The sequence below is a fragment of the Cygnus olor genome, chromosome 2 (genome assembly GCF_009769625.2).
Source record: "Cygnus olor isolate bCygOlo1 chromosome 2, bCygOlo1.pri.v2, whole genome shotgun sequence".
In the NCBI taxonomy this organism is placed as follows: domain Eukaryota; kingdom Metazoa; phylum Chordata; class Aves; order Anseriformes; family Anatidae; genus Cygnus; species Cygnus olor.
In genome coordinates this window covers 40633939-40777104 of record NC_049170.1, presented here as the reverse complement: position 1 = coordinate 40777104, position 143166 = coordinate 40633939, and the positions used below count along the sequence as shown (strand labels likewise).

Sequence of the window (143166 nt, the reverse complement as noted above, 5' to 3'; positions counted from 1 at the left end):
CTCTTAAGTTTTAGTTTGCTCATAAATACATCAAATTAGTCATTCATCTTTTTTTTTTTTGAAGAGAAGGGTGGTTTGGGTTGTTTATTTGTTTTTATAAAGTTAGTTGGGAGGATTTCTTACTTTGTCTATGAGGTTTGTGGGTTTTGCTTATTTGGTTTATTTTTTTATATCAGTTTCGTGCCCTGAGGGTAAGGCAAACAATACACAGTACAGTAAAAAACAAAATACCTTGGATGATGTATTTTTTTGCAAACAGTGTTAAGAGTTATGCTAGATTGGTAATATTTTTTCAGCCTAAAATATATTAAAAAAAAAAAATCTGTGATCACAAATGTTTTAAACTATCTAAAGAGAAAATTTGTATATTTGGGGGAAGAAAATAATTTTTACATAGCTTTTGTATGCAGATATTAAAATGTAATTATGAATATAGTGGGCATAGATAACTGTGTAAGCTTGAATTCTAAAAAAGAAAAAGCTTATAACCGAACAGTGGTCCTGGTCTCTCTTTCTCTTTGTCCCAGGCTGTTAGTCAGCTGTCACACACTTCCAAGCTGCTGGCATGGGAGGAGTAGGGCACAGAGCAAAGTGTTGTGTTGTCACTAACCTGTTCACGTTTCTCTCCTTCTGCATCCCTTTCATCACCTATCTCCTGTCTTATCTCCTCTCCTCCCTCGGGCGCCCAGCCGATGACTTTCACTTCCCTGCTCTTTACATCAGCCAAACGTAACTCGCTTTGGAGAACTGACTCTTGATTCATGTCTCACCAATTACAGATGCTAAGGGAACGCCCTTTCTGTCCGTCTTTGTTCCCAGTCTAGACGGGGCTGCTGTGACACGAGTGGTAGGTTCCCTGACTCCTCACGCCTTCCATACCTCAGTCAGCTGCTGCCTGTGGAGAAGACCTCCTCGTTCAGATGTCCTCTCTACCCTCATACTCCTTTGCAGTGTTGATTTCTCCTCCCCTTCTTGCCCCCCTTGGCAAGAGGAGTGAGACCTAGGCCTGGGACCAGGCGGTTTCTTGGCCTGTCCCAAATGCCATTGCTTCGCCGTGACTTCATGGGCCGGCTGCCTGTTCATGCTCAAGGTGCCCTGCCAAGCATGGTGCCGAGCTCCCTGCCCTTCACATACGCCAGGCTTGTGTCCCTGAGGGCTTCTTCCCACTGCTGCCCATGGGAGCGGGACCTGCCTTCGAAGGCAGAGGCTCTGTCTGAACAGCATGGGGGAAGGCAACGAATCCGTGCTGCTCTCCCTTAAATTAAATCCCTCAAAGCGCTTCACTGCAGGCAGCTGAGTGTGGAAGTGGTGCCAAAGCCCCAGGTCGGGTTGCGCTGGAATTGGCAGTCGTGGGCTGCTCGGGCCCAGCTCTGGCGCGAGGGACTGGTTTGCTGCGTGACAGCTTGTTTGCTTGAGGGGAGGAGGTAACTCTGCAGACCTCAGTGTGCTGGCTGTGATCTTCTCAGCCTTCGCTGTTCGTACTGCTGGGGAAGGCTGTGCTTTTCCAAGAGTGGCGTGAGGTCTGTGGAGAGGAGCAGAAACCCATCAGCTGTGTGTATTTGCTTTGGTGTATGTACATGACTGCAGGGAAGGCAACAAAAGATGGTCTCACCCCCAAGCACTGGCCGCTGCCAGAATGAGTGTGGCCGGAGCAGGCTGATGTGATCAGCCCTGTGCATCCCAAGCCTCTTGCTCGACACACAGCTGCACCTTGTTCTTCCTCGTGGCAGCAGTGGGTGAGGGTGTTCGCCCCCTGAAAACTGAGCCACGTCTCGAGGGTTTTCCCAGTGCGGCCATATGAGTCTAACACTAAACACCTGTGTATTCCACTCGAGGTTATGTGTGCACTGTGGAATTCCCAATAGCATCAGTGATTTTGAAATAAGAAAATGTTCATAGTAAGATAGGACCACCTTTGAAATAAGTAAAGGATAAGTATGAAAGTCCCTCCACCGTATTTATTCTATTGCATAGTTTACTGGGTCAAGACTCCTTTCCAGACTGGATCAGAGAGCATCTGTCTCCTCTCTCATGTCTATTCCTGGGGTAAGCAGTAGCCCTGCAGGTACTGAGTCAGGCTGCCTCAGTAGGCACAAAGAAAGATGTTCCAGAGAACAGATTACCAATTTCCTGTGTCAAGGAGCAGATTTCAGGAATTCAAAAAATAAAAATAAAAAAAAAGAAAAAAAAAGAAAAAAAAAAAGAAGAAAAGAAGAAAGAAGGAGCCTCTTTGAATCATCTATGAGAGCTTTGAGACTTCTGAGGTCAAGCAATGCTGAAAGACTCATGGGATGCCTGAGGTCCCAAAGGGAGACAAAAGGCTCATGGATCACCCTGATCTTGGGGTTCATTGGAAAATCACAGACCTGTAAAGGTGATACAAGTTCAGCACCTGCTGTACTGAACCAGGATGGCCTTTTACAAGGAGATTGAGACAGCATATAGTGTGTTTTGTTTGGAAAACGCAGTTTAAAAAACTGAAAGGGACTTAAGCAAAAGCCACAAATGAGTCATTTCCCAAATGCCAATGGAATTAGAATTTGCAAGAGGCAGTGTGAGTGGATGTGGCAGAATGCATAGCTTAGAGCTGTGTCATTCTGTGCAGAAATTTCTATTTGCAAGAAGTAAAGATCAGTTTTGCAAAATCCACAGAAAAGCATTGTATAAAGGGAAAAAAGGTATGTATGATCCATGTAGCTGCAAGTTCTTTGATATCTTCCTGCTCAGAGGTAGCAGCAAAAAGGGGAAGAAGTTGTTTTTGCTGGAATAACTATGCAGGCAGCAAGCATCACTGACTGATGCAGTGTTAACATGGAAGTGAGAGATTGTTCATACCTAAATGTGTGTCTGAAGTTGCAGAAGGAGTTGTCTAAGGCTGAAAATACATTCAAATTGAAATCTGAGAGACACTCTCCACTCGAAGGAGCAGGAGAACAGGAAAATAAAAAGGAAAAAAGAAGCCCAATCTGGATAAACCACACCAATACAGCAATATCTGAGGCTGTGACAAGTCCTGGCAAGAAGATAAAGATCTGAAAAAATGGAGACTGATGAAAGAAAGGAAGAGGAAATGGCACTAATAGGAGAACACAAAGATCAGACAAAATGCATGCCCAGGGGTGAGCAATTCAACACGCACAGGGACTTCACGTGGTCCAAGCAACCTGAGGTTGGTTTGCTCAGGATGGAAACACGCATGCTGGCTGTAGGCTATCACTCTGTCTCTGCAGAATTTGGAGAACACAAAGGACAAAGTAAGCTAGGCTTGCCCCTTGGATCAGCAAGGTGCAAGAGACCAGCTGTGACAAGCGCAGGTGACGGGCTTTGCAGCTCTGTCAGTGAGCGTGGCTGCGAGCACGCGTTGCTTCAGGGCCGCGTTAGCCAGGGGCCTGTGGTGAGCAGTGGTGCCAAAACTGCCGGGAAGGGAGGGAGAGAGGCTGAAGGGGCCAACCTCCCCTCCTGGCGTTGTGCCACTTCATTACAGGTGAGCATCCTCTGGGCCACCCTCAGCTGTGGAGGGTGAAGTGTGCCGAGTCCCGGGCAGGCTCCCTAAAGCAAAAGGTGGGGAAAGATTGCTGGGTGTCAGCGGGCAGATCTTGTGCACCCTGAAGTCAGAGCTGTAGGTGAAGGCACGAAGTGAGACCCAGGCTGAGGTCATGGTGAAGTTGTTCCTTGTTCCTGTAGTGTGCAGGAGAGATCAAGTATCCTGCCACTTGCTTGCACTAACTGCAGAAGGAAATCTTGTGTGGCTGTAATGCAGAAATGTGTTCTGTCGCTGGAAAGCAGCACACTTTGGCCAAGCCCAGAGATCAGTCAGATCAGTGGATGTGAGCAGCAGAGAACCTACCAGCTGCAAAACCATGCGGCCCAGAGGACTGGGAGGGGTTGGGAACCTATCTCAGCATGTTTGTGTTGCCAGGGGTTCCCTTTACTTCTGGCCTGGGCTGGTGATGGGAATAACCATCCTTTCAGAGACCCCAAGGAGGCTGACAGACACCCAGTGTCCCCCCCTTCCTTCCTCACCCTCTGCCGACAGCAGGGAAAGGCTTTGGCTTGGAGCTCTCCTCCTCCATCTCCTTGGTCCTCTCTGCTTAGCACGAGGGATTCATGGGGGCAGCCACTAATGCCGGAGGGTTTGCTACGTCTCCCTGTCTCTCAGTGGAGCTCTCCTGTTCTATGACCACCCGTTCCTGCTGACCACAAACCACAACTTGCTGCTTTTTTCACGCTTTCCTTTTGAGACCCGTTTGCAGGAGAGATGGCTCCAGGTGGAGGTCCCAGCTGGCCTAGTTCTGGCCCGGGCTGGCTGGCCTGCCCCTCGGATAAGCCCTGCCCTGTGCACAGCCCTGAGGCCGGCTCTCAGACCACCGAGTCTCCTGGCGGGGAGCAGAGGGTTTGCACCGCATGGGTGCTAACCTCAACCTGAGTGGGGCTGTACAGGACCTGAACCCCAACACCCCCTTCTGACAAGAAAGACCGTGCCAGAAAAGACAGCCTGCAGAGCAGAGGGGAATTTGTCTCATCTGTCACTCCCTGGTGGGCACCAAAAGGGCACTTGGGATGGAGGGCAAGAAGCGAAGTGACATGACTTCAGCTGGTACTCGAGTTGTGCATATCGGGTTTGTAAAGCGGGGTTAAACAGCCCCGTCCTGGTCACACACAGCAAGAGGGACCTCTGCTAACCACAAGGCAACGAGCTGCCCTGGCTGAGCTCCAGGAGCCTGGTTTCAGGCACCGCAGCGGCTGATGGAGTGCTGCAGGCTCCTGCTACGACTGCCAAGTGTCATTTTCTTGTCTCCATTGTGCCCAAGCTGTCTCCTAAATGTAAAAGTTGGCAGTGGAAGTGCCAATCACTGCTCCGTAGTGGCACTTGAGGCAAGTGGGAAGAGTCCCATGCTCCCCAGAAGGTGTTTGTGAGCAATCTTGCCATGGTCAGATCCAGAGGTATGGGGGGGGCTGGTGCCGTCACTTCACTGCAAAGTGTTAAATCCTTCACCACATTCAAAATGACTTTGGTAGCTCCAGCTGAAGCCTGGTGCGTTGTTGTTTTTTTGTTTTTTTTTTTCCACACGTCTGGGCATTTCCTCCATGCAAACCACATCTCCCTCACCAAAAACCCTTTGACTAGGAGACTATGCATCGCTAACACACTGCTGAGCTCTCCAAGGCACCAAATATGCCTTCGCTCTTCTGCCGTGCCCACACAGATGCAGCCTGACCCCAGGGCACGGCTGGTACCTGGCTCGGCAGCTGGGGCACTGGTGAAAGCCGTGGTTACCCCCAAAGTCAGCACGGGGACTGCCTGTAGCAAGGGAGGACCAGCACATAAGTGGCCAGGCTGGGCCTGCCTCGAGCACTGTTTGGCTGTGCTGTGCTGATGGGTAAGGAAGGAGCCATTTGTTGCACGTGTGCCTTGAGGAGCTGGAGATGTGAGGCACACAGCAGAGACAGAGCCCCTTGTAGGGGGTTGCTGGTTGCCAGTGAAGCTGCCACAATGCCTGGAAGCTTTTACCTTCTCCTGGCAGATGGAGGGTGGCTCTGAACTAGCACGGCCCCAGCAGTGCAGTGCTGACTCAGGCTAACCAAGGCTCTGGCTCGTTCGTGGCTTTGCTGTGGGTCTAAGAAAAGCCAGGGCATGCCCTGCTGTGGGAAGGAAATGCCAACCACAAGCTGCTTGGCCAAACAAGAGAGCAGAGGGACACAGCGGGCAGCTAATGAGTGTTGTGCTGCACCTTGCCAAGAAGCTGTGCTGGCTCCTCGCTCCCAACCAGGCGTGAGGGCTGAAATCCCAGGCTACAGAAGGAGGAGCTCAACAGAGGTGGCCCAGATGTCCCTGCTGGAGGCACAGGAAGAGGGAACAGGGAAGGCCACCAGCTCCAAGGGGGTGTCTAAGGATGACAGAAAATATATAGACACCCTCTTGCTAGATATCTGAGGCAGAGACAACCATAAACATCTGCCTGCAGGAAATGGGTGGTGACGACAGAGACACATCTGCTGCCTCGGAATCCTGTACCTAAAGTTGAGGTGCAAAGTACTCTTTGTCAGCAGCCTGCAGTATTAAAATGGGTGCCCAGTTGTTACAGAAAAGCCTGCATCCACTTGTCTGTGCTCCTCAGAAGTGTTGTGTCACCAGAGTTTGCAAGGTGGCAGAATTGTTTCCAAGACCCCCAGGGGGAACGTCGGAGTCTAAAGGAAGAGGCCGTTCTGGCAGAGGTTGAGGGGTCTGAGCTCCCTGCAGACTCTGTCTGCACAACAGCTTTGCATTGAACACTGGGCTAAAAACCCAAATGGGGCTGATCCATCACCCCAAAAGCCTACACAGCAGATCAGGTGAGGATTCTTCTGATTGACTTTTGAATGCAAGTTCTGGGGCTGGCTGCTCTTTTCGAGTGCCGAGGACCTCTCTGGGTCCTGGGCTGCCCTGCAGCAAGAGCAAGCAAACCCAGGGCTAGGAATGTCCACATGAAGTCACCACATAAGGTCACCACGTGAAGTCACCACGTGAAGTCACCACGTGCCCTGGGCAGCAGCTGGAGATCTGGGGGCCTTTAGAGGTGCCCTGCGGCAGGGCACGGGGGTTTGGCTGCTGAGCTGGGCTCAAAGCGGAAGGGGCACACGGAGACCACTGGGGCTACTGGCGTGGGATTCCTCTCAATCGCATTTGTATTTAAAGTTTAAAAAAGGAAATTAAGTCATCATCCAACATTAATTATACCTTGTCACATTTCTTGCTTTGCTGATCTGATTTGCCTCTAGCCTTGGCTTCAGACAGTTGAACGCACCTACACACTCCATTTTTCCCACACATGTTTTTTCCTGAACTGAGGCTGATGACAGTCAGTGTTTCAACTCCAAAACAAAGCTAACAATCTCTCTCTCTCTCATTTTTTTTTCCTTAATGGTGGGAAAGAAGGCAGTCATGAGGATCTCAGGAAGCACCAAGACAGGACTGGTTTCTAGGACAGGGCAAGCAGCTGGACAGAAAAAGCCAGGTTTCAGAGTCACTTTCACAAGCTACAAGGCTGTACTTTTACCCCTCCCCAGTAATATTTTCATTTTTATCAATTAAGTAAAGATTTATTTTTTTTTTGCTTTCTCTGGACTTCAGAAGAGACTCAGAAGATGTTTGACTTCCACTGGTGAGCCCCTCTCATCTTCTGGCATGTTGTGGTGTGCCTACTGCAGATGAAGCCCTTTCCTCCTGCTTGGTGTACATTTTAAGCATGGAGTTTGCTCAGTTAAAGGGAATGCTTGTCTGCACCAGCCACTAGGCCATCACCCTGACATCTTTTACATATGCACACCCTGGCTCCTGGGCATTTTCTTTTTTAGCAAGCAGCAGTAACTCCTGCCCATGGATCAAAGTCAGGTGCCGAGATATGTAAGAGCATGGCCTCTTCTGGGTGTATGCTAGAGCTCTCCACAGGATGTCTTCACTCTAAAAGTACTATACTACAAAATATATATATATATTCTTGGTGAGAGAGAGCATGGTGAAATTTTTCCTATTGCAAAAGTTAACAACCAGTTAGGAAAACCTTGCTATTCTCCGCTGTCGCAGGCTGTGGGATGGCTCAGGACTGCATTATTCTTGGACCAGTTTTGAAGTAGTCTAGCACTGAACGCAAGAGCATATTCTGCACTTTAATTTGTGTGGCCCTAATCTTAGAAGTTGATGTCATGTTATTGTATTGAGCAATCTGCTTGTCGCTTTCCCTCTGAGCTTCCTTCATGTCCCTGAAATGGGTACTGAGTGGTTTGTACTGAATTTTCCCATTTTTTCCCCTGTCATTTCAGGCCCAATGGAGGTAGGGTGCCAGGAGTAATTTTTGTATAATGCAAAGTAACTGATGACTAATAACAAGAGCCAAGACTTGAAACTGTTTTCATAATTCCCCTTCTTGAAAGGAGAAGTTGAAAAAAATATCTCCATTTCCCTCCTCTGTGTATGTATATGCGCTAAATGCCTCATATAATATGGAAATATATCCTTCTGCTTTTGCATTGGAGAATCTGCATTTTTAATTTTTTTAAGTACAATTATGAAAACTATCTGATGAAAACTACAGCCTGCAACAAGAAAGCACAGAGGTAAGTGATGGCTGAAAGTTCTTCCAGCTTGAAGACATGACCTAGACATGACAAGAGATGACCTAGACATGACAAGATCTTACCTACCTGCTGCTGATGGGGTTGGCTCTGTCCTAAAAGCTGTTCAGAAATCAGGTGGCCTTATCTTGCCTGTAAGAATCAGCCATACCCACAATTTATTTCAGTAGGGATCTTTCTGAGTGAAACATCATCTCTTTTTTCCTGAAGTGGGCTTAAAAGTATCGGGAAGTGGTGTCTATTAGTCAATGCACGCAGTCTGGCTTTTTTTGCTGGCTGTGCAAGGACAGGTAAAGGTTCAATGGCCCAGCCCCACACAGCCTCTGCCCAGGAGCTGGGCTCACCCACGGCAGCAGGGATTTGGCAAAGCTGGGCCAGCTGAATGGGGTGTGTGTGCCTGTGTGAGGACAGGTCTGCGCCACGCAGGCAGCACGTACAAGCTTGTGTTTCACCTTGCTGCTCTGCTCTGGCCTCTGGGCTGCTCTCCCTGCCTCAGCAGAGTGTCCCGCTGCCAACACCAAGGCAGGAGGATGCTCGCAGTGCCTGCAAGGACAGGAGTCTGGCCCTGACACGGTATGCCAGAGGTGGTACTTCCTACATGGGGTAACAGGCGATGAGGAGAAATATGCAGTCTGATGTATAAACGTGCTCAAATAGTGTGAACAGGCAAGCATATACAACAGTCCCTCTTAAAAAGGAGTTACAGAAGGCTGAAAATAACCCCTTCTGGAAAAGCAAAGGGAACCGCAGCACCGGGAGGCTGCCTGTGGTCCCTGCAGGTTCTCCCCAATGGAGGAGCCTTTCCCTGGCTCCATGTGCCCCTGGCTCCTGCACTGGGCCACAGCTCTACACGCCACCCACCCTGCACAGAGCCTGTCTAAGGGGGCAAGAGCCCAAAGGAAGTAAAAGCGTGGATGCCACTGAGCACTGATGCTGGGACAGCAACCCGTGACAGCAGGTATGGTCAGACCATGATGGATGTAAAGCAGGACAGAGGGTTTGCAGCTCAGATGTTTGAAACGTCAGGACTCTTCCCACGTGGAAAGGAAAGTGTCCTGGGCTGTGGTTGTTGGTTTTGCACCTAGGTAGTTTAAGTGGTAGCTTTTGCGACATACAGATAAATAGATACAGAGAAACATTTATTATCCATCATTTCTCTATTGAGAAATGCAGCCTGGCCTTCGGTCCTGATGCTCCTGCGTTCCTGTCAGAGCTTCCACAAGGTCCATGGTGATTTTAGTCTGATCCTGCCTAAAATTTTTTTGACCATTCCATGTTTCCTGCATCACACAGCTGAGGTGGTCACGGGTGAGGGAGGCAGGAACTTTTGCTGCTCAGAAATCACATCCTATTCACACCACAGATGTGAGATACACTGCTGTTAAGTGTGCTGAGCTTGTCCCTTTGAGCAGTGTAAGCACTAAGAAGCTCAGGTCATTGTTTCCCTTTGGATCTTCCTTTGTGACTGCACATTGGGCTGCTTGGGACACAGTGTTTCAAACTGGGTTATGTAGAAAGCTGCCCTTCCAACCAAATTAAAGGTTTTGTAAAAATATATTTATTCTTTCCAGTAACTTTATCAATTCTACTCAGGCATTCTGCATGGCAGGAGGGTTGGACCTTCAGAGGCCCCTTCCAACCTCAACCATTCTGTGACTCTGATTCTTCTTCAGATAAAACATTGCAGTTTGTCCTGGGATGGGAGCATGGGCATGAAAGCTGAAAACAAACACTTTCAGCTGGAACAACCTAAAAACTGTATTTGGAAAAACAACCATAGGATCTTATGAAGTTCACTGATGATTATCCCCTGGCCAGACTCCCTCTCTCATCCCTTACCATCTGTCCTCTTTGCACAATGCCAGAGGCTGCAAAAAGAGCTCGAGGCTGATGAGCCCAGCCGCTGCAGGAGGTTGGGGACACAGCACCCACCCCACTTGCTGCCAGAAATCCTCTCTGACATTTCTGATAGAGAACCGTAGGAGGAAGGGGAATTTAAAGCTTTTCCTTCAGCTACCTTCTTTACCAAAGTACTTTGCCAAAGCTACAAAAGTCACAGAAAGAGGAAAAATCCAGCTAACCTGCACTACAGCAAACCCTAGGAAAAGGAGCTTGCCAGACTATATGATGAACAAGGTTTAGAAATTATCTACTTAGACTTACCCTTCTGCCTCCTGCCCACAGTCATTTGATTTCACAAGTTTTGCAAGGAACGCTGTCATTTACATAGAGGAGCTTTGCCCAAACCAGTAGCAAAAAGTGCTGGAGAGCTGAAAACCCCTTAAAGTGAAAAACAGGAAACTTACACCACAGGAATCCTGAATGCTCAGTTTAAAGAGGATTCACCCATTGGAAAATGCTAAGTATTTACTCGAGGGTTATAAAAATAATAAATGTTCAGAAAAGAGAGCATGAGATCAATTTTTTCAAAAAAGGAAGAGTAAGGCAGTCCAGCTAAGAAGCATGATTTGCCCTTCATTAGGGGAAACCTGAAATCCTGTGACTATGCAAAAAGCCTGGCATATGTAAGTTTAAAACGTCACAGACTGATGAACTCCATTAAATACATGGTTTCATGCAACCTCTAAAATTTGAAGAGGGATTGCAAAGCTGTTCCAAAAAGGCCAGAATATGTCCATTTATTTTCTTCAAGTACCAAACAGGCCCGGCAAGACAGAGGTTGTCTGGAGCTACTGTACCACCAGGTCTGGAGTTCCTTCACCACATCCTGCTGAGGCCACTGCATGGAATCATACAGGAACATAGCTCATCACTTCTTTTACCAAACTTAAATCTGAAAAGGACACCAAGACACAACCACCTTCCCCAAAAATGTGGGATCCCAAACTGGCCCAGGACAAGAAAGAGACATTTCAGCCTTAACTGCAGCTCCGTGGGCCTCCCTGGTCTCCACAGCCAGCTGTGGGGCTGCTCGTCCCATCCCAGGCCCAGATCCCAGCCCTGTCCTCAGCCCAAGCCACACATCAGAGGGAGCAAACCACAAACTTTCAAGCTGAGAATACTAATTCCCACCTGGCCTTTGCCATCATAGAGGCTCTTTCCATCTCACGTGGGTATGCAGCACCAATGCTCCATTTTCATCCTGCTCCTACGCCATCACACAGAATTAACAGAGCTCATGCTGCCCTTATGGTCATGGGAAAGTCACTTCTTTATGTCCCTCAGTTCCATTTACTCTGTTTGATCTTTGTTGATTTTTATCATTCACTTCATTCTGCTTTTCCGTAAAATGTGATGTGTGCCTTACATGCAGGTATAACTTTCAGTTCTTCTATTTACTTTCCTCAACAGGCATAATGCAGTAGCTTTTAATTCTGCATTAAAGTCCTGCTGCTGCCTGTAGTAATACATTAAATTGTTCATCATGTCTAGTTTGCTTTTATGATGATGTTTTCATTCACCTAGAAAGAGTGGGATTTATGTAGAAATAATTGAGTAAATTAACTATCTAGGAAATCTTAGGTAGAATTTAATAATGTTCTTAATGTGCTTTTGTGCTTAAAAACTGCTAAGCTGTAACAAAAGAATTTCCCATTCTTTCTCACCTCTTTGTATAATAGGACAGGACCTGTTAAAACTAGCCTGAGTGCCAGGCTTGCCAGTATTGGAGAACAGGAAAATCTCAACTGCCATCAGATCACGGAAGTGTCATGGAAGGAGATGTACTTCCAGGTGGGCACAAGAGTCGTGAGCTTATCTGAACAAGGAGTGGGACTGGGATGCTCTTATGTTGCTGGCCATTTTGTTGCTGGCATCAGAAAAAGCCAGCCGGGCTTTTCTGGCTTGTGGGGTCACTGACCAGAAAAAGAGCTCTCTTCTCCTCACTTTCTATATATGAAGAAAATAATTAGTCCTAATATGAAGAGAAACACTAGGCTGGAGTCATCTAGCAGTCTGTTCCTAATGTGTGAGATCTGATGGGTCTAAAAATGGATATGGAAAGAAGTGGTAAGACTTTGTCTATGTGCCAGTCAGTACATGTCCTCAGATGTAGACCTGCCTTCTAGCATTACCTCTCCGGTTTGGAGCAATTCAATGCAAAGAAAAACTGTGTAATGAGAAGATACATAAATGCCAGAGATCATATATATTTTCAATAATAACTCCTGTTCATTGAACATCAAGGGATGCAAATTTCCAGAGCTCTGTTACAGCAGTTACAGTAAATATAACGCAGAATCAGAAGCCAGAAGAGCTTTTACTATTAACACCCTTTTAATTAAAATATCCTGTACACACAGACAGGAAAGGAAAGAAACACACCATGAGGAAAGAGTTTCTAATCTCAGCGGAGTATAAAGAAAGTGTTTATAGTTTGGCACCCTCTCATTTTTTCCTCTTAGGATGCTCTGTGTAAATAAATAAGGTTATTTCTCTCTCATTAAGAGAGTTTGAGACAGAAAAAAATGGTAGACGTTTTTTAAAAAACATATAATCAGTAAAAAGCTTGCACAGTTTAACATCAACCGTCTGAACTGCTTTAAACTGTAGAAAACCAGAAAGTGACAGCTTTTGGTTGCTTCTCACATGTTTGCACATTAATTACCAAATGCATCTGTAGTGCATTTCTATTCCATTCCAACAAAAGGTAATTGCCATTCCCTCAGCTCACAAGCATCTAACTTCTGTAATGCCAGCATGATTATAAGCAAAATTGTAAAACATTTTTATCTCTCAAAATATTTAAGCCCACAGATTCCCGACTTTCTTTCTCCAATGGATTATTTATAAATCCTGACTTTGAGACCATTTTTTGCAAGCCATTTGTAAGGCACATTCCAGTTGCAGAGTAATCTGGCTCCATCAAGTGACAATTGCTGTTACTGCTAGTCTGCACCTGTAGCTAAGATGATACGAGTCTGGCACTATACACAGCAACAAGCCAGCAGTAACATTGGTATTTCACTGGAGAGCTGTTAGTTCCAATAATTCATGCCCCTTAGATTGTTTTGCAGTGGTTTAGGTGATAAATGAAGATACTAGGATGCTGAGAAGTACTTATTTTCCCCATGCCTGTTGGTTAATACTGAAAACTGTTTTACAGAAGTGATAAATTTGTTGTTACTGCAACAGTAATACCCGTGGAACAAATCGCAGTGGGACTGAAGGAAAGCAAACTGTTTCCCACAAATTAATTTCAGAGCCTTCCAGATGATGGGCAAGATACATGCCTCTAGGAAGGTGATGGGAACATGAGAAGAGTGTAGAATTGACCGTCCTATATGGTCTTCATCATACAAAGGTCTGAAAAAGCATGCATTGGAAGTCTCAAACAAAGTGGAGAAGCTTACTGACGTGCAGCCATGAGGCAGGATGTTCTGTTATCTGTTCTGCATAACCATATTTGAAAGAAAAGGTATGCTGAAAGAAAGGAGTGAGGCGGCTGAAGGGCAGAGATAAATTGTGCACAAGACAGTGAAACAGATTGCTTTGGAAGCCAACTTTATGAACCCACTCAGATCCCACACATCGTCTTTTGCAAGGATAAAAGTGTGGGGAAAAGTAGATATGCTGAGATCTGGAACTGTTGTGATAGATGTTGGCATTTGATGCTATTTTGGCATCACTTGTTTCCTAGTTAATTAAATTTTACCACAGACAGTAGGATTTCCTTTACCATTATTATTATTTGCATTTTTGTCATTTTGGGTGAGAAAGGCTACAGAAGAGAGGAAGCAAGTCCCTACTCTTTAGTTCGGAGTTGTCCTTCAGTGAATTACTGTCAGAGAGACAAATGAAACAGATTGGCAGTACTGACCAAATGTACGTGGGCTAGCTGGTTTGCAAACTCAAACATACAGCTATGCACAGGCGCATACACGAACTCATACAATACACTGGGAAGATGTGTCGGCTGTTACAGATGTGTTTAATGTCCTGAGTATTATAGTCCTCTCTGTTGTGGTCCATAGCTACAGTGGAGAACATGGGCACATATGGGTGCTAACACAGATAATACAGCTTTCTGTGCTCTCAGTTACACAGTCCTTTGAAAAGACAGCATGAGGTGAAAGAGCAGGCAGAATGACTCGGCAAGCAGAAGGGGGAAGAAATTCAGAGGAACCACAGAAAGATCAGACAACGAGTCCTTAAGCCATTTACTTTAAACCACCTAGAAACTGAAAAAAGTCTTATTTCAGTCATGCAGAAGCAAGGGCAGTATGTGTGTATGTGGGTGTGATGGTGTTTGTGGCATGCTTTGGGCTGAAGGTATTGGGAAATTTGTTTTTGCTGGCTTCTGACTGCATGCTTATTGCTGCTGTGTGATGGAGAAAGCTGGGAGTCTAGTCAACTGGTGGGTGATTTAATGACATACCCTCAATGAAAGAATTCAGAAAAAGTGCTAATATACATTTTATTGACTTCTGTTTCCCCCTTTGCTCATTATATATAGTAACATACGTGTTACCATTCTATTACTAACAATACCAATGTTAGTAATTGGTATATGTATTTTTGTAACGGTGCCATGGGATTAAGATCTCCTCCTGGGATTCTAGATTTTATCTGAATCTAAAATGACAGTTTCTGTGGCAACTTAGATGAGTGTGTGTTAAAGTATTAATAATAAATTATGTCTAGTGGAAGAGACAACTGTATCTGATAACCCCTGTATATATTTTCTTCTCTGGAATTTCTTCCATAAATAGATCAAAATGTTTATTCATAATTTATCTACTTATTTACTCTAAACTGGTGAATAACTAAAAATGTTTCAGAACAAATCTGTACATCAGGAAGACATTGATATAATTAATGCAGCTATGATAATTTAGAGCATATGCATTTTATCTTAAAGAGACATATGTTGGCCCATCTTCAGTTAGCTCATGCTTGTTTGCTTTTATTTTGTATGTGCAGACTCAATTATAAATATTCAGAAGCTTTAGATAGAAACAAACAAAAAAACCACATAAATTGTCTAAAGAAATTCATAAAAAAAAATAGCAGTAAGAAATAAAATAATATTCCAAAATTACAAAGGCAACTGAAAGTACAACAGCCCTGTGTGCCATTCACTAACCAACCCCCCCTTCTATCCCAGGGTAGGAAACATGAAAATGCCCCTTCCAGCTAAGGACAGGAACAAAGAGGACACTTTGCAGTATAATTAGATTTGATACTACACTTAACATTGTATTACATTTACCTTTTTCTCCATTCTCATACTATGCACCTTCTTGTATCTGTTGTAGTTTTTGACCCACCTCTTTGATAAAAGTAGTGAAATATGGGTCATATCTACTGTCCTGACCAAGCTGAGCCACCCTCGTGGTTTTACACCACCATCACAGCTGCCTGATGCCGGGGCTATCTGTGAGGCAACCGCAGCCATGGGTGGGTATCCTAGCTGGATTTCTGGAGCATACCCTGCTGCCTGCATCGACAAACACTTGCTATGGGGCACCAGAGCATGGCTGCCCTTCTGTTCTGGTCATTCTCTACACGATCAATGGACATCACTAAAAGTGAGTTCACAAAACCAAATACAGTGGGTCTAACCATTTGACTTGACAAAGTGATTTAAGTTGCTCCCTTGTTCAAAGTCAGTGTGAATTTTTAAACTATTTTCTACCAAGGGCTGGATTATCAATTTCTTTTACACACATTAATAAAAATGTTATGAATCCACTTATTTTGAGACTTTGATCATGGAAGCCATACTAAAGCAACCAATTAATATTGCATAGAATATTTCAGATCCAACTGCTTGCTTAGATGGGAAAAACATTTTTTTTTTCTGACTTAAAAGCCCTTTAGTTGGCCCTCTAGCACGTGTTGGACAACAGTATGTAGCACCACATTCAGACTCAAATTCCAGTGAGGAGTGCCTTGAATGCTCCCAGCACCACAGCTCTGATTCTTCTAATGTAACGTAACTATACGATGTAACTCTGCCTGTGTGCCTCAGTGAGGTGAAATCAAACCTGAGCTGATGTTGCATCTTTTAATCCTCCCATTACTGTAACAACTGTTTTGCCACATGAATACACCTACTTGTGATAAACTAATCCAGACATAATGTAGCATCAGTCTTCATAGAGAAAAACTTTATTTTGCTTACAGTAAAGAGTCACTTGAGCTAGAAAGAGGCAAGAGACGTTATAAATAGTATCAGATAATAAAGCGGAGGTAGCTTGCAGATAAGCTAATATAGTAACAAAGAAATGCAAATGTTTTAAGATATGACTAATGTAGAAATAAGCACAATTTGGTAACAGTTAAAACAAAGAGGAGATTATCAGAATATAAAACCTAGAAATTTAGAAACAAAGCTCTAAGTGTTTCTAAGAGCTGCAACCAGCTTTGTCAGTACCACTAAAAACAGTAGTAAGAAAAAAGTGATGAGAAGGTATTTTATCTTGATAAGTATACTTGGGAAAAAAAGGAGCAAGTTACTAGGACTGGCTTTTGGATGGCAAAGAGGAAAGCAATCAAACACAGTTCATTTAATCATAGTCAGTGTATTTGTGTGAAGCACATGGATGAGTAATGGCTAAACGACCTTATCAGCATTGCTAGAAACCACTAATTGCTAGTTGACCAAATGCAAAATGTGTTAGCCGTAACTAAGGCAAAGTTTATTGGGAAGAAATATTATTTTGCTTAGGCCAGCTGCTGTTTGGCTAGAAAAACTAGAAAGCTTAGTCTAATATAATTATGAATCAACTAGGTAATTTCAGAGACCTGTATTTACATTCGAAAATTCTATACAGCACACATTTTTCTGACTGGAAAAGGAGAAGAATTCAATGCAGTAGCAATTGATTGCTCTCCTAAAAAATACTGCTGTTCATTAAATTCTACTTTTTTTTCCTTGAAGGACTTCCACAATGTGCTGCTGGAGACGGTGAAGTACTTGGAAGTGAAATGGAGGTTGGTAATAATAGAAATGAGCCTTCTCATTGTATTTCAGAGGTCTGCCAGCAGTCTGACAATGCCATTTCCTTAATGAAAATGACTCCAGACAAAGGTAAACAAATCTAAGTAGAAGCTAGGCATTGTTTCTAAAACATAATTACTGCTTTTGAAGTAATTGTGAAGTAATTTTCACTTATTATCATCAAAAGTATACATTAATGTCAGTAAAGGATAAACCTTTTGAATGGAGATGCCTAGCAGAATAGAAGAAGTTGAAGATGCATTTTCTTATCTCTGCAGTCTATTTTCATTATCTACCAAACAGCTCAATAGAGACAACTATTGTTCAGTGGTGCAATTAGTGTTTATGTAGTCAACAGCTGTTACAAAGCAAAAGATTTAGACGACCTATTCAAGAAAACAGATGTGGCCTGCAGCTAAAATTCCCAAACTGCTGTTGTTTAGAGGAATTCTCAATCAAAAGTCCATTTAAAAGTTTCTTTTTGAAAGACTTGTTAAACAAAGTCTATTTTGGTTGCTTCAATATTTTTTTTTAGTTTGTTTTTTTCTTTTCAATTATAGAGGCATGCATCAGATTTTCCACCTGGACAATCCAGTGTCAGAGCTGGAAGATGTTTTTTTCAAGAGTAGAAGCCAATTGATAATATCTTACCAAAACGTACATCCGCTGGGCACTCCTATTCAGAGATAAGAACTCAGGATGTAGTTTATAGATGTAATTTGGACCATCCATAGACACCCAATACAACAAGAGAATTTTCTTAGTGGAAGGAAATTGAACTGGAAAGTCTAGAGAAGCGTACTGTAGGAAAAACAATTCCAGTATTTTTCCAAGATATATCCAGGGTGAAACAATTGAAAGAAAGCCTGAGATATCTTAAGAGTATCAGTGTAAGTATTTATTTAATATTACTTCAGTGTTGTCTCTAATACATATAGCTAGGAGTTCATGTCTGGCACTTTCATAGATACTGTCTTTTAAGGCCCACGTTTGCCTGAACCATACAAAGTTAATAATGATAAAGCATGCCTTGCATTTTTGAAGAGGAGCACCTTCTGAACCATTTTCTAGTGTTGTCAAAACTGTTTCATCTCCACAGCACTGTGAATGCACTCAATTTTCCCAGAAAGTGAAGCACTATCAGCTCCAAAATGCAGGTGAGTTGTGACCTTACTACCTTTAAAGAGGCAAGTATTGAAAGGCAGCTATCTTAATGAAATTACGCTATGGATAAAATAGCCCAAACTGTCTTTAAATGCAACTTGGAGGGGGAAATATTTAAATATGAAAAATACACTTTCAATCAATCATTTACAGAAGGTTGGAGTAATAGCACTACAAAGACACTCAAGTCCAAACAAACTTCTTGTATTGCTAAACATTGTGTTTCATCATCAGCTACCTGTTGGAGAAGATCCCTCTCACATAGATGGGGGAAGGCAATGAATCCGTGCTCTCCCTTAAATTAAATCCCTTTTTAAACTTGTTTGCTTGAGGTGAGGAGATAATTCTGCTCCCACAAACCTCAGTGTGCTGGCAGTGATGTTCTCAGGCTCCACCGCTTGTACTGCTGGGGAAGGCTGTGCTTTGGGCACTGCTGGAATGAGCACATTCTCAGTCTGTTGTGAGCTGCCTTTTGCAGCACCAGGGACTAGCTGGTTGCTTTTAGTTCAGCAGATGGCACCAGAGAGAAGAGAACAGAAGAAGCTGGTTTAAAGTGACCAAGACAATATGGTTTGGGAGGTGACCTGTGCCTCTGCTCACCTCTGTTGGTAAACATGACTGTCCAAAGGCTCGGAAGAATCCCAGTGGTCCTTCTCCACTCCCCCACCATACACTGGGCTGCATCTCAGGGCAACAGGTCACTGCCAAAATCATACCAGACTAGCTCTGCAGTCTAGTGTGTATATTAAAACCTGTTTGTTTGTTTGTTTGTTTTGTTTATTATTATTATTATTGTTATTATTATTTTATTTTATTTTATTTTATTTTATTTATTTCATTTCATTTCATTTCATTTCATTTCATTTTTTCAATTAAAAAGCAACATCCATTATGACGCTTACTGGGACAAATATTCAGCCCTATTAGCCAGGCCATGTGAGGCATATGCCCTGCAGTTTTGAAGGGGAGAAAAAAGGCTCCTAGATCAACCTGACCCTGTGGTGTCTTCATGACCTTGGGAAAATCACAAACTTGGAAAAGTGATACCAGTTCACTACCTGCTCTGCAGGATGAGGGTGGCCTTTAACATGGGAAAACCTATAGTAGATTGTGTTTGGAAAACGCAGTTTAAAAAACATTGAAAAGGACCTAGACAAATCAAAAGCAAAACCACAAATGAGTCATTTCCCAAATGCCAGAAGAATGTGAATTTGCAAAAGGCAGTGTGAGTGAATATGGAAGAACTCATAGCTTAAAGCATTTCAGTTCAGAGGGATGCTGCATAGTTTCCAAGAAGAGAGATCAGTCTTTGTATCTCTCTGCTCACCTTATAGAGGTAGGAATATTCACTGCCTGATCTAATATTTAAAATGGAAATGAGAGCTGGTGCATACCTGGATGTGTATCTGAAAATCCTGTACAAGTTTGAAGACAAAAAATTATGTTAAGCATAGAGAAAATACTTACTGGAGCTTTGAGTGTCCTCAATGTATATATTTTAAAAAAGGAAGGGAACAAACGTTGTCTAAAGCTGAAAACACGACTGAAGTGAAATCACAGAGACAGACTCTCCACTCTAAGGAGCAGGAGAACAGGAAAATAAAAAGGAAAAAAGGAGCCCAACCTGGATAAACCACACCAATACAGCAATATCTGAGGCTGTGACAAGTCCTGGCAAGAAGATAAAGATCTGAAAAAATGGAGACTGATGAAAGAAAGGAAGAGGAAATGGCACTAATAGGAGAACACAAAGATCAGACAAAATGCATGCCCAGGGGTGAGCAATTCAACACGCACAGGGACTTCACGTGGTCCAAGCAACCTGAGGTTGGTTTGCTCAGGATGGAAACACGCATGCTGGCTGTAGGCTATCACTCTGTCTCTGCAGAATTTGGAGAACACAAAGGACAAAGTAAGCTAGGCTTGCCCCTTGGATCAGCAAGGTGCAAGAGACCAGCTGTGACAAGCGCAGGTGACGGGCTTTGCAGCTCTGTCAGTGAGCATGGCTGCGAGCACGCGTTGCTTCAGGGCCGCGTTAGCCAGGGGCCTGTGGTGAGCAGTGGTGCCAAAACTGCCGGGAAAGGAGGGAGAGAGGCTGAAGGGGCCAACCTCCCCTCCTGGCGTTGTGCCACTTCATTACAGGTGAGCATCCTCCAGGCCAGGACCCTCAGCTGTGGAGGGTGAAGTGTGCCGAGTCCCGGGCAGGCTCCCTAAAGCAAAAGGTGGGGAAAGATTGCTGGGTGTCAGCGGGCAGATCTTGTGCACCCTGAAGTCAGAGCTGTAGGTGAAGGCACAAAGCGAGACCCAGGCTTGGCCAAACGGAGGGCAGTGGGCAACTAATGATTGTTGCACTGTGCGATGCCAGGTACTTCTGGGGCTGGCTGCTCTTTTCAGTTGCCGAGGACCTCTCTGAGTCCTGGGCTGCCCTGCAGCGAGAGCAAGTGAACCCCAGGCCAGGAACATACACGTGAAGTCACCACGTGAAGTCACCACATGAAGTCACCACGTGCCCTGGGCAGCAGCTGGAGAGCCAGGGGCCTTTAGAGGTGCCCTGCAGCAGGGCACGGGGCTTGGCTGCTGAGCTGAGCTCAGAGCAGAAAGGGCACACGGAGATCACTGGGGCTACTGGTGTGGGATTCCTCTCAATCGCATTTGTATTTAAAGATCTATTAAAAGAATCAATAGTGAAATTAGGTAGTCATCCAATGTTAATTACACCTTGTCACATTTCTCACCATGCTGATCTGATCTGATCTGATTTGTCTCTAGCCTTGCCTTCAGACAGTTGAACGCACCTACACATGCCATTATTCCCACGCATATGTTTTTTCCTGAACCGGGGATGATGACAGTGTTTTCAGCTTCAGAACTAAGCCAGCAATGTAATCCTTATCTCTTCTCTTCTCTTCTCTTCTCTTCTCTTCTCTTCTCTTCTCTTCTCTTCTCTTCTCTTCTCTTCTCTTCTCTTCTCTTCTCTTCTCTTCTCTTCTCTTCTCTTCTCTTCTCTTTTCTCTTCTCTTCTCTTCTCTTCTCTTTTCTCTTCTCTTCTCTTCTCTACTCTTCTCTTCTCTTCTCTTTCTTCTCTTTCTCTTTCTCTTTTTTTTCTTTTTTTCTTTTTTCTTTTTTTTTTTGTGGCAAAAAAGGAGTGGTTATAAAGGCTTCAATCAGTAGGTATCAAGACAAGATAGGTGTCTAGGACAGGACAAGAGTCAGGGCAAATAAGTCAGGTTTCAGAATTGCTTTGATGAGCCAGCAGCTGCAGTGCTGCACATCTACTCAACTGTTGCAGCAAGCCAATCCCAGGAATGTGTTCAGGACTACTTTTGCAATTCCCCTGATATTACTAAGGAAGTAAAGAAGATTTTTTCCCTTTCTCTGGGATTCAGAACAAACTTAGAAGATATTTAATTTCCACTGGTGAGCCCCTCTAGGTTCTTCAGGTGTGTAACAGCCAGATTTGAGAAGGGAGAAATCCCTTTTAGTGGTGTCTGTTGTAGAGGAAACACGTTCCTCCTGCTCTATGTGAATATTATGTGGAGATTTATCTGTAGGGGAGATGCTTTTCTGCACTGATCATTTAGCCTTCTTTCCTACATCTTGTACACCTGCACACCCTGACTCCTGGGTAGTTTCCTTCTTAGCGAAGGGATGCTCCTGGTCAGAGGTCAAGTGCCAAGGTTTTGTAAGAGAGTGGGCTGTTCTGGGTGTACGCCAGTCCTCTCTGTAGAATGAAAACCATCTGCACTCTACAAGTACTGCACTCACAAAAAATCACGTTGTTTGTCAGAAAGCAGAACATGTCTGTTGCTTTTGCAAAAAGCCAAAGGAAGTACAGGTATGGATGTTACTGAATCCTGCCTTTGCCCTTGACCTAGACCTCTGATTTGTGACTAGGAAGCTGGGTGCTTGGTCAGACCATGGCAGCTGTGGGGCAAAGCTGGCACTGCAGCTGTTCAAAATGTTCTCACATGGAATGGTGGGTTCGTTGTGGTGTGAATGTTGGTCGTACACCTATGTAGCATAAAACAGCTTTTGTGACAGACATACCAACAAACAGGTGTGGGGAACCGTTTATTATCCAAAATCTCCCTGCTGAGAAATACAGCCTGGCTGGTGCACCTGGGTTCATGTCAGAGATCCAGGGGGATTTTAGGTTGATTCTGCCCAGACTTTTGTGGACCACTCCATAGTTTCTGCAGCACACAGCTGAGGTGGATATCATGGGCTGCCTGAAGATCCTGTAGTATTTTTAAGGGCATAGGCAGACGATTATATCCTGACCTGCCTTTGGGCTAACTGAACAGGACATAAGAAACCACGGGGCATGATTTAAGCAATTGCCACATGACAGCTACCAGTGTGGGAAGCCAACAAAAGTTATGTGTAGTGCTATAAGGAATGGTTGGATTTCACAGATGGTTAAAAGTGAGTTATATGAGGAATAACCAAACTTCAAAGCCAAAAGTAAGGGGGTGTTAGGGACCTTCTGAGGAGTGGGATCATGCGAGGTCCATACTGCCTATGTAATCATATCAGTCATGTCACATTAAGTCAAGAGTTCCTACATTTCGTTACCAGAAATACAGAGTTTGGGTATGGATGTAACCAAATTTGGATTGAGGGGAAAAAAGCAATTAGGAACAACTTGTTTATCTGAGGTGGAGAAAAGGAGGATCAAGACATGGGAAAAGAGGTAATAGATGTAAATGATGTAATCCCAGCTGTCTGTGGTACCTGCTCTTTATCCCTACAGCCTGGAGCAGGCCAATAAGGCAAACCTGTTGTTCTGATCATCCCACACGTCTGACTTGTTTCCACAGCCAGGAGGCCTGGGGTGCATTCCCGTGCCAGCAGAAGAACACCCGGGATGGACAAATCGAGCATCCCAGCATCACCACGTCGGTATCTGTTTGAGGCCTGACAGCATCAACATCTCCCTATCAGTCTAGCATCAGCCTACCAGCATTCACGATACGAGTGTTAGTTAACACACTTCATAACAGGTTGATTGCCCTGCTTCGAAACGCTGTGCGTATTTTACTGACTCACCTTGGAAGGTTTTTGGTTTTCAGCCAAGAAATAATGAGAGCGATCAGCCTCCAGAGAGGGCCTGTAAGGTGCAGGATGCAGGCATCCCTGTGAGGAGTGTCGACACAGAAATGCACTGAGAAGCTTAGGTAGTTGTTATGCTGTTCTCTTTGGATCAACATTTGTGACTGCAGCTAGTCTACAGTACAGCAAACCCCAGGACAAGGAGCTTGCCAGACTATACTATGAATTGGATGTAGAAATTGCCTGCACAACGTTACCCTTCTGCTACCTCTCAGCAGTCATCTGATATCACAAGTTCTGCTACTTTAAAGAGAGAAGTTTTGCCCAAACCAGTAGGAAAAAGTACTAGAGAGCTATAAAAAAATTCCAAGTCCTATACCACAACGATATGTGCCCTCAGCTGAGCACTCCAGTCGTACAGATCATGCTCTCTCCTCACAATGCCCTGTGTCTGGAGAGCTGATTTTTACCAATTTGCCACAAAGTGAGCTTTGTAGGGGAGGGCGGGACCATCCTGCCTCTGATGTATTGTCTGTAAATGGGAACCCAGGAGTGTGGGTCAGTGAGAGATTGTTCCTAGGGGTTTCTTCATGTACTTCTCCTTCCTCCCGTGGGCCTTGACCATCCCAAGTGTATCTGCTCCCAGGGCACCTTTGGGCAGCTTCTCTGCCTGCAGATCTGAGGCCCACCAGGAGGTGATGCCTGCACCACGGCTTCCCCAGTTGTCCCTTGTTGCCCTCTGACTTCTGGCCTGGCTTACATGACACACCATGGTTGCAATTTGGGTGCAGAGCTTGTTAAGCATTATTTGAGGCTGAGATAGGAAAGGGATGATGATGATGGTGATGATAGGACTGGAATTCAGGAGGTCCAAAGTAAATTCCTGCCTTATCCGGGGTTTCTTTGTGGGATCTTGGGCATGTGTCTTACACTAACCTGCCTGCCAGATGGAAGCAACATATCCCTGCCTTCCTGGAGCACTGATGATATAGCAATAGCACAACTACAAGAGTCATATTTACACCTGTAAGAGCAGCGCAGGACAGACTGGTCTCTTCTAGACATGCTACACTGAATATCACCCCTTGGGTATAACACTTGGGTATAGCAAAACTCTCTGCAGTCCTCTGTATCAGGTTTGCTTCTTTGAATGAATTCCTCTGGATGGTGGATTTAAAACAGCTCCTTATATCAGGATTTTCCAGGCTTTCTGACAGGGCGATTAATAGCAGCACAGGCATCATTACTAGGTTTTGCATGGCTCCTATTAAGAAACAATTGTCAAGATGAGACGTCATCTGAAGACTCAAGGTCTGAGTCTACAGGGTGCTAATAAAACTAATTGAACAGAGTTCAATTAAGAATTAAGAGTCTTTGAGAGGACAAGACCTTTCCTTCTGGCAAGTGCAGGCATTTTGCACGTGCTGTTCTGACACAGAAACAGAAGCAGTGAAGTGAAGAAGGCTGCTGCTGCCCTGGCAGAGAGTGGTTTGGTCCACGTGCCCCAGCCACCTTTCCATGTCTGCAGCAGACAAAAGCACCTCCCATCTCAGTATGCTCCCGTGTTAATGGTAGGTCTTCTTGCCAGGAACGAGCCATGAGGAGCAGAAAGTTTGCTCCTGCCTCTGCTACATTTGGTGCTTTGCTTTCACAGGTCAGGTAACTTAAATTCCAATAATATTTCCCCTGTGATTTCTTGGGCTGTGGCATCAGCAGGTGTGCATAAATGCTGAGGGAGAAATGCTCATAGCACACAAGTTTGAGGTTCCGGATGTGCTTCCCATTACACTAATTGATGGCTGACAGTGCTGGCAAGATAAGGTCTAGAGATCAATCTCAGAGTGAGTTCATTACTCTGCCATTCAGGAGCTTGGGTAAATTGCTGTCACTGGTTTCAGCTCAGGAAAGGACCTCAGGAGACTGGTATCTCCGTGCTGGATGCGAGGCATAATGCGTGGAGACGGAGGACGCTGAAACACTGCGGGTTGGGTGTTGGTGGGCATTAAAGGTGTGGTCAGCAGTTCTCTGACCTCTACCAGTGTCCTGCAGTGGGCAGCAAATTGAATTCCGCCCTGCAAGTAGCAGAAAGGTGGGGGAAGCATAAGCATCATGAAGAAATGAGGAAGGGAAATACAATATACAGGAAATGAAATATACAGGTAATTTTTATTCCAGCTTCTAAAGGTGCCTGCAATCATGCCCTGTGTGTGTGTGTCTCTCTGTCTGCTTTTGCATACCTCTGTCAAGTTTACCCTTCCCTCCCATCACGTTTTGATTCATGGTGTTTTCTAGAGGAACAGAGGTCTCAAGAGTGCCTGTCAAGAGGCCTCAAGACAAAGGAGAGGCCGCGTTCCCCTCACGATGGTGTAAGAGGCGCTCAGCGCTTATTCAACAGAAAGGCTTCCACGTGGGAGGGGAGAAAAAGTGAGAGAGCAAATGGATGCCCAGGTTGCAGAAATGCTCGGGTTAAAGGTTATATGAAGCCATAGCTGACTATTATCACCACACTCAACACTTTTTGCAGCCCATGGTATATTACCAAAAATGCCCATGGTATATTACCAAAAATGAAGTATACTGTTTTGCAGGAATTAATAAGGTCAGATTAAATGCACATAATTTCATTCCGAGGCTGTCGGATGAGAAGATGGAGGTATAAACTTCTGGAGGGGAAAGAGAACGAGAAGAGGAAAAGGAGGCTAACGAGTTATTTTAGGACTTTAGGCCTGGTGCTGAATTTGTTGCTTATGTTCTCTCTCGATAAGGATGATGTGAGCTGTTTGCACTACTTCGAGATGCCACACCCCGGTGTTACAAGGGCTGCCTGGGAGGTTTGGAAGAAGAGGGCTTTGGGATGAACTCCACCTCCCAAGGTTCAAACTGCTGGCTGGAGGGGATGCTCAGGGGCACGTGCTCGCTGAGCCCAGGTGGCTTTGTAGTGGTTTTCACTGATGTGTGGCATTCAAGTGGTAGACTTTGGAGTCTGAAAAGGGATTTGGATGCTTTTGAACTCTATCTAAATATTATTTATGTACAGTTTTGTGGTTTCAGAAGGTTCAGGGAAAACAGTTTACCTTTGAAGAGCTTTAAAACCGACCTGTCAGGTGTATGCCTTTTCTTCATTTGCCCTTGCTCTCAAAGGGTTGTAGAAGTTCTGCAGATAGGTGAGGAGGCCAGGGGCCTTCAGCAATCTTTATTCACATTTGCAGCCTCAACCATAAAGGTTCCTCTTCTCTGGGGGATTTACGATCTCTGAAGGGAAGGGACAGATAAGGAAAGGAATACGATAAAGTGATGGCATGGGAAAGTTTAGCTGTGTCCTCCTCATCCAGCATCTTCTGGCTTCATCTCACTCTGCTGTTAATTTTCATGTTTATATTTGGCATCTTTCTGAAGTGCTTCTCATCACAATGGAAGCACAAATCATGTTAATTAATGAGAGCAGCAGCCAAAAAATGGAGCTAGCACTTTGTCATCGTCAAGGGCTCTTGAAAAACTTGTCCTTGGCGTTGTTTCGGCTGAACAAAAATTAGAGGCATAATCATTATTAGATTTGATCGACTTGATATTTCTTTCTATTACACTGATGAAAACTGTATGACAGAAATCCTTAGCCTTGTACAACCACATTGCCACATCCACATATTGCTAAATAGCTGAGCACCATCTCCTTGACTTAGCCATATAGCTCTGAGGGCGTTGAAATGTCTGAGGTAGTCCACAATGGCTCTGGGATGATGGAGGAAAAACCCCTTCCTGTTGATGTAAAATCTCTGTCAGGCATGGAATGAGGATACGAAGCTGTGAATCACTGCAGCACGGCCAGAGAACCCGTACGTGCTAAACCTTTGGTGGCTTCTCATACTCATCTGCAATCATCCGATGACTACGAATTTAAATGGCCCTCTTTCTAACCTCAGATAGCAGCTCCTGCTGTTCGTTATGGGATGCTGCTCCCCCAGCCACACACCAGCAGTGAGCCATGCTCCAGGAGACAACGAGACTTCTTCGGTGATGAGCAGGCACCAGCGCAGCCTAGAGAAGCTCACCTCAGCAGAGACAGGTGTAACGGGCAGAGCTCTCCATGGAGGCTCCCTTCTGTATCATTACATCCTTGAGCCCGACAACACACTGTTGACAGGTCCTTTAAATCTTAGCGAGTACTTTCCCAGCCTCAATATTTTTTCCTGTAGATGCGATCTTGCTCACCCTTGCACATGGTATAATGACACTGAAGCCATTTCTGAACTTCAGATCAGAAGGGACAATATTGGAGTCACAGGGTATCTGCAGGACAGGTCTGCTGCTACTATTCATCTCACCCTAATACACTTTCTGCTAGTTCAGAACGTGGATGGAGAGGGAAAAAAGTTATTCACCTCCCCTCCTGCCTCTTCTCTGTCTTTGGTTTGTTCTCACTCTCATGCCCTGTCTTCCAGCAGAGATATGAAGGTTGTGCGATGCTCCTGGGACTGTTTGTCACCACAGATCATCCTCTGGGAAAGCCTAGGAGAAGCTAATGCTGCAAGTTCATGTGTGGACACCAGTGGGTGATGGTTTCCATCATGTCCCTGGTGCTGGTGCATGCATGTACATGTGGTGTGTGTGCATATGTGTACATGTGTGTGCACGCTCACATGGTGGCTGGGGAGTTTCTGTGTTTAAAGATGGAAAAGTTACATTGTGAGACCATCTGGCTTGGGAAGAAAATGAAAAGAAGAACTCAGAAAATATGGATCCTGGTACACAGCTAAAGATTAAGAAAAAAAAACAGTAGGAAAATGAGAGGTATCTGGTGTTATTATCATCTGACCCCATGTTGGGAAGGAGCCCAGAGGCTTGCTCTTAGGGCTCACGCCCTCAACTTCCTCCGGCTGGAAGAAGCTGAGCACGGGGCAGGCGGCAGGGTTCGGCACACCTTGGCACCCCGGCCACCACCCCACGAGGGGTTCGGCTGCCGAGGCTGTGTCCTCGCCCCCCCAGCTGTGCTCAGCACCATTTGGGCCCCTTTCTGCCCCTGACCCCTGGCCTCCTCCAGCGCCCGGCCACTGCCTCCCGCCTGGCAGGGTGAGGAATGGCCGCGCAGGGCCGAGCAGCTGGGAGCGGTTATTAACCGGGCCTGGCACCGGAGCTGAACTATCGGCGCATCCGGGCGGCTCGAATCGTTCTTAATTATGTTTGTGTTTTATTGTTTTCATTTTGCGCTGCTGCTGCTGTCGGTGCATCCCCACGCTGTGCGTCTTCCTTCCTTCCAGCCCGGGGTAATTGCTCCTCGTCGTGCTGGGTTTGCCATTTTAATTTTTTATCCTTTCTGTTACTTTCTTTCCCTGATTATTCGGTTATGTCATTCCCATTTGCCCTGACATTTCAATAAATTCCCTGCCACATTATCCTCGTCCCTGGAGCTGCAGCTCAGCCTCTTCCAGCGCCTCCTGCCTCAAAGCCGGCTGCAAACCAGCCCCGGGCCGCCCAGCCTGGGGACAGAGTGCCCCCTGCCGCCACGCTGCGCCGTGTGCCGGCAGGTTCAGGTTTTATTTTTTATTTTTTAATTAAATTTTATTTTATTTTAAAATTCATTTTATTATTTATTTTCTTTTTTAATTTTTATTTTTCTTTTATTTTATATTTTACTATTTTATTATATTTTATTTCATATTTTATTATTAATTTTTATTTTATTTTTATTTTATATTTATTTTATTTATTTTATTATTTTATTTTATTTTATTTTATTTTATTTTATTTTATTTTATTTTATTTTATTTTATTTTATACATATGTATTTTTTATTTTTATTTTTTATTTTTTCCCCTTTGCAACACCTTATCCCACGCTGAGCTTCTGGCCGGGACACTGAGCTGTGCCCGGTGCCAAGCCTTGCTGTAGGGTTACAGCTTCAGCCAGCACCCAACAGCAGCCGGCAGCTTGAGATAAAGGGGCTGGGGAGGTGGGGCCTGGCCATGAGGATGGCCTTTGTGGCAGCCGTGGGGCATGGCTTGTTGCTGGCGGAGGTGTAGGATGGGTGACAGGACTACAATGCTCTCGTGAATGACACTCTCATATCCTGCTGGTTTGTAGGTTCAGCAGCACTCGCCCTGTCAGCACGCTCTGAAGCAAGATCCTAACAAATGTTTTGGTGAGCTTGAGCTGCAGGTTGCTGTGTGAATTGGTCCCAGCGGCCACGTGTGTGTGCAGTGCTTTCTAAAGTTTGGTTTGGTGACTTCTGCCCCTTGAAAGGCAGACCAGGGGCTGTGGGCCAGCCCTTCACGCTGCCACTGGTCTCGGCACAGGGGAGGCTGTGGCTGAACCTGTACCGGGGGACGCATGAGGGAAGCTGGCCGCCCATTCGAGGGAGGTATGGCCCCATATGGTTCATTTGTAAGTATAACACTAGGCTTAAGGTGAGTTAGCAAAATTACGCAAGCCTTTGTTGTTGTTACTGTGATTAGCCTGTATTCATACATGAGAAGCGCCGTCTTCCTTCAAGGAGCTCCTTTTAGTTTGTAGTGAAGTCCTGGTGTGTTGAGGAGCTGAGCCCCAGGAGCCTTGCCCTCTGTCAGGCCTGGCGGTGGTCTCCGGAGGACAGAAAACTCGCATGCAGGTCCCAGCGCTGGAGGCACCCGGCTGCCCTGTGGCAGCCTTGGAAAACACACAGGCTCCGCACAAGGCCCTCCCAGCAGCCGACTAACACTGTGCAACGAAAGCCCCCAGCATCCACGCATGTTGTGCAGGAAGGGAAGATTTCTTGTCTCGGTTCAAGGCTTTCCAGGGCTGGACGTGTGCAGGGTGCAGTGCAGGAACCAGACAGAGCCCGCACCGCTCCCTGCTGCCCGCTCGCTTACACCGAGGACTTTTCTGGCTGCAGGTGCCAGGTAGGCCCTCCCCAGGGAGATGTGCACTGCTGCTGTCATGCTGCCTGCCTGCGGCCACATGAGGCTCCCCTGAAAGAAGGTGAGACAAATGACAAAAAGCACAGCTGAGTGACAGCACCGGGCTTCCCAGTGAGCCCTGATTTGAGTTTAGCCCAGATCCTTCACTGGGCAGGCAGCGGGTGGCTGTAAGTGACGATGACTAAACTCCCCTGGCTAAACACAAGACCAGCGTCTGTTTTCAGCTGTGCTAACCCGGCCGTTTTGGGTGTGCTCCTCCGAGGGGACTAAGGGGTCCCTGCTCCAAGCCAGGCAAAGAGGTCCCAGTTCAGACCTTGTGGAGATGCGGTGTTATTAAATAACTCATGTCATCTGTCTCTTGGGGCCCTGGTGCGCATGTTACGTTGCCATTCATCCATGTGTTTTCTCTTTCCCAGAGCATTGTGCAGTTGGCCACCAGGATGCCACATCCATGCACGGACCTGGGTTGCTTCCTGGGGCTTCTGCACCAGCGTTTGGGCCACAGGAGGAGGAAGGGGACACCAAGGGGTACCCAAGGATCTCCTCCAGATCCTCCCTGTCCTGGACTACACAGGGACCAAGTAAGTCTCCAGCCTAAGTCAGAGGCAATCTTCAGCTGCAAGTCAGCAGGAGAAACCACACAGGGGCATAATGGGGGGCATTAGTGCCAGCCTCGTTTTATAAACCATCACCACTTCCCACGCCCCACAGCCTTCAGTATCTCCATTCAGGTAAACGAAACACAAGACAGCAGTCGCTCTGGCAGCAACCACCTGAAGTTCCTCCTCCGGGCAGAAGTAGAGGCTCTCCAGGAGAGCAGTGCAGTTTGTCCCATAACCACAGAGCCTACTCTGGGATTCAGGGCAGCCAGACGCAGTTATTTCCATAGCTATAGGCAAATGAAATGCAGAGCAGCAGAGACTCAGCCCTCTGCTGTCGCAAGCTCTGCATTAAAAGCAGAAGTGGTCGGGCTTGTGTACGCTTGCAGCAGGTAGCAACTGCTCTGCGAAGGGCCCCGATATGGCAGCGCAGCATTTGCACAGACTTTGTTAGAGAGGCCAGATCTATTTGCCCCTGAGCATCCACAGCCTTGTGGGCTCCCTTGTGGGCTCCACCGACATCTGCTCAGCTCCTCTCTCTCTTGCTGGTGACACCGCCGTGTCCTTCACCACCTCTCCTGCCTGGCAAAGGCAGCCCCAGCAGGGTTTTCCCAAGCTGCCCACTGCCAAGGGTGGGCATCTCCAGGCTCTTGAGCTGTCTGCATGCTCCTCTCCCCCTTCCTCCCCATTTCGACCATAAAATCAAAAAAAAAAAAAAAAAAGGTATTCAGTGATTAGGGATCATGCAGCTGCCTGCTGCACTCATCAAAGAAAAGGAAGTGCCAATTATTTCCTGGTACAAACTGTTTCTGTAACTGAACTGAAGTGAGCTTTGATTAATGTTTATTCCCTCCCACCCCATGTACAAGCAGTCACTCACAAACTCCAGGATGAGGCAACTGCCCACACCCTCCTCTCTTCATACTTTCACACCACCACATTAATACCTTTGTTTCCTTGCAAAATTCACCATTTCCTTGTAGAGTGCACGCAGAGCCCGGGGAGCGGGGCAGGGGCAAGTTCACAGCAGCGCTGTCACCTCCAAGCTCCACACGAACCAATAGTGAATACCCATGTCCCAGAGCATCCTGCCAAACCGGGAACCTCAGCTCATGGAAGTTGTGGGGTGGAACTGGATTTTTACTGGGAAGCTTCTTCCAACGGCCAATGTGTTGTGTTAAGAGAAAAATTACTTTTGGGCTGTCAGCAACATCACAGCTGAAGCTGAAGAGCCCTGCCCTAGGGCCTCCCAGGCCCTGGGACCTTACACAGCTCATGGCCCTGCTCGGGGGGAATAGGACATGGCAGCTCCAAGGACAGCCACACAAAAAAGCCTCCACAGAAAGCCTGCAAGGGAGAAACCAAAAAAGGGTGTTTTTTTGTTTTCTTTTTGCTATTATTTTTTCCAGTGTTAGTAGCTGCAGTTTTGTTTGTTTTGATTTTGGTTTGTTGTTTTCCTTTAAAACACTGATAGATACAATGCTTTCTGGAAAAGCTTCTCTTATCTCCTAAAACAGTAAACACTTCAAATTAGGAAATCACACTGGGAAAAGAAAAATGAAAAAACACACCAAACAGACCTTCTCCCTTGGTATGCTATTTTCCACCTAGTTCTCTCACAACCCAGCTTTAAGACTGCTTTTACCAAAAACTAAACCTTGCGTCTTTTTTCCAGTTACCAAGTTATATTCTTGAAATGCAGTGAAGGTGTTTAAATTGCTATTTTAATGAAGTAACCCCAAAAGGCCGTTAACTGTAGTAAATGCAGTGCAGTAAACCCCATTCAGCCCCCTGCCCAGACCCATACCGGAGGAGACCCACACACGGTCCCCCAGTCACCGTGGTCCAGCGCAGCCCCTGTGACCTTACAGCAGCTGCTCTGTTCATCTCTGCGCCTTGTCCTCTCCTCCCGGTTTTGTACAGAAAGATGCAAAGAACACAGAGACACGGTTTAGCTTGCTGACATAATGCCCATATTTAATCTTTTAAAACAAGAACAAAATCAAGAATAAAATCAAGAATAAAAATTTCATTTAAGTCATACAGTACATTAATCTTTCAGCAATGACCCAATCTACAGTACTCGAATGCCTGGCATGAAGTCTATTATCTCAGCGTTTAACAAGTGTATAACCAGTGACACAGTAAAAGAAGAGCTCACAATACATGGCTAATATGATGAGTTTAGATTTTCTTCTACGAGTCCAGCGAGGGTTTGTAATACGCGGGTCACTTTGAAAACGTACTTTAATCCACTTTTTTGGTTCAGTCAATCTGTGCGGGGCTTTTCTCTGTTACACGAGTTTTTCCATTATGTACAGGAAGATTCATTTCAAATGAAATTGCACAAGTTAGAGTATCTATCTATAGGCATACATGGTCAATCTAACTAAAATTTAATAAGCGGTAATTACTCAGTCCTGGTTATACATTCCTAAAGGCTTAATAATACAGTTTTAAAAGAAAAGAAAAAACAAAACAGAACACAGTTGTAGGGTGGCAACCTCTGTAAGAAGCCTCCTTCCCTCCTAAAACAACTGAGTGTTTTTACTTCCTGCATTTGAAATGGGGTCTACAAAGAAGTCATTTCAGCTCCTAGATAATGCAAAACATGTGACTGTGTCCTTTCTAAAGTCTGAATGGTTCAATGCATAATTCAGTGAAGCTCTCATACAAATAATACTGGTAGGATGCAGACTGTTAACAGAAATTAGGACAATATGCCCTGACGGCATATTTGGATAGCAAAACTATGGGTGTTCAGGGGCTAGGATCCAGTGGTTAAAGCAGCTTCAAGCAGGACAACCCTCCCTGCGGTGCTGAGGAGGGGAAAGGGCGCGCTCCTCTGCTTCAGCCAAGGCTGAAGCTGAATTGTCTCCAGCTCCCTTCTGGAGGACACCTGCCCCTGCCTGCTCTCCACCCTTGGGCAGGACGGCTTACCAGCTTCCGAGGGAAATCCTGCAGAGCCACGGTGACCCAAAACCCTGGCTCCTGACGCTGGCGGGCAGGGGAAGGGCTGCGTCTGCTCCAGCTGCACCGCAGGACTAAGGGTCCCTTGAGTTGCTGCTGCTGGGGAGCTGCTCCCGCTCGGCCAGCGGGAGCCCTGCGGAAAGAAGGCTGCCTGGCTGTGGCCGCAGCTGCTGCGCACGTCTAAATGCAGGAACGAACGAACAGGAGATGCCTCTCCGTGGAGTAGTGTTACCAAACGTGAAAGACCCAGAGGGCTTAACCTCTCGGGTAAGTTAACTAAACACAAGGGTAACAGAACATCACCTTCTCACATTAGCAAAACAAACGTAATCAGCTAACACAACTGCTTTGACTTTTTTTAATCTCTTTTGTGGCGTTGGGTCCTGCTACAAACGGAGAAAACCCACAGACAACCGCCTTCCTAGGTGGGAAAGCAGCAGAATCTTAAACCTTAAGGATCTGCTTTGTAATTTGCTACTGGCATAAACAAAATAAGTCCCATTTGTTTGTGTTTTTTTGTTTTTTAAGAAAAAAATCCAGACCATCCAGTGCACCTTCTCTGCACATACACACACACACACACACACCCCGATGGAGAGCTCCAGAAGAATAGGCATGGGAACCACAAAGCTCAAACTGTGAAGAGACATGGGCAATCTCCCATTTCTATATTAAATTCTCATTTAGCAATGAAGCAGCAAAATGACACATGGTAAGAAATAAATGGTCACAGAACACACATACACCCAAATGCAACCATGGGTTGGTTTTTAACATTTTTTTCCTCAAATGCTGTTATTCATCTGATAGTTTCTTTCTGGCTGTGCTGAAGTTTTTGAAGAGCATCTGGTGCTTCTTTAACCATTATCAGAGTGTACGAACCTCAGTGGCCATGGACAATCAACCTCAGTAGTGCCACGAACAACCACCTCCACTTGAGATTCTCTACAAAGCCTTTCTAGAAGTTGAATCTGACTGTGCCCCTTTGGTGCCACTCTTTTTTTTTTTTTTAAATTAACAAACACAGCGTATTAATGCAAATTTGACTTTTTTTCTAAAAATTAGAAATGCTCAGATTATTAGTTCAGCAATATGCAAAGTGCATCTATTTGGTTCTTTCCATAGATCGCCTTCTTTCGTAAGTTTAAATTCCTTCACAGTTTAAAATATTGTGAAGAAATTATATGTATACTTTATGTATAGAACTATTTATATACATACACGTATATACACACAACTCTGTACTTTATATAGTCATGAACACCCATTACTTAGCTATTTATAGTATATACACATGGCATGAACACACGCTCTGTGAAGAGTTGGTGCAGGCTGAAATCATTCCATCAGGTTTAATGGAATAACAACAGTGAAATCATGAGTGAGTTATCAAGAGACACAGACATACATATATTAGATAAGGGAAAGACCAATTAAATCAGCTCTTCCATTTTCCTATTAACACAGGATTGTTCCCCCCCCATTCCCACCTTCCATATGCTCACACACAGCTATTCTGCGTTCAGTTTACATGAGAGGGCAGTGGTGGTTCTACTTCCAAGTGAAAGAACAGTCCATATTTACTCAGGCTTATTGCAACCTCTTCTGCAAAAGTGCAGCACAGCTGGGTCTGGCCATCCTGGAGGACTCTGAATGCTGCGCTGTTGTTAGCTGAAAGCACCTGCTGAAGCATTATTGCATGGTTATGGAACAGCTATCAATTGCTCACAGTCTGTGAACTCCCTCTCCGACAAGTGGTACAACTGTATAAATACATATTTTAGCACAAAACAGTTTAACACGAGGCAAGTCCGGGTACGAATGAAACCTAAAGGCCTATGGGTGAACTTTAAAGGCCAAGAGTTCTTCAGAGTGCATGTTGTTTAAGGAACGCAAGTCGGGTAACTTCAGAAGAAGTTTTGTGAAAATAGAGGCTTCATTGGGGTGATTTTTCATGATTAAGGTCCTTAATGCACGGATTAGTGTTTCCTGAAGTGCCTCCACAGAATTGACATTTTCTATTCCAGAGCGATCTAAAGAAAAGAAAAGAGGGGGGGGAAGAGAGAAGGAGAGGAAAAAAAAAAAAAGAGGACTGAACAGATGTAGCTTGCAACATAAAGCCACTGTAAGAATTAATCCATTAGCAAATGAACAATTAAAACACATATACCAGAAGCCTTTTCAAACACTATTTAGCATCAACTATGTAAAGTATCGAGTTCACCATGTTGAACTGGTGGCATTCAGTCACCCTTCCTGTAATCACTTACCCACATTTCCAGAAAAGGACAGACTGAAGCATGCACTTAAGTGTTTTGCTGAATCATAACTTTCAACACAAAGAAGAGACAGGACACTTTGAAGTAGACTTTACAAGTAATTCTCAAGGCAGGACACAGAACCCTAAACTTGAGATTCACCTTTGGTTATGGAAATCCCACTCAGGACAAGTCATGCTTGTTCTTGCACAATGGGATCCCCAATGGCAAAGAAGTACAAGCCTTGACATGAGTGGACAGTATCTCTGAGTGTGTTCTGCAAGCAATGACTAAATGAAACACAACGCACCCAAAAATCCCCAGCAAAAGGAAAAAAATTCAGTATCATGAAAAATAATATATCTTCGCATACTGCACTCACCTTGCTTCTGAAGCATCTCTTTCAAGAAAGCTGTATTTAAGTACACGCCTGTTTTCCTTAGGTGGAAGCAGTAGCTTAAAACGATAAAGTTTAAGCAAGATACCTCACCTACTAATCATGCACAGTAGCTGTTTTTTCCAGGCTGTAGCCAGCTGCTCTTAAACTCCATGGAAATTCAGCAGGACCCACACACGAGTGACAGACACGAACATAAATGTACTTTGATGCGTACGTGTACTTAACCACTGGGACACAGCATTACAACAGCTTCCTGGTGTAGCACTGAGTCAAATCATACAGTCAGAGTGGGAATCCCTGCCTTACGCTGTCAGCACCAACCTGATCAGAGTTCTCAGGTGAAGAGAATCTACAGAGTCCTCCCGGACTATTCGGTGCAGCTCCCTACCACTGTGGGAAGAAGCATTATATAATCCACTTAAGGATCCATCTTAAAGCAGTTATCCTTTTTTTTTGTTCCTGTAGGAAGATGGTTCCAGAACTTTTCACTCTAACAGTTAGGAACCTCGATTAACGTCATGAAACGACTATTAGCATCCATTCCACTCTTCTGTAGAAATCGTCTATTAGGTTTGATAGCTGCTCTTCAAGAGAGAGTGTGTGAGATCATGAGCGAAAAGAAACTTCTCTGCCTTTGTTATGGAAACTATTCCTCTTGCCCCACCTCGGCAAACCCTCTAGCTTTGCTCTGCCCCGAGCAGGGATGATGACATTTGCATGAAGTTTGTCAGGTTGACTTTTCCTCAAGAAATCTGTACAATGACATCAGTGCTTCCTCACCTCAGCAAAGCCAGTCCAGACTTTCCTGGTTGCCTCGGGTGAGTTGCTGTAACCTTCTTGGCTCAATAAATCTAAGTTTTTCTTCCCCCTCTCAGTCTATTTCTGGTTGCTCCCAACGGCCAGCTGAAGGTTTCCTTAGTGCTATCCAAATAGGAGAATAATAGAGGGTGTGTATTTTATATTCTACCACAAAGCATCACCCTCAGTTAAAGAGATTATCTGGTCTCTAGACCTGCACGAACCACATTCTTTCAGCTTTGCTTCCATCACACTTCCTCCTTCAGTGCCAGCGATCTGTCCTGCCACTTCTCCTCCATCTTCAACAATCCCAGCTAACTGAAGCCAGAGGTGAAGCATTCATTTAGTTTTGGAATGGAACCAATGTAATTCCTCAACACCACCAGAAGCACTTCCATGGCTTCGCTTCTAGGCCCTGGTTCTTCTTTCCTTGCCACTTGGCACCAAAACAAGGGTTCTGCACAGTTACATTCCTTGCTACTACCGTGCTTCTTCATCCTGCTTATTCTCAATGTTCCTCATAGGAGCGATTATTCAACCAGCGTCGTGCAGAAATGCTTCAGACAAGTCTTCTCCCTACCAGCATTATTTAGAGGTTTATGAGTGCTTCTTTTTTTCCTCCATTTACATTTTTATAAATACAGTTTAAGCAAGTTAAAATCTTTTAAAAAGATTTTTAAATAGCACAGCACAGAATTTTAGTCTGGATCACTTAATGAGCATTCAACAATCACACATTCCTGTCTGTTTCTGGAAGTGATGTGAATCTTGACTACCATCCTTTTTATCTTCTCTTTGTAACTTTCATTCTGATATGAAGTAGACATACATGAAATAGACATCTTACTAGCCTTACCGTTCTACCTTCAGTTCGTCTTCCAGCTACAGCATCTTTTGCCTTTGTTTGCATCTCCATGTCATTTTCTCTAATGCTGTACCCTCAAACTCTTCCTCCTCCTTTAACTGAGCTCCTCCTCCACCACATGACAAATGACTCCCTGGGTCATGCTTCTCCCTGAGGGGTAGGGTGCAGAGGACCTGCCTTTAGAGATCCACATCAGCAAGTGCACAGTCCTACAGGCCCTTTCTACTTCTGGCAAGCCCCTCACACTGCAAGCATCTTCCCCAGGAATGCCACAAGGTTCTTCCTTTTCCCCAAACTCTGTCAGGGGGCGCTTCTCAGGCATACGCTCAATTATGAAGATTGCTCAATTACTTGTGGAAGTCATGACTGTGGCATTTTGATTCTATTGCAAGCGACAATGTAACATTGGTCAGAATGTTGTTGTATTCCTTGCGTGTTCTGAAATTCCAGTGACAGCCAAGGTTACCACTGAGCCTGAAACACCGCACAAACTCAGCTTTGGGCCCAAACATTAAAGACCAATGAAGCTGTACTTTATAAAATTCTGTAAACATCTTGTGAAGAGCTCCAGTGAAGTGGTGATCAGACTCCAGACTGGGTCCAAAGGAAGCTAAGACAGGCAGCACAAACGTCCAAAGCCATAATCTGAAGAAACCTCAGCAGCTGCGAAAAGCCTAAACACCAAACACCTCATCTTTATGTCCTGTTCCATGGCTCTGACACTGTGGCTGTGTACCTGCCTAGAAGTGTTCAAGCTAGATACCATCCTTCAGCTAAGTTGTACTGAGAGCCAGCAACAGCATGGAGCAGTGCTTAAATGGCTGGGGGGGGGAAGAGAGGCCCTGTGCTAGAAGGACACCTAACAGAGCAGAGACAGCACTTACACTCAAAAGAGGCAGTACAGACACCGTGATATTCTAGGGCCCTGCAGCTGAGCAACAGGAACGGCTGTGGCCTAGTTACGACATTGCACAAGGAGGGCGGAGGCCCAGTTCTCAGTCCTTACTTTGAAGGTTGTCTTCAGTTCTTGTCAATTTATTTTTGGAACAATACATGTAAAGCAGAATCTGGAAAAGCAACCAAACCCCCAGATTTCTGCCCGCTACCTGAACATTTTCACTAAAAGACTAAGATGCCACACTTCCTTCACGCTACCTTTCTTTCCAGCTTTGAAGCTTGCAGTCTCCCTACCACCCACTGCTCATTACCACCGCTTACAAATTGAAGGGGCTACAGCTGCTGCATCCTCTGCTGTCAAATTTCAGTAAGGCCATGCACGATGCTGCTAGACTGAACTGTTCCACCTTGTGTACAGAGGCTTCATGTGCCTACAGCACCGTGCCTGCAGTGCCCCTCCCCGATAACAGACACGGGCCTACACCACTCACGTTGAAAACCACTTGGCCAAGAGGTGAATATCTCCCAGACACTGGCTTGTTGTATAATGGGCACTGCCAGCATTCCTCCTAGCTACCTCTAGAGAGCTCCTTATCCACCAAGCAGGGATTCTGCATCTTGTATTCCAGGCATTATATGCAAAGCTAATGTGCCTAATGCGAGGCTTTAGATAATACTACAGAAGTAGGTGCTTAATCCTTCTTTGAATCCAGGCCAGGGTGTTCTGTATATCCAGGGACTGAAACAAGATACGAGGCTGGTGGAGATGTTAGTGGATTGGCAGACCTTCAGCTGTCAGAAGTCACGATGCACATAAATAGGGCTTTCTTGCTGACATAGGCAGAGATCAAACCGTTGGATTTAGACTTAAGTAAGATACACAGAAGGCTTCGATGACCATACTCGGAAGTAAAAATACCACCTTATCCCAAGACTTAGGCTGTTCAAGTCAGGAGTAATTTCATTGATGCCGTCCTGTGAAACTTAGATGAGTCAGGGAAGAGTCAGACAATTAGCTCCTAAATAGCCATTGGGCAACTATGCAATGTATTTTTGAATTCTACAGAAAGCAGAAGGAAAACACAAGCCCCTTGACACATTTTTCCAAAAGACCGTATTAGCCATAACAGATAAGCAAAAAAGCAAATTATAGGCTACTAGTAGTGTGAAACCTACTAAATTGGACTTAGGCCTGAAATAACAAGATATATTATTTAAAGAAATCTTTTAGTAGAGAACCATATTCAAAATTTAGCCAAGACGTAAATTACTCTTCTCTCCTTACCAGCAGATACCAGGACAACCGCTGTAAATAAACTCATCTCCTCATCGCTAAGTTGCAGGGCATTTAGTTTCTCACTGAATTCAAACATTGAGTTGAGCAGATCACCAGCTCCCATCGAATGCAAGTCGTCCACACTGTACTTCTTTCCACTGAGGAAGGTGACAGTACGCTCCTTTGCATCAAACAAAGATGCAAACCGTACCATCAAAACCTGGTGGAGGAAGAGACAAAAACAAAAAGCAGAGAAATAAAGGTGGATTTCTCAAAAAAAATAATTAAGCAATTTAACATCATTCAAAACTGCCTCATTCTTACTGACCACTGTACAAGCATTCTGTATAGAAACTCCCAGCATGCTGTCACGTTGTAGGAAACAGTGCAAGCTCTGCCACAGTGGTATTAGAGAAACGAGCAAAAAGCTTCGGGAGTGGATGCAGGAAAGGGGCTATAGACCATGAAAGGGAGGAAAATTAAAATTTAAGCCTCAGACAGCCTGAGCCATGAACACAATGCCATTCATAAATATGCAAGGAGGACAACTTGCTTAAGCCACTGAACAGCCAAAGGCATACAGAGCATTAGAAGAACTGTTTTCTTGGCCACACTCAGGAGCAGCAAAGTAAAGGTATTGAACCAGATTCTTGTTTGGTGTAAAGTGAAGCAGCTCCATTGAAACAATGCTTATTTACACCACCTGGTGATCTGGCCCACTAGGCATTCTTTGGGAAAGTACCATGCTGCATCACTGTTTCCACAGGAATGTTAATGAGCTCTGGTAGAAAGGAGCCACATGTACAGCCTTCAAAAGGCTACAGAAGCGGGGCTTGAAACGGCACCTGGTCTGTAGCTGCAGCTGGGAATACCCCTTTGGTACAAGCACCTGGGCTGGAGCAGTTGACATGTGCTGAACTTACCCCTCTGGGCTGAAATTTCTCTTGTGGTTTCTCAGCCGTATTGTGAAATGTTTCCCTGTGGAATGGCTTGTAAAGTTTCATTTGCTCATGTTCAACAACCTCATTTACATTTTCAAGGTTTAAGTTGCATACAACAGCCTTCTTATTTGGAGAAAGTGAACCAACTGGCACTGGTTAAAACTTCAGACTTGCTGTACCTTCTTGGCATGAGTCATCTCTTCTCACTTATGCTACATAACTGCATTAATTTAAATGATGTTTACTACAGATGAGCGAAGAACTGGGTTTTCAGAAAGACTAGTGCCTTTGACAAGCTTAAAAAACAGGAGGGTTCAGAAAAAAAGAAAAAGGTTTGAGAATTCAAACACCATTCATGCACATTACGTGACCTGATGCTAAATTTAAACAGCCACATGACATGCAGCAATCTTGATGGACGCATAAACACTATATATTATTCACCTTTGTCACCTAAGCTGTTTGTCTTTGGATGACACTTACTACAGGGAGCAGAAACGTAGGCTCTACAGAAGCCCTCAAAAATGCAACAAAAGGAGACTGGAAGTGCAGACAAAGCTGAACTCATGCATTAGCAGGGACCCACCGCTGTACACTCAACTTTCCCATTCAAAACACTATTCCCCTTACTGGAATGGGCTTTAGAAGCACAAATCACTAACTTTGGATAATGGCCGACCAGTATAAATGCTGATCTTCAAAACTGTAGCCCACGAAGCTGTGTTGATTTATTATAGGGCAAAGACCTCTCAGAGATTTCAGTGTCACAATTCTAACCCAAGGAAGCACAGTTTAGACTATGGTATAGCACGTGATTATTTTTTCCTGTTTCACCTCAAGCCAGACTCGTACTTGTGCATGCTGAGGACATACCTGATCAACCCTACCACCTGAACATAGCAACACAAGCACATAAAACTCCGCAGTCAAGTATTTGCTCACTTCCGTATCACCTGCAGCCAAATTACCAAGAGAGTCTGTACATAAATTGAGCCACTAGCCCCGTGGATCTAAGGAGCTTGATAGCTCTACCATTAATTACATTTGGGGTGGGGGAGGACCAGCTCAAGCCCAGCTGAGGATCTTACTTTAGGCTCATTGTTGCCCTCCTGAGCTGGCTCCCACACAAAGCCATGCAAATGCAACTACAATATACTGAGCTCCACAGTACTCCCCGTTCTAAGACGGGTTTGTAGCTTACACGTGTGAATATATATATAGCTATGCTGCTTCTGCACCCACACTGAGTCCATGCATCTTCTCATCTTCAAATGAATAAGCACTGCTTGAGCACGAGCTGCTGTTAAGCACAGTGCCAAGACAGCTACACGCCAGTGCCCGAGGGAGACAAAACAGGGTCGGAGGCAGGAGTTTTCTCAGGCTTTTCTATTAACATGCAAATGCTGGGATATCCTAGTTTAGTTACCCAGAAGACAGAAATGACCTTGTAGACACCAGGCTTTGAAGATGCTTTTGCTTCTACTGAAATGGTTTCATTAATCCTGTAGGTTTTATTCATTGCTCTGCAGCATTATCTTTTTGATGTTTTCTGTTGTTAAAATGCCACACAGGCCTCTAACTACAGGTACCAGCTCACTAACAGAAATCATTATTAGTGTTTCTTTTAAATGAGTGAATAGGGATAAGCGTGCAGCCAGACACTATTAATTCCCCTTGACATAGAAACCTTTTTATCAGCAGTGCTTGTAACCGGCAAATAGGCATATGAATGAAGGTTTAGAAAAGCTGGAGGTGAAGAAATGCCAAGACAAAACATTTTACTTGCAAGACATGAGGGTTTGGCTTTAACTTATATGAACAGTTAGAGCCTGATTTTCCACCCTCCACCTCCTTTGAGGACACAGGACGCTATTCTGCTTTGCAGAGGAGGAACCAACATTTTTGTGTAATGTTTACAGCAATGTAAGAGGCTGAGACTTAAGAAGTAAAAATACTGCCCCTAGCTACAGAAGAGTTTTAGATTTAAAGGTCAAGAATAACAGGAAAAAATACATGAGAGCTAAATGGAAATGTAAAGAGAAACTGACACACGCCAGACACCAAATCTTCCGGTATAACTTGTACCTTCCATCCTAACTATTATCCATTTTAGAACTGGTCTGTTTAAAAGACCCAACACATTACTAGAGAAACGTCTTCAGATCAGGTAAATACAAAATCCAGCATCGCTCTTTGAAAGCATAAGTCAGGTAAACAAGAGCAAAAGCATCAGCATCAGCAACCCTGCCCTCCCCAGAAAAGCATAGTAACACTGAATATTTTGGGCTCCATGTCATCTGGCCCTCTATGCTTAAATGTCACATTTGTATACCTATAAAATGTGCACGATACCTATAAATACACACAAGAGTCCAGAAGAGCAGTTAGAACCTTAAGTACAGGTCCCCTCACGAAGGTCACTAATTACAAAGCAGCACCAAGCCCTCTGGCATAATTTCCAGTTTACTACCACTAGTGCACATATACGTCATGACCACTAGTGGGTGAAACCAACCGTGAGGACCTGGTGGGATTAAAGTGGATGGTAAGCCAGGCTGCAGCTGGTACATGGTATTTACAGAGCTGCAGCAGGACAGTTAGCTATCAGTGTTACTGCCCTGGAAAACAATGGGGGCTTTAGTGATCCCCAGTTGCCACCAAAGGATGGGTGCTCCAGCAAGGGTATGGAACATCATGGAAGGAGGAAGGACATCCAGAGTGATAAATGCATTCCTCTATAAAAACGTTAAGTCAATGGACAGCTTTCTAAGCTATCCACCCTTCCAGATGCAGCCTGCTTCTCTCCAGGCTAAGCAAAGGTAGCTATCAGAATAACTGCTGCTACATAAAACCAAGAAGCTCCTCGTTAGTCATTTATTAATGCCCAGGAACGCGAGGGCTGAGTACTTTTCAGCTAGTTGGAAGAGAGCTCACCAATACCTGACCAAGCAGCACTGGACACCACCAGCTTAAGGAAAGCTCAGAGCTTTCGTGAACAAACTGGTGCTACCTGACACTACCCAGATCTATTGATTTTTGTTCTCAAGGGGGTCAAACTGACACACAGCTTGTCAAGTCGGCAATACACACACAGTGATCTCACCTCAAAGGTCCCGGCCTTCAGAAGGTTAACCTGGTCATGTTGGGAGAGATCTCGGAAACCCGGGATGCGCTTGGCGAACTCCACCACTTCCTTCACTGCAGGAGTAAAACTCAGGGAAAACTCTTCCCAGACTTCATGGCCAGACTTGTTTGGGTCCACGTGGGGAGTCTTACTCATCGGGCAGACCTAATATTTACAAAACATACACAGAAAACAACTCAAAGATATCGTTCCAAATATTGACAAACAGTTGAAAGAAACAGGTCTGTTCTTCAATAAAGTTTTGCAATAGCGCACAGAGGAGAAAAAAACACAGTATTTCTCAGTCAGCTCCCTAAACAACTGGATTTTCCCCCCACCTCCCTTCAAAAAAAGGAAAGCAATCAAAAAAGTCCATTAGCAGTCTGTTTCTAAACACTGTTCATGATGAAAGACTTGAGAGAATCCATGTTATTCTTCCCTGACCTCACTCATACCTGACACCTGGATTTCTCTTACTCGCATTATCACTGTAATCTCACAATTAATCATGATTTCAAAATCGATTGTAATCTCACAATCACTACTACATGTATTCTCATAGATCCTTCTTGCTTTGCACACACCTTAAGTAATTCAGCCAAGGTGACAAAGATGTCAACACCAGAGCAAGGAACCGAGCCTTGGTTTACTGAGTCACAGGCTTACACCCTCATTACCGAAGAGTCTTCCTATCCTAAATGTTTGCTTTTACTTGCACCACCAAGGTAGGACCGAGGAACTCGTGTTCCAGTTTTGCTCAATCACAGAAGATAAAATGCTCTCTCTTTTAAGCAAACTTACAGAAACTTTTCATAAGGAACTCTGAATACATTTAATGAGATCAAGACACATTCGTCAAGGCTGACTGCCAGGAAATTCCCTACATAAAACTCAGCCACGTGTTCTGAGAGACTTTCAGTTCTGCTTTATAAAACTTACATCTTTTAATGAAGCTTAACATTTTAATATTTATTTCACCTCTCATCAGGGACAAGAATTCCTTCAAGTATTCTTCAAAAGTATATTAAATGGTCTATGAAACCCTACATAATGTTAGTAAACCAAACAGAAAACAATTAAATAAATTAATAATTCCTTAGAGCTATACTGCATTTACAGGGCATCTTGAATCTGATAACTATCCAGCAATTCTTTGCTTGTTATGTCCTGAGATCCACCACAAGAGCATACTCAATGTGGGTATGTGTGTTTATTTTTAAGCAGAGAGGGAAAACTAGACAAACAGATATTTCTGTGTTGCCCCCCCCACGTATCAGTTATTAAATGGGCATTCAATGTGCAGAAGGCTCTCACCTTGGAGAATCAAGAGAACTGCAGATTTTTTTGGTTCACTTGTGAATCAGAATGTTATTTTGTGTTTCTGAGGACAACCCCGAAAACCAAATTATTACCTCTGGGCTGGAAGAGGATCTTTTCCATAAGCTTAAAATCACTCTGAATCAAAATGAAATGTTTTTCATTTGGCAGTATTTCTGACAGAAGGAAAGGTCCAGGCACATAACCAGAAGCAAGACATACACTAACCACCGCTGAAGTTCATGCAGGCATTGTTAAAAACATAGTACTCTAAAAATAAGGTATTTCTGTTTCAGCATCCCACTGTGGACCTGACACAAAAAACACCTCAGCTTCTCCTACTATGGCTGTTCATCCTAACCCTCATGGCAAATGGTCCTGAGGGGAAGCTGACACTTTTCCCCCTGCCGTGTGTTACGTCCACACTCTTGAGAGATCTCTTCCCCGGAGTCATTCCTATGGAGGAAGTTTTTGGCTCTCTTTGGGGAACCTGTTTCAGAAACGACTGTAAGCAGTACTTTTCTAAGCGTGCATGTCCAGCTGTCACTGAGCAAAAAATCAACCAAACAAAATAAAAACCGCCAACCCCCTGAACATCTGCCTCTGCACTGGTTCAGAGTCTAGTTACACTCCCTTACTGCTACTGACTCCTTTTGGTCAGATCCTGCTCTCCATGAATTCTCTGGCAAAACTCTCCTTAACGTCAGGGATGCAGCGGGGGCCTGCAGTTCTCTGTTTGATTTGGTTTTGTTTCCTTATTGCTGGCTACGTTAAAGCTCCCTGCAGCTGCTATAGGCAGGTCAAACTGACTGGTTGGGTCTCTACAGGCACAGCCACTCCCTGCCTGCCCACGCTGACAGGTTTAACCTCTGCTTCTCAGGAGTACCAAGAATGTTGTCATAATGACTCCACATACTTTCCCTGCAAGGAAGAAAGGTTGGGAACGATTACTATTTGCCACGGTGTAGTGCCCTGAGTCTGCAATTAGAGGTCAGAGCCTGCTAGGGATGGCATGGTCCACATCTGCCACGGTCAGAGAAACGCTGAAATCCCGCCTCAACACAAACAACCTTCAGAATGTGGAGATTTTTCAAAGGCCTGCAAGAACCTGTGAGGAACCTTTACAAACTAGGTAGAAGAAAAACATGGGGAGCTCAACCACTTCAGTAAGGTCAGGGGCTTGTGCTCCTCGACAGTAACACAGGATGAGGACAAGGATGTTATGTTCCCTCATCCCAGGCAGTTCCAATGATAAAAAGAAGGACAATCTATTTTAAGGGGCTTACAGAACTGCCTGCCTGAATGGCAGGGAAACAGCAGGTGCAAGGCAAAGGGGAGGGACCTTTGTTAAGGAAAGAGGAAGAAAAAAGTATGCAAGAAAACAGGAAGCATCTTGATTAAGAATGGAGTGGAAAAAATGGTCTAGCAAAGTTGTCTAAGATACCTAGAAGTGTGTTCAGAGCCTCACTTGTGCAAGCACTACAGAAAAGACCTTGAACTTCTCCCATGTGTTTTAGCAGTGCATTTTCCTTCTGACTCTGTTCAGATTTGAAGATGTTCTACATGAGAAGGATGCTTAGCCTAGTTCAATGGGTCCCTCATCGAACCTCTATTTTACATGGCCTGTAACAAAATAAACCTACACCCATTATGAATAAATAAAATACAGCCTACCCAAGAAGAGAGATTTCAGAACACACTAGCAAGGCATGCTACTGGACTGACTTCAAATCCTAACCCTGAGGTTTCACTCCAGGAATTTGTTTTGAATATCTTTTAAGGAAAATATAACACATCTGACTGTGTAGATTATTTTAAAATGAAGTCTTCAAAAGGGTTCAATGAAGAAGGGAATTTGTAAATTCATAACAACCCTTTTCATTTCTAAATCAATAAAAGAAATGGAGCTTTCTGCAACCAATGCCCTTTGAGATTAGTCTATTTTTCAGCTGGCTAGAAACCGTGCCAAGAAACTCCATCACTTGTATGATTTCAGATCCTACATGCAACTCAAGCCATTACTCTCCCTCATCACAACTTGTGCTACCAAACTTGTACTATTATGTTAAGTTTCAGCAGCTGTGCCGATTAACTGTGTGGAGCTTCGCTGTCTACAGGTGCACAGCTCAATCCATTCTTAATGATTAAAGGTTTAAAAACCAACCCAACAAAAGCCCACACCTATGGCTAAGCCTTTCACCAAAGCAAACAATTGATATCAATATACCAGATGCATTCTTCCTCCAGTGCTGCAAGAGTAAGTGGTATTCCTGTTTGGAGAAAAGACATCTTCTGGGATCCTATCACACAGTCGCTGAGTGTAACCGTTGCTGAAGTTCATACAGTGGCCGTTTGTGAAACATACGGCGTGCCCGCTTGGATAATGCACTGTGCTTCTCCCTTTGTATTGTCCGCCAAGGTGCTGCTCACTTTCGGGGTACTGAGGGCCACTGAGCCCACTAACACAGTGCTCACTGCTCATCATATATTGTTCGGCGTTCTTTGACACTCTCTCCCCACCCTGGGACTGCATCATCTCTGCTGGGTTTTGAGACTGCTCCTGGTTGTACATGAAAGTATCTTTGTGGGCCCTAGTGACCATACCAATCACTTCTTCCTTAGCCATGTCAGAGCTAGGAGGGGGAGAGGGGCTTTTGAGGGTTTCCCGCTCTTGTTTGGGTTTAGAGGAAAGCTCTTCTTGAGGTGCTTGATCTTGATGTTCTGCTAATGCTTCATTGGGTAAGTGGCCGCTGAACTGACTGTTCATCATGGTTTTCATGGCACTCTGCATCTCAATCAGCATCCTCTGCTTTTCGCGTTTAGGAATGCGGCCAAATCGAACAGCTACCAAGGAGGAGAAATAAAAAGTTAAAGTCAATCCTGGAAGCGTTAGAGCAGGCACAGACATCAAACCGGAACAAAAAAACAGCGTGAACACGCACAAAATACACATCCCGACCAATAACCTTGCTTAAGGGCTTTTACTGCTCTCAGCAGCACTACTGCAGGGGTATTACCACTTAAGTCAAAGAGTTTCCTGGGCACAGGATAGGCATGAGATATGAACTATATGATGCTGTTTACATACAAAGAAAAGGCAGCTACAAAGCACATAATCTCTGAAGTCCTTCCCCCTTTTTCTACAAGCTTAGCTATGGACTATACACGCAGTTATGTTAGTTAATTAAGTGGCAGGCTTTAAGGTTGGATCAATTAAATCACTACAAGTTTGTGTGCTGACAATTAGCTCAATTTAAACACAGTTCATATCATATTTGTACACAAGTCCTACAAGACAGCTCCTCATGGACCAATTATGTAACTTGCCAAAACAGTGGAGAGAATCAATGCTGAACAAAGCTTACCTTGGCAAACTTTCCTGATAACTCTGCCTTGACAAAGACATTTTCTGCTGGCAAAGGGATGGGCATCATTGTGGCTGCAGCACTTTTGACCCTGTCCTGGGGAATCTACACCTGCCTCTACCATCCCGTCCAACCACAGCCTGACAAGGGCTTGCAACCAGTTTCGACTGATGTAATTATGTTCATGCAGTAGTCCATCATTAATGTAACTAAATCTCTTTCATTAAAGCAGGTGCAACCTTGTGCGCAAACAAGCGCCTAGGGGATGAAATAACTCCTATGCACGACAAGAACTCAGAACAATTATTTAAAATAAGTTTTAATACTCCACCCACAGGATTATTAGCAGCCCAAGATTCCTAGTTCTTGTGAAATAAAAACCCAGAGAAAATTAAAAAGTGAAACAGAAGGAAGAGTTCTGTTTGTGACAGTAAGTTGTAGCAGACTAAAAGCTACACTTTCAGAACTACATTTAAAAAAGTCACAAGGATTAGATAGTCAGCAACGTGACCAAACACTCAGCTCAGCATTATTCCCTTCCTCCCTGCTCCCTCAAGAAAACAAAAAAAACAAACACAGACACAAAAAAAAAACCACACACAAAAAACAAAACCATGAGAAGATAAGACACGTGCCCCGTGCACCCAACACTAACCCATTTGTCTCCATAATGGTTACTCCAGGGCTATCCCAACTGCATAAACTCCAGTGGGCCTGACCCAATTCACATTAAAAAGCTGTTCCGTTCAGTTCAACAAGTAACAGCCCAGGCAGAATTCCCTTTTATTGAAAAAACAACAGCAACAAAGAATCTTGTCTGGATTCGGGAAGGACACCACTTAAAATATTAACTGAGTAAAACAAGATAAGGACTCCTGTTCCATCTGTGCCAACAGACCACTGCAGCGCTCCCCCCCGTCAACCTCCAGGGAAGGGAGGATGGTTCCTTGGCCAGCATTATGTTACCAGTTTGGGACAGTCACAGGGCAAGGTGGCAAGCTGATCTAAATGCACTCTGACGGGGAATCTGGCCCTGACAATAGGGTCAGCTGCGTTTTCTACCATTGAGACCCTCAGCAATGAGTTTTGTGGTGGGCAGCAGATTCACTCGCAGAGGATCGCTGCGCAGGAACATACCATCTCTTGACATTCCAACAGACAGACATTTTTTGAAACGACACTGCTGGCATCGGTTCCTATTCATTCTCATTATAGAGCAGTTGTTATTCTTCAAGCACTTCTTATACTGGATGTTTTGCTGAATGCTTCTTCTGAAAAAACCCTGTAAACAAACAACAAAACCCCCGCAACTATTATTACAGCACGTATCAAATCCTCCTGTCATTATTCACCCCTCTGAAAAGACAGAGGATTTCACCTCATCTCACTGTCTGCTTCAGGCCAACAGCCTGGAGTGATTTTAAAGAACTTGCTACTCCTCGTGATTTACTTCCCCTCAGCCTGTGATCTGCATATAAAGCAATCTAGTTACGATTTCTAACTACAGAAGATGCTAAGTTGTTCCCTGCATAGTCAGCACCTAAGAGCACAGTATCTCCTGTATTACTTTCATCGCTGTACTGACAGTTTGTGAGATATGCCCTTAGCCTCCTAATGACATCAGCTGCGAAGATGAAAGCCAAAATCAGATATTTTGACTTCAGCCTCCATAGTTTGGCAACAAGACCATCCTCTTGCACCATATAACTTCTGAAGGTGGTTCTTCCACATTAAGTTGACAAACTCCTTCACAGAACACAATATCTGCAGTGCTACAATATCTGAAAATACACATCTACTGATGCATGAACGTACACGCATCCTTTTTTTTTTTTTCCCCATGGTGAAGAATTGTTCTTCCAAAGCTGTTTTGTTTTGTGTCCCATCCCAGGTTACAAATCACACCCACTGTCTCCTAATGCAGTTAACATTTGCATATCTTGTGCGCCATGGTCCTTACCACCTCTGTCTCGTTTTTGTTCTCTACCATGCACTCCAGGTCAGGCAGGATTGGAAAAAGGGTAAGAACAGAAAGTACTACACTTTGGAAAATGCTGCGTGTTGTTAACTAGTTCGCCTTTTCCTACAGCTCATATGCTGTCTGAAACTTCTGATTTTTGTTTAACAGAGAATCATACCGATATATATATGTGCGTATATATATGTTTTTTTTCAGCAGTATCACCATTTTTCCCTCAAGGGAAGAACTAGGGCATTTCACCAGCAGGAAGGTGAGCAGAAATATACCTCACCTTGCAGCCCTCGCAGGCGTGAACACCATAGTGAAATCCTGAAGCGACATCACCACAGACTTTGCAGAGAAGAACCATTCCATTGAATTCTAGAATCAGAACAAAAAAAAAAAGTCAAGGATATAGAAAATCAGTAACAACTGCAGGAACACGCTTCCAGCTTTTTAAAACCTGGTCTAAAAACAAAATATGTCAGGTCAGTTCACCATACAAAAAAGTACAGCAAGGGAACAGAAAACAAGGATGTATGAAAACCTTGAACAGTTCAGAAGGTACCGGCAAATAGGAGGGGAGGAAAAAAAAAACAAAAAGAAAAAACATGAAGCACTCAACAGAATAAGGAGAAAGCATGTATTCACTGGACTTTCAATCACTGTAGCACTGTACTCATTTGTGGAAAACAAGCCTGCTTACATTCACGCATTTTTAAAAGGATCATTTAGGTAACTAGGCCACCAAAGTTTCAGCTCAATCTGTCTTTGCATGAGGACAAGGAAGCCCATATAATGGCTGCAGTTTCCTCAACTGAAAGCAGACATCTTTTCTTACACACTTCAACTTGAAAACACCTCCACAGCTCTGTAAATATGCTCATAGCTTAGGCTTTTGAAGTTTCTTCCTGCCTGCCCAGTTTTATTTCAGTTTATCTATAAAGAACTTTTGCAAATCCTCAGCACTGGCCTAACACTGGTTTTACTAAGCAAATGGGAATTTTACCAATGACTTCAGTAACCACAAAGTTACCTTAGCACTATGCAGCAGACACAGCTGGAATTACTCCAGCAGAACCATGTTCTACCAGAAGAGCAAATTTCTTTGACATTTGGGTTTCATTTGTAAAGAGGTTTTTTTTTTTTTTGGTTTTGAAAGAGAACCAAACCACAAAATTTCCATATTTTACAGAACTAGTATTGAGCTAAAATGTTATCTATCCACACACCTCTACAGTCTACAGCAGGTTTTGTCTTCGGAAACCTCTGCCAATACCATAAACCTAGCTGCTAGCAAATTTAAGAGTAAGTAAAGTTTCTTACTAAGGAATTAGAGTAGTAAAACTTTGAAGAAAAAAAAAAAAGATAATTTTGACAGATTTTTAAGGTAGAACCGTTAGATAGTAATTCTAGTTTCATAACAATTCAAAGTGATAAAACGATTCTGCCAATTAAAAGAATCCAGCCTTCAAAAAAACAGCTGACTGTTGAAATACTCATTCCAGAACTTAGTATGATGCCTGCCCTTCTGAAACTCTTCAAATGTATTTCCTTATTGTGGTCTTCTGTGATTATCAGAAAAAGTATGAAGCAAATAGCAGGAGCTAGATTGTTAAATGCATTTTAAAAGGCTATCTGTTAGTTCCAACTTATCATTACTTTGCTTTAACATCCACAGTTTAAGACCTAGGATCATATATATATACATGCATATATATATGTATATATATATACACGCATGCACACACACGCAGGTCCAAGCTGCACCTATGTAGGTATAACTTAACATTTTGGTAATTTATTTTGTTCCTCAAAAAAATTGGAGTATTAAAAAAAACAGACAAGCTAGATTTGCAAAACAGTTCCATAAATACTCCTTAGGGCAGTTTCTGATCACTATTATCACTGCATTATTCAAAACGCTTCAAGGTTATACAAGATGAATTCATCACATCTTTTTAACCGAGAGTTTGATTCTTATTAAAGATCAGTTTTCATTAGTGAAGACCTGAGATAAAGCAGGACTGTATTTCTGGACTGTTTGAAGCTAGCAGCAATGAGACCCTCATCCATGAGCATCTGTATGGTAGTATCATACCATATGTGTTGTCAGGAATGTAACACAAAAATAAGAAAACAACAAGGCTTTGCTACACGCCAGCAAAGGAAGCCAGAGAGAGGACCTGCTTGTAATACACATATAGTTCCACACTGTCGGGATGTAAAGGGGAAACTGGCAGCTTCACCAAGAGGCACCGAACATACTTGTGACTCCATTATGGCCTTTTGTCAAACCAGCAACGCCCGACTGGCTTGGTTTAACAGTCTCCTCCAGCCGGTCGCTCTTTGGTGCCCCATCAGAGCCCTCGCTGCTCCGGCCATTGCAGCTGCTTTCCGAGGAGGAGCTGTTCGGAGAAGATGGTACAGGCGAAGAGGATGACTGGAAACCGCTGTCTGAGCTCTCGCTGTGACATGAGGCTGGGCTAGATGCCGAGCTTGAAGAGCTGATGTAAGCTATCACACCCCCTAAGGCAAGAAAAAAAGGCGGCATGTAGTGACATAACGAGCAGGCATGCACCACGGCCATGTGAGCCACGCCATGACCCAGCACCGCCAGACCCGGCTCTCACGTGTTCCCGGATGCTCTCCTTCCCAGCCCTCCCTCGCGCTCGTGTCTCCCCATCAGCTCGCAGCGGGTGACCTCCCCGCCTGCCCCAGCCGCCTCTCTCGCCTTATCAGCTGCCTTCAGTCGGCGCCGCGACTGCACGCAGCCACGGCACCCGAAGACGGAGCAGAAAGGCGCAGTGCGGGCAGGACGGGGCGGCAGGGAGGGCTTCCCCAGCAGCCCTCCGAGCAGACCTTGTCAGAGCACAGGCAAAGGCCAGGGAAGAGACAGGACCTCAGCGCTGCGAGGTCAGGACAGGTGAGGGACAGAAATAGGGCAGAGCACAAGGCTCCATGCAGGCTACAAGCTGGAGGCACAGAAAGGAAGGGCTGGGAGGTGCTCCTGATGCAGAAGGGAAGCAAGCTAGCGGAAGAAATAGCGCTGCAGCCTGGTTAGCCTATTAAATGCCATTTGTCCTATGGCAAGCCTTTGTAGCACTTCTAGCAGCAGCCAAACTCTGACTGCCAGGCTGCTATTTGCAAGACACGGCAGGGCAGAGACTGTTTGCAATCTGACACACTCGAGGATCCTTCAGATGAAACAGCTTTTTGTCCTCGGGCAGACATGGGAGCAGTTGCGGCTTTTCACAGCCTCCTTTTTCTCGCTTATAAGCAAGAGAAATTGTTTTCACTTCATTTGAGTTTGTCTCTAAGACTCGCTATTTCCAAAGCCAACGTAAAAGCATTCGGTATTTCGCACACAAGAGTCCAACAGCAGAAGTCACGCAGCACAGATCACACCCAGCATCTTCCCCGCTTCACTCACGCGTTGCTCTAGGAAGCCTCCTCAGCGAGAGCTCGTTACACTGGAGCAAGGAATTCCCCACGCCAGCAAGAATGAAAAGCTGTAAAAGCAGCCACGGGCTGGCTTCCTTCGCAGGTCAGAAGCGTTTGTGCCAGCAGAGCCCTCGACCACTGACTGCGCTGTGTGGCGGCTCTGGCTTTGCCCCCTCACGGCTAAAGGCCGATGTGCCCCTGGGGTGCCACACGACCTGCGCTTGCAGGCAGAAATTTTGAGTTATACAAAAATTCCAGGAGTTTTAATCAACCACAACGGTTCTCCCAGCATTTCTGCACCAGCTGTATTGGCCTTGCAGTTTTTATTACTGGGGAAGCCCCCGTGGCTGGGTGCGCACCCTGGCAGCCCCGTGGCAGAGGTCAGCCCTGGCGGCCGCCCGACACACGTGTGCTCGGCTGCTCCTCGAGTCCCCGAACGCCACTGCCCTCATCCCTGTGTGGGTTTATTTTCATTTTTAACGAAAAAGCGTGGCACGCGGCCAGGGTCAGGCTTTAGGGACTGCAGGGCAGCACCACGGAAGCCGCCACGGACACGGGGGTCGCAGCAGCAGTCTGTCAGACCGACAGACAGACCGACAGACCCCGGGCGAGGGATGCTGCCCGCCTCAGGGATCTCACGGGCGCTCCGTGCCTCCTGCCAGCCGCCGGGGCAAAGCTCAGAGTCCGCCGGGCCCCGGGAGGAGCCGGGCTGCAGGCAGGCGCCACCCTTATCTGCGGCGGGGCTGGGCTGCGGGGCCGGGCTGCTCCCGGCCCCCGGTGCCGTGCGTGTCACAGCCCCGGTCCGTGGTATTTTTGTGATTTCTGAAGCCTGATTTCCCCAAAAACCCCGGTTTTGTGCGGGCAGCCGTTATGAGGGACGCTCCCTGAGGCAGCGCGTGGTGACAGCTGCACCTGAGGGGGGCCCCGCTCCTCGCTCATCACCCCCGTTAAAAACCCATTTAAAAAAAAAAATAAAAACATTATTATTTTTATTTATTTCAGAGAAAAACGTTGATTTTCCGCGGACGGAACAAGCGGCGCCAGGCCCTCCCCCGCGGCCGGTGCTGGCCCTGCCCGGCCCCGTTACACAACGCCCCCCCCCCCCTCCAACCCCCCCCTTCCCTAACCGGCACCGGGCCGGGCCACGTGAGGGGCGCGCGCACACGGCCGCGCGCGTGCGCCCCCCCCCCCCCGCCCCCCCCCGCGCGCCTCCCTCCCGCGCGCGCCGTTCCCCAACGGCCGCCGCCCTCCGCCAACGGTCACCTCCCCCCCCCCCCGAATGTAGGTCAGGGCAGCGGCGGCCGCCTCACGTGTCCCCGCCGCCCGCCGCCCCGCGCCGCCGCCCCGCCGCGATTATGCAAGGCGCGCGTCACGGCGCCGCGCGGCCAATCAGCGGGCGCGCCGCCCGGAACGTAAACACAGCGCGCACATGGCCCCGCCGCGCCGGACATGTGAGGCGCCGGGCGCGCGACCGCGCCGCCCGCGGGGGCGCGCACAGGGGCTGGTTGGGGAGGGGGGGGGGAGGGGGACGGGACGGGGACGAGCGCCGCACCGCGCACCCGCCGCACTGCTCCGCTCCGCTCCGCGCCGCGCCGCTTACCCGCGCTGACTTCCATGGCGGCGCCCTGCCCTGCCCTGCCCTGCCCTGCCTCGCCTCACGGCCGTGTCTCCGTGCCCGGAGCAGCGCCGGGTGCCGGCTGCGGCCGCGGCCCGGCTCCTGTCAGCGCGGCGCCGAGCCCGCCGCGCCGCCCGCCCCTCCACAACAAAAGCCAGCGGCGGCCGCGCACAGTGCGGCACCGCCGCCCGCCCCGCCCCGCCCCGCCTCCGCGCCGAGGCCACGCCCCCTCCGCGCCGAGGCCACGCCCCCGCCCGCCGGCAGGCCCCGCCCCCTCACCCAGTGACACACTTTTCCGCGCCGCCCGCCCCGGGCGCGCTCACGTGCGGCGGGCGCGTGCGGCACTGCGGGGGGGGGGGGGAGGGTCGGCGGCAACATGGCGGCCGCACGGCACCGCCACCACAGCGACTTGGCTGCTGCTTGGGGGGCTTCTCAGCCCTCCCCTCCAGGTGTGGTTCCCACCCAGCCCCCCGAGGGACACGGTTCCCTCTGCGTTCATGCCTTCACATAGGGCAGAATAAATCCTGTCACGGAGAGGCAGCGTGCTGCCGGCGTTTGTGCTCGTGTGGCCTCTCTTCCCCACACAAAAGTCAGGGAGGCTCTTGGTGACCGCCTGGAGAGCGGTCTGGAGTCCATGTCTTTGGTACTTCAGCCACCATTTGCTGAGGGAGACCTCATTGCTCTCTACAGCTACCTGAAGGGAAGGTGTGGGGGGCTGGGGTCGGCCTCTTCTCCCAGGTAACCAGTGACAGGACTAGAGGGAATGGCCTCAAGTTGCGCCAGGGGAGGTTCAGGTTGGAAATGAGGAGACATTTCTTCTCAGAGAGAGCAGTCAGGCACTGGGACGGATTGCCCAGGGAGGTGGTGGAGTCACCGTCCCTGGGGGTGTTCAAGGAAAGGTTGGACGTGGTGCTTAGGGACGTGGTTTAGTGGTGACACTGGTGGTAGGGGGATGGTTGGACCAGATGATCTTGGAGGTCTCATTCAGCCCTAATGACTCTGTGATTCTATCTGCTGTTCCCTGCAGGAGGCTTGCGGTGCTGGGGAGAGACTGAAGCAGGGCATCAACATGCCAAGGGGCAGAAAATGGGGAAAAGCACAGAAAGTGAGGTAGGAAGCTTCCACCGGTAGTTTCTACACTCTCTTCTCACCCCTAGGAAGAAATACAAGAATTTCCCCTTCTTCCCCTGTCACCCCACGCTTGTGGAGCAGCCCGAACTGCATCTTTAAATTCCAGAGATAGCAGAGTGACTCCCCACCTGTGCTAAACACTCCCCTGCCCCTGGATGGGAGACCACACAGCAGCATTGTCGCAACGAAGGCTGACTGGGCTGCTACCTGCAGCTGATAGCTGGATGGTGGGACAGGATGCACCTTGGCCACCTCACCAGAGGTATGCGACATCCGATGACTCCTCTTTCCTCAGGCCTGGTGGTTGCTGAGGTCAGGACAGGAGGCCGGTCCGTGTGGAGAGGCCCTCCTAACCCACCCCACGCCAGCCAGGGACCCACCAGTTTCTGTCAGCAGGGATGTGCCTGCTTTTGGAGGGGCTGGGTTTCTTAAGTGCCTGGAACACGTACAGCAGGATTCATTTGATCCCCAAACACCTACTTTGCAAAGAGGAAAAATATGTTTACGCGAAGCGTGCCAAGGAGCAGCATCTTTTCAAGCCTCAACACCTCCTGGTGTTTTCTGCTTCTTTGTTCCTATTACTCCAGGAAAAAAATCCTATAACCTATTCTTTCTCTCGTTGACTGATGCTCACAACTACGCTGGCATTTTCACAGATCTACAGTGACTCCAAGGTCTCTTCCCTGCTAATTTACAGCTAATGATGGTTTACAAATAATGAAGGTTATTTTTGCCCCATATGAAATACTTTGTCAGTGCTTTTCTGTCTGCTCAGTTTGCTTCCCGAGGTCCTTCTGAAACACGCAGTAATCTGTCTGTCCTGATCGATTTTGTGCTCTGCAGCTGCAGGTGGAACCAGTTCATACAAGCACGCTTCTCTTAGGTGAGGCAGCTGATACCAAACCCTACCCCAGCATTTCCAGCTTCTTTACAGCAAAGATTTACCTGCTATCTTCTGTCACTAGCTTAAATGCTGCTCTCTAAAAGTCGCTATGATGATAGCTATGGCCACGACTTCTTACCTACATTAACGATATAAATAGCAATAACTCGCCTAACTAATCTCAGCCTCTGGAAGCCAGTAGAATTTTTTTCTATTGATTGTAGTGGGTCAAGCCCTACACAGTGTTTCCTGACCCCTTGCCCTACTTATTCTCCGTTTCTGTTTCACATACGTGTCTAACTGTTCAGCTGGTTGCGCTTTGTTTTTCTCCCTGTTGAAGCAAAACCCTGATAAGGAGGTCCCAGGGGTCTTCAGCTTGTCATCGCATCCCTTTGTGGACCGAATGTGTGCAGAACGCTTTAGGAAGAAGCAAAAGCTAAATATAGACCAGTTTAAAGCCTACCCATTAAGGGCATGCCTACATGACACGAATGCAACTTGCTTAGGTACCAGGAGCAGTGTAGTCATGGAGCTAAGTATAACCGAAACAGAGGAACTGGCTCGCAAATTGTTCACCCGCTCACACATCCTGTCTCTCCGTGCCAAGTATCAGAGGCTTGGAGGAAGATATAAAAGCTCATAATAGCCAGTTAAATGCTAATTTGCCCATAGGGTAACTTTCTTCCTGATTCAGCTCTTTAGCAGACGGGTTATGGCCTGAAGCATGTAACACTTAAGCTTTTCTGTCTTAACCAAGTGTTACTGCAGATGTGCTTTTTATACACAGAAACCGATAATACAAGTGATAATAGAATTAAAAGTACAGGAAATAATCTCTTGTAAAAGTGGCACGTTACACCTAGCCTCAGCTGCCCCTGCAGTTTTTCATGGACGGTGAGGACTTGGACCTTTATTCTAGAAAGACAAAACATTATTTTGCATTAATAAGGCCTGTTTTTTTATGGCAGTAATATCGCTGCCCACCTTTTCCTTTCTGTGCTATAAATTACTTCATCTGCCGCTACATCAGCTGCTTATCCAGCAAGGAAATCGTCAGCTAATGAAGCAAAGATGAGAGTATTTATTACTTGATTGGGCCGATCGCAATTTTGGGGAGATAAGCAGAGCAGATTGTGTTAAGGATGCATAAAAACTGCCCCTTACTTTCACCAAAATACCAAGATTTAGTGCCACAGCGTCCCAACATTACGTTACAGGGACCATTGGTTCTGGTGTGTTGGTCCGGAGGGAGAGGGTTGCCTTTTTTACGTCCAGACAAAACAAAAGCTACTACACTGAAATTAGTGAAATTTCTCTGGGGGACAAACCAAAGCATATTCCAGCCCAGAGAACGATCACACACAACTACCCAAAGGATAGTTGGCAATTTAAGGGCCAGGACAGCTTCACACTTTTACCAGCTCCATGTAGAGCTGAGTTTTTTTCCCGACTGTTGTCTCAGTGTGGCTAACTTGGAGGTTGGAAGATGACTTAGGGCCTGATGCTTCATGGTGCTGGGTTACATCAGGAGGTAAAGCATGAAATACCCCATCAGACCTTGTACCCTCCTGGATCAGTCCCAGCTGATGAAACTTGAGTTCCTAAATGCTGTCTTCTCTGTTCTGCCAAGGGTCCGAAGAGTTAAAGCTATTAACTGGCTTTAGAATAAAATGCATTAGGAATAAATATGCTTTAGGATAAACCTATTAAATGGATAAAAATGCCATTACCAGTGGTGAAATATGATTGTGTGACCTTTTAAATAAATAAGCCTGCTATGCACCAAATTATGTCAGATAATAAGCTTTATACATGATAAAGTCATGCAGTTGTTCTCAATCTTCAGGCTTTCAATGAGATATTGCTAGCCATAAAGGGCTTCTGAAATGTTACAGTAAAGAAAATTGCTTCCAGCTATAAAAAATTTAACCATTGAAACAAATGTAGTTTCTCATAAAATTCTATGCGAGGCATTGGCAGCTAGAGGGAAATTTTGCTAGAAACAAACCATAGGTATCCAAACTATTTTGGAAATAGACAACCCTTCGTAAAATAACTCAGATTCCGGGTAAATCTGGAAAAGCTCTGTTGAAAGGAAAAGGGTTATAATCCCATAACGCCAGTGTCAGATCGAAATTGTGTTCCTATGGTCGTAGAAATATGCTTGTGGGATACCTCTGGATACAAATGTTGCTATGGATCCAAGCTAACCTACACCGGTAATTTTGGTGCTCGAACAAACAGAGGAAATGCTGAGCTCTGTGGCTGCCTTGCATCTTGGGGCTGTCTGTGTTATGCCTCAGCAGCTTGCCCAGATCGCTCCTGACGCAGCGAGGGTGGAAACGGAGCTGGATACGATCAGCCTGGTGAGTAGTCAGACGTGTTTCATCAGAGTCAGCCACCAGCTTCACGTGGGGCAGAACTGGCTCTCTGCTGAAAGTCAGAGGAAGTGTTTCCTGGCCTAAACCATTACAACAAAAAAGAATGAATGAAGCAAATTCTCTCTTTCATTCCAGTGACGATGAGCGAAAACCTCCTGGTGAGGCACGTACAGTTTTAATCAAATCATCAGGGTCGCTTCATCTGTTGTTACACGGACGTGAGTGAACGCCTGTAATTCCCAGCTGGGGTTTAAAAGACAACTCCAAGGACTGAAAACTTGGAATTCCCCACCACAATCAGTTATCATCTCCAAAGGCAATGTTGAATAACACATCAGGTGGTAACAGAAGGAAGCATTCCCGGTTTGTTTTGTTTTGTTTTCTGAGCTGGGAGAATGTAAACACTTTTTCTGAGGATAGAAAGAATCTCGTTCACCTCCAGTGAGAGGCACTGGCAGTTTTTCACCAACACCCTATCCAGACACAGCCAATACGTCTGTCCGGGCAGGAGCTCGGCTGCATCCCGAAGTGCCTCCAGACACTTGCCATCTTGTTTTATCGCGGCTCCTCAAAAACAGTCAATTGTAAGCATAAATCCTGCAGAGCCGGCACGTGATCGGCGGCGGACTTACAGCTGCTCGTTATATAATCCCTCCAAACCATTGATGCAGCACTTCTCAGCGAGCAATCGCCTTGCTCTGAGTCATCTGGAAAGTCTCTGGCTCCGTGAGCTTCCAGGAGCAGACCCATCCCAACAGGTTGTATTTCCACTTCCCATTTCAGATTACAGGAGGCGCCCTCTGTGTCATCCCGCACACGGACACGGCCCGTGCCGGACGCCCCGTGGGAGTTGCCGGCAAGCGCTGGGGCTCGAGGCTCGCCGCTGGTGACTCGCCTGCAGGCACGGAGCAGCACAACCCAGGGCATCCGCGGGGCCGGGAGATCCTCACCCTGCTGCTGTCAGACCTCTGGTGTGACCTGCCGCTGGGAGGACGGATGCCATCATGCACCGTGTCCCCGCTACCGTCACCAGCATGGGGGCTCGGTTAGCTCGCTCACTCTTCTTTTGTTCCTTCGAGGCAAAGCCAAGTCGTAATCCGGCCACGGGTCGCGGATCTCAGCAGGGTGCAGAACACGGGGTCTGCCTTTGGATGAGGAGATCTCCTGCTAGCTTAGGGGATCTCCTGCCTCCGAGTTGATGCCTGACGGACAGATACAGCTATCTGCGCTACCAACAAAGCTGAGGAGCTCATTTTTCACAAAACCGACCGATCACAACTTTGGCAATCTCACTCGTACTGAACACCACGACCAAAAAAAAAAAAAAATGAACTGAGTCAGCAGCAAGCAGGGCTGTAATAAAACCGGGAGAAACAAGACTGGTTGGGTTAGGCTGGCTGATAGGTGCCAAGAGAGCTAGGCTGGGGTTACCCCTTCAAGGGGCAAAGGGGGGAAAGATGGAAAGTAACCCCTCTCCTGATCCTCCTTCCCCCGCATACAATGCAATTTCTTCAACCTTTATTGTCATCACAAAGTTCCTACAAAAGGATCATACCAGGCAACATTTAAACTGTAATAAAATTGCTATGATTTTAGGACAAAATTTGCAAAAACATCAAGTTTCAGTGTTCAATATGGTTTGGATAACATTCCAGTTCTCTCATTCATTTCGGCTCAGTCATAATTGGGCTAAAATAAAAATTCAGGCTCAAAGCAAAACCCTTATTTCCTCATTTTAAAATGATTTTTTCTTAAAGTAAATTAAGAGTGTTTCCTGAATTGCACCTACTACAAGGCAAGACTGTTTAATAGAGTGGTATTTAAAAGTTTTCAGCCCTAAGTGTAAGGGACCATCAACAGAGAAAATAGAAGTCCTCTATTCCCTATATTTTACATAGTTTTATGATACTTGCATTTTTATTAAACCAGCCAATGAAAATAGTAACCATAGCCAAGTTTTCATTTAGTTTCAGGAATCCGAACAGTGATTCAGTTGTTCACAGTGGGTTGTTTTATTTCATCCCTTTTTTCTTTCTCAGCAACAAAAGTATCATAAAGCTAAGAACTGGGTTTCCAGTGTAACCCGTCGTAGTAATTAACTTTTTTTGTTTGTTTCCTATGGGTAAAGTGTAACCACTGCCTGAAAATTGCTGTTTGGGTACAACTGGGTACAAAACCCAACCATCAAGTGTAATCTAAAATATGTATTGTTCATAAAGGGCAGCTAGCATCTTCCCAGTGCAAGTCATTGGCCGTAACGTGAAGAACTTGGTATCTCGTTATCAGTTCGTGCCTTTTTTTTTTTTGTCATCTCTTTCTATTAAGAATGGACAGTCAGGCGCCTACCAGAAATAAAATCACCTACATTAAGATTGGGAACTAGACCCTCCAGAATAAATAGAATCAATTGATTCATATAACTTGAATAAATAATGAATGTATATATGTAAAAAAAACAAGAAAGTTTCATTTATTTCCAGCTCTTTTCCTAAGTCTATAAATATTAACTGGTTTATCTCTGTCCTTAGTTCTTACTGTGCAACCAAACCTCGTGTCTTCTCTCACAAGATCGTAAGCAGATGTTCTCCATCGACAACTGTAGCAATAACTTGTAAACAAAGTGAAAATAAGATGGGCTTTTCTGTTTTACTTAAAAGCTTTCCTGTGACTTTGTTTAACCACACGCTGACAGGACTGCTATGCAAATAGTTGCAAACAACATAGCAACTTGTAAGGCACCGCTTTTATGTGTAGCTCTGAATGAGCTGAAAACACCGAGCTCCGAACTCATCTCCTCTTCGGTGGGTTTGTGGAGGCTGTCTCACCCCCTACCCGAACTCGTCTGACTAATAATGAACCCCACGGAGGAGACAGGGGGGTTGTTACGGCGGATGAGTTGAACGGCCGTGATTCTCACACGAGGAAAGGGTTCGGATAATTGCTTGTTAGTCACCGGAAAGCAATGCTGGAAGAAAAATGCATGAATAAATGAATGAGTGAACGCCGGAGTAATAAGCTACTTCCTACACTTGGCGCGTGAGCTCTCGGGGATGGCGACTCATTTTCATTACACACACAAGGGCTGCAGACGGGCACCGCAGACACACCGAGCTGCTTTGGTGCTGGGGGAGCCGGGGTCCGGCACAATCTGCTGCTGCTTCGGCCCGCTGGGTGCCCCCCAGCAGGGCCACGGCCATTCCCTGAGTGGTGGAGAGTTGACAGAATGGGATTAAACGGCATCTTCATTACACGAGAGCCTTTAATTATACATATTATCATCGAATATCACTCGATACCGAAGAAAAGAACATTCTTTCAAATCTCAGGCGGTGACAAGGGGCCCAGAGGGACTGGGTGCCTGTCCTGGCTTTGCCAGAGGCCTCCCCTGGCACATTAGCTCAGAGCCACCGAATTAAAGGTTGCATAAGCAGCGCAGCCCGAGCACTTCCTAACTTTAGGGAGCGAGGCTTCGCAACCCGCATGTAATTACTAAATTGGGGCTGATTCAGAAGCTTGACACATGCAGATAAGAGCAGCCCACGGGCTCTCCATCCTTCCACACAGCCGCACGTTGCAGGCAATTACTTGAGGAGGATTGGATCAACACGTTGGTTATTTGCTCAGAGCCCCGGAACAGCGACCAGTTGGGCTCCAGTTGGACACGTGGCTGAAGCAGTGCTTCCAGCACTCCAGGTATTTTGGCTTGATAATCTCAGAACCAGACCTGTACGTGCTACAAAGAGCTGTTCAAGGGCTAAAAGGTGGTTTTGCCATTTGGAGAGTGAGTAGATAAACGAGCGGGAATCGGGCTTAATTTTTAGTCCCGCTTTTTGATTCATTAGCAGCCAGGGCTGTTCGCGTGTAGTCACCTTTCTCACTGGGCCAAGGCTGCTGCACAACCGCCGCCTTTCAAGGACAGAGATGACAGCCCGTCCAGATACTACAGCCCTCCACTGCTTCACGTTGAGACCCCCACAAAACCACCGATGCACCACGCTGCTCGCTGCCAGCAGCCCGAGCCCCGCGAGGTACCGCTGCCGGCCGGGTCTTAGGGCACACACAGCTGTGTTACACAAAGACTCCTGCGCTTCCGAGACAATGTAAGGAAACAATCCCACTCGCTGGTGATTAGCACCATCTGCCCTTTCCAACTCTGCTAGTGTTGCCAAGTGATGAGCGGCATGGAAAGGAGCCTACTATTTGCTTATGTAGAGAGCGCGCTGAATTACACAACCTGCTCTTACGCAGCCCACCCTTAAGAGGACGGAATTAGTTTTGATGGGTTTTGGGAAAACTGTCAGATCCTCACCTTCTACCAAATGCTAGGCAATTAGTTCATCTAGGTGGCTACACAAAAGTGAAATCCACAGCCTCGTAAAGGCTGACAAGCGTTTTCTACAGCACCCGACATCAGGCTGAAACGGGCTGTTTAACTGTGCTGCTCATTTGGTCCTGTCTAGAAACCAGACAGCTCTTTTAATTACACCTAAAACAGTGTCTGCTCGGAGCGAGAAATAAGCAGGCCTGCAAGCAGAGTGAAGTAGACGGCTTGAAAACGACTTACTGAATTCCTTTGTGTCTCATAAATTTCAGCAGTGAAATTCCTGGTGCCTCCTCATCCCCTGCTGCCCCCAGGTGCAGCTCGCTGCCCGCGTTTCACGCAGACTCGAGCGTAAGGAGGGCTGAACTCACGGAACCGCCTCTCCCTGGGACAACTGCTAGGTCTCACTTGACCGATTTTCACCAGACTCGTAAGGAACACAGATTTGCAGTCTCTGTTGAACTTCAACAACAGGTTCAAAAATCATCAGTTATGAAAGGCGGGTATCACATAACCCCTCTAAGCCTGGTTTCCCTAGCTGACAACCCCCCCCAAAAAAAATTGTCCTCAGTGTTCTGTGTTTACTACAGATTTTAGTAGAGAGGTTCATTTGCCTTTTGTCTTCACACAAAAACTGCGCTGCAATTCCCCCTCCTTCCAACCCCAAGCACCAAGTCAAACAGAGCATAAGAAACATCCGGGGTGAGGAGATGCTAGGGCAATCTGATCTCCTGGAGACCCGAGATGAGCTGTACGGACTCTGAGCTTCCCTTGAAAATAATACCCTCTGCTTCGTTACTTCGCCTGCCTGGTACATACCATGCCCTCTCACATGCATCTTCATCAGCGGACTTTAACGAACCCTTTGAAGGGGACAGTATTTTCCGCCCTTTTTTAGCGTTCAAAATGCTACAGGAATGTGAGGGGAAACCCTCACCAAGGTTAACTGAGGAGGATTCTCCCCCCACCACGCACACCAGCAGCTTCAAACCCTGGCAAGTGACGCAGCACGAGTGCTGGCAGCCCGGTCGTCTGGTACTGCCTGCCCCGGATCACCAGCAAGGGTTGTGAACAGCCCAATAAGCGCGAGCAAAGTATCATTGGATTCCAAGTTGTTACCTTACAAAAACGAATGGACACGTTGGTCTTGCAGCACTAAAGCCCTTAAACCTTAAAAAGCAGGGAAGCACCAGCTCCCCTCCATGTTCAAGGGAGGCCTCATTCACTGAATTTGCTCCTAGGTCCTCCCTCACAAAAAAGGTTAAAAAAAACCATCGCCCTTCTTTCAAGGAGCAGATAGCACCTTTTAACATAGCCACAGAAGAATCCTTTGAATATTTTTCTTGTTTGAGCCAAACAAAATGTAGCATGAAAGAAAGGATTGCTCTCTTGAGCTCTTCTTCCTGACTAGAAGAACACACTGCCAAGAAGCCTCTTCTTCAGATTACACTGCTGAAAAACAGATCAATCAGAGCAAATGAGTTGGGTTCTTCAGTTTCTCAGTTGAAATGTTGGACACATCAGTCCCAAAACTACTAATTTATTTTTTTTAAATCCCTTCCACACAACCCAAGCTGAAGGTCTGGGAAAATACAAGCTAGTTCTTAGGCCTTCTAACAATCCCTTCTCTCAGTGTGCACGTACGAGTCGACTTTGTGCTAAAAGGTCACACTAAGTTCTCAAAACGCAGCCCGTAACACATTCATCTGTAGCAGTCTGTCATCCAAATGTGATCGTTTCAACACCTGAGCATGCTGAGTAAATCAAAATGCTGCTCTTCAACACCACAGAAGTGTTCTCCGGTATCAAAAGGCAGATCTAAGATACTGTCTCCAATACAAAATGAATGGCCTGGAATACCGTACAAACTACGTAACACCTACACTCCAGTAAATATTGAAATACTGCACACCTCAGCGAACAGAGCAAGCTGCACCTTTCCATCCTGTGCTTAGTTGGTTTAGCCTATGCTTGCTGATATACGGGCTCAAGAGCTGCTTTCACGCTGAAGATGTACAAAAAAAGAGAACTAGTATAATAAAATTGTCATCAGTATTTAATCACCTGTAAAAAATAAACTAGCACTTTCAGTTTACATCTCATTGCACAAGATCAAAGCAGGCCTTCGGTCTAAACACAGGAAAAGTGACTCCCACCTACGGACAGTGAAGAAATATACTCGCATCAGCAAAAAAAGAACGTGGACTAGCCATGGAGCATTCAATTTGCACTGCACAGCCTCATCCAAAGTGAAACCCACCGCAAGGCTTCCAGGCTCGGGGTCTAGAATTTTCACAAATACCAAATGACATTTTCAAAACGCTTTCAAAATATGGAAACAACTGAACCGGAGAGCGCTACACTTCTCCGCGTAAGACAAGAAGCAGCAGAAGCACTGTTTAGATAAATTCAAGAACCCGCTCAGCTTTATTAGATCGTTGTGTTTACAAGAATTAGCGGTAGCGGTGCAGCTGCAGGGTGTTGCGTCTCCTCCAGGCAGCGCGGCGCGAGCCACCGATGGTGTGATGGAATTTGTGGCCCTTGCCCAGGCCACGGCTCTTGCGCCCAGCTGACGTCAGGCCACGCATCTCCCTGTGCTTGTGGACGGGCTTGGTGATCCACTGCGTGTCAGGGTTGCGCCTGATGGCCTTATGGAAGGGGTCGATCAGGATCACTTCGAAAAACTTGTACGTGGAATCCTCCCCCACCCAGTAGGAGTTCAACACTCGCAGAGCCCCGCAGTGACGGCCAGCACGCTCCTGGAAGAAAAAATCCACGTGAAAGGCTATAAAAACATGGAGGCAGGGACACCGCTTAGGAGAAGGACATGCCTAACGCGCAGAAGGATATGAGTAACTCAAACCTAAAGTTTTGTAGGTGCTAGAATTTTCAATTTGCCCCGAGTGAAACCTGCCCCACCTCTTACCCCCCGAACCATACAACCTCTGGCTGCAAAAACACCAGAAAAGGATATTGGCTAAAGAAATTTGTATTCAAAAAAACCTGCTGAATTCCTAAGTGATACAGGTTTTAAAGAATGTAATGAGGAAGGCATTTCATTGACAGAAGAGAAGAACTACTTTGTACACAGAAGCATCCAATGAGTAAATGCACAGAGTGAAAAACAACTTCAAGGTGGAGATGAAGACCACCAAGCTGCACTTGGGGCCATGGAACAATCTTTTGTGGAAAGTTATGAAAGACTGATCTGAAGTTACAAGGGAAGAAGACATTTTTGCAGGACCTAAGCCCATACTGATAGGAGAAAATGAGCAGCTGATGTAGCAAGTTCCAGTATTCCTATCCTCGGTTGTGGTTGGAAAGAAAACAGTCTTAGTTTAGGAAACTAAGCAGAAAATACAAGTTCTGAAACTCAATCTGCCTCTTCTGTCAAGAAAACTCCTTATTTTACTTAATACTATCAGTGTGTTTAATCCCAAGACTTTCTTTATCATCACCATGGGAAAGTACGAACCAACAGATCCCATGGATCTTCTATCCCAGTGTGATCCCAACCTATTACCACCATCTTCCACTAAACCTCAGTTGACCACTTCCTGCATATGGAATGGATTTTCTTCAAGTCCTTGTTTTACTCTAGCACACGGCAGTGACACATACTGAACATTAAAATACCACCCGCCCTCAACCAGCTTCTATTTGGGGATGACGGCTACAATCACGGTTTGGCATTTCTATAATAGTTTTATCCGAAGAACAGAAGTCTTCCAGGAGAAAGCAAGCCAGCTTTTGGACTAAAACAGAGGGCCAACAACCTCTTGCACGAGCTGTCATCACAACGGAGCATGTGATTAGCCATCAGACGTCTGGGAATAGCGTATATGAAGAGCACACCGTGAACACTCGACATTAAAAATACAGTTCTGTGTTTTTACACATCACCTCTGTTTTAAAATAGCATTAATGCTGCGCTTAATGATGTAAAGACAACGAGCAGTCTTCATTCTTTTACAATGCCTCTTTTTCAGAGCGCAGACTCGTACTGTTCTAAGCCATGGAGTTTTTTCCATAGGTGAGAGCTACAACCCTTCAACGCTACTCCTGCTGTGTCACCGCGAAATTTAACGAAGATCGCCCCGAATGAAAGCCTCCATTTTCAGTATTTTAGCAGGTGACAACAGCATTTAACAAGAAGTTAAACCACCAATCTTCAGCTTACCAGTTCCCAAATTTTTTTTTTTTTTTAAATAAGAATGGCTCTGGCATTCTGTTTTGACATCCTACGATACGGCTCAGTACACTGTACAGTACTCTTACTACGCAAACGTGTGCTGCAGACTTTAAGAGAGGAACTTGCTTGTACTTCGTTAAGGATCCTCATCTAAAGCTGGCAATGCATGCATCACGGCAGGGAACATAAAGGCAGGATTTACCAATGACCCAAGTCAGGCAAGTTTAGCGTATTTGAATTTTGAATCCTCATGCCTAACTCCTTATTTTACAGGAGTTTATACTAGTAGCACGTCTTTCCCTGCACACATTGTGCCATACTTCAGAAAGAGGAACACGCTGCAAACTTCAGCAAACCACCTCAGCAGTACTTCCGCCACCTGCTACCTGTGAAGTCGGAATAGTTTTTAGCATTTGTCTCAGTACCGCTTTTCAAAACATCCAGGTGCTTTCCTGCTATCAGCATTCAAGATTTCTGCCTAACGCATGAGAGGAACAGTTATTTTGTCTCTGAGTATTTTCCACTTTTACAGACTGGTCATGACCTTCGTAACCCCCGTTTTCTGAGCAATAACCAGAATACTCACCTCTGCTACGGACTGGAGGCTGCGGGCAAACTTCAGCTGGTTAACACCATGATGCACAGGTTTGCCATAGGTTGCACCTTTTGGGACAGGGCGCTTGCGGCCACCACGGCGAACGCGGACACGGTAGATAACATAACCTACAGGAAACGGTGACTTTTAGCGTAGCCAGTGCAAATTACGGTGAGGCGACTTAATGCCCATACTGCATTTGCAACCCCGAAAATTTTACAGGAAACACTGCAAAAAAGTAGGTCACTGTACCAATCTCTGCTAAAATCTACAACTCTCGGTGACTAGTGCAGGGTGTTTTTGATATTTCTTTTATAACTGAGTAATGGAAGTGAGGTATCATTGTGACTACCTTTTAGGTCCAAACCAGAGTTTATGGCACCTTTCCACTGTGCGCTTCCATATAAAGCGAGAACAGCTGTAGCTACGCCAGAAGACACACACAAAAAACATCCTAAACTCTCCTCATCCCAAGAAAGCAGCAAAGCAGTCACCTCAGAACTAAAACGCCACACTGCAACTGCAGCATTCATAAAGCACTGAAGCGCAAGCCACCCATAAACCCTGCGGAAACCTGACCACTGAAAAAGGAGGAAAGGAAACAGCACAAACAAACATAACAGTAGCTTCTTTACTTTTTTATTATTATGGTGTGCAAACATTCTGCCTCGAAGATTTGCTCAAGTTTCAGATGGATGCCCACTTTCCCTGAGTTTGTTTCACTCCCCAGTAACTGTCTCCTAAGGACGATACAAACTAATTTAACCTTGGCAAGCCCAGACAGCTGTAATGTAGCTAACAAGTGGAGACTGGTGGCAAAATCTGGCCAGAGAAAGGAACCCCCATACCCACAAATCTACCACGCTAAAAGCATTGGTCAACGTTGCAGCAATACCACAGCGCAAGAGCAAGAACTGAAGTCAAAATCCACTTGATCTTCACCTGCCTAATTGACCACAGGGGGCATGAACTCAAAATTACATGAAATAAGGTTTGGGATGCAGGCACTGCTATTGATTTAACACATTTGTAACAGTATTTCATCCAGGACACTTCAGGCTTTTAGGACGCATTCCAGCTTCTGATTTTGGCATTCTACTCTCAGTTAAGGAAGGAAGCAAGCTGACAAGAACACAGTAGCTCCACCTCATTACCTTGCTTGGCCTTATATCCCAGCCTGCGAGCCTTGTCTGGCCTGGTCGGCCGCGGAGCGCGGTGCAGGGCAGAGAGCTGGCGGTACTGCCAGCAGCGCACGCGCAGGAGGAACCGCATCACGTCCGACTGCTTTTTCCTCCATAGCTCCTGGATGTACTTGTAGGCACCCATGGCTGGCTACCTGCTGAGATCGAGAGATCAATGAAAAGAGGGCAGTAATTATCGTTCTGAATTTGAACAGCTTCCCATAAAATGACACAGCACGAGGCCACGTTAACGTGCATGTAACGCTACTGGAACCCAGTATGACTGTGTGGTTTTTTGGAACCGTTTGTACACTTGGTAACATGGCTCCCATTTAGGGAGTAGGACACGCAGTTACCATTTTGAGGAATTTTCTTCCATTTCACGCGTTCTTTAGCGTTGACCTGCGCAGTTGAGGAGCTGGTGCCTCACGTGCTTCAGATGTTACCAACACTGACAGCTAACACCGAACCAAGCTGTGAATGCTGCTCTTTGACGACGTACGTGACTGTGAGGGGCACGGTGTTAGTTTATAACGTGGTTTAAGTATCCCTAAACGCTGAGAACCCAGATCCCAGCAGTACGCAGAGGTAAACCCAACTCCACCCGAACCGTCACTCAGTTCACCATCCAAAATCAGGGCCCGCTGCGCCCGCAGACGACCTTTCTGCGCCCTCTGACGCGCATCAGCCCACCTCTCCCCGCCCCCAGCCGCCATTTCGGGACCCCCGCCGGCCCGCAGCACCCCCAACGCCCCGCACCCACCGAGCGCCCCGCGGCCTAACGCCCCCGCCGCCCTCCCGCAGCCCGGGGGCCCTCCGCCGGCCTGAGGCCCGCAGCCCAGCCGCCGGGCAGCCCCACCGCGCCCCGCGGGCGGGCGGATGGCGGCGGATGGCGGCGGATGGCGGCCCGGGCCCCGCGCAGACGTACCCCTCACCCGATGGCGCCCCACGCCGGAAAGGAAGAGGCCCTCCTCCCACAACCCCTCGCGACGGCACCGCGCTTCCGGCGGCGGCCGCGGCGCCTCATGGGTAATGTAGTCACGGCCTCGACCGGCCTCCCGGCCCCGCCCCGCCCCTCCGTGCCAGCCAATGGGAGCGAGGGGGCGGGGCCCGGCGCGGCTCAACGGGGGCAGCGGGGGAAGCTCAGCCCAGGTGCGCGCGCGCGCTGGGGCCCGGGGCGCGCGGGGCCGGGGGCGCGCGGCGCGGGCACGGCGGGGGGCCGGGGGCTGTCCTGGGGGCGGGGGCTGGGCGGGGGGGCGGCCTCTGGAGCAGCCCTGGGTTGGGTTGGGGTTGGATTTGGGGAAAGGGCTTGACATAAGCACGTCCTTAGGAATCCATCCCCAAAAAGGAGCGCTTTGGGGTTCCTAAATATGAAAAATAAAATTAATGAAAAAAGAGGAATTGAATCATAAATCCTAAGGGAAAACCCTGCCGCTGCTGTCAGCCCCTGTCCCCAGCCGCTCGCGTCCCTCCTGACCCAGTGCGGGAGCAGGGAAGGGGACTGGTGCCAGGGAGGCTTTGCCACAGCTGCATGGTGACCCCTTTTTCCCTTATTTTCCCCTTTTTCCTTTTTTTTTTTCCCCTTTTTTTCCCTTTCCCTCCCGTTGCAGAGCGCCCTGGCTCACACAGTCACACCTGGTCCCACCAAGGTCCCCTCCAGCTCTGGGGTGCCCCGCTCATCCCCTGGAGCTGCCCCGGCTCCTGGAGGGCAGCCCCATCGCCGCCCAGGCTGGCTGACACCAGACCCCAAACCCCGCTCCGGCCTTCGCCTTCCCGTGACCGTAACGCTTTCCTTCCAGCCCCTGTGCTGTGGGACCTTCAGCTCTGTGCGCGTGAGGCAGGAGGGGAGGCCCCGCGGGCTGACAGCAGCGTGCTGCGCCGAGCCGGGCACCGACGGCGACAGCCTGAAACCTTGCAAGTGGCGTGGGAGGAAGCCCGAGTCCTAAAAATACCATCGCCGGTGAGCGCCGGGGAGGGAGCTGCGCCTCGGGGGCACCCGCTGCTCAGCACCTCGCCTTTCGGGGCTCTGCTGCGGGTCCCCGTGCTCGAGCAGGACTCCTCCGCTGGCTCTGCCATCCTGGGAGAGATGGGGAAGGGCTACAAGGTGGTGGTGTGCGGCATGGCGTCGGTGGGAAAAACCGCGATTTTGGAGCAGCTTCTCTATGGAAAGCATACCGTGGGTGAGATATTTTTACCTTCTTTCTTTTTTTTTTTTTTTTTTTTTGGTTGTTTCCCTTTCCAGAGTCTTGCTCTGTGCGGGCCCCACGAAGCGGTAAGCCAGGGCCGCTGGCTGCATGGAGGTGACGGAGGAAATGAGTGTGGTTTGGGTTCATCTCTGGGCAGTTCCTGAGACTTGTAGTCCCTCACCGAGTTTTAAATTGTTTTGGGGAAGAACCCTTGCCCTGATGTTGCCCGTGCCAAGAAACGGGAGTGTGCAACAAGAAGCAAACAGAAAAGCAAATGATGTGCTTGCTGCCTATTTATGTAAGAAATACCTTGTTCCCCAAAAGATGCTCTCGATGCCTGAATAATAAATAATATTACGTGATTCACCGAGAGGCTGTTTAAACTTCTGTTCCACCTTCTTAAAACTATTTGGCTTGGTTTTGGCTAATACTTAAAGAGCTGAAAAGAAAAACAGCTCTGCTTTAGCACACGGGGTGTTCTGCTCTGGACTTCAAAGGCTGAGCCTCCCAGCTCTCAGATAAATCCTCTTGTGGAAAACAGACCTGGGACAGGGGCATGGGATGTCAGAGACTTGCTGTGCACAAAAGAAAGGGACCGAAGGCAAAGCTGGCTCGCTTCCCTCTGTTCCCACCTGGCCTGGATGTTAGAGGAAGGGCAGCGATCATTAGGCTGGTGAATTGTTCTGCCAGGCGTGAATCACAGGGGCTTGACAGAGGATGCCTAGTCAAGGGACTAGTAGCTTTTCCTTGGGCCAGTGAATTAAATTAAACGTTGGGGATAAGCCTCCGGATAAATTTTAGGGTTTCGAGCAGGGTGCTTGGCAGGCACTGTGCCTTTAAAATGTGTGGACGGGAGGAATTTGCTGGCAAAGCCTGACACAGAACTGTGCGCTAATACCGTTGTTTAAGAGGAGGATTTCCTCTAACGTTGCAGCAATATCTGCTTCCAGCGTCTTACCAAGACCCGTGCACATAGCCCTGTGTAGCTCTCAGCGCCAACATTGCAAAGCCTGCAGGCTCTTCCCTTTGCTGCCGCCCTGATTTTCATCTTCCCCGGGCCAGGCGGTGCTCTAGGGCTCTCAAGAAGTGCGAGCAAGGCCACGCTGCTTAAATCTTGTTGCCTTTCGTTGCTTCCTGCCCCGTGCTCCGATCAGCAGCCGTGGCAGGGAGGATTTTCAGCCGCCTGTGCCATCAGGTGCTCTGGGGCTGGCTTGCTGCGCCTCGGTGCTTCTGGCAGAGCTGCCCCTGGGAGCTATCCTATTGTGGGGACGGCCCCTCCGCGCTTAAAACACTATTACTAGGTCTCGACCCAGGTTTCCTAAAGCCTGTGAGCTCCCGAAAGCCGACGAACACCTCCTGGCTGCTGACCCTCGGGCAGGAGGCGAGAAGGTCCTGTGGGCGCTGAAGGCCCGCCCGTTCGGAGCCAGGCAGCACGGCAGCTCGCCAGGCATGGAGACGTGGGCACGAGCTGTCTCAAAACCTGGGCTTCCTGACTCCAGCAGCTCTGATGCTGCTCCAAGGGCTGGGCTGACACATGTGCTGGTATCCGTGGCCTCCTCGCTGTGACAAGGGGTGCGCTTGAATTTGGTTGCAGGCTCGGAGCTCAAGGCCTGGCGTCATCCGCCGAGGTGTCCGAGGCACTGGCGGCGGGGTCTGCTCCTGGTGCTTGGTCAGTCATGAGTCTACGTTGGTGCCGATGAGCTCCTGCTGACTTTCTTTTAAAAGGGAGTGGTGGCACGGCTGCCGTCAGGGAAGGGATTAGTGTCCTCGGAGGTTTCACGCTGCTATATAAAGCACTTGGCTCTGAGCCCGTGCCCCTGGCTGAGCACTTGGTGGTGGTGCTGTAGACCCAGTGGCACTGTGGGGTTTCTCCTAAAAAAAATCGCACCTTCAGCTCTCCCTGGCTCGTCATGGATGAAGTCTCTACATGGTCAGCAGCCAGGACTCTTGCAAAGGCGCAAAGATTGCTTGAAGTCAAAGAGGAACAAATACTAGGGAGGGAGGAATACCACTGAAAAAGGAATATCCACATCCCTGGAGCATGCGAGCAACAACGTACGGCGTTTGGCTCTGCGCTAGGCTTAGCGCCTGTGAGAGGGGCAGTTTGCCTTGGGGCCTGGGACGTGAAAGGAGAGGGCAAAAAGATGTAAGGTGCAGTCAGAGCTTCTTAAAGTCACGTGCGTATTGCATGGCAGCCTATCCAGCTAAACTGGGAAAAGGAATCAAAGGAAACCTGACTGGAGATGTTTGAAACGGGTGCGGGTTTAGCTCTGAGGCACGCGGGGACTGTATTGCCGTAGGCTGGGCCAAGGAGTTGTTACAGCTCACACGTGTGCGTATGGTTGCCTGGTACCTGGGCCTGCCTTATTTTTGTGTGGCTTCAGCGTTGTGCTTGTCCAAACCCCCCACCTTCTGTTGCAGTCCTGAAGTGAGAGGTGCCAGTCTCTTCTCCTCGGTCATGAAACGGGTCCTTGACTGGCCGGGGAAACCTGTTCTGAATTCCTGTGGCACCTGGCACTGCTCGCCCTGAGCTCGCTCTCTCGAGCTAACGGGAAGTTACTGGCTTAACTTCGGCACGTGATGCATCTGTAAAAGGGTAGGTGATTTTCCTTGAACAGTGCCGCTGTTCAGCGATGGCTCATAAAGGGGTCTTCCTTCTGCCTTTGAAATGCCTCTGGTGCCTCAACCTACGGCAAAGCTTATCAGCTAAAGAGAAGATGAGAACTCTTCCAGTAGAAAATACTATTTCCCTTATCACTGCCTCCTGAGTGCATAAATAGCTGGTATGGCCGTGTTCATAAGCAGCCACTTCAGATCGTCTTACTAGCTGGGAATGAAAGCACTATCTACTATTGTGATCAGAACCCGTAGTGAGAGGGAATTTGCCTTGCTTGGTCTCAGCTTGAGGCATTTGGGGTTTTGGCTAGAGGACTTTCACAGCTCCAGAGATGTGGAGGCTAATAACCCAAAGTATGCATTCCTAGACCTTTGTTTCTCAAATCCAAACTACCTCCTGACAGAGCTGCAGTCAGCTTTGAATTTTAGAAATGCGTGAAGATGGAGCTGAATGTATGTAACTGAGGGTCACAACCGTGGCTGCTGGTTGGTGGCATTAATACTTGAACTAGCGGCTAAATCTAAATAGATCAGCTCCTGTTGTCCAGCTCCAAAGGCTGCTCCAGCTCTTCTCTGAGTCATGGATCCTCTGATACACAGTCATTTGAGATCTAAGTAAGCAAAGTCTGTTATGCTGGAGTTGTAAAAATGCAAGGAATGGCAGGTTTTGGGAGCTCTTTGCAGGGAAGAGGGAGGGAAAGATTATGGGAGAGTGAGATCTTCGAACATACTGAAGAAGACACAAGATATTCACTACATTTATGTTTGACGTTCCCTTGGGATCTTCTGAAATTCCATGTCTCCAAATTTTGCTTTATGTAATATTTGCAATACCTTTGCCTTGCCTAGCTTGGCTTTGCAGTGCTCATTAGTATATTGAGCCTTTTCTTTTCCTCATCAGGAAACCACCAGGGGCTGAAACACCACTCGATTTATGACTGAGGCTTCCCCTTGCAGTTCGTCTGTGGCAGCAGCTGGTAACCTACATGAAGACCTTTTTGCCTTTCCCGAGACTTGCACCAGCTAAATAGGTGCTGGAAAATGGCATCTGTCTCCTGCCTACTCCTCCCTTCTCTCCTCAACATCTTTAGTCTACTTACCAAAGAAACCAGGAGATTGTTCACTGCCTTGTTAGCTCCCCTTTTCCCTCACAACTTCTGGACCTGCAAGCTGGTTCCATCTGCCTGTTCATCTGTGCCACAGTAGGAGATATTTCAAAATATGTTTCTCTAAACTTAGAAGAGCTGGGGGCAGGAGAGGGAGCAAAGCCCCATGGCAGTGTTCTCCACTCAACTCGAGTTGGCAGCAGCTGGCAGGGCAGAACTTCCCAGCAGAAGCTGCCCTTGCCCATCCTCGTAGACAAGGTGGCCTGGGGATGCCAGTGATGGGAAGGATGGGGTGGTGACAGACACTGGGCTTTCCTGGTCAGTTCTGCTGCTTGTACAACAACTTGCCCAGCTCACCTTTGAATGGAGATCAGGAAAGCGTTGGAATGGGATGGTGCTAACCAGGAATGTAAATATTGTGCTTCCTCCCCCAATGTATATAGGTGAACTTTCACCCCTGGAAACTGGTACTGGTGCACAAATTCCAGGTCCTCCCCTCTGCCATTTAACATCAGAATTTGTCACTCTATTCTGCTGACTTGCCTCGCAGGTCTTAATTTTTCTTCTCCATTTTCAAGGAGGATGTTAAAAGACGTAATTTTCACTGCTACTTTTATTGCCATTAGGAAGAGACTGTCATGGGTGAATGTGGATATGTTAAAGACCGCTGAATTACAGCGCAGCATTTAGATGATAAAATCCTGCCCAACGTTATTCATGGTGTTCTAAACAGAAAACTTAGGTACTTATAGTTCATTCCTTCTTGCCAAAGTAACATTTACTGATGTTAGATACTTCCTTGACCTGTCTGCACAATGAAAAGAAGCAGAGCAAGAAAAAACACAGTGCTATATCCAGAAGACCTACTTCAGTCTTTAAAAATGCCCTGGCGACACATTCTCCAGCCCACAGAATGTGTTCACCCTTTCTCTTGTTTTGTTCTGCTCTTGCACGTTAGCGTGGCTATATTTGGAGGCAAAATAAATTAATTTGTTGCAAACCTAGTAAGAGCTTGATCTATGAAGACTGCACAAAGAGGGGCAAAAAGAACAGCTTGTGCCACTTTCCTGCACAGGAATGCTGCATACATCACGGGGAATGATGCGCGTGGGTGGAATTCTTTAGCTTGTTTGTCAATGCAAAGTATTTTGAATACTGTGTCACCGAATATAGCAAAATCCTTATTTTCACAGGCCAGATAATCCCTTGTGTTTTCATAAACAATGTGCTAACGTAGTCCCTTTTTGGCAGACAAAGAATAATGCGGTACTCACGGCTGTAGCCCTGCACCAGCAAACAGTCCGTGTGTATAGGAATGCAAGGGAGACAAAAACATGGCTGGCAGAGGGTTGATACGAATGTTTAAAACTGACTCTGACAGTAATCCAACTATGCAATGCATATTTTGTTGGGACCTGTTGTAACCTTATGAGCCTGCATCCAGGGTGACCATGAAGCTAGGGAGATCCATGTGTTTTCAGGTTTGGCGTGGAAAACATAGTTTTAATTAGCTCAGAGTAAGGTACCTTATATTACCTCACATTTACCATGAGGAAAGGAAGTAAGGAGAGCCAGTATGCAGATAGTTACCATGGAGCAGGTGGTATACATGAAAGCTTGTTACCTTGTGCGTGCTCTTGCCCTGAAGTAAATGAGCTTGCTCCTATTAGCAAATCTGAGTCATGGTAAATCCCTAAGGGACGGAAAAAGCTCACTGTGTATTTGGGTAAATACATCATGCAACTTTGCTTGCATGCAAACATCCTCTTCCCATTCTGGCTTGGTTTCACTCATTGGTTAGTTGTACCACCAATGCACATCAATTTCCAGAATTACTCCTTTGGCTCCTGCTTCTGCAGTATAATCCAGCTCATCATGAGGCAGGGAAGCAGGCTCAAGGTGTCAGTACTTGCCTATTTGGTGTTCCTTGGCCATTCTTCCCAAAGGGTATGTTTGGGCAGGCCCATTTGCAGCATGTACACTGGGCGGTGGGAGGTTGGGAAACCTGGGGGAAGAGCCATTTATCTTATCCCATCCTGCATTTACATGTTGTATAGATTAATTTTACAGGTGTAATCATATGCTCGTATACCAGATGATTGTATTTACACAGTGGCACTACTGTAAATAGCTGGCGTGGCGATCTACGAATACAGCCCTTCATGGGCACGACAATCAAGGTCGAATCCAGGTCAAATCACCCTGGAAAAATAGGCACTGAAACCTATTGCAGGGTAAAGTTCCGCTGCACTGCGAGCAGTTATTACGGTGGTGCTGTACTTATGCCAGCATGAACTTTCCTGCTTGTTTTACAACAGGTTTAGAAGAGGGTGCCACAATGGAAGACGTGTACTTGGCGTCCGTGGAGACAGACCGAGGCGTTAAGGAACAGTTACGGCTTTATGACACCAGGGGTCTGCAGGAGGGCGTAGAGTTGCCAAAGCACTACTTCTCTGTCGCTGATGGCTTCATTCTCGTGTATGCCGTGACCAGCCTCGAAGCCTTCCAGAGAGTTGAACTGCTCAAAAAAGAGATCGATGTCTTTAGAGATAAGAAGGAGGTAAATGCATGGTGCTGTAACTGCTTGGCTTATTGGCATATCAGTGATAGGAAGGAAAGTTGCAAAGCATAGATTTTGTTTCTGTAAAACTTGCATAGTAAGGAAAATAAACGTACCTACAGCCTTGGGCAATCCAGCCAAAGGAAGCTTTCTCATGCTGGGGAAGCCTAATTCACATGCCATGCAGCTCATGCAAAAAAAAAAAAAAATTTTCCCCTTTCTGCCTCTACTGCAACTAAAATCCAGTTAGCTGAATGCACCAGTCAGTACACTTACGACTAATAAAACATATGGTCTACAGCAGTGCAGTTCTTACTTTTTTTTTTTTTTTTAGGTATTGTACATGGGAAGTCAAGTGCACAGAATAATATCACAAAGGGCATTATCTTTGTTTGTTTTGTATTCACGTACTTGATGGCTTACGAACTAGTGTAATTGACAGTGGGTCTCCCAGACATTAGTCAATTGGCAAAACGGCTTTAATGTATCTTAACAACCATATTGAATCAATTCAATTGTGTGAAATGACTGCTCTATTTTCCCTTAGAAAGCAGCTAGTGTTTTCAGCTGACAGTGTTCCAGATTAGCTAAACAAATATAACGTGCATGTGGCATTAGCATTACGGCTTTTCTTACAGTATCTTTGTATTCTCTAGTAGTTTTCCCTGCTAAATGTCTTGAGCCTACAGCTCTCCAACTGTCTGTTCTATGCTGTTTAAAAAAAAAAAGTGCATAAGGAATTAATTGGATAATGGTGGGGAGAGACTTTCCAAAGTGGAACTTGTGCAGTACTCGCAGCACACGGGGTGGTGGAGGAAGGCAGGCTCTAAGTCTGACAGCAGCCAGCCGAAAATGCAGTCAAAGGAGAGGTATGTTAGGTGGTAGGGCTGGCGCGAGCTGCAGGCTGTCACGTATGTCAGGGATACGGCAGTCTGTCATGACTACCCTGCAGGGCGAGGAAGGGTGGACAAGCAGGAAGTTTTTCCCAGGCAGTGTGTTTTGCGAGGACCCTGATTTATTGCTTTATGGCACGTTGTAATGCAGAGAGGGAGTCGCAGCCCCGGCAGGATGTCTGTCTCGGGGATCTGCCCAGAAGTCTCTCTTGTTGCACACAGGTATTTTAGAAAGCAGTCAGTTTGCTTATCCCCTGGGAGAGTTTAAAAGCTGGGGGTGACATAGTTGAAATAGCAGTGCCTGCAGTAGGCTGGGTAAACGTTTCATTCCTGTGACTTCTATTCCATATGAAATACTCTTTGAAGCAAGTAGAAGGTAAAATCAGGAGTCCTTCAGATAGCCCCAGCAGCCTTAAACTCTGGGCTCTGCTGGAACGCAGCCTTAACCAAATTCAGGGGGCATCTCCACATACAGAAATGCCCCTGAGCCATCAGGACCTCACCCTGCAGAGCAGCAGAGTCCTCCCTCTGCTGTGCAGCAGCTGACAGAAAGCTCTGATAGCTGCGGGGCTTCTCCAGCACACACCTTAAAGTCTGGCCAAATTTTATACTAAATAGAGATGGTGTTCTCTTGTACTGACAGAACTCGACCACGGGCAAAATTCAGCTGGAGTGTGTGGTAAACGTATATGAAGATTATAGCTTCTTTCAAAGGCTTTGCAAGGGGAAAAACATTTATCCAAACATCGTGGGCTGCTATAGAAAAGAAAGGATGCCTCAGACCTCACAAGAACAGGACAAACATCTCTAGCTGGAAAGAAAGAGGAGCCATCCTGTAGTCAGCCTGATGAAGAGGAAAAAGCAAGCAGGTGTGGTCACAGCAAAAAAAAAAAAAAAAAATCCTCAGCAGGAGAGGACTTTATCACTTGGTCATTGCCAAACCACAACAGAGTGTAGAGTTGAGGCTGAAGCTTGACTAAGGACCTTGAACTATAAATATAGGTACGGCTTCCCCTATCAGCTGATGCTGTTAAAATGTTTTTAGAAAGTGGTTAAGTTAAAATAAGCAGGAACCGTAACTCGAAGTGGCCAGCACTACATGCAGCAGTTCTCAGAAGAGAAGCACAGGGCAAGCCCCTGAGCTCAGCTCCACTGCAGTGTCTCGGTGATAGAGAAGCCACGGAGAACTACCTGAAGGTCTGACTTGACACCGCTGTGCTGCCGTGGTTAGCTAACCAGCAGCTCCTGAGACTGCTTCTGGCAGGCTGGCACTGGTGCTGCTCCCACTCCTTCAGCGACTGAAGGCTGTCTGCTTAGGTCCCTCTGGTGGCTCAGCACACCTGCAGGCAGGGGAAGCCCCCTGGGCTGGGAGAGGGGCTCAGCCCCTCGGCCCACCCTGAAGCCTTACAGACTGCTTCTGCAGGCTGCCTTGTGGCAGGGGGTGCCTTCATTTTTTTACACTGGCTCAGACTCAGACAAAACCAGGCTGGGCAAAATTCACAGCTGTTGGGACCAGGCTTTCTCTGCTGCCATGTATTTTTTTCTTTTCTCAAGCACCCGCAGCTCTGACCTCCTCGGATGCCATGCTCTTATCATTTCTCTACGGCAACTCAATTGCAAAGTAAATGGCGAACAGGGCTGTTTAACTTTTGCTCTTTTGGGTATTGCTTCCCTTTAAGCAATTCGTGCATGTGTGGGGTAAGTCCTGCATGTCCTATGATTAAAAGCAGCTCCCAGGCCACAGGTAGATGAGGCCAGTGTGAATCCCAGACCTTACACTTCCACATTATGTTCAGCTTACCTTGAGCCAGCAGTAAGTTAAAGGACAGGTCTGAGCTGTGTTGCTACTTGCCTGCTGCTTGAAGGCACTGTGAATGGTGGATACTGTTTGTATAAAGCTCGCCCTTCTGTTTGCAGGTAGCAGTTATCGTCTTGGGAAACAAAACCGACCTGCTGGAGCAAAGACAAGTGGAAACAGAAGCGGCACAGCAATGGGCCAGGGCTGAGAAAGTGAGACTGTGGGAAGTGACTGTGACAGACCGGAAAACGCTGCTTGAGCCCTTCACCTTCTTAGCCAGCAAGCTCTCCCAGTCCCAGAACAAATCAACGTTCCCCTTGCCTGGAAGGAAGAGCAAAGGGAATAACTGTGATAACTAAGCTACCTTTAAGCTACCTGTCTGCTGCTGCTGCCAGGTGACAGCCTAAATCCTATCTCTGCCTTTAGCTTCACATGGTTTCACTTAAAGCAATAATCTCATTCAGCAATAAAATCAGCAAGCTTATGGCTAAGAGGTATCCTTGAAAAAGTCACTGATGGCAAAAGCCTTGAAAAACCCTTAGTGCTAGGAGTCACCTTCCAACAGGGGTGAGCGGGGGGGGAGCAGGGAGGGCAAGAGAGGCAGGTGGTCACCCCTTCAGCAGGGGCTTTGACTGTCCCTTGGTATGGCCATAGTGAGGAACACTCCTCCTGCAGATCCGTAGCCTCTTGTCACAAGCAGTACTAGCTGCAATGAAGCTTTAAATTTGGAGAGAGGGTATATTTGAAACGGCAACAGGCCTTTTACCTTGACCTTAACCAGGGAGCCCCCTGGCCACAGGGGTTTTTGATGCTGCAGGAGGCTCAGGTCAGGGTGTTGTTGCAGGAATGCTAGGGCAAGAGGAAGAAATACCAGCAAATTTAGCTGCTGAAGCTCTGGTAGTGTCTGAAAAATAAACAAGAAAGAAAAAAAAAAGGAAAAAAAAATCTTGCAGAAGATCCTAGAACAGATCAACCCTAACATGAAGCTTGTCAGTGAAGTCTGGCAAGTAGCTTCAGGAATTTATTTGTACAAACCAGAAAAGCTCTCACAGCACTCATTAATTTAACTACGACCTGAAGGACAGCATAGCTGTAACATGGTTTTGTTCTAGCATGTCCAGTGCAAATCAGTCACATTCACATAGGTGATAATTTTACTCAGAAATTATATGGAACAACTTTGTAAGCAGGAGGTACCTCACCGGGCTCTGCGTTGCGGGTTGTGCAATATTCCTGCCCAGCCGCAGCAACCCACGGTCAGGACAAAGCTACAGGTGAGAGAACAACTGGTACGAAGCCCTGCGCTACTTTGTGAGAAGGGGCTACGTACAAAAGCTTTACGTGCCGGATTCGGCGCTCTGCGTAGGTAAACTTGTGCTGCAGAAATCTGCTGTCCTAGGTCAGTCTGTCTGCAAACTAAGCAAAACTGACTGTAAAGGGGCAGAGCGACTGTTCCCAGAGAGGGACCAGCCTTTGGCCTCTAACCACTTATAATACACTGAGACCAGCTTTTCTTTGTATTAGAAGGCAGGAGGGGGGAAAGGGAGTGAACTAAAGTACCCAGTTCCCTAATTTTCCACAAAATTAATGTTGTTTTGAACAAATATCGAGAATTTCATTGTGAGTCAGCAAAACCACAAGCAACATTTGCATTGTCATATCACAGCTGCTAAACAGTAAGTGTGCTTAATGATCAAAATTAGGCTGCGTGCTTACAGCATTGCTCTTCCTGAATACTAGCAAATAAACTGCCAGCATCACTAATGTCAGAGCAACTGTACAATCCACTAAAAATTAAGCAAGTATTCCTACATTTATAATGAAGGCAGACGAAACTGTTTATGTGCTTTGCTCAATGTAGCTTGGATTGCTGTGGCCATCAAGCCAGATAAGAGAGCAATTACAAATGAGCAAGCAGCTGTAATGCCCTGCTGGAAACATACAATTGTTTCCATTGCAACACAGCAGCTGAGTAAGCACTATAGCACGACCTCCCCCAACCTGGCTAGTAATAGTCATTGTCCCCAGCGATGCTGCAGAACAACACTCCCTTCTCACTCATTTCCTACCAAACACACGTGTACTCGAGGCTTCTCCCCACCCAGAGGACTCCTCAACCTGCCTGTGTGCTTGGGAAGTGGGCTGGCTTCAGAGCAGCAGTGGCTCACCTATTTGCTGCAACCTTTCACCGAGGAATTGGCGGCGTTCTTCCTCTTCAGCTCTGCAGAACCCTTCTTCGAGAAGGGACCTGATTCAGCTGCACAGCAAACAAAAATACAACAGACCTCTGCTAACTGCACGTTGTCACCGGGGCTGACCCTTGAGCCAAGGGAGTGTTGACAAGCGAAGCCAGTCAGAATTAACTTACGATGTGTGGAGATGGAAGGCACGGAGACGACTGACTGGTTCCTGCCCAGTTCTGTGCCCCGCAGACTCACTGCCAGTTCCACTGCTGAGACCGATGTCACCGCAGGCTGCTGATGCCACGTCACGTGAGATCAGCTTGCTCTCTCACCCCCCTGGACAACTCAGGACTTGACAACGTTTCAAGAAAGGCAAAAGGAAAAGGGATCTTCTAAGTGACTAAGACTGTGTTTCCAAACGGGTTATGTAAAGTCAGACACGTTATCTTTGATTTGGTTAAATTCGTTTCTAGATTATTTTGGACATCCACATAAACAACCACCACCCATCGTTTTATTTCACGGACTCACTCTGATGCTTTTTAAGCACTCAAATCAATTGCCTGTTCTAAATACCATACCATACCTGGGATGGAAATGGTCGTTTCTCCTCTGCAAACCATCTGCACGCAGTGGCTGGTACTGAGTCAAAGTGAAACTCGTTGTAGTGCAGTTTTACCTAGTGTCAGTAAGTAAAATACAACTGTACAGGGTATGCAGTAGTAGTGCATGGGCAGCATATGTATTTGGTTCTTCATTGTTCCACTGACTGAATACGTCCTAGGTCACTGGGGTCATTTACCTGCTATAAAGCTAGGCTGTCCCTTCAGAAGATGATAGAGAAAAATGACTATAAAAAGAAGAAAAATAAATAAATCAGTAAATTGAACCTCCTTTCTCTGTTCCTCTTACACTTCTACCCTGCTGAATACACAGTGCTCAGACCAGTCACCCCAAATCAGCTTCCCCTCCCCTGCCAGCTTCAAGAACTAATTTGGAAAGCACTGGTAGCACAAAGCAAGGAGCAGACAAAAACCTACTGAGATGGGGCCACTTACATCCTTAACACAGTAGAGGGGAGGAGGAAATGAGTTTAAGAGTGAGTTCCTTCCCAGAGATATTCCTGGTGTGATGTAGCTATATACCACTGATTTTCCTAGGCTGCGCCGCACAGCTGAGGGAGCTCATACACCAAAGCATGGGCTGTGACAAAAGAAGGCTGTCTAGCAGCTGAGGCTAACATACTAGTACCCACAACCACCCGACAATGGAAGGGGACCTGTACTTAAATCACTTAGGACCTATATATCTTTATATAGATAGGAAGAGAAGTATATAAAGCAAAAATACACACAATTTGAAGTACAAAAATATATCTGAGAGAACAGACGGACACATAGCACTTGGAAGAATGTCGCAATGTGAAGTACTTGCCATGTGAAAATGAATCTGTACTTCCGGCCTTTACCTCAAGGGAGCGGTCAAAAATGCCATATTCACAACTAACTACCCTATTGCTACACACTTCAGTGTAAACACTATGTCTCTAGGAGATAATCTTTGTAGCTAGTTAAAGGATCTACGCATTATGCTTCCTTTACACTCCTTTAAGGAAGACGTCTTCTGCTGGCTTCCCCGGACACTATTCTTTCTCCTCTTTCTTGTGGGAATTGACCACTCCATTAGAAAGCCATGAAGACATTCTCTTCTTCCTCTTACCTCCTGCTCATTTCCCTTCCAAATCTCTTATGCTCTTGCAGCCGTACTTTCAAATAATACACCGCTCCCGAAAAGCCAGTGCTGTGAAAACTGGAGCTAAAAAGTAACTAGCATGGACTCTGCAGCAGGTCACCTCTTCGTGGGCCGTGCCAGCCTCGATAACACCTACACAGTCAGCAGATGAAAAAGTCCTATGTTGTCATTCATCATATACTTGTCCAGAAGTGTCTTCCCAAAACAGAGGCAGGCAGTGCACTCACCTGCTCAGCTCCCTTGTTTTTATCCAGACTGTAATCCTTGAAGCATACTGGGAGACACTGTTCTGGCAAAGTGATAAACCAAGGTACTGAGCAGAAGTCTCTTCTTCTTCCTTTTTTTTTTTTAAACATCTTTTTATTAGCACAGTAACAAATGCAGACTTCAGTAGCCCACAACATACAACCAATCCACTGAGTGACTCCTATTCCACGCCTTACAGTTAAACAGCTTAAGGTATTTCACTACAGGTTGCCGTAAGTCCTGATTAAAACCTTTATTCTTTTCACAAAGATAGATTGGCTTATAAAATAATACATTAACTACTTCTCATTTCATATATGAGGCTATATATCCACCTCTCCGTATCACAGATCATGAGATGACAGTCTTTAAAAAGGATTTGTTAAATACCAATGTGCCCTCCATAGGGGAAAACAATCCTGACATCTTTTTACAAAAACAAAACAAAACAAACAAAACCCCAACCCAACCCAGAACAAAATAAATCCCCCAAACCAAAAAACAAAACAAAAAGCAAAAAACAGTGTGTAGAGTCTTGAAAGGACTTTTACATAAATGCCAACATATGTACCTGTACAAAATTAAGCTGTTTTAATCTTTTGCATATTGCAAGCAAACTGAAAACCAAAGATGCCTAAGAAGTTTACATTCTTCTCGGTACTATATGTGAGCTAATATTGCTGAACTAATTACAGTCTTAAAATACACTATTCCCAATTCTAGCTGTCTACTGTAGCAAGATACCTTAAGTTACAACAACAAAATCTTAGGAAATAAAAGACTGAATAAAATCTGTTATAGAAATACCCTACTCTTTACCAGCACCCTCCCTCCCCCCACCCCTTCAAAATCATAAGCAGCTCTTTCCATCACAGACAAATAATGTAAGTTTGACAAAAATCCGATTTATGTAGCGTATCTTTTGGTCCATTGTCTGGCCATTCTGTCATGCTCTGCTCTGTTAGTCATATACTGGGTGGCAATACTTCCAACCAGGGGGTCAGCTGAAAAGAAAAAAAAAAAACAACCACAGTTATTTCAGGCAAGTAAAGTATGAATTTAATACAAGGGAATCGCTCAAGTGAGGTACATTACAATAATCTAAATACACTGAATTGATGGTCTGTGTCTTCATCAATTTGTGCTTACTTATGGTGACATATCAATCTATTACTTAGTAAGGTAGGAAATGCCAATTAAAGTTTTAAGGAGTCTAAAAGGCAACAATCCAATAGTCATTTTGCATTACTGAAATCTTTCACTGGTCTATGTGTTTCAGGTTTATTTTACCTTTTCTAAAAGTGCCTGGGAGATAGTCATTGTTAAGTGTGCTTGTATCAATACAAATCTGGCTTCTAGGAAAGATCAGATCACAGGGAGAGGTTTTATTTTTTCCAAAGAGATTATTTTTATTATACATAACATAGCATGAACTCTGGTGCTTTACTCATCTTTTACAGACATAAATAGAAATATAACCCCTAAAACTGACTTTGTAAGACATGGCATATTTCTTTTAACTGGTGTAGATAACGGGTGGGGTTAGAGAAGCAGAGGATTACCTTTGGCATTGCTGGTCGTTGGTTTTAAATAGACGTTAGAAAGTAAAAGGCTAACCTACTGGTTTTCAGAACTGTTTGTGACTTTTATAGCTGTTACCAAATTACTGCAGTTCTACAGAGCAGCAAAGCATCTTTAACCCTTACCCAAAACCAGAGCTGGTTTAGCAGGGGAAGGAGTTGTCGCCTACAGGAGGAGAGCCGCAGCTTTCTTTGCGGCTCAGCCTGAGACACGGGTGGGGTGCACCACCTCCAGCCCCTCTCCTCACTACCCTGGCCGAAGCCAGAAGGACAAGACAAGGGATGAGTTATTTTGATGGTGGGTGGGCTGTAAGGCAGCAGGTGGCCTGTGCGGCAGCACGTGGGGCTTACCCGGGTTGCAGTCTGTGAGGAGGGAGCAGATGGAGAGGAGAACTTTAGAAATGGTTAATGCTGGACTCCAGTTGTCTTTTAAAATGTCCAGGCAGATGACGCCTTGGCTGTTAATGTTACAGTGATAGATCCTCGTCCGGAACGTTACCTGCAAGAAACGGCTATTAGACGGAGTGCTAGCATGACCTGCTACCACGCGTGACGTGGCAATAAGCGACATCGGCTGTGATTCTGATTTGACAGCCTACAAAAACTGAAGGGGAGAAGGAAAGGCAATCAAAAAACCCAACAACAGCGCCCGACCGCCGAGCACGGGCCTTGCCCCCAGCGGGCCGGGCCGGGTCCCCGTGCCGCCGGCGCCCTCTGGCGGCCCTCGGCGAGATCACAGCCGGGGTCGGGCTCGGCTGCACCGAGGGCCCAGGCCTAGCCCGACCCTCCCGGGGAGGGCATCAGCCCTGCTCTTCCCTTCCCTGTCCTTCTCTTCCCTTCCCGAGTGGCATCTGCTGCCACTGCTCCCGTCACAGCTTTCCCTGCCGAGTTCTGGATTGCAGTCTCCTTTCCTCTAAGTGACTTACCGGGGCCCTCAGGACAAATCAGGGCTGTCTCGGCATGTCTAAGCAAAGACTCAGAAATGATAACGCATCTACAATGCCCATGCAAAACAACGACCACGATCCCTACCTTGTGTGCTTTTGGCCACTGGGAAACCCAGCTTTTATTTTCCCCTTTAGTTATTATTAGCTTTTATCTTTCTGCTCACAGCAGCAGAGGGCCCCGGTGCTTTAACACCGCACACCACCATATTTCTCCCCGTGGGCTCCCAAACACTTGTAAAAACCTCCAGTTACGGCAGGGTGCTGTGGAGCCATGGCTCCTGTCACTTCTCAGAGCTCGCTGTTCAGACACGTCATTTGGGTTTTATTATTTTCAAATATGGGAGACGTGAATGAACCGGGCAACGTGCCACAGAAGTTATCCGAAAGGGGAACAAAAGCACCGCACGACATTTCAGGAGAACACAATGCGACCTGCAGAAAGGCCTCATTCTGACTCGCTTGATGAACACCGACAACAAATTTGGTGGCACTTGCATGAATTAGGATTATCTGCCTGAATAAAGGTTGTCGGGTTCATGCCCTAAATCCTCAGAATTTGTCAGCTATCCACACCCACAAATTTTACTGTCTGTTTATAGGTCACAAGGGTATTTGCGAAACACATTTGGTAAGTGTGTGGTACAACAAGAACACCACACTGGTACTTTCCCTGGAGATTAGACCGGCCCACACATAAAAGTTGCCAGTCAACCCTCTTTTTTTTTTTTTTTTTCTACAGTCTTTCTGATGCAAAAATTTGGCTCGTGACCCTCCCTCTCCCAGGCTCTGGGAGCAGGCGTGGGCTGGGGTTGCACAGCTACAACACTCCAGTGCCCCTCATTTCGTCCTGAATCTGCGCGCTGTTTGCAGGCATGCTCCCGACGTACGGAGCGCTCCAGCTATTTTTGGTCTCAGACTCGCAACTGCAGTTACTTGTCACACAGGAGACACCCACACTGCACACTTCAGGAGACTTTCTGCTTTGTTCCTTGCAAGTTGCTTGGATTTTAGATTAAAACAGGGAAGAAAGAAAGCAAAAAAAAAAGAACTATGCATACCCACAAAAACTCCCAAATCCCCATACTTTTGCACATTATGGGTGGGAATAGCAAAACATCTGTAAGAGAGCAGAGAGATGTTTGCCTCCCACACCTTCTGCAACAAGCTGCAGCTCCAAACCCAAGAAGCCCTGCTGCTGTCTATACAGGGAACCTCAGAGGTACAGCAGGTAAGATGCCAAAGCGATGTTTGTTTCTGAGATCACCTAATCCTTGTTGGAAAAGCAGCAATGACTCCCTACAGTTGTGTGGAAGTCAATACACATCAGCTCAAACAGAGGGCAGACGTGACTCTGTGACACCTGCCCTTTACTTCAAGGCAAAACTGAAGTTTGTGGCATCTGCAGTTGCTGGCAACAGATCTGCCTTTAGTTCCCATCTCTCAGCCCAGCCCACTGCTTGCTCGCTATTCCTCTGTTTGATCTGCAGCTTTGGTCCCCTTCCAAGAAGGCTTCAAAATGTAGGTGAGGTAATAATTTTAACAGATTAAACACTTCCAGAACGGGAAGCATGGAGTATTTCCAAGTTGATACAATAAGGACCAAATTAACAGGGAGGTCAAGCGTTCTAATTCGTAAAGGCAGAAAGTTGTTAATCCTGGTTCTGAGCACAAAAGCCAAATATTCGATATTGCAGAAAGCAATCTCTTTAGACAGTCTCTCAGTCCAGTTAACTAAAAGCTGATAAAAAAAAAAAGCACAAAACATATTTGCCTCTAGGAATTAGACTTACTTTTAAAATTTATTTTATTAGTAGTTGGGAAGGAGAGGAAAGAGAGAAAGAAAGAAAACTCCCACATATTTGCAGAACAGCCTGATTCCTAAAGGAACCATAAGATACAATTCTTAAGGATTATACTCATGGCACCAAAATTGGTTTTCTCCAGATCTCTCCTCTGAGCTGTGCCTAACCAAAGCACTGTGGGAAAAATCGAAATTTGTTTTCACTTAAGCAGCAAGTCAGAACTGGGATGGTGTTAGACACATGTAGTCCAGCTGTTTGCCATTTGCAATTTTTGCTGATGGTACAAAAGCCAGCCATGCAGGGAACCCAAATGAAGCCAGAAGACAGGGAGGAATTGCAGGCCCACTTAAAAATGAAACAAAATAACGCTTAAAGTAAATGTTAATTACACCTTAAAGAGGAAAAAAGAAAAAAGAAAAAACTCACTACCACAAACAATAACAGAAAAACCTCATGTAACCAGCAGATTCAGATCAAAACTGGGAGAAACTGAGTTACTTAGAAGGTAATGTAATGTATTCAGGGTCAAGAGAGCAGCATGTGGAAGAGCACAAAAACACAGAGTAACGGAACAATCTTTTGGAAATGTCCCACCTGAGATAACATTAACGCAGTAACTACAGAATTAAGCTCCGTACTTGAAAAGACAAAGAAGCCAATCTCAACCTTACCCTTAAGTGATAGCAGAGGTTAATTTACACAAGCGGTAAAATGGGGGTGGGGGGAAGGAAGTGGTTAGAGGTTATTAATACAAATGATCAAAGCGCACACCAGGTCAACACAAGCTACTGTTTTCAACTCAATAAATAAAATCTAACCAAACTATAATGCAACTCCTGGGAAAACATGCATTATAATAGTACACAAGAATAGCAGTCAGCTTGAGGACTATATACTGAACTCTTAAATTCTAATTATTTTTGTTCATTGGATTCTCCTGAAGTCAGGCCCACCCAGCATGTGCCCAAATCAATTGCTATCTGAAACATAAAGGCAAAACCAGAATACCACATAAAATGCAAAAACATAAAAGCAGAGAAGAGATTAACGCTAACATCTTCAAAGTGTTGTACGGAATGCTTAATAAATGTAAACGAACTCCATTATACATTGTTAGGACAAGGGAGAGAATATTCATCCCTGTCTCAGGATTTCTCCCACTGAAGTTCCTTCTGCTGTGCAATGCATTTCCAAGTCAAATGTTAAGACCTTTAATTTCTCCAGCCTCAAGTACAGTAGTGCAGTTCTCTCTATCCTTCCCAGAATATGTCTGTATCACTTCTGGCACGGGCCCTCTGGCTTTCCTGTGGCAACATCCTCCCCCAGAAGTTTGCTCCAACAGATTCTCTAGCATACTGAATCAAACCCTCAGTTGGAGCTGCAGTCAGTCCTCGAAGGCTGCACCTGTATATCCTTCAACACACATCTCTAGGATGCTTGTCAAGCACGTGACGTTTGTCAATACTGGCTACGCCTCAACACCTTCTCTTACTCCATTCCTATGGGACTGGCAGCCTGCCAGGATGACCAGTTCCTTCTTACTTTATTTAAAAAGGTAAATCCTTTGCTGAGACTTGATTTTCAAATTATGAAATGCATTTTGTTATGGGCTGCCCACAGAAGGGACTTGTAAGAATTACAGAGCACTCAATGAGGCAGTAGAGGTTTTCTTCCACCTCTCTTTCAAGGCTTACCGGGGAAGGAAGATTCAAAGTGAACTAGTCCTTTCACTCTAGACAGCTTAGTCTTTTCGAAGGTCAAGGCTTTTGAAATAGCCTTTGACAATTCTACTACTCTACTAGTGTTCTGTCATCAAAATGATATACCGCATTTCGTTTCAACTATTTCTTCACCTCTTGTCCTAAAAGAGGAAAATATAGGAAGCCTGTGGTAATCACCTTAGTCCTACCACTTCCAAATGACCCACAAGCAGTATTTATCAATTACAGCAATCAGCTGGGCAATGTGAAATCAACAAATTAGTAGGAAGGAAGCAGGAGCAATATGATTATATTTTCCACATTATCATTAACACCCATGCTAGTGTTAAATAACACAGGAGATGCTGTAAGAATCCATGTTTCTCAGTAAAGAAAAGGTTTTTCCTTTAAACTTGAAATACTCAAGTAGCACGAGTACATTCTTAGTCTACTGCTATGCTTTCTGCTACATCACATCTCAAAGCGATGTGTATTTTATTTGCATACATATATGTGGTTTGTAAACCAGTTTGGACCCTGTTAGATGAAAGACTCCATTTAAATGCAACTCTGCTACAATATAATGAATCTCCATTAAACTAGTCTTTTAAGGCCTCAGTAAGCAATGCCTGTTTTCGTTATTGTTTTTTGTTTTGTTTTGTTTTAATCCTACCCTTCTTTTCAACTGGGTGGGTGTTTAGATCCAAAAATAAAGGCAAAGAGATCCCTGTCAGAGGCCCAGAACAGAAAGCAGGGCTGAGCTGGGATGACAAAACTGTAACTTTGGTTTTGTGTCAGGGAACTTCACACTTAGGACTGTCTCAATACCATTGGTAGTTACTGTAAGGTCTGTTAAAGCATCAGGCTTCTGACTTGTAGTGCAGGAAGCAAAGATATTGCAAAGCGTACATGGGAAGGTAAAAGCTCCCTCTTCAAATGCTTACTGGGCTCATGACACGAGATACTGCTCATAGTTGGCTGGACTAAATTATCTAACGCAAACTAATTAAAACTAAAATAGTAAAAAACTATACTGAACTGAGTTCAACTTTAACACAAGACACAAGAGAAGTACCTGTGCTGTCAGAGAGTCCAAAGAATGATGGACAGGTGTCCAGAAGAAAAATCACTAGTGATGTCCCAAGGTAGACCATGCTGTTTGTGAATCAGAGCCTTAACTTAGGGGTGGGATTTAAGGTCCTGTTGATACTACTAGAAACCCTGTAGTTATGCCATCAAGAACAGACAAACATTTTGTTCTCCTCATTTGGGAAGCTTGTATTAACTTGGCTGCTATGACCAAGCAGCACGGTCTCCACTGAGATGGACTGATGGCCTGAAGTATGGCCGCAAGTCCTTTCTACTGCACAATAGACTGAAGTCTTTGAAGATGGGGCAGTCATTGGTGTTTACCTTATCGCTGCAACTACTTTTAAGTAGAAAGTTAAACATGCACATAAATGCTTTCAGATACGAGGCAAACATGAAGTGTATACACAACTACCTCTTGTAATCCAACACTCTTGCTCTGGCCAAGTATGTGAACCACAAGATAACATTCACTTGCACTGGTATTTGCCTTGAAGCATTAGAACACAACAATGCTGACACCTAAGAGCTTCACAAATATAACACACCTACGGAAAAAGTTTGTTACTGTACAAGTAAGTGAGCAACACAGGTACCCAACAAAACGGAAGAAGTCAAATACTACTTCAGTGGCCAAAACACACAAACCCATAATGCCTACGGTAACTGAGTGCTTTGAGAAACAAGTACTTGTATTCTTTTCCCTCTCCCCAAGTTTATTTACTTTTCAGTTCCCCAGACCTGTCCTGATGCTGATGCTAATTGCTTAGGATCCCTTATAAACAGAAACAGGGAAAAAGAAAACAAGGTCTAAAGTAGCGATCAAGTGGATTGGAAAAGCCATTAACATTAGCTAACAGAAACCAGTGCAATATCTGAAGTGAGCTTAAGTTCAGTCTTAAAGACGACTGGCTTTCAAATGGGCTGCATTCCATTAACACCGCCTGTTACCAGACAGTTTGTTGAGCGTTCATAACATAAGATGTCAATTACAGGTCTCTTACCTTTGGAGGCTTGAAAGGATATTCTGGTGTAAAGGTGATATCAAGAAAGAAAACCCCTCCCTCGTAGACGGAGCCTGGAGGTCCTAGAATGGTTGATCTCCATTCATAGATATTATCACCTTTGGGGCCAGCGCTAAGAAATAAAACAAAAAACAAAACAAAACACAAATGTTTTAAGAATATTACCACAGTTCAAATAAATATGACCTCTTGCACTCACAAAGTATGATATGGAAAATGTTTTCAATGCCACACTTCATACACCACCTGGAGTAAAGACAGTGATTAAAAGTAGATTGAATGCTTCCAGAACCTCAGAAATCTTACCTGGTCTATCAGTGTTTCAGACTTCTTAGCAAAGCTCAGAAATTAGAGGTGGGGTTTTTCAGCTTCTCTCACTTGACATTTATAAACCAGCACTGCCCGGAACTCCCCCTAAGGAAGCTACACAGTCTCAATGCAACAGAAAACCTAAGTTTCAAAGAACAAATTCCCACTGTATTTCAGAAATGACTGCTCCAGCTCAGCCTTGATATAACTGCACCACATCAAAGACCATACTAAATAAATCAAGGACTTATGTTGATTCTATTAAACATGTGTGTTCTTCAAGATTAAAATATCTTCCTGTATTATTCCTAAACCATGGCTCATTGTATAATTATTGAAGCCAAATATATGATGATACTCTTACATGTCAGAATTTTCTACACTTGCACCATTTTGCTACTCTGACTTCTAAAACGAAACCACATGAACTCGCCCCATCAACATTGCATTACATCCCCCTTTTGTGAGGGGGAATTAAAATCACTATTTCAAATTAAAACACTGCTTTCTCAAATCAGTTTTGTCTAATTCTAGATTCTCCCTAGCCTATCAGCAACTCACAAAGAGCAGTACAAAAGGTGCTGCAGAACACAAATGCCTGCTTGTTGAAAAATTAGTTTTACTGAAATCCTCAGACACCTGTATTCTGTAGCGTGCCATATGTCACTGAGTATTTCTAAGTACAGCTCAACCTATAAAGCCATTAATGGTTTAGGACTCCATTGCTACCTCTTTCTTTCTGTGCTGCTGTGGTAGTATTTTATGTTAGATGTTAGAGCTGAAAACTCCCTTTGCATAAAGGGAGGTGCTGACACAGCCTTTTCCATCGCGGATGCACTATGACTTCAGAAATCTCTCCTCTCCTTTTTCTGTAAGGACACGGATTTTACATCCCTAGTACAACAAAATCAGCCTTGCTTTTCTCTCCTTGTTCTTTTAACAAGGCTAATAAAAGACAGAATGATTAAAAAAAAGAAAAAGGCTCTTTTCATATTATAACAATCATGGAGCAACACTGCTTAAGAAGGAAGGCAATCCAATAAATTGAATATGTACACGATGATATGCATTTGATTAATGTGAAAGGAACCAGAGTAATTGCTAGGTGCTAGTAACAGTGGTACAAATAGACATATGATTACAAAAACAAATTTTCAACATAACAACAGGGATCAGAGATATGCTTTTTTTCTTGCTTTTTGCAGTACTGGCGAACATCTTCTTGTCAGATCAGGGGAGAGAAAGGAAGTTAGTTCTATTATCAAACCTCTCTAAAATTTTATTTCCAGATTAAACAGATAAAAATTCACAGCATTTTGATGCCAATTGGTTCAACAATAACGAAACTATGACTAAAAGCGTGCTTCCAGTAGAGGGAAAGCACGTAAGAATGCAATAAAGGTAGACAGGATCTCTGCAAAGTGATGTGCCATCCAATGGGGAAAGATTTCTCTCACTGGAGCACAAAATCTCGCACAGCTCAAGATGTGTACTAAATTAAAGTAAAAGCCATTCCATCCTGAACGCTCCTGGCATCCTGCTCCACCTTAATGACTTGTCCCCGTCCTGTGCTGGTCTATATATTTGGGCACTCAGTGCTCTCCAGCTACCACTTGTGCAATAGGCTGGAATAGCACCACGTTTCAACAGGAAGCTCTGCCTCTTGAAAGACACCAGCTTAACTGTGAAAACTTACTGAAAAGGACTCCCTTGGGCACCCTTAGCCTCCACTCTGAGGATTCACCTCTTTATGTACATATTAGCAACCTGCTGACATGCAGTCATTGCTCCAAGTTGCACCAGCGATCATCCTCCCCTCCCTCCCTAAAGATGGAGCTACTGAACCGAGCAGGTACTTGAGCTTTGTTAGCACCAATTTGCTGTTGGAATTTATATCACAAAAGCTGCCAACTGGGAGCACTTCAGCGTTCAAGAAATGTGATGTGTGATTAGCACTGAATACAGCCCTCTGAACCAATAAGAAATATTTCAACAGTTTTATTCCCAGCTTCAACCCAAAGGACTGTCAATAAAAGGAATCCCACAGATGTAAAAAAAAAAAATTATATTATTATTATTTATAATAGTCTTAGAAATCTCTTCTATCCTATTAGGTTTCCAATTAGAGCTATCACTGCATGCAAGTAATATACTGCTAGACCTCCCTATTAAAAGAGTGCAACATCTTTGTAAGACATCAGTAGGCTTTAACAGTGATGTACTAAGCTTACCTTTTAGCTTTTCATAATTCAATTAACACAGTGAAATAGCTGTAGATGTCCAATTTTTCCTTCAACATTGATTTCTTATAAAGGAAAGACTGAAAGAGGGAGATGCAAGTCAGCTTCCGAGTGCGCTACTGCTTGAGTTTAAATTGGGATTAGGTAATATCAAGCAGCTCGAGACGACCTAGTCTTAATAGAAATGTGATGATACTGGACTATAGCCTAAGTGCAGTGACATTAACTTTTTGTGGAGATATAAAAACTGTCAAAGGTTAAAGATTACATTCTTTGTTTAAAATCTTTGCAATTATCTGCTTCAAAAAGAAATCCACTGATGCAGAGATAGAGCGCTCGCAGGCACAGCTGCCACGTTCCCTGATGTGCGTTACCGCTGCTCAAATTAAGTGTCTAGATCTGCTAATGCAACGTTTTGAAGCTGTCCAATGCATGACCACTGGGAAGACAATTTTAACCAATTAAATAGAAATTACTTCCACTGCAAGACGAGTATGCAAGCAACAACTCTCTGTGTTAAACTCAACAGCCCCCAACCTCTTCAGTTTCAAAGAAAGAAATGAAAGTCTAGTAATGCAGATCAAAAAACGGCATGCAAAAGAAAACTTGAAAAAAAAACAAACAAACAATGCCACCAACCCATCATTATAGTATCTTGTGGCAGGTGTTACAGAGTGCAAGTGGACATCTGTCTTCCCTGGTAAAGCAGTGATACACTTGGTGAAGCTGCACTGCGCTCACAGTTCCTGATCATTCCCAAGTTGCTGCTAGCTTGTCCTCTGGCAATGTTACAACACTAATGCCCACAGGAAACCGGCCAGTGCAAAGGTAGCGTTTGGTCAAGGACTAACTTTCCAAGTCTAGAAGCAGCAGTCTAACTAAACACTGCCTATAAACGCAAGGCAGAGAGAAACTCTAGGCACACATGAGACCAAATCCAAAGTCCTGCCTGGGCAAAGTCCCAACAAACCTCATGTCACTTTGGAAAAACCTCATCGTGCTCTGCCTCCCTTTGCTGGCAGGTGCCATGCCCTTTCTCAATGTAAAAACCAGGCAGGTAAATCAGAAATGCCCGCAGCAGAGGCTAGGAAGCAGAAGATAGCTAAGAAGGCTGTATACTTGGATGCCTTGTGCTAGAGAGGGAGAACAGCAATTGTAAATGGAGGGCTCTGCCTCAGAGATCGTTTCCAAGAAGACACACGTCTACTTTTCATGCTCTGAAAAGGCTGAAGTGACAGATAGGGTAGTCTGCAAGAACAGCCAGCCTCTGTTTTTTTTGTGTTAAGTAGGCCTTATAAAAACTCCACCTCTAGCCCTCATTACAGGGTATTTTGTGAACACAAACTCTTCCCTCCTCTGCTCAGGCATCCCTGGGTAACCACCCCAAGTATGCCTATGGCACGGAGGGAAAGCAGGATTTTCTGGTGCTCACCACATATTGCTAATGTATGAAAATCTCCGGGAACACACCGCTGACATTCTCCTGGAAAGTCCCAGGAAGAAGTGACTCAGAAAGAGCCTACTGTTTACATCAATTTTTGGAAACTACCTAGTCCTTTCTAGGAGCTGACCAAACGATAACATAACCTTTTCCTCTAGCAAAAATGCACTCCAGCGAGTACTCCAGTTCCTCTTCTTTGAAGCACAGAAAGCACGCAATAGCAGATCGCTGCAGTGATAGATGAATCAAAATCAGGCAATGCTACAGACACTAGGCTAATACCCCAATATATCAAAGAAGGGTATATTCCTTTTCTAAGGAAACTAATTTAACCAAGTAGTTTTAAATGCCAGAGATGGCCTTTCATCAGGATGATGAGAAGTACAATTTCATGGTATGCTGAAGTAAATAACAGCTAATGAAAAACTACATGTTTCAGTTAAAACCACAAGCAACAAACCCATGAACTCATGCTCCAGCTACTCTGTATCCCTAGATTCTATTTTTGAGGTTATTTTGCCCTGAACAGGAAGAATCTGATGCAAGTAGCTAAGCTGTTCTGAAGCTGCACACTTGTGGAAAATAAATATAATTTCCAAAAACCCTGTCAGCATGACCTTTTCCAAGGGACTTAGCTCAAATGAGAAAACAAAAAATATACTAACAGCACATTGGGCTTCCAACATGGCAGAGAACGTAGTGATCCCCAACATAAAGCTGCTCCAGTACTAACCAAAAGCAACATTTTATTTGGTTTTGGCTGTTTTATTTGGTAGCTAAGCAGCAGTGAATGATTGAACGTGGAAGTGCATCTCAATGGTCACATGTTCATCACCTTACTGGACAGCTTTAGGAAATATTTAGTTGACTGTTGGAAGGTCTTTTTCTTTTTTCCCTTCTTCTTGAATATGCAAGCCCAAAACGTGTTAGAAATCTTGTCCGGGTAGCTTATGGGAGGAAGCACAACATTCTTACACAAAGTTCTGGTGCTCCTTGATTTTCCCTCCTAACCCAGCACATTCCTACCCTCACTGAAAAATTGCCCTTCCTGAAAGTCCACCGCAAGGGTCCATGCTGGGATTGCAAATCTACATTGTTAGGCAGAAACCAGAGCAGGGATTGCAGAAGCCTTGGATCACCAGGGGAGGCAGACACAGGGTCCCAGAAGGAAGCAGGGCAGCTAGTCTAGTGTGGCCAGCGAAAACTATACACTTACAAAATCTCTCATTCAAAGAAATATTGCTCTATGGATCTTTAACCAAGCTGTGTTGAAATTGGGAATGCCAAAGAATAACATTAAAAACAAACAAACAAGTAAACAGCTAATCCTTTGGTCACAATGGTACTACAACTTTGCATTAATGCAGACATGTAATTTTAGTAATAAATTGTCACTTCTTACACATGCTTTGTCTACTAAAATGTATTATCATTATTATTTTTATTATGATAGCATGGAGACAGTCCCCTCACAGAAAGGACCCCACTATTCTAAGCATGCTACAATACAAAATCCAAAGACACTTGTACGCAACTTACGGAGGTTTTTCATTATAAAGTCAACATTAAAACATCACAACGTTATTAGGAAGAAATCTGACCAAACAAGACAGAAGTAGTTAAAAGGGTACCCTGGGCCATCCATTTAATTGCCTTTTTTTTGGCAATAATTGACATATTTCAAACTGGGATACAGTTCTTCTGCCTCCATTTTTAGTCAAAGAAATGAAACAAAAGGGAGAGGAAAAAATATCACAACAAAACTCCTCCTGGGCAACCATGGACAGTGAATGGTAACATACCAAATTACCACGTGACTGCGTGAATCAGAGTGATATTTTTGCCCACTGTCATTGCACACAGCCAAGCTGCTCCTCTCTATTAAGATCAGCAGAAAATGATGGATTGACCATAGGTGAAATGCCTACGAGCTCAATGAGAGACATGGAGAAAAAGGAGGTAGGGGGAAAAAAGTTGTGGCTGGTTGTAATTAAAACACAAGAAGGCAGCGAATGAAGGAAAGGAGAGGTAAATGAGCAAAGGTGGAGCATTCTACAGCAACAGCGATCCAACCTATAAAACTGTGATAACAAAACTTAATTCTCCTTCTAAGGCATGTTCGAGGGCATGTTTTTCAAGTACCAAGCAGTAAATAATATTATTTTTGTTGTACTTCATTGAAGTTACTGTATTCCCTGTCTTGAATTTAAAATGGCAGTCACAATATTATTGCACACAAGTAAGTGCCTTACAAATCCCAGCACATTTTCAACAGAAAAGAGCATGCACAACGTTTCTGTTTTAGCATCTGGGAAAGCTTTTCCCTTAAGTATCAGGCTAATGTAAAGCTGGGGAGAGGGGTTGAAAAATTGCACATAATTTGCACAAAGCTTAAATTGGAGGATAAACTGTGCAGCGAATTACACTCTTATGAGGTTAAAAACGGAGCTAAATAACTAAATAGCTCTGATAACGGAGCTGATAAGGTGTTAGGCAGGGATCTATGAGACTTCAAGGAAAACTGTTTCAAGGGGATTTCTTTGGATAAAAAAAGAGTAGGTTTTCCTGTTTATATTAAACACAAAACAAAAACAAACTTGGCAACAAGATCACACAACAACCAAGACAGACTGATCCCTGCCAAGATCTCCCTCTTTTCAGTTACAGCTGGAAGAGAAATGCCCAGGAATACTTGCAGCCTTAGGACCTTCACCTGAAATGTTTCAGTCTCTGCAAAATATTACTGCTAAAAAGTTACTAAACTACTTCATGAAAATAACTGAATAATTGAATAATTTTTCTGCAGAGTTTGATTTTTAAACCAGGCTTCAAAGATTTAAAATAAAATCGCAGTTAACAGGGAGGTCAGAAGGAGACTTATGATATTCTCAGGAGTGTGCTGCAGCTCTATTTAGTTTAACAATAATCACTTCAATTTAGAAGCAAGTCCTCATAAAAACGTTCAAGTGAAATTAATCCATTTAGCATTGGTTCCAAAACTGAAAATAAATCCAGCCTGCTCAGTTCTCAAGGGCTTCCTTTTTCCTTTGCACTGGCCTCTTCCTAGCTTCTCTGTCTCAAAGCACTGGAAGTTTGTCCCACTACACACAGGAGCATTTTCAGAGTGTCCAACATGACTACAGAGAGGCTGACTGCTTTTGTAAGTCTGCAGCATTACTGTGTACAGTATGCAAATAGGGAAAATACCAAACTGCTAAAAGTCAATGAGATAATTTTCACTGAATGCAAAGCTGTTTTCCTTTTCTCCTCATAGGTAAACATTGGCACCTTGACCCAAAAAAGAAAAACAAAACGAAAATGTACTGGCTTGTATTTGACCTTGTATCTCCCATTAGATAAAGCCCTGCACAAGAAAAAATAAAACAAATTGGGAAAGAGTAGAAGAGAATCTGACTCGCCTAACAATTAGCGATAGCTTATTTAAAATGACAAGAAGATGTGATGGTAGAAACTGCGCTCTGCCAGCTTAACCTTGTGTTATTTTTACAACAGTTTCCTTCCTGCCATTTGTCAACTAGTCTATTAGCTGCCAACATGGGGACAGAAATTCCTCCGTATCATCAGACCTCATTTCCAAATTTAGTGTTTATGGAACAGATGCGTAATTTACAATTGGGAAGCAAAAGTAGGCAGTTTCAGAAATGCAGCATTTTTGCAAGTACACCATTTACTTGGGGCCTCCTCACATTCCAACAAGTTTTTAGTAGTTGATATAGAAATATAACTAGCAAACCTATTTGGTAAAGCAAACATACTCTTAAAGTGGTTGCCCAGCATCAAATTGACAGTTCTGTATTTAAAGACAATAAAAGAGAATCATTATTATTAATAAATACCAAGGTTCTTGTGTCACTAAACTCAAACGTGGTGTACCCCTCAAGCGATGAAACAAAAGCTCTGCTTCCTCCTGGTACTTATTGGGATTTAGCAGGTTCTTACAGAAATGGAGAAGAAACCACTCTTTCTGAAAACAAAAACAGTTCAAGTGTGCATGCACGTCCCCATCCCCTCCCTCCAGAAGCAGCCTGAACTGTGCCAGGTTAAAATGATCACAGGACTCTCCCCTAAATGTCATGCTTTATCTGCTACAGAAGTGGAAACTCACCACAATCAACCTGCTGTGCCAGAACTGAGTTGGAACCTAAACCCGTGTCTCTGTCCTCCACACCCATCTCCTGACCTATCTGTATCAGTGTGGGAACAGATTAAATAAAACAAAAAAACAAAAAACAAACACAAAACAGCACAGCATAAATATTTAGGCATCCTGTAGTACCCCAATTGAAAAACTGCGAAGTTAATGACTTTGTTTGGACCAACACAATCTGGAGGCTTTGCTCTCTTAAGAAGTTACTTGACTTTTAAAGAAAAAAAATAGAAAAAAAAGGATTCCACCTATTTCCTAAGTCTGCCTAGCCAGCATTGAGATAACATAGTAGACTGGTTACTGTGGAGTTTATCATCATCATTTTGCACAACAGATTTCATTATAACTCGTAATTCTGTAGATCAAGAAACACATGCTAAATAGCTTAGATTGAGAGGGCAACGGCAGCTACAAACCAGCTTGGAAAAACTGGCCCCAGAAAGTTAAAGATGATGTGTAACGCTTGGCAAGAAGCCCCTGCTATGCTGAAAATTGAAAGCAGACAAGACTCTCTAACTTCCTCAAGCTAATAAGGACACGGTTCCTGTGGCTTCACCCAACTGTCTCCTCGAGCTAGCTTTCATATTTCCATGGAGAGGAAACGAGTTATTTGAAAGAGGCCAAACAATGCGTTGTCAGACTAGAGATACACTACCATCTCTCCTGTTCCAAAATACAGCAATTCTGTTGAAACCTTCACTTAGAACAGAGAATGCAGTACTTTGAGACTGCTAGTCTATATGCAATTTTTAATTATCAAGAGAACGTTGGCTAAGGAGGAAAAAAAAAGTCTACCCATGTACCACATGCTCCAAAACTGATCTGTCTGTCCTACCCCTATGCCAAGCAACTTGCCCAAAAAACACGCTACAAATTAAAACAAATCTATCAACAGCAACACAATCTCTTCTCCATTAGATGAGGGGTAGGTAGAGTCAACGTTACTTAACTCGAGAACCAGGTCATCGCGTGATCTTGGCTTCACATCAGTATATTGCTTCCAATCGGCATACCAATGCTGATACTGATAACATTATGGTGCTAATTGAAATACGTTTTGAAGGACGCATTTTAGTGATACGTGAAACCCGGGAAGAAAAATCTCATCTGGATGTCTTGCCCTTCTCCTTTATCTACACAAAACTCCTTACATTCACTTCAGTTCATGTCATTCACCGAACAAATAGAGATCACTGCATTTGGATTAGCCTACTTCACTGCAGGTGGCAACAGCGAAATTGAATCAACCACCCAATACAATAGAAAAAAAATAAGAAAAATATTTGCTTACTCTTTCTCAAAGCCACAACAAAATACTATCAATTACACTGCACTACCCAAACCATTTATTTGATTTTTACAGCTGTAAACTACTAACAAAGTTGCTTAGCAGAAGTCATGACAGCTTTGCCTTCGAGTTTAAATTAACATGCACAGACTAGAAATTGAGAGATCCGAGATGTGAGTTTACTATTTTTTAAGTAAAACAGGTTTACCTACACTTTAATATAGCACAGCTGCCAGTCAATTACAGAGCAGCCACCAAAAATTGTTTATATACCACTGTGGGTTGGTCTTGTTAACAGTTCCAAACACACACCAGGTCACAGCAGCTAATCAGCATTTATTGTAGCAGTAACATGTGTAAATATTATTTTGAAGCTGCCTTTGAGGGCAAAAGCCGGAAATAAAAGGTATTTTTCAAGGGATTTAAAAACAAAACCAGGCTTTTGATTTTTTTTTGGATAGCATTTTCACATGCATAAAGGTAGCCTGAATAGGCATTTGTGATGGCCTTCCGAAGTTTTATTTATTTTTTTGTTTTCCAAGTATTAGGAATATTAAGCTTAATCTACATTGGGTGCCACATGAGGACTAAACAGTGCTTTTAAATAGTGAATACAGTGTTGGGGCCAACTTTCAGGCCTTAACTTGCAGAGGCAGCTCAAGTCCTCCACCTCTTTCTCCAGAACCCTGCTTGGCGTTACGTTAAGTAACTTGCCTCCAGAGCAAAAACGCCAGCCGTGAAACTCTCACGTTGGGCTTTTGACCCTCACAAGGCCTTCACTTCATCACATTTTTGACTGGAACTGTCTCATGAATGTAAGGAAACATGGAAGGCAACGAAGTGCCAGGCTATAAGAATTTCCACTCAATTACATTACATCACTTACACCTTCTGTAAAAGCACGCCACGTACACACCCACCAAAGCCAGCACGGGTATCTGCAACTCCCCAGCTTCCACCAAAGACAGGAGCCCTGGCAGCACCCTCAGAAGCTGGAACAGCCCCTGGGACAGCAGGGCGATGTGCTGGCAGAGGCGCCCAGCAGGCAGGCAATAGGGACGGGACGTGCCAGGCAGCACAAGAGGCTCCGGGGTTCTCCTCCTTGCCGCTGCTGGGCCCACACGGCTCGGGATCCGGCAGCTGAGAGCTCACATTCGTAGTTTAAGCTTTAACCTTTCACTGCCATGAAAAAAAGTCACGCTAACCTTACACTGAAAATGCTGGTGTTAAATAGTGCTTCAGGGGTATGTTCTGGTGAACTTCCTAAACAACCTAAAAAGTTCAGAGAAAGATATTAAGTGACATCAGTAAAAAAAAAACAAAACACTTTTCTTTATTGGATAGTATTAACAATTTGTATTAATTCTGATGTGGGATTGTTATATGTCATACAGGCCCAAGAAGAAAAGCACCCCTCACGTTCACGTGAAGCTGTTTAGAGACAGCAGTTTACGTTTTCTAACCTTTTAGCCTGACTGCTGTTACAAGTAACACCTTAAAGAAACAGTGAAAGGATCAGAAAAGAATTCTTTGTACTTTCTGAGAGTTGTGTATCAGTCTTGTTACGCTGTAACTATTTCCACAGACACCAAAGGCAAGAGAAATGCAGAGGCATGCCTACAGAACTCAGAACTGACACCGAGGTAGATGCACCATTTGCACCTAACTGAGCACTATTTGTTTCGTAAAGAAAAACTGAGTACATTACTTACAATTAGGCAAAAGTATGACACGGGCATAGTATTATACAGTAGTATGGCAAAGCACCTGGAAGAACTGACAGCCTTAATACCCATGCTTGATGTAATTTTACATGCATATCAACAGAACAGAAATAAATCTATCATTTGCTACAAATCACAATTTTTTTTTGTTTTGTTTTTGTTGTTTGTTTGGCTTTTAGTATGAAGGTAAGGAAATGCAGTGCAAGAACAAAGGAAAATGATTTGTTTCCAGTTGCTACAGCTTCATTCACTTTGATTTTCTCACTAAAATGCGTTTTATTCCCTTTAGTGAAATAAAGATGTTCCAACTGCAATACGTTTATGATGTACATACATTTACAGTATTTACGTTACGCTACAAAATTCCTTAGCTAGTTTAGGTAATCCCATCCAAACTTTCAAGATAAATGAAGAGATGTTTCTTCCTTATTTAAGTTTCTACGTCAAGATCTCAGTTCAGAAAATCTTAATAAAGTCTTCTTAATAAAGAAGCAAGAATGGACAAATTCCAAAGGCAGCTGACACTCCTATCATTAAACCAGATCTTTAATAAACTTTTATATTGGGCTTTTAATCAAATGTAGTTAAAAGTTACGATGAGACAACTCTTTCCAATTATGGCAGACTAGCTGAAAGTAGTTCTCTTCTGAGCTTGTCTCAGAAATGTGAGACAGATCACACACACACAATCATTAGTAAATGTTAAACACCCAAATGGCAGCATCATTAAGAGAACAGCAAGCTAACCAATACTAATGTTAGTTTTTTTAATTCACTCTGTATAAATATATAAAACTAGGTGTCACACATGCTACTTGCAACCCATGAGTTAATTATACGACAAACATGAAAGCTGATCAGGCGAAGTCAACCTTAAGATTAAATACTGGAGTAAGGCACCAAAGTATGTATGCACTGGTTGTCAGCTTTAAAACTCATTTCTTTGATATGGATATTAATTTGACAAAACCAGCACAGGAAATTACTCTTAAAAGTGCTTTTGTCACACACACACGCACCCCTCACATATGTGTCACATTATATATATATATATGTTTCATAGTGCAGAAACATTTTCTAACTTGATTTACAAAGAAACTGTTTGTAAACAGTTTTTCCTGGTAAGCTTCTAAACAATACTAAAATAAAGCTTGGTCCTCCCATTAGTATAATAAAAGCTGCATTACTGAAAAGGTTTTGATCACAAGTCAAATGCAAATTTTGTCACAGAATGTTATTTTTCTACTAGCTTATCAAAAGGAACATAGGAATCTCCAGGCTGGATGAGGACTGAAGCCCACCTGTTCCCACAGCCCGTCTCACTGGTTTCCAGTGTGAAATGGCGCAGAGATGAGCATCCGACGTCTCCTTCCAGCTCATCTGCTTTCCCTGCCTTAGCAGCACGCTCACTGGTAACGGGTCGAACCTCAAACACAAGCAGCTGTGGTTCTCTTCTGAAATATTATGAACAAGCTGGGTAATTGTGTCTGGTTCCAACCTCCATAGAAAACGATGGGTCTTTTTGAAGCTTGCTAAATTCCTGGCTTCAGCAGTGCAATGCAGCACGGAACCCATGTGTCTAATTCTGTTCTGATTTTTAAATTAGATTTATCTATCTTTTAACCTCATTCCATATGCCTTTGTTCTTGTATTAGAAGATAGAGGAAAATGAGTTTCCTATCTATTTTCTCTAGAGAATAAAAATAAGGAAAATAAATATTTGCCCTACTTTCTGAAGTAAACAATCTCTGTCCCTTCACATAACTCCTCCACCTCCTCTCTAAAAGGCACCTATTTCTCCAATATTTCTTTTGAGATATTCCTTGTCCATCAAATTTTGTTTAATGCTGTCCAACATTACTTTGTACACATCTATATTAAGATTTTTTCCTCATTCACATGCCAGAAATACTTATTGCCCTTTTCTTTTTCCAAAATGGGAACACTTTCCACCGTAGGTGTACCCTTAATGAGCACTACGCCAGTAAAGAATAAGTTTCTTCCCTGCTTCCAAAGTAAGAAGCTTGCAGCAGAGCACATGTTGTTAAGTATCTATCCTTGTCTGCAAACACATTTGTATCGTCCCTTTCCAGAAGCCAGAGCTTTTATAGAAGTCTGGGCTAGACGAAGTCAATGGCAAAACTCCCATCAAATTCAGCAGAACAAATTCATATGCAGTGCAGGACAAAGAAATCAATTTTGGGAACCTGGAAAAGACAAGTGACTGCAAAGGGCAGATTGCTGCAGAACACTTTGATCACAGATTTGCTTCATCACACTTAGCCCAGTTATGCATTATGCCATTCCTCTTCCTCACATTTACTGTCAGCAAAGAACACTTTTGGAAGCATCTTTGCTGTTCCTGAATTCTTTAAAAAAGACAGAATATTGTATTTCTTTTATGGAAGAAAAAACTCCAAGAGTTTGTTACCAACTGATGCTGAGCATTTTTGATACATGCAACAAGCTTTGCTTCTGTCATTAATCCAACCATGGTTTTTCGGTAATTACAGAACAGCAGAATCTTACAAAGGAATGCATACAAGCTCTGCGAAAAGAGCTGAATGCCTCTACAGGCGACATTTTCAAGGTTCTTTCTCCTTTAAAGCCAGGTGATTTATTCCAATTGCCTTTTCTAAACTCCCAAAAAGAGAATCTGAATATTTTGGCTAATGCCCAGGGATTTCTAGTTGTTGTTCCTACTACTTTTCTGTACAACTACCTTTTCTTTTCTTTTCCTTCTGATACTACCAATGGTAAAGGAGAAAAAAAAAAAAAAAAAAAGAAAAAAGCCTTCTCTATATCAAGCAGATATTTCTCCTTTCTAGCCCCAATGTGTAGGAACTGTATGGGTTAAAGCCCTGCTGAGATTTGCAGGCATAAATGTCAACTACAATAGTCAAACCTTTTAACATATTTATTACTTCACTCCTGATCTTTTTCCACTTTGTGGAATTAATACCATAATTTAAAGTGCCACTTATAAAAAGCCAAGACATGGTAAAAAGCCTGCTACCATCGTTGCTTCCTTTACAAAAATAGTGATTTCACTCATCACAGCATACTTAAGTTTAATCAACTTTGTGGCTCTTGCTCTGTGTAGGTACTAATCATTCATAAGTGTTTGGATTCTGCTCTTCGTTTTATAGGTCATTTCCGTAGGCATTCCCTTGCAACCTGATCAGATACAATGCAAAGTGGTCATTTCTCGCGTGAGTGGATATTGAAAGGGATGCGGAAAAGGGATACGGAAAGGGACAAAGAAAATATCTGAAGAGATACAAGACAGGTGTGTATGTGTGTATGTGGAAGAAGGGAGGGAGAAAAATGCTTGCTTATGTACAAGCCCGGATTGAACAAAATGATTTCTGTGCAAGGTGCAGAATTCAAGTACATTTTAATCTGTAGGCAAGCAAGCCTAATCCAAAGGAACACAAGAAAAACATGCCTTTCCAATACATCTCAAGTCTAACTTGCCTGGCTTAATATTGCTCCAGAATCATCATAACTAATAAGAGTTACTTTGACTACTCATGACCCCCATATGCCTGCTCAATTCTTTTTTCAAATCCTGTTATGTTCTTTGCCTCAATAATTTCCTGTGACAGTAAGTTCCATAGTCTAATTAGAAGTATAAAATCCATGCAATATCTTCCTTTTATTACTCTTGTATTTGCCACCTTTGATTTCAATAGAATATATCTCTTTGTTCTTATGTTATGAGAAAAACAAAACAGATGTTTCCAATTTAGTTTCTTCTCGACACGAGTATTCAGTGCTGCATGAAGTTACCAGTTACATAAAGGACTGAAGTATTTCATCCTGGCTATGTTCTTCCAGACAAAGTAAACTTGGCTGTCTACTAGCAGAATCAGAGAAAGATGAACAAGTGAAGGATGTAAAGAAACTCAAACTTCATGAATTTTGAGCACGAGGTTTATGAGAGAACAACAGAAAACAGCTACAAGCATTAGAAAAAATGGTCCCCTGGTCAATGCTCGTACACCTATATTTGAAGAATAAAATTCACAGACTTTAACCAAACAAAATATAGCATGTGTCCTGAAGATGCCAGGAGGGAAAGGGATGATATCAAAGAAAGAGAACCTATTGTATAATGTTACCCGAACCTCTGATATCACATATATTCAGCACGCTATTTTAAACTTCATTGTAGAAGCAGCTACAGCCAGCAGTTCCTGCTTACTCTGTGAGCACAAGCAAGTTTCAAATGCCATCATCAGCATCACGGATGAACGGTTTAAAAGGGATCAGTGCCAGAGTCTGTGGAGACATTTCTGGAAACTTCCTCTATATTTGCATATAACTGCTATTATCAGGGTGAGAACTGCACCAAATACAAGTATGGCTTCAACCAAAATGTCTCATAAAGCAGGGATCTCCACAGAGACACATTCAATTTACAAAAGCAATGGAAGGAGACTTTGGAGGGACGTCACAGGGTTACAACCTGATGACATTGGTTATAATTTCAGCAGAAATCCTGCTTGATTTAGTTATTGCAGGACAGAAAAGGACAACTCAGAAAAAGCTCCAGAGCTCTCCATTACCTAGGCTATAGGACAGTTCCCTAAATACAAAGGTTACCCACCCTCCAAACCAGTGCCAGCCTGCAGCACGGCTGACAGGGCATGATTCTGACTTCCTTCACCTGCCAATGACTGAGACAGTGCTGCAAACAAACAGGCACCAAGTAAATTCACAGAATGCAGGAAAATAAATTACTTGATAAGTCTGGCCGTTTCTGTAGGAAATACTACCCATCTCTCAAGCATCATTCAAGCAAGTGCTATGCATATTTGCACTATTTTGGCTGAAACTCTCTCAGGTGAGGTACTGAAAATCACAGTAGTAATTCAAAAGGACAAATACAAAACCAATATATCTTAGACACCACGATCACGGTCCTTTTAAGTCATGCTACTTAACTGAGGACTACAAACTCTTCATTTTGAATAATCTAGTTTTATCTTATGTTTAGGGAAATAATATGCTACTTGAGGAAAAAAAAGACATTTACACCACAGTGCTTCATTTTACAGTATCATGGGATCCTTGATCTTTCCACCAGCATCATTAATACACATAAGTTACACGTGAGAAGGCATTAGCTATACATGACCAGTTTTCAGGACTTGAAAACAAATTTCTGGAACAGAGGAACTCTTGTTGACAGTACACATCATTGGGATTTTTTTTAAGGGTATACTTTTGACAATGAAACAGTTCATGAAACGAAGTGACCTTCCACAGTTCAGAAGTTCACTTTTCCAAGTCAAAACCCTGCAAAGATTGAGGGAAAGCCATCAGCCTGCTCTGATTAGTCAAGGGCACAAGAGCTCAATTAGTTCTTACTTGCTGACAGAAGTATTGGATGGAAAAAGGAAACCCAAGTGACTGAAATACAAAATGAGGCGTTCTAATCAAGTGTGATGATACTAAAATCGAGTTTTCTAAAAATGTCATACATCTTCAAACAAACTTGAGTGATAAAGTACAGTTTCTATCACACACACATAATATTTCATATATAAAATAGGGGTATATGCCTGTGTGTATGCGCACACATTTGCACGTTTATACACAAAATCTGTACGTCTCCACAGGTGTACTAACTCACTTCAACATCAACTGAAGTGAACAGCATCTGCTACAGTAACAGCACAGCCAAAGTGCAAGCCGCTTAGGACTGATAGAAGAGAATTAGTCCACTTCTGCCCCTTTGCTTAGATTCACACATGCTCCTAAACAGTCTTTCATAACAGCAGATCTAGAATTCTGTCATCACTTTAGCAAAGTATTTTTGCTACAAAATAATGCAGCACTGACCACAGCTAATACCTTCTGGTCTCAGTCACGACAAGACGACTGGCCTTGCCATTTGTACCACTGGGATTAATGGTCGCAAGTCAGCATTATCCTTGGGGTCTGTTTTGCCTGCATGTAAGAGACTTTCCTATGTGCACTTCTCCTGGGCAATGCAATGTTTAGAGCTTGGAAAATATGAATTCTGACAACTTTTGCAAGTCAAGTTAAATGCTGAAGAAAAGGAAAGCCGATCTTAGAATAAGTATTTTCCATACAGCTACATTTGTACAGTTGTGGGAAAAAGAGAGATGGACAAAAGCAAACAGAAAACATCCCCTTACTTCCTCAGAAATACAACTGCTTTCTGGCGAGTGAATTTGAAAGGGGTGTTTGTACACACGTGTACTATAAACATACCACTAGCAAATCAGATGCAACGCTGTTCTCTCAGAGCTGTTGAACAGACAATAGATGAACAGATAATAATCTAGAAGTTTTAAAATTTGTAAATTACTATTTATTACCTCATAATCTGCAAAATGAAGTTAAATGAAATGGGGGGCAAAACAAAAACAAGCTAAAAGGTACTTCACTTATTTCAAAGTTGAAACCTGGCACCTACAATATGTTCTCATTCTTCTTGAACAATTCACCTACTGCAAAACACACACTGAGGTAGAGCAAGGCACTATTTAGAGCCTTCGTTACTGTTAAGGCTTCCTCCTGAACTGCTGGCAAAATCCAAACACACATTCCCTCTCCTATGCATCTTTTCATCTTTACAGTTTGTTTCTGTTCCTTAAATCCAAGCAGAGCCCACCCCCAACAAGTCTGCATGCATCCCCAGCACACATAGTATACGAGGAAGGCAATCGAGTTCAGATATTTTTCTGAACAGTGGAAAGCAGCATCTAAGCTATGCAAGCTCCAATTAAAGCAGAACACCACCCTAAACTAAGAAAATCTATCCATTAAAAATATCTCAGCAGTTGTGACCGATGTAGATGAAGAGTTGTAAGAGAGGCTGCCCAGCGGCTGATGCGCTGTTGTTAAACACTTCTCCCATTAGGGCTAAGAATGATCAAGAGACTCATCATCTCCACAAGTACTCTTACTGTAAACAGCTAATGTTGAAAGTCAGACCCTTAATAAATATATGCATTTAATAATTTCACTCCTGAGACATGCGGTTCTACTCCTACAACCACCAGAAGAGGTACAGAAAGAGTAAAAATAAATAAATAAATAAATAAAATAAAATAAGGTAACTTAAGCCTTTGTTTTCTTCAGTACTAAGTACTAAGTTGCAAAGAGAAAACTGAACACACAAAATAAATTACCTTTCATAATCCAGTGAGGGTGCTAAGGATGCACACAGGACTGATCCCCTACAGGCATGCAAGTATTAGGAAAAAATGTCAATGTCTTACTGCACATGCGTTTATCTTTTTCCCTTGTTTGCTATATGCTCATTCACTCTACAATTGTTTAAGTTCCCTAAAAATCAGAGAACCATAACAGTCAAACTAATGCACAGAGGCAAAAAGCAATCCCTGCCCTCACCCTTCCCTCATATCCCAGAACAGCACCGCACGCTCTAGCTTTTCTTACACTGTGGAACAGGATAATAAATACGAGTAAGTAAGCCACATGAATTTGAGCATGGCATTATTTTTATTATTTTTTAAACAAACAGCCTATATGTTTGCTTTTCATTAGCTCCCTGTGGTGGCAAAACTATAAATGTAGAAGTTAGAGACATAAAGGGGAAAAACAGAAGTAGCCAATAGCAAAGATTTCAAATACACTTGCACAACCACATGGTTTGTTTTATGGCTGCTTTACATAACAATTAAAATGTAATATACCGTGCTTTTTGGCAGGGTGTATAGAGAGAGCATCAAATGGCAATAACAGAGTAAGCACAAATGATCTCTTTGGAACAATTAAGCAATTTTAGAAGCACCACTATGTCCAAGAACTAATGGGCCCAAAGAGACGTAAAGGTCAAAAGTGCGAGCTTTTCTCTACTGACCAGAGATCACACACATGACCCCTTGGAAGAATCACTGCATATCATATAATCCCTAACAGAGAATAACCCTATGTAATAACAGCGCATTAAGCAAAAAAAAGAAATCTTTCTTCCAGAAACCAAAAGCAAGGTGCACTCTTCCACTCAGCTGCCTCAGCATAATTAAGAAATGAAGAATAATTAATTAAATAAATAATGATTACCCTACTTGCATATAACCAGCTGAGAAAAAGAAAATCTCTGGATGTACATGAAACAGTCAGGTGCTCAAGTAGTTCAGTGAAGAGTTTGACACTAAGAAAGAATGGGTAAATAAGACTTAAATTAAAACCCACAGCTCTTCTGGTGACCTTGAACTCTATTAACATGAACATAGAGACACACAAAAGCACTTGTTTCTGGACACAGTTCATTCACTAGCTTCAGCAAGGGCTGAAATTTAGCCCTTGACCTAGGGTGTCAGTAGGATATGACACATTATCTTTCAGGAAAACCAATCTAAGCAAACATCACAGTTTCACTACTAATTTAACATTCAGAAAATGAGATTCTCTCTCGGAAAATAAAGCATTTACTAAAACAGTAAACAGATGACTTCTAGATATGGCATTTAATGTGCACTTGAGTGAACGACTGATAAAATAGTGACCAAAGATCACTGCATTTGCTTGGTGTACACAACTGTGTGTACATACAGGCTCACCTACTGTACTTTTCAGATGTCCTCACAACCCCAAAGTGAAGAACCTCAAAGCATCCTTTTGACTACAACCCTTCTAAGATAATAAAATACACTTTTCCAATGACCAAAGAGTACCACATAAAGAAAGATGATAAATGCCAATTCTTACGCATACCTTGCACTCAAATTGTCAATTGGGATAACCCCACGTACTTTAAAAACGCATTCCTCCTTCCCTTTGATTCATGATGTGAATATTTAAACAATTGAAAAAATAATCTATATACACATTCAGTAGTTCAGATGATCAGTGCGACTTCATTTGCAAGTAAATTAATAACACAAGAAAGGTTCTGTCAATTTTTTTTTTTTTTAAATTCCTCATAAACATTTTATTTCTGCCAACAGGAGAACCTTGCCTCTTTGTTTCCCCGCAGATGCGGGCTGCAGAGTTTGCCAGATGCTATGGCTTACTGCAGAAGGATCGGTGTGACCACAGGAAGGAGAACGGTCCAGAGCCTGCCCAGCTCGGCAGGGCAAGGAGGCAGGAAGACACCAGCACAGCTCCTTACAAGCCTGTGATGGTGTGCAGAAAGAGGGGAAGCTCCACGGTGCAGAACAGGCACACCAGCTCTCTTCTGCAGAACTCAGGCCATTGCAGTGACTTGTGTACGTTAGACTGCAACAAAGACATAGCCCGGGAGATGAGCACAGAGGGAGCTGAGAATCTGTGCAAGAGACTGGCAGGTTTACTACTGGAAAGGGACCTGGCAAAATGCAATTTCTCCCTTTTGCTCTCTGCTCCTAAGGGCCACATCTAACCTCATCCCATATTTTCAGTTGCCCCTTGCGTGCCGTAGTTTAGTCACTAACTTCAGCTCTGCCCTTCCCTATCCCATTCATTCTAAGTCAATGAAGACTGCTGCGAATGAAGAGGCTTCACTAGCTAACACACGGTTCTCCTTCCCAGATCCAGACCCCAATCAGTGCTGCTTCCTTATCTCTCTTTGAGCCAAGCTGTGAACCACTAACAAATCCCATCCAGCTGTTCAGCCAGCCGTGAGAGACACAGCATGTCCCCGCTTGCCCTCAGCCCTTTATTCCAGCTTCTATCTAGACCCTGCCAGTGTACTGCATCCCCACTGCAAAGCCAAAGGCTCCACTACCCAAACCTCATTTTTCAGACTTCCCTGACAAAACCCAGTACCAGATAGGTACCAGATGCAACCAAAGATGCCCTAAACTGCCAGGTCTCTGACACTTACCACTGCAATGAAACACGTACCTGAGCAATCTCAATGCTAAATTATTTGTCTGAACTTTACATCTCCTCATAAAGACAACTCTGCTGTGAAAAGCAGAGCAAAAAATCCTGATAAAGCAATGTACAAAGCACAGCTTGCACCATCTATGGACTAGAAAATTCGCATTTGCTGTGGAAAAAATTATCTACAAGACATACCTGATACATTACAAAACCTCAAATGTAACAGAGTATTTATAGTCATTAGAAGTTAAGCACACACACTGAATACTAAGTACTTGGAATTGGAATGTCTCAGTACACGTAATAGCTCTGCAATTTAACTAATATTTCCCTAACAAATAGTTACAGTCTTTCCAGTTATTGAGGTGGAAGGTGAAGTAGGAGCACAAAGACAGCAAAGAAAGGGATTAGCTGTTGGGCACTTTCATTATTTCTGCTACTATCCAGGAAAAACAAAACCAAACCAAAACAGGAAAACCAAACCAAAACACAACACTGATACATCTCAAAACCCATCATCTTGCCACAACATAGCAGTATCACAACGTAACAGCTGTGTTAACCTGGATGTGCATAAAACCGGAAAATAACCAAATCACGTATTCGAGATAATACAATAGCTGCTGAATAAAACAACTCGCTTATTTGCCTCGATCAGATAAGGAAAGGAAAGAAAGAAAGAAAGAAAAAAAGCAACATCACAACATAAGCAGAACTTAACTTGGAGGGGAAGAGGGAACAGGGAGACATCTACGAGCCCAAGGACTAAACCTATTTTATTATTAAAGAACATTTAAACGTAGCTGGAAATTTACATACCACTTTGCAAACACTGACAAAAACAAAAGAAGTCCTTTGACCTGAAAATTTTACAGTCTAAATTCAGCAAGACTAACGCATGAAGGTTAACCCTTCACAAAAGCAAGGAGAAGTGCCTGAGTGACAGGAAACGAGGGCTCACTTTAAAAGGCAAAGTGTAAAAAGAAGAGAGGCAGGGACCTTTCCATAAAGGGCAGAAGTTAAACATTTTATGTGGCTAAAGTTCGCAGACTGGGATGAGGGACACTGGGATGTGGGAAGGAGGGCAGGAGAACAGAAACTGAGGATTTTGTGGGTGCTCCATGTAGAAAGTAAAAAGACTATTTGGTGGTCATCTAGTTCAGTATCCTAGAGTGGTAAAAGCAGATGCTACTTAGAATATGCAATTGTGGCCCCTGCCTCCAATCCCCTCCCCTTGTACTCCCACAGCATCCACAGCCCCTGCCCTGGGGTGCTGAAGGCGCTCCCCGGCTTCTCTCCTTATGGCCATTTACAAACCTGTTGGCCGTGAATTTGCGGAGCCCAGTTTTGAGTGTGCTGATGTTACCTGCCTCCACTGTGCAGAAGGCCTGGTCATCTGCTTTGAAACAAACCCATAGCAGTTTCTGTGAATAGCCCCGATTCTAGCATTACAGGATCTAGCAAACAGCAGCTCTGACCGTACTTCTCTGCCAGTAGGTACAAAAAAGCAGGGTGCGCTCCTTCGGGAACTGAAGGTTCACAGGGCCTTCAACAAATAAACCTGGAACTTACTAACTTTAACATTAGTCTACTTGCTTGCTACTGAGTTTCAAGGGATATTTGAACTTTCCTACCCCTTTTTGCTTGCCTACTTGCTTTGCTCTCCCCCTTCTGCCTCCTCCCTCCATTTCTACCTCTGCCTTTATCTCCCTCTGCTCCCTTCATGCTATCCCTCCCCTAATTTACTTCTCCCCCTCCTCACTGTTGGTTTTTTCACATCTCCCTCATGCTCTTACACATGCACAGGAGGACAATCCACAGCTCAAGAGCCACATGCAGCTCACACAGCAGTTTCAGGAGGCCTGCAAAGACGCAGCTGGGCACCTGTTACACATGTTGCATTCTTCGAGGTATAGCAGGTTGTGCCTTCTCGATTTACAGAGCAGCGTAAGCACTGTAAGGCTGTATAAACACGTTGACTTTATTGCTCTAAGGATGTTTTACCTCCCAGGTAGGGGCCTAAGACAAGCAGCACAGCAAAAAACTATTTTGGTTTATATGCTCACCTGCTTTTAAAAGTCACTCATGCTCAAGAAGAGGCTGACCCACGGATGGCTGTCCCCATTCATTCAAGAGGAGGACTTCCACCTTTGCCACAACTGTTTCTTTCAGCATCCAGTGCAAAATTGCCTCAGCTGTCCTGATGGGCCGTCTCTCACATGGACCTTTAAGGTCTGGCACAGTCTGGCTGTCCACGGGAACGTAATGCCCTTCTGCCTTGAGTGGTTTTATGTCCCTTTCCATTCCTCACCTACAATTCATTTATCCTCTCGGTCTCACCAACGCCTCCAACCTAATTAACCTCATAAGGGGAAAGAGTGGATAGAACAAATCGGAAAAATGCTATTCTAAAGAAAGCATTAAAATTTCACTAGGGACGTAAATCCTGGGATGTAACTAAAAGACAAGCAGCTGAAGAATAAGCCGAAGGCCTGACACCAGTTACTTTCCTAGTCAGAGATCTCCTAGGTCATTCTTGTAGCTAGCACACATCTTCTTGACTGATTTCCTAGCTCACGAGCATGCTGTATGATTTGAAGTAGGAAGGAAAAATGAAGACACAGCTTTAATGCAATTGAGAACTCCAGTCAGATTCATGACATTCTGAGATTTCAGTCGGCACAGCCATTTAAAGCACTGTCTTCTCCCTCTCTCCCATTGTCCCCCAAGCATAAATACTTTTATCAGAAGCCAGAGCACTACAAAACATGACGAGATTCCCAAACTAAGAATTACCTCATCAAAAACCAAATTAGACAATTCTTATTGATAAACAATTTACTAGGAGCTTACGGAGGACACCAGCTATAAATGCTTGCATGCACCGCCTAATGTATCTCCTTTAAAAAGGTTACCAAGACATACAGGAAATAATGTGCAAATAGGGTATTACAACTATCAGTTTGATTGATCAGAAACTTCTGATGAAATGACCTTTTGTGGTATACTACCCTATTGATATAATTGCTTTAAAACTGTGTTATTACAACTGTGCGCTTTTTAGCGATCCTTCAAAACCATCTGCAAGAGTTAAACCCTGCTTTAATTAAATATACTGCACTTTCTCCACCATTTACAGTGCACTTCTCAGGGCAGCCTATACTAGTTCAGAATGCCAAGTAATACACTGAAACTTTCAAGAAGTTGTCCACTTTAAAATTTCAAACATATGGCATACCCATAACAGCGATCACCTAAATTAGCACCTTCAAATTACAGTGGAGATATTCAAGCTGCATGTGAAACATTTTATACAGTTACGCTGGTAGGCTTCCACGTATAAAAATCCTGAAGCTTTGCTGTTGTTTCCTAAAAATCTGACAGGATTCTGAGGCCATTCCAGAAGTATTTTCCTTCTTCTCATCAATTCATCTATTTTGAAAAGCCACCTATAACTTCAGAATTAATTTTTAATGTTTGTAGGTCTTTTCACTCCTGTGTGCAGCTCTCTGTAGGATACTAGGCACTGAAAGAAAGAAAGAACAACAACAACAAAAAAGACCCTTCTCCTGATCTCTCCTTAATAGAGGCTGGAATTAGCTTCACTGGCAAGAATCTATTGCTGAGACATCCACAGCAGAAAGAGCATGAAATATTAGCAGTCTACCTACCACAGGAAGCACCTCTGCTCTAGCCAACAGCATTTGCTACTGCCTTTACAATTCTCAGCACCAGTTCAAGACTCTTTAGTTTCCGGCAAGGCCAGCAGCTCCAGAGCCAAAGGTAAGTGTGGTCCACTCATCTCAAACAATCATTTGCACAACGCAAAGGAAGGGCGAAATATTAACGCGCTGATTTGGTTTACACTTTTGGCTCTAAAAGTTGAAGCCCTTGGAAGAATCGAGCCCTCACTTCTGCGCTGATTCACAGAAATACAGAGGCAAGGAAATTTAACAGGTCTCTACACCATTAATCGTACAGCCTCTTTAATCCAATTACTTTGTATTTTCTCTTAAAGAAATGAACTGCCAAAACTTGGCCTGGGCCCAGCTCTCAAAACAGCTCAACTTAATCTTACCTGATCTATATTTTCAGCTGTGAAGTCGTGGAGGAAATGGGGAGGAGATGTAAAAATCAAGCACTGCGTCTGCTACGAGCTACAATCTGCATGCCCCGTTCTCCTTTTTTCTCCCACCTCCCACCACAGGGAGTGCAGCTTAATAAAGAAAACAACACTGCATGCTGGATGTTGCAGTTAAGCATACAGATCTGTGATATATTCTCCTGGTGATGTCAATTAGCCCCTCACGCGCAGAAAATATATATTAAATGCACTGTAGTAACCATTACGCTTTCCACAAATGCCTTGGAAGACCAACTGCGTGTTGCTGAAATTTGCAAACTGGCAAGAGAAACAAGAAAACCCCTCTGAATTCCAAAGTACGGTGTTTATTTTGACAGTTTCAGTTTATTTATAGTACTTGACAATACAAGTTCTCTAGTTCATCTTGTAAAATAATGAAGCTAGCATTTAGACCTCCACTGTTAAGCCTCAGAGGGAAAAATAAGCATAAACTTATTTCATTCAAATAAATGTACAGATTGGCAAGATTCTACTATAATGACTAAATTACATCATTAATTTAGCTCAAAGTACTTTCTTTGGTGGAGAAAGCAGAGCCCTTAACTTCATACGTGGTGTGCAAGTCTCCACAGATGTGCAATAATCTCTTAACCTGTTCACATGAAAAGAAGGATCCTTTTTGTTTGGTACATTAAATACTTGCAGAGGGGTGCTGTATGGAGGACTGGTCTTTCACGTACAGTTATAGAAGAGCACAGGCAGAGGCTGCACTATGCACGAGCTCCCCAGTAACCTTATTCCTGTGACTGGTTTGGGTGCAGGCCCTCTCTGCCTCATTCCCAGAACAGCCCTCTTCCACAGCGGGGCCAAAGTTGGCGTCCTGGCAGCCTGCACCTCGGCGGCTCGGCAGAAACCACTGCGCTCTCAGCCACCAGCAGCCTGCCCCCGGTGAAACCCTCAAATGCAGAAACATCCCTTAGCACTTCATCAACGCCCCAAACCAGTCAGTTCTCCCTCTGTGGATAATTTTGTCTTTACGTAAAAGACAGGAGAGATTGGAGCCCTTTGAGCGTAAATACCCCCGCACCACGTTTCCCATTTATGTCTATGAAGTGCCATACACACATCCGGAATATTTCCTAAAACAAAACCAGACATATCACCCACTGCTACACGCACATATCCAACACAAGACCTAGACGTGCAGATCTGGAATACAACTGAAACGAAACCAAATTAAAGACTGCGTAGCCAAGACGAAATGCAGAATTTGTCAGATAAAACGTATCTGCAGCGTAATAAGTACAGTTGCACAGTGCCCTCCAAGGGCAGCAAAGCTGAAAGTCAAATAATAAAATTAAGTGGGTTACAAGAGAGTGTGCACAGGAGGGATTTTGACCCTCTTTGTTCTTAGCCGTGCTACAATTTCACAGCCGCTCTCAAGATTCACCGTCCCGATATTTGGCATGCGGGAGCACAGCGCGCAGCTCGCTGGGGAATTGCCAAGCCGGGATGTGCCAAACAAAACCTACCACACAATCAGCCAGCTCCTGCCACAGGACCCAGCAGCCTCGCCCTTAAAACGTGCTTTTTTTTTTTTTTTAAAAGGGAGCCAATGAAACCAGGAACATCTTCAGAAACGCAAATTCCTGCAATATTAACTAATCAATCTGCGGCAAAGGAGCTGCCCCCGTGCTGCTATTGTCTGAGCACACCAGGCAGAGGACTTTGCCTGCAGGAGCTGCTACCTCCGTACGCTCGGAATTCACCACGTATCTAACCGGTGTTATTTTTCTGCTTTGCAAGACAGCCCATACGCAGCTGCGGAGGATCTCTGAATTAGTTAATGCACCGCTTCGAAAGGAAGAGTTATTTCTCCAGGGATCGTGCGCCAAACAAAGGGGGGAGGGAATGGTGAACCACTGGTAGTTTGTGTGACAAAAGGTATTTTTCAGCTGCACACAGCTCTAATTACGAAGGTCCTTCCTATCCTGTGGCTGGAAAGTTCTCACTGAAAATACTGGCATTTCAGAGAAACAACGGGGAGGGGGGAAGAATTAAAAATAAAGAGTGATCAAATTGCTTTTTCAAGCTGAGAATTGTCATTAAAAATGATCTGCAGTTTGGCTTTTTATTCATTTATTTTGCCTTTTTTTTTCAAGGAAGAAAAAGCAGAATTTGTGTCATTCTTACTCTAAGAATTTGTGTGTGTATTAAAAACAAAACAAACCCATTTTAATGAAATTATTTTGCAATTTTTAATTACAAAATGTAAGACCCCAAAGTTTACGCTAGAACATGGCTATGCACAGGAAGGACTATTCCAAGCATGAAAATAATTTTAAAAGCCCAATATTATAATTTAACAGTGACGATCCACCCTTCGATAATACGCTAAAGTTGAAAGCAAAAGCTCTTAAAGCATTACTGTAGCTGGATGCATTGACAAAGTACATTTGTAAAAAATTACAAGCACTGTAAAAACAAATGTAATCAAAACAAATGCTAGACTTCCACAGTATGTAGATGAAATATATTAATTAGAATAAGATATTACTGAGTTCAAAACAGCCTTTGAGCCACACGTTTTCTGCAGACCTCTCTCTAGCCAAGAGATCCTAATTCCACATTGCGAAGTTCTGAAAACTATGAATATTCCACATATTACAGTGCAGAGCACTGCTCCCCACCATCTATACTGAGACATATATTTATTAAGTGCTGACAGTTAGCTTTCACAAGACTCTCAGGGAGATCTGGACCTTATTCTGTGAATTTACAAAGACTGGGCTGAAGGAGCCAGGAAACACAACTGTATTTTATTATTATTTAAATAACGAATCCGTGATAGCATTTCACTCTGAAGCGATGGTAAGCCTTGCAGGCAAATGTCTCCTTCAGTAAAGATTTGAAAATTATTTTTGTTTAAGTAACAGCTGGTCTTGCCTATGTGGACTTAAATGAGGCATGTGGAGACAAACTTGTTTCAGTTTGGGTAAGAAAGATTAAAAACATTAATTCTAGTTAATATCCATTTCGGTCCCTCTACACAGATGGGAAAAATAACATTAAATTACCATGCTTACACACAGTCAATACCAGACACCCAATAAAGCAGAAATTCAAAGCCCTGCTCATAACACAACCGATGCTCACAGTTCGAGCAGAACAGCTCAGCTGCAAGTTAGCCCGAAACAAAGGAGATTTACATTCATTTCTCCACTTTGCCACAGACTTCCTGTGTGACCTTGGACAAGTCACTCGGTTTTGTGAGCCCTTCTGTAAAATGGGGAAAAACATTTATTTCATAACCCCACAGCAATTAGCAGATTTACTTTCAGGAAATGCTTTGATACGGAGGTCAAATAAATGACATAAAGAGTATAAACAGTATTTAAACTTCAATTAATTTCTGTTAAAGCTTTGGAAACCTCATCACAGTGATAGAACCAAGGCTTTGGCACAATACTCACAAGCGTTACCTACGCACAGAGATAAGGTCTGCCTACACAGTGTGGTGGAAATGCATTTTGATGCCTGCAGACAGGTGCTGGCGCAGACTTCCACGACCCAACGCAAAGACACGCCGTACTGCTATCACCAACGCACACGTAAGACCAGAGGTTCAGTGTCGCTGGGTACCTTGAGTTCTAAAACAAGAGTGTAGCTTTCTGATATAGCACAAAATAGGAGAAGAAATCACCAGGTACCCTCTTGAAAGATTTAAAATGTCTTAGGTCCGAACAGTTATTCTCCCATTCATCTGAACCACTAACCACTGCTGAATTTGAAAGCCACATTTAACTTTCATAACTTAATATCAGAAGTCAAGTCATCTTGCAGACAACAGAAAATTAAGGATCTCTAGAATGCTAATCTACTGGGAAAAAAATAAAAAAGTAGTAAGAGCCATTCAGAATCAGCCAAATGCTGCACACACACTACACCAGCTCCCTGACGGGAACAGCATTAACTCCATCAGGAACATTCACAACAACATTACGAAGTATATTAAATAAATCTTTTTTAGAAAACACCTTCAAGTCTGAAACCTATTTTGAAACAGCACCAGGTAAGCATTTGCGGGACAGGGACAAGCTATGGAAAACCAGAAGCAAGGAAACTACTGAGGGGAGAGGAAGTTCTGGGATAAACTTCCCCTCATATTACCCACATGTGTGTAAAACCCACACAGCTGCTCAATCACAGGGTGTTGAGTGTGTTCTCTTTTTTTTTTTAAACAGTTGATCTGTGGGTTACACACATGAAAATATGGTCACTGCAAACTACAAAAATAAAAATGAAACTCGTTTGTTTCTAAGCTATTTTGTTTGAAATATCAAATGGTTTTCATTATTCGTAATTGCATCTTATATGTGGTGTTTTATACGAAGAAAACAGTTTTTACTAAAAATCATTTACAACCTAAAGCTTTTTCTTTCAATATGCAGAGTTGCTCTGGGATGCGTTAAATATCTTGAACTCCCATTACTGCAATAAGACTGCAAGAAGAACAGCATTTTGCAACGAGGCCAAAAATTAAAGCATGGCCAACCACAAACTGCTATCAAACACAAGGCACTGCACAGAACGCGGGGAGAATAGAAAGATGGTCTGGGCTGTACGACCAGTTAAAAAAAAAAAAAAAAAAAAAGATGACATTTCCAAAACAACACAGGATACAGTTTCAGACACACATTTTCAAAGGTGACATCTGAGACTTTGGCACCCCTATAACTGATAGCATACAGGTAGTACCTTGTAGCATATGTAGCTCCCTCAATATTTAAGTTTTGAGGTTAGCCTTGCAGAAGAGAGTAAGATAACCAAAAGGAAAGGAACATCACCCTCTCTCCAGCGACACCTGAAAAAATGTGTAGAAGCACAAACGCAGCAGAGGGATGTGGGGCTTGAGGTCAAAGTAAAGGTGAGGATAGGAAGGAGGGAAATTGAAAGTAAGGTACAAAACTATGTTTTTAATACCTCGCTCACAGCATGCTAATAGTTCATATGAAGTGTGTGTGTGGAGGGGGGGAACAGCAATACTGTTAGCAGGCTTCCCCAGAGCAAATTCTGGCAACCTCAAACATCGTGCAGCAACTAGATTCTCTCACTTGCTCGACGTTCTCACGCTCACAAACTGACTATTTCTTTTTCCACAAGAGGTGAACTTTCCCCGTAACTGCGATAGCTGAAACTCATCTCACTGTTGTGGCAATCGGCACCTGCCTGCCCTTTCACAAAACAGCTGCTGCAGAAGCAAACTCCCTGTGCTTGAGTGCGCAACTCGAGCCTCGTTAACTGTGAGCAGAGCTGTTCTTCGCTCTCAGCACTATCTTTATTGAAGTAGGATGGCTTCCACCCCAAGATGAGCAATACCAAAACTCCTTTGGTCACACGCAGACAAAAACCTCTCCATTCATGTTTTCCTACCTATCAACATATTAAGAGACAGTAACAACCACACCAGTTACGCCAGTTTCATGCGTTATCTGTAAGGGTTGCCACCTTCACTGTCACTCGTTGGAAGGTTGGAAGGAATGCAGGATACTTACAACTACATTACGGGTGAGAATTAATCATCGCTACCTGCACTATGAACTACTTATTACTGTTACAAATATTTATAAAGACTGAAACAAGACAAGCTTACTATGCACTTCAAGGCCTGCATTATCCTCAGCTGTTAATGTAATTAATAAAAAAATTCACAAACACATTCGATTTTGACAGGTAGTCTGCTAGCTCATCTTTACCTGTGAATGGTGCCAACTGAAACAGGGACAAATCAGGGTTCTAATATTATTTACACAAACCTTTAGATGAAGCCTGCAATCTGACGTATTTGTACATAACCACAACTTTTGGATAGATTCACTAAATTCAGACTGCAGTCCTGGCCCCTTGATCATCCCGGCTCACTTATCTACACAGCGAGGCAGGCTCAGTGCCTTTCTGAGCCATGCTTCTGGGTTTCTTTCCCACGAAAATCAGGATATGGTGGGAGGAGGAGGGGGAAGCATGCAGACTTCATCCTGACACAGAGTCAGGATGCGGACAGGACAGACACTTCCAACCCAACAGCTGGAAGCTCTTTTAATACTCAGGTAGTCATTAACGTCACCGAAACAATATTGTCATAGCTACAGATTTCAGAGCTCATCAGTTATCTTCCAAACAGCACAAAAATCTTAGTATCAGCCTAGACTTCTACTGTACTCACATACGCCATTCCATCCCAGCTTGAACTAATTACGATCCTCAGGACTGGTACTGAAAGAGGCTGACTCTTGTGCCAGTGCTGCCCTGCAGACTAACAGCAGCAGAAAGCTTCAATAAAAGCTTCACGTGCATTTGTGGGTGACAACTCAATACTAAAGAGGCCAACTTAAATAGTTATTTATACACAGAATTTCCTTTGATTGCTGCTATTACCAACATCAAAAGGCCTCAAACCCAGTTCAGGTGCAGCACGAAGATAGGAACAGAGTTGTGCTTTGGCAACAACAGCGAACACAAACCAGACTGAAAGCAACTTTCCTCTTGAATGAACAAGCACAACCAAGGATGTTACACTACTGCTGTCTCCTCCCCGAACGCTACGAGGCTCGGGCCACTGAATCAACCTGCTAGAAGCTTTAAACAAAAGGTACACGTTTCTAAAACATACTTAAAAACAAGCTGCTCCATAAAGGGCAACCGAACAACCCCGCGTGTTATTTTATCAGTTAACACGCGTGCTTCTGTAGGGCACCCACCGAGTGACAAATTCACGCTTCTCTTTCACTGTAAGTTACTGTTTAAAACACAACTCTGAGCTAAAAAGCTCATAGCATATTACTATTTTTGGCTTCCTTGCCAGGACTTTAATTTACATAAGATCAGTGCAGTCAGGCATTAGACTTATAAACCAGGAAAAAAAAAAAAAACACAACAAGAGGAGAGTTTTCACACTCTTCTTAATAGGCCAGTTTCAGAAACATACACACAAAGCAGTCTGACAGATAAAAATGCAATTGTTAGAAAACAAAACCAAAACAACCCCCAAGCAGACAGAAAACACATATCAACACACGTATAACAATCTCTGGAGGCCCCCCACCTGGAAACCATTTAATATCATCCAAGAATTCACAAAAGCACCGTCAGCTAAACAGCCATTCCTCTGCTCGATCCAGAACCTCCGAGGACAGCTACAACAAGCAGCAGCACTTTTCAACCCCTCTCCTTCCCCCGCCCTCCCCGGGGACGGAATCGGCACCAACCTGCAGTTGGGAGGTGGATCTAAGGTGATGTCAGCCAATTCCTTCTGAATCCTGTGGCAATAAAAGCGAGAAGGAACAAAGGTAAGTCGCTGTGTGGGACAGCAGTTAACACATACACCTTACAGACATACCGTCGCAGTATGTTTGCAACACCACGTACGAGAGAGGCGCTCGGTTATAGCCTCCCGCCAGCCCACTCACGCCAAGCAGGACAGACACCCTGGTGCAGGGACAGGAAAGCAGGCAGGCTCCGTGTGCCGAGCCCAGACAGGTGCACTGCTGCACACTCGCACGGAGATGCCAGCCACACAGAGGTGGTGGAAAGGACTCTCCCCTTTACTCTGCTAGCCAGCTTGAGAAGTGAAGGGGACCCTCTGCAAACGTGGCGTGCCAAGCGCTAGGAGGAAGCCGTAGTCTGAGAAGGCAATTTGTCTTGCTGGATTGAAAGCAACAGTCACGGCCAAATTGGCTTCCCCCTGCTCCCCACCACCCCCGAGAACAAACACCAGCCCCGCATGAGCGAGTAGCTGCGCCATTCCCAAGGACGCATAAAGGAAAGCGAACATCTATTTCCAAGGCTCCTGCACATTCCTGCCACCTTCAGTTCTCCCTCTTCCTTGCCTGTAACAACCACACAACATCCCAGAGTCCCTCCCCTCAGGACTCCAGGCGCTCCCTCTCATCGCCACGTTCAGACAACACCCTGCCCTCCCTGCCCAGACTATTCCGGGCTCACACAGCAGCACGCTGCTTTTGCCACAAAACGCCCAACCAGCTATCATCCCTTCCCCGGAGTCCCATTACTGTCACTCAAGCTTCCCCTCCAGATCTCCCCACCCTCTCTCCTCCTTTAAACTCAGCCAGCATCTTCGGCCTCTCTTCCACTTGTCATACACGCGAACCACAACCTTTTCCTACCAGGCGGTTTACAATCAGCAGGCTTGTAAAACTATCTTCTTTTTAAAATAGTTAAGGGCACAACATGTAAACACCGCTTGCTACTATCTCTGAGCTTGCCATGGAAACATGCTGAGTGGAGATCTGGAATAACCACACTGCCTTAACTCCACAAAGCCACAGAGAACTTAGCTGTGACGACAGGGCATTTGCATAAAACCCCAGCCACTTTTGACACCTAGAGACATAACCTCTCTGTGCTGCTTGGCAAGGCGTTTCAGTGAACTGGTTTATTATTCTTACTGAAGAGCTCTAAGTTAGCTTGAAAACTTCCATTTGTTGGCTTAGCTCTCTGGTGCAGGACAGTGCTGAATTCAGGTGAAAGAGAGAATAAATGAGAAAGGGCAACAGCCTGTTTTTTTTTTTTTTTTTTTAACTGAATGGCTCCAAGAGTCTGTCCAGATGAAGAAAATTGACTGACGTAGCTGTTCTGGAATTACTATTCTATGCAGGCATCTCTCCCCCATATAGATATTATTCTGGAATAAAAATGATTTCATTCTCAAAGGAAAAAACAACAACCAACCAAAGAAAAAACCCACTCTGTCCTGTAAGCAAAAACCATTTTAGAGTAGAATGTCCACAAGTGGACCCATGGTGGATTATTTATTTTAGTCAATGTCGACCCACACACAGAAAATTCAGTGTAAGTGATGAACAAACAGAAAAGCTGTAATATATATGGTGGGAAAGATTTGGGGTATATTACACCCCTCACACTGGAGTGTGAGTGGTGTAATACGGCCCCAAATCTTCCTTTCATCAGGCAAACTCAAAACTCTTCACAAACATTAATTAATCCTCAAAGCAGTCCTGGAAAGAAAAAAGCCATTATACATCCATCCCAATACACAGAGAGGGAAATTGACGTTGAAATTTAATGCTTTACCCAGGACCACATAGTTTCCAGCGGCAGAGAAGGAATGAAGGCCCTACATACCAATCCCACATCCCTATAGCTGATGCTAATAAGCAAAAGGGAAGAGACAGCAGGAATAATTGAGGGGCAGAAAAACAGCCTGGAGGAAGAAGAGACAGGAAAATATGTGGGATAGAATGGAGGGAGAAGCAGGAAGAGAGACCAGAGAGCAGTGAAGTTGGGCACACACCACTGCACAGAGACGCTGGAAAAGTGAGACAATGGCAGCTTCACACGGGAAGGCTGTAAGTGAGAGAGATGAGGAATGGGAGCAACAAGAGATCAGCAGGGGAACAGAGCAAAATGAAATGAGGAAGGAGAGAAGATGCACTGAACTGGTGAGAAAACCGACTGCAGCCTCACCTCTTGGCACTGGTAGATAGCAGCTTAGAGTTTTTACTCATGCTGACTTTGCTTCCTTCTTCTTAGGTGTGCTTGTCTCTTTTTCTGTCTGTTGGTTGGAGGATGAAGATGAGGAGGAGCTGGTGCTGGCCCTCGAATCGTCATCCGACATAGCGACCCCCCCACCACACACCCCAACCTGGAGAGGAGACACCACGGGGCACGGGGAACAAACAGTGAACACAGACACACAGAGAAAGGCAGCTGACAATCTCGCTCTGTGTTTGGGTCATGCTCCCTTTAAAGGGTCCTCGTGTCTCCCTCTCCTCCTCGGGCCCTACAGCCAAGCGGGGGGAGCAGCAGCCTCCCCTGTACTACTAATGCCACGGAGAAGGGAGAAAGGGACTTCTAAAGCTTCCTCTCAGAAAGCAAGTGCAAAATGAGAGAAGGGACTGGAACAAGGACGACTGCAAGGATCAGGGAAGCGCTCACAGCAGTTCCTTGTGATCTCCCCCAAACCGCACAAGTGAGAGGAGCCATCGCCGCCCACCGCCACCCAGCCTAGGGGTGCAGGGGATAAAAATGGCACCGCTCGGGTCCCCTGGGCTCCCTGGAGGCCGGCGGGGAGGGACAGGCCGGGGGGCGACCATCACCAGCGCCCTAATGGAAGCGGGGCATCACTGGCAACAGGGGGAGACCCCGACGGGGTTCCCTGAGCTGTGGCAGGGGGGGAACCTGCACCCACTGGATCGAAAGGCTGCGGGATCGGGCGTGGGGGGCATGGGGAGGGGGGGCAAAGGGAACAGCACACGGGAGGGTTTGGGGACACCGAGGGGACCCGCTGAGGCCCACCACGCTGTAGGGCAGGGTGGCAGGGGGCAGGAGGGGTCTGTGCTGCGCTGCGGGGGGAGGAATGGGCCAGGGCCTAGCGGGGTGCGAGCTGAGGGCCCGGGGAGCAGCGGGGTGCCGGGGGGGGGGCACCCCGGCTCCGTGCGGGTACCCCGGGGGCGCGGGGCTGGAGGCATAGCCCGGCCCCGGGGGGCGAGAAGCCGCCGGGTGGGGGGACACGGGACACGGGGGGGCACAGCCCGGCGGAGCCGGGGGGCTGCGCAGGGGGCCCGGGGACGGTCGGGGGCCGGCACAGGGCCGCCTCCCTCCCGCTGCCACCGGCGCCCCGGGGAGCCCCCGGCGGGTCGCCCGCGGCGAGGGCCGGGGTCCGGGGGTCGGGGTCCGGGGGGGGGGGGGGGCTCGGCCGCGCTGCCCCGGCGGCGGGCCCGCAGGCCGGGCAGGCGGGGGGCCGGGGGGGGCAGCGGTACCTGACAGCCCCGGGCGCGCCCCCCCTGCCCCGCCGCCTCCCGCCCCATCGGCGGGCCGCGGCCGGCCCTGCCCCTCGCCCCTGCCCCCGGGGCCGGCGGGGAGGGCGGCGGGGGGCGCCCCGTCCCCGTACCTCTGCCTTTGTGTCTGGCTGCTCCTCCTCGGTGCGGCTGGGCCTGGCCACTCGTGTCTCTCTCGCTGGGAGAGAAGCGGAAGTGCTGCAACAGCAACTATTAAACAGGCAATGGCTTCCCTGCCTACCTCCCCCACCGCCGAGCCGGGCCGGGGGGCGGCGGGCACGGGGCGACACCCGCCGCGGCCTCCAGCCCAGGGGGGCCCCGGGGGGCGGCGGGGGGAGCCCCGGCTGCGGGACTGCGGGGGGAGCCCGGCGGACACAGCACCCCCCTACCTCCGGGGGGGGCCGGGGAAGGAAGGAAGGAAGGAAGGGGCGATCGGAGGGGGCTGAGTTGTTAATGGAGACCCCCTCTGGAAAGTCACCTGCGAAGGTGTCAAGTCGGGAGGGGGGGGGGGTGATAAACGCCCTCCCCCGCTCCGGTTTGCGCTTCCATGCGAGTGCCCCAAAGGGACGAGGTCGAGGCAGGTGGCTGGGAGAGGGGCAGGCTCGCGGGGCTGCTTTTTTTTAAGGCGGAGAGGGGGCTATTAGGTTCGCGGGGGGGGGCTTTGGGCTTTCCCCCTATCCTCAGAACTGTTTCAGCCCCGAGGCTTCTCCCCTGCTTTGTCCCTCCAGCAGCACCAGTAACTTCTCACCTGTCTCAGTTGGAAAGCAATAAGAACAGAAAAAAAAAAAAAACAAAAAACCAACAAACCCCAACCAAACAAAAAAAGACAGCCTAGCCCAAACCCCACCACCACCACAAGCGAGCCAAAAGGATCTCCCGGCGGCTCTCCCGTCTCTCACCTGTTCCAGCCCCAAAGCAGCAGCTGTGTCTCCCCTTCCCTCCCCTGCTCAGCCCCCCAGCAGCAGCAACAGCAGCAGCAGCAGCAGCAGCAGCCGCTTCCCTCTCGCCCTCGCCCGGAGTTCAGGATTCCATTGTCCCCCACGCTGCGCCCGCTGACATCACTGACACACAAAGAAGGGGCACTTCGTGATGTCATCAACGCATGCTGGGAGAGGAAACAAAATCCTGGGCTCGGGGCTTGGCAGCGACAGCGAGAAAAAGCCCCTTCGCTTTGCCAAAGGTAAAAGTATTAGGGATATATATATTTATATATATATTTTTTCCCTGAGTCCCCTGGTGGGGAGCCCGTCTGCGCGGAAGGCGCAGCAGCATTCAGCCGGCTGGGGTGCTGTTGTATTGTATTTCCGAGGCTTTTTACTCTTCTCCCCCAAAATGTTGGTTGTTCATCCCCCGCTCTCTGCCCCTGGGATGGCGGTGCCGGCCCAGTGGGCTACCACGGCTTGTCCTGGGGTTGCCCCAGTGGGCCAGGGGAGCCGGCCGCCCACCAGCTGCCCCCGGGGTGAGCTTGGCTCGGTGCCGCTGCTTTCCACCGCCTGTCGAGGGATCCTGTATCGAATTGCCCGGCAAGGTTCGGCGGCCGAAAATACAATGGCTGTCACCGCCAAGCATCATAATAATTAATAGGACTGTGTGTTTCCGTCGTTCCTCCTGCTGGAGGACCTCGGAGCGGGCTGCAGGAGCTGAGCAGGGCCAAGGGGCTACGCGACAAAACAGGGGGCAAAGGGGTGCCCGGCCCCACAGCAGCTCGGGGCTGCAGAGCATCGCGGCAGCTGGGACAGGGATGGTGGTGGTGCTGGTGGTGGTGCTGAGGTGTGGGGGACTGAGGTGTGAAGCCCAGGCCATCAGCCCACAGGTGACACCATGGGGCCTGTCACCCAGAGCTGCTGGGGCTGGCTCCAAACACCAAGATGGCCCCGGCAGGCATGGGGTGCCATGAGGGCCTGGCAAGGCCTAAGGCAGAGGCCTTGAGCGGGGACAAAACCCGAAAGGTTGGGTTGGGTGATGAATGGCCATGACTTCTTTAGGGGACACTTGGGACCTCAAGGAAAGGGGTGTTTTGGCCAACTCTAGGGGATACCAAACCTCTCCTCCAAGAGGCTATAGCTTCATGCTTTTGTGACTAACTGCAGGGGTCTGGTGGTGGCACTGGGCTTTCACCATTTACATCCAGTAATCCTCAAGCCAGAAATGCTGGAGAGACCGCCTGAGTGGGCACAGTCATTCCTTTGGCCTCCCTTCCCTGCATTTCCTTGGACCTCTGCACATGGTTCTTGTTCTCTTGTTCTCCCTCTTCCCCCGTCTTTCTGCACGCTGCTCACCAGCACCTCATTTCACCTGGGTTAATCCTGAAACTACTGATACTCCCCACAAACTTGCTGCCCAGTCTCTCATGTGGTTGAACAGTGCAGGACACGCACACCAATGACATTGTAAGAGTCACTATGATAAAAGAAGTAATTCCACTGCAGTTTCACACTTACTGTTGTGGTTATTTTGTTTGTTTGTTTGTCTGTTTCCTAACTGTCTTCAGTCTTTCTTACCTCTGGTTTCACATATTAGGACATGGTGAATTGTCCTCCAAAAGCAGCTTGCTAGCAGAGCCAACCTATCTAGTTTCACCTATGGGAATGACACTTGTGAAGCCATAGTCATCCTTTCCTCCAGTAAATGTAGAACTTTGACATGTCCACCCTTGACCAAGGCCTCAAAAGAAATAATAAATTTTAATGAAAACTGGCATTTTGATAAATGCAGATGATCTGGATCACTTAGTGCCCCTCATTGATGAAAGGGGGCCAAATTCAGCTCCTATATACTTAACAACAATTCAAGGTGTCAGCATCCTCCTAACTAGCCTGGGTGCTTTGGAGGATGCTGCTGGTGGTATGGTGGTACACACGGGATGACAGCTGTGGGAGACGAGAGGACACAAATCAGTTGACTAGGCTTCACAAATGTCACTGCTTATGGAACAGCTTTTTAAAAACAAAAACTTTTCACTTTCACTAAAACCTCCAGCCCTTTCCTGTCATCACAGGAAACCTGCACCAAAGTCAAGTGAGACAACTGATATTAATAATGAAAGCCCTCCACTTCTGTAATAGGGTGTAAGGAAAATGGAAAGCTTGTTAACAAATCTCACACACTTTTTTATGTTATTAGGGGGTTATCTGCAGACCAACCTTTTCTGCACCACATGATCCTTGGTAACCCCGTTCAAAGCAACATGATAACCAGCACCAGTGGTTATTTACTTTGAAGCCTACCCAAAAATGCATTCTCTGAAAGCACCTACTAATGTCATCACTTGTGTGGCTGTTACAGTGGCAGCTCCCAATTTATGACTCACCTCTCCTGTGCTAGCAATGCCATACCCAGAGCCGTGGAGAGAAAGGGAGTCAAGGAGCCAACTTTTGCGCCCAGAGATATTTTTGCAGCTTGTCTTGCTCCCACCCATGATTGTTCTCTCAGTCTCCTGCAGAGACACTGAAGGACCGGGAAAGAGGGCAGAATATGATCCTTTTTCCAGCAAATAGGTGAACCAGCTCCTCTAATCGCATCGGTTTCCACCTTGGGAATTTTGAGACAGCCTCACTGGTCTGCTTCTATTTCTTTCCTGAGAAGTGTATACACTTTATCAGGCAAGCTTTCCCTCTTATCAGTGCTTCCTGCCACTGTCTCCTTACTTTTTTTTTTTTTTCTTTCTTTTTTTTTTTTTGGCCAAGTCATGCAAAGGACTTGCAGAGAAAAACTGACCCAGATTATTCACTTTCCCTGTGCCCCAAGCTTTTTTAATCTATGGTGTTAGCTCACTGTAGAAACTGAATAGGATTAGTCACTTTTCCCTCTGGATTGAGTTTGGAGGAGGCTGCAAGGCTAGATGACTAGAATCAAGTTGCCTTTGAGGCTTTGAGCTTAATTCACAGCAGAAGCTAGCCAATTCAAATCAAACCGAGCCTGCTGCTAGAGGAAGGTGACTAAGATTAGTCCCTTTGCACAGTCTCAACTCCAGATACATTTTCAGCATTATTCCTGGCTGGTCTTTCTGGGCCTGAGCCAAAGCCCCTTATATTTCCATCAGTTCCGTTGAGTTTTGCATCAGGCCTTTTGTGGGGAGCAGAAAAGAAATGATCATCTGTTTGGCTCTCCTGATGCCAGCTCAATGCTAATGTCATGCCTGCAAGTGACAGCAGGAAAGCCAGAAACATGCTGTTATCTCACACAGTCCTGTGGTGACAAACTCTGTCCTTTCTGTGTGACCCTGTGATACAAGGTCAGGTAGCAAGGAAAATCTATGACGAGGCCAGAACTCATGACACAGCTATTTGAATAAAACTAGCCAGAAACTCCGAATTATGCTGAAAGAGGAAGGAACTGTATTCAAATGAGAGAAAAGGTAACAGAGAAAACGCAAATGCACATTTCTGTGACATAAGGGTAGTGAATACACAGGCTCACCCTATGGTTTCCTGCTCACAACTATCTTGCCGTAACTTAGTGATGCAGCCCAACTTCCCTTGCTGTACTTTTGTCAAACAATATGGCTTTTAGTCCTTAGAGTTACACCTTCTTCTGTTCCTTACAGAAGAATGGAAGGGTCCGCAAGCAGAAAAATGCTTGTTTCCTCTACTTTTATTCCAGTGCCAAAGACGACTTAGTTGTGGAGGGAAAAGCTTAGGTCTCCTTTCAGACCCCTGCTATTTGCTACTTGTTTGGTGTTTTGTTTGAGGCTAGTCCTGGGAGCTCTCTGAAGCCTTGCTGAGAGGCTGTCGTGTGAGCAGAAAGACTTCAGACCCATTACATGTTTTGGCCTTATAAAAATCCCGGCCAAGCTCCCATAGACTGAAGAGTGGCTGGCAATTCATTCCAAAAGCTTACACAGAGCTGCATATAACCAACCATACATATCTTCTACTGCTCCATTGCTTCTTTCATGCCTCTCCTGGAATATGGTCTGGTTCATTTTGGTAACTGAAAAACTAAAGATGCTGAGATCAATTCAGTTTCACAGCATCATAAGAAGTTTCATGAGATTTATTTCCCAGGGTTTCTGCCTTGCTTCCAGGTGATGAGATTGAGCCTTAAAATTGCTTTACCTTGAAGATACAATGATTCACTGCTGTCTCCGTTTGCCAGATCTATAGCTAGTACTTAGTATTCGGGACTGAGAGCTACACAATGCTTTTTCTGTTGATGTCTCTAGCAGTCACTCCATATTTCTGATACCCATTTTCCTTCCTCTAAAGGAAGAGAATGATGTTAATCGAGAGTTAGACTGAAAATGTCGAGGTGCTCATACAAACTTCACCCATAGCCACTCATTAGACTTTTCTGTCACTTCCTTTTTGAGCCTGCTGGATCTGCTTTTCTGCAGAATGCTGCTTCCCCAGTGGTCTCTCTGCTTCCTTTGGGCTTTGCAGTGGCTGGCTCTGCTTTCCTTCTCTGTCTGTGCAGTGCACAAGCTCCCCAGACTGCTGTATTCCAGACTCCTTGGCTTTTTCTCTTCTGGCACAGTGTGCTCCCCTAGTTCAGATGTTTTTCCTGTTTCTGCCTCTTTTTCAGTTTACAGAAAGTACTGCTTTATGGACCGTCATCAGCTCTCCATTTCTACATACCACTTTTCCTTGGCAGTGGTGCTCAGAACCTGAAGAAACTCAAAAAGGGGAGTTGTTATAGTAGAATAAGAAGTAGATGGATTATCGTCAATGAGTCCTGCCCCAGGAAGTCTCCTAGGGCATGGCATTGCTGTTGGCAAGAGTCCTGGAAGAGGTGAAAGGTGTTGGCCAACATGACCCAGACAAAAGGACTCCTGCACACAGTGGGTCGAACAGCAGCAAATGCACTATTTTGGCCACTTTTTGCCTGCTAACTCACAGAAAATTCCAGCTTGCCATTTAAACTTGTGTTTGCTTTTTATTTGTCACTACTGAACGGCCAATGGTAATGGCCACTGCTGGACCAAGTCTCTGCTTGACACTTTCCGGTAACAAATAGTTAGGCTGGGACATTCCTGGTGTGATGCCAGGTGTAACCTAGGAAAAGCCAGTCCAGAACACTGTTTTGACAGCGTAAAGTGCAACTCCTGATGTTGTGCTTTGCCCATACAACTGTCTTGTCTGCACAACTGTGCCAAAGATCTTTTATTTGTTTTCTGGTGTAAGCTTAACTCAGAGTGTCTCTGTCTTGTAACAGAACAGTCAGAGAGGAGAGCTGCTGGGGATGGCTTATTAATAGCGTATGCTCACAGTTTGTGTCTCTGCCTTCGTAGGGTGCTTTGTGAAATTTAGATGAAAAGGACAGTATTTTTCATACTGTTGGCAGCATGTTACAGGTTAACCGTAGACTCTGGAGATGTACTCTGTAACGTCCCTTGCTCATTGTGGATATGCACACCCACAGGAAGATATACAAAATGTTGGTCAATTGTGCTACTTAAGAATTTAGCAATAAATGGAGAAAATAATTTTCCTAGTATCTGAGACAAAGGAGTTTCTCACTATATAGGTAATATTTCTCACCTACAGTCCTGTCTTTCTTCCCTTTCAAATATTTCTCAGTGTCACAGTATGTGTCACTCTGGCTCAGAGAGGTTAGCACAAGAAAGTCTGCTTTGCTTGCTCATACACTGAATTGGTAATATTCTTATTCTAGTTTATTTTTTCTAGTAAAAAATGAGTGATTCCCCGTCTGCTCCAATTCTGTGGATTTGTAAATCCATGCGGGGAAAAAATCCACATGTCCTAACTTCTCAGAAAATGTATTTAGTGAGGATTTCAATTGACTCTTTCAACCTCTGCCTCCTCATCTAACAAAGGTTCTTCTCAACAGAGAAGGATCAGGAGAGGTGTTCAGGGCTCAGTAATTTCACTCTGTGGCTTGACTACAGTTCAAGACTTCAATGGTCTTCAACTGCAATTTTTCTCCCTAGGCCTCCTTATTATTACAGAGCCCTTCAAAAGGCAGCGATAGAATCACTCAGACTTTTACAGATCCCTGATGCTGCATTCTTGAGAAACCAGTGTATGGCACTTCTTTTCTTCTTCTTTTTTATTTTTTTGTCTGACCAGCACATGGAAACAAAGAATAGAACGTGCATCTGATTGTTAACCATTACTTACAGGCAACGCGTAAACATTATTACATTATTTTTTCATATTTATTGAGGGAGAATGCATTTTTCATTTCTCACATAAAGTCCCTAGTTAAAACAAAAAGATGTATGCTATTAAAAACTCCAGCATTTGAGAGCCCTTCATTTTGAGAATTTCTAAAAGCCATTGTCTATTTTTTTCGTCCTGATATAGGCCATGGTAACTCTCAGATGCCAAAGGTTATAGAGCACAGCGTGTTCACAGCGTGGACTAAAACTTCACACATACTGTTTTCTTATTATCCCTTCACGGTATTACCCCTAATCACGATCTCAAAAATTCCACACAGCATCTTCAAAAATTGCTTACATGGATGTATAAGCTTAGGAAATCTAAACATTTCTGAATGCCTGTAAAAGATATTTCTTTGTTAAATAGCGTTGTGTTGCTCTGCTCTGTTCCCGTACAATTATAAAAGGTGGCTTTGATATGTGGCTTCTTGCTAAGCTAAAGAATGTCATGTCTGTGGCCTGAAGGACAGCTAGATATTTCAGGCTTTGTCCACCCAGGCACATTTCACCCTTCACATCAATACAGCTATATGAGCATGGTTAAATAAGCATAACCCTACCTGTGAACTCCCGTCCCAACGTAAAAATATTTTCTCCAGTTCAGCTGAAAGCCTTTCCAAAGCAACATAAGTCAAAGTTGGAAAAAGGCTCACTTCTAGGGTGTTCACACAAGGAACTATCAGTATAATTATATAACATTACATAACATAATAACCTCTTTTGTTGTACAGACATGCTTTGGGAAAGTTTATCCATGGTGTAATGCTTATTCATTCTTTTCATTCAACATTTCTATTGAGTTAGAACGGAAGCACCAGGTCCTGCCTTTCGTGCTATGTTTGCGATCCTTTCTCAATTCATTGCACCTTTCCCTATTTGACTTTTTCTTTTCTTTCTCTCTTCTCACAGCCTTACCCAGTCTTCCTCCATATTCCATAGAATCATAGAATTGCAGAATCACAGAATGGTTTGGGTTGGAAGGGACCTTGAAGATGACCTCATTCCAACCCCCTGCCATGGGCAGGGACACCTCCCACCAGACCAGGTTGCCCAAAGCCCCATCCAGCCTGGCCTTGAACACCTCCAGGGATGGGGCATCCACAGCTCCTCTGGGCAGCCTGTCCCAGTGCCTCACCACCCTCTGAGTGAAGAATTTCTTTCTTATATCTTATCTAAACCTACCCTCTGTTAGTGTGAAGCCATGACCCCTTGACCTGTCACTACACCCCCTGACAAAGAGTCCCTCCCCAGCTTTTCCTGCAGGCCCCCTTTAGGCACTGGAAGGCCCCTATAAGGTCTCCCTGGAGCCTTCTCTTCTCCAGGCTGAACAACCCCAACTCCCTCAGCCTGTCTTCGTAGGAAAGGTGCTCCAGCCCGTTGTGTGTCCTTGTTTCTGGCTTTTCTTAACCCCCTATGAGTGACTCCCCAAATTTTGGCTGGCATGTCCAGACAGCCAGACTTCTTTTTAACCCTGTCTTATCTGAGTGTACAAAATGAACACTTATTCCTTCTCCCCACATCCTTCCAGGTGGCTACTTCTCTAGCAAATGCCACTATGTTAGTTCCTTCTCATTGCTTCCTTCTTCTTTCAGGCTTGCAAATGCCCATAGAAGCAGCTTTCTCTCAGTGGACCGGTAACATGGCAAATGCTCTATGGCCTCACTGGTCCCCAGCCTGTAGTTTGAGAGCCGTTACCTATTGCATCAGTTAGCGTGATAAAAATAGGAGCTCTCTGGAGCTGAACGTTTTCTTCTTATAGCATAACAGGGCTTTAGGCATTACCGCAATACGGACAGGACAAAATAACGTAATTGCAGAAGCTTAATTCCCGTTTCAAGGTTTTTAAATTATTTTATGAGCAATAACCCAAGGCAAAAAAATATTTTTATAGAACCTGATTTAGCAAGATGTCTACCAGCCTAGAGACACAGGGCTGGTAAGAATCTAGTCCTTTGTAGATGCTTAAAGCAAATCCAAAGAACAAGCCTCGTATCTCAGAACAAAATGTTGAAGGTGTCAGTAAAACTGCACAGTTGGGTGGCAATCATACCACACCCTGGAAGACTTTGTTTGCAAAACTGAGGTTTAAAAAAAAAAAAAAAAGACACTGAACAACAGATGTCAAAAGCACTTCCTCTGCCAGCTATAGTCAGGGGGACAGAGAGAAATTTTTTCACTTGTTCATTGAAGATTTTCGCACGAATTGCCATGCCCTCAAAAATGAGATTTGCATTTCAAATCTGAGAACTTATGTGTTGAAGCTACAAACTACAGGCAGTCTTTACAGGGTGGGCTGATACGAGAGGCATATTCATATGATTTTTTTAAAACAGCTAATAACGAAATGGAATATTGCCATTTTTTTCTAGGAATTTGTTGGCAAGGAAAGCAGAGATTTTACAAAGAGCAGAGACAGGACTAACACCTCTCCTGTACCACTCCTAAATTCCGCCACTATTTTTGTTTTAAACATTTGCTAACCTCTAAAGATGCCCATTTATTTTTTGTTGGTGTCATAGAAAGGTGACACCACCCTTTCAAATATACAGTGTCACACAGGACAAACAATGCAATGTAATCATCTACAGTCTGGAAAACTGTGGGTTCATTCATCACGACAGTATTTCACTAGTTTACCTTTTATTTAAACTCATCAGGCTTCACTCGCCGGCTGATGAAGTCAATAAGGTTCTTACTATTAGTTTAATCTCTTTCAAACCAATTTCAAACCAAGCCAATGGATAGGAACAGATTTTTGAAGGAACTCATTAAAGGAGATGCTGCTGCTGCTTTCTGCTACTTCAAGATTGCCATCGGGAGAATCCTTTAGTTGCCTTAATGTCTCCACTGCATCCATGTGTTGTGTTGTGGCCGCGTTACACAGGTATTATGGGTTTCTTTAATTTAGCTGCCCTGATCTCTATTCAGCTGTGTTTCTTCCCCTGCTGTGAAATATTATTTTCCCGTCGTGTAGTTTCTGTGCTATTGGCAGCCCTTCCTCTCTGCTTATCAGAAAAGCAAGAGAGAGGACAGTGTCACACTTGAATGACTTTTTGTAAGGCTGGGATATACTGTAGGTTTCACAATAAGATAGCCTGGCCAACGGAGTTTGTATATAGAGATTTTTCAGTTTCTTTGCAGCTATGGGATTTGCTTGCACAGTAAAAGAAAAAAAAAAAAAAAAAGGAAAGAGATTCTGATTTTGCATTCGCATAATTCCAGTGACTTCAGCAGGTTTGCTCCAGATTTATGCTGGAATAAAGGAAGTTCATAGTCAAGCCCAATGGATCAGTTCACAGTGCTTTTGGAGGCATCAATTTACTGAGACATTTGGAAAATCTTACTTCCCTACTGCCAAAGATCTAGGACAATTCACAATTCTAATATGTCTGGGGGTCTGCTCTGCAGTGTGTAGTCCTGTTTGCTTAATAGAATTAGGAATCTGTAAGGTAAACTTTATACACCAAGCCCTGCCCTCTCTTGTGCTTGAGGGCAAAGTGGAGAATAAGACACACAGGGAATTTCCTCCCCTGTACAAAGACAAGAAACTCACTAGCTCAGAAGCTAGAAACTCACAAGTGCTAGCCTCTAGCAAACCTGGAAATAGCCTTCCAGCCAGCGATCACTTACGCAGCCCTCAGAAGCAAACTTTAGCTAGACACAAATCTGTGTGCTCTCCTGTCTGGGAAAAGGGACGCCAGCAGCCTGCTGCGTGCAGTCCTATCCCAACAGATAGGATTTCCTATAGCAGAGCCCACACTGGACAGCACCTTTGCTCCCCTTCATCACAAGGACAGCATCCCGGTCCCTCTGTTAACTGGCTTAATGAACTACCCTTGGTCTGTAATGAGATGGGCTTAAGCAAGCTTGTGGGTCTGGATGTAAGGCTTGTTTTCTTCTTGTATCAGGGCTGATTGCATGGAGTATGCTTATCAACTTTGACCACACACTACTACCATTTCTCTTTTAAGAAAAAGGACTCGGCGGTAAGTAAAAAAAAATGGAAACACTGCTGCTTGGAGCTCTGTTGACAGATTTTTTTGTGTTCCCCAAAGTGTGAAATCACAGTTGGCAAAAAAGCATCTGAGCGCTCGGATGTGTCACTTAGTGCCCTAAGTGTTTACGTCCAAACCCCTGCCACTGATGACACAACATGCTGCAAGAACAAAAGTCTATTGGCTGGGATCTGAACTGGTTTCCTAATTCGCACCTGTGCATTGGCAGGCAAGCATCCATCAGTCACAGACTCCCATCCATCCTGGGCACAGTGGTACAGGCAGGGCTGAAAACATTTCTCAGAGTGCTGATGGGAGGGATAGGGTAGAAAAAAAGAAGATTAAGAAACAAAAGGTAATAGAATTACAGGAAACGGGTCTGGAAGGGATGTCAGGAGGCTGGATTGACTGTACTTGTGTAAATCTTGACAGATGTGATTTAAAAAATCTCTTTGAAACGCATTATGGCCACAGAGCCACAGATCGAATTTGTTAGAAATAAATCACTCTCTGCATCTGCTAAATCTTAAAGCACCATTCCAGAGTGGTAGAAGCAGTCTGAGTCACTGTACCAAAGTTCCTGTATCTTGTTTTATTTGAGTGTGTATAAAGTATCTGTATAAAATATTTATCTACAGAATGGAAGAATATAAATAAGTGTGATTTTTGTAACACTTTGCCAAGAAATGGAATTTTACTAGAGCAAGGCTTGTGTAACACACTTGAAATTGGGCTCGTAACCAGCTTGTACAGCTTGCGGTTTTATGGGTGGATTTTGCATTTAAGAAGTACAAGTAAATAAAAGAAGAGAAAAAAAAAGAAAATTAACTCCTGTACAGCTACATCATCTTTGAAAAGGTATCGAGGTCAGGTCTCCTCATTAGTTCCTTTCTTCATTAGCATGGGAAGAACAAAGAACAGCATTTATTTTATATTCTAAAGATTAATTGAAGTGGGGGATGAAACACTGAAATTGAATTAGTAAATTATTAACCAATTTCTGTGTAATAAGAAATAATCTATTACACATCCTATCCCTCCATCTAGAGATTTGTCTTAAGCATTTGTCTTTAGGAAAGAAGGTGGAAGGAATGAGGAGACACAGACTCGAGATAATCCATCAAGTCAGCTCCTGGAACATTAATAATGAAGACCTTTGAACCTGGCAAATCTTCTGTATTTCTCTCCCTTAACTGCGACTTACAAATTGTCCCAGGGCTGCTGCCTGATCTGATGGCCTCTTTTTAATTTTTGCCCCCGCGTTATTAAAAATGCCCCCATCACAATCCCAGAAGCTGACAGCGAAAGCAACAGTTAAGGAAGCCCGAAGCTGGCAGCCTGTCAGCTCAGGAACTCCCTGCAGCCTGCAAACACAACTCCACCCACTCGCGTTTTCGGGAGAGGAGCCTGGTGCCAAGGCAGCGCTGGCAAAGGTGGTGGCTGGGGAAGTGGGGATTCTGCCTGCTTTGGTTTCCGAGGCTGTCTGTGAACAACCGGGTGCTTTTTCCCCCTTTGAGTCAAGCCTCCTTTTGACAGCTGGAAGGTTTCCCCATCACTTGTTTCTCTCTGATTTGATTTTAGAGGCTAACTAACCTGAGTGTCGGACTGAAGGCGACAGCCTCACCTCGTGCAGAGCTCTGACTCAGAGGCAGGGGTTGCTCCGTGAGCGCTCCTCAGTGGCCTTGCAGCACAGGGCTGCTCTGAAGCAGCAGCTCACAGCGGTGAGATTTTCACCTGTCCCTCCCCAGCCCCTGGCATAGTGCTTGCAGCAAGTGCGGGAAGCCTGGGAGGAGGAGATGAGGAGGCACATGGGGAACCCACCACAACTGCCTGATGGAGGTTATGGCTGCTCTAAACCATATCAACCAGTCCCCCGATCCAGGAAGGGTTAAAGGCTTTGCACCAGGTGTAAAGCACCGTTCCTCCCTGCCTACACGGTGGTCTCCTTCTGCCCGGCCTCACCGATGCAGCTCCCAGCTCCCAGCTCCAGCCCACGATACTTTGTGCCTGGGCACACACAGATGGTCTCTGGTCAGGAGAACAAA

At 45.0% G+C, this 143166-nt stretch overlaps 4 protein-coding genes and 2 long non-coding RNA genes across 11 annotated transcripts; 3 read left to right on the top strand and 3 right to left on the bottom strand.

Annotated features, from left to right (window-relative positions):
• Nucleotides 1-32677: 32677 nt before the first annotated feature.
• NR1D2 (nuclear receptor subfamily 1 group D member 2) lies at nucleotides 32678-56147 on the bottom strand. Of its 2 annotated transcripts, XM_040549949.1 has the most exons (8): nucleotides 55938-56147; nucleotides 53162-53422; nucleotides 51186-51274; nucleotides 50071-50215; nucleotides 47796-48412; nucleotides 44231-44416; nucleotides 40196-40406; nucleotides 32678-35725 (listed from the first exon to the last, which is right to left on the bottom strand). In XM_040549949.1, the coding sequence occupies exons 1-8, from the start codon at nucleotides 55951-55953 to the stop codon at nucleotides 35529-35531; spliced, it is 1722 nt and encodes a 573-aa protein (XP_040405883.1). In that variant the 5' UTR covers nucleotides 55954-56147; the 3' UTR covers nucleotides 32678-35528. The 2 variants fall into 2 exon arrangements, with proteins under 2 accessions (XP_040405883.1, XP_040405882.1); XM_040549948.1 differs by lacking the exon at nucleotides 55938-56147 and having other exon boundaries at nucleotides 53162-55066.
• LOC121066446 lies at nucleotides 55725-61962 on the top strand. Its single transcript, XR_005817783.1, has 2 exons — nucleotides 55725-55788; nucleotides 56980-61962. It is a non-coding gene; the product is annotated as an uncharacterized LOC121066446 (long non-coding RNA).
• Nucleotides 61963-67072: 5110 nt separating this feature from the next.
• Nucleotides 67073-71671, bottom strand: RPL15 (ribosomal protein L15). 2 transcript variants are annotated; one of them, XM_040549947.1, is made up of 4 exons: nucleotides 71565-71671; nucleotides 70610-70794; nucleotides 69447-69583; nucleotides 67073-67427 (listed from the first exon to the last, which is right to left on the bottom strand). In XM_040549947.1, the coding sequence occupies exons 2-4, from the start codon at nucleotides 70779-70781 to the stop codon at nucleotides 67122-67124; spliced, it is 615 nt and encodes a 204-aa protein (XP_040405881.1). In that variant the 5' UTR covers nucleotides 70782-70794; nucleotides 71565-71671; the 3' UTR covers nucleotides 67073-67121. The 2 variants fall into 2 exon arrangements, with proteins under 2 accessions (XP_040405881.1, XP_040405880.1); XM_040549946.1 differs by having other exon boundaries at nucleotides 70610-70791.
• Nucleotides 71672-71734: 63 nt separating this feature from the next.
• Nucleotides 71735-82701, top strand: NKIRAS1 (NFKB inhibitor interacting Ras like 1). Of its 4 annotated transcripts, XM_040549945.1 has the most exons (5): nucleotides 71740-71788; nucleotides 72247-72816; nucleotides 76340-76469; nucleotides 78863-79104; nucleotides 81915-82701. In XM_040549945.1, the coding sequence occupies exons 4-5, from the start codon at nucleotides 78883-78885 to the stop codon at nucleotides 82152-82154; spliced, it is 462 nt and encodes a 153-aa protein (XP_040405879.1). In that variant the 5' UTR covers nucleotides 71740-71788; nucleotides 72247-72816; nucleotides 76340-76469; nucleotides 78863-78882; the 3' UTR covers nucleotides 82155-82701. The 4 variants fall into 4 exon arrangements, with proteins under 4 accessions (XP_040405877.1, XP_040405879.1, XP_040405876.1 ...); XM_040549943.1 differs by lacking the exon at nucleotides 76340-76469 and having other exon boundaries at nucleotides 71735-71788; XM_040549942.1 differs by lacking the exon at nucleotides 76340-76469 and having other exon boundaries at nucleotides 71743-71788; nucleotides 72436-72816.
• Nucleotides 82702-86214: 3513 nt separating this feature from the next.
• UBE2E1 (ubiquitin conjugating enzyme E2 E1) lies at nucleotides 86215-131055 on the bottom strand. Its single transcript, XM_040549941.1, is given in 8 exon segments — nucleotides 86215-86980; nucleotides 87908-88055; nucleotides 94099-94231; nucleotides 126452-126502; nucleotides 128691-128742; nucleotides 128745-128868; nucleotides 130117-130213; nucleotides 130903-131055. Coding segments are annotated over 6 exon segments (579 nt in total). The 5' UTR covers nucleotides 128842-128868; nucleotides 130117-130213; nucleotides 130903-131055; the 3' UTR covers nucleotides 86215-86882.
• Nucleotides 131056-131081: 26 nt separating this feature from the next.
• On the top strand, nucleotides 131082-142653 carry LOC121066443. Its single transcript, XR_005817781.1, has 3 exons — nucleotides 131082-131183; nucleotides 141035-141112; nucleotides 142196-142653. It is a non-coding gene; the product is annotated as an uncharacterized LOC121066443 (long non-coding RNA).
• Nucleotides 142654-143166: the final 513 nt, after the last annotated feature.

What these genes read in the sequence shown, in the direction of transcription:
- NR1D2 (XM_040549948.1), bottom strand. Translation starts at nt 53,483, where the DNA reads ATGGCCGTGGTGCATGCCTGCTCGTTATGTCACTACATGCCGCCTTTT. An exon ending in CTGGAGGAAGAATGCATCTG is followed by an intron (nt 44,417 to 47,795) that starts GTATATTGATAT and finishes TGTAAATATTAG; the next exon opens with GTCTGCCCGATGAGTAAGAC. An exon ending in TGAAGGCCGGGACCTTTGAG is followed by an intron (nt 40,407 to 44,230) that starts GTGAGATCACTG and finishes TTCCTCCACCAG; the next exon opens with GTTTTGATGGTACGGTTTGC.
- RPL15 (XM_040549947.1), bottom strand. Translation starts at nt 70,781, where the DNA reads ATGGGTGCCTACAAGTACATCCAGGAGCTATGGAGGAAAAAGCAGTCG. An exon ending in GGGATATAAGGCCAAGCAAG is followed by an intron (nt 69,584 to 70,609) that starts GTAATGAGGTGG and finishes CGTTTCCTGTAG; the next exon opens with GTTATGTTATCTACCGTGTC. An exon ending in GCCTCCAGTCCGTAGCAGAG is followed by an intron (nt 67,428 to 69,446) that starts GTGAGTATTCTG and finishes TTTTTCTTCCAG; the next exon opens with GAGCGTGCTGGCCGTCACTG.
- NKIRAS1 (XM_040549943.1), top strand. Translation starts at nt 72,723, where the DNA reads ATGGGGAAGGGCTACAAGGTGGTGGTGTGCGGCATGGCGTCGGTGGGA. An exon ending in CTATGGAAAGCATACCGTGG is followed by an intron (nt 72,817 to 78,862) that starts GTGAGATATTTT and finishes GTTTTACAACAG; the next exon opens with GTTTAGAAGAGGGTGCCACA. An exon ending in TCTTTAGAGATAAGAAGGAG is followed by an intron (nt 79,105 to 81,914) that starts GTAAATGCATGG and finishes TTCTGTTTGCAG; the next exon opens with GTAGCAGTTATCGTCTTGGG.